The 121,896-nt window shown below is 43.5% G+C and overlaps 1 protein-coding gene across 3 annotated transcripts; it reads left to right on the top strand.

Moving 5' to 3' along the window:
• Positions 1 to 9,695: 9,695 nt before the first annotated feature.
• On the top strand, positions 9,696 to 111,038 carry CWF19L2 (CWF19 like cell cycle control factor 2). Of its 3 annotated transcripts, XM_077341573.1 has the most exons (19): positions 9,750 to 9,862; positions 17,346 to 17,415; positions 24,037 to 24,147; positions 26,502 to 26,618; positions 28,688 to 28,801; positions 40,650 to 40,769; positions 42,439 to 42,523; positions 44,251 to 44,366; positions 46,064 to 46,803; positions 53,111 to 53,207; positions 53,624 to 53,716; positions 72,192 to 72,317; positions 73,462 to 73,599; positions 88,565 to 88,777; positions 94,969 to 95,085; positions 102,650 to 102,805; positions 104,245 to 104,325; positions 108,781 to 108,882; positions 110,216 to 111,038. In XM_077341573.1, the coding sequence occupies exons 3-19, from the start codon at positions 24,106 to 24,108 to the stop codon at positions 110,354 to 110,356; spliced, it is 2,598 nt and encodes an 865-aa protein (XP_077197688.1). In that variant the 5' UTR covers positions 9,750 to 9,862; positions 17,346 to 17,415; positions 24,037 to 24,105; the 3' UTR covers positions 110,357 to 111,038. The 3 variants fall into 3 exon arrangements, with proteins under 3 accessions (XP_077197686.1, XP_077197688.1, XP_077197687.1); XM_077341571.1 differs by lacking the exon at positions 17,346 to 17,415 and having other exon boundaries at positions 9,696 to 9,862; XM_077341572.1 differs by lacking the exons at positions 9,750 to 9,862; positions 17,346 to 17,415 and adding an exon at positions 19,898 to 19,969.
• Positions 111,039 to 121,896: the final 10,858 nt, after the last annotated feature.

The following is a 121,896-nucleotide window of genomic DNA, read 5'->3' as shown; positions in this document are numbered from 1 at the left end:
GCGATATACGAACCAGCGGAAGAGCTGCAAGACCGGGGAAGCGGACGCAAAGCGAAAGAACTGGGTTAATGCAGCTGCACTAGGCTTAATGGCGGCAGATAAATGAGCATGACAGTGGGAAGCAGAGACAAATGGCAGCCAATTAAAAGGAGTCAGCCCAGTGGAATGGGAACCAGGACGGGAGCAATTAAAATAAATGACCACGGTAGATATTAAATATACCACGGAAGCGCAACCATCACTCTGCATGGCAGTGAGCAAACAAGAGATTGCTCGTGTAGGTTGGAAACAGACAGTTGCAAATGCCTAGGAAAGTTCTAGCCTCGGGCTGCAAGAGTTCGTTGGGCGTTGATTCGGAAAAAAACACTGTCATATGTTTCTGCAACCCCAGTATGGTTCTGAACATTGAATAGGGCCTTGGAGTGTCCTTGCCCCGGACAAGGGGGCAATACTCCGGGAGTGAGTGACAGCAATGAGGAGTGGTGCTACTGCAGCCTGTATTTAGATGGCCATGGACCTGCATTCTCCGGACTAGGACTGCATGTGGGGTGGGGGTGGGGAATGCTGACATGCCCTGCTCCTATTGAATGTGCATCACATCTTTTTTCCTTCATGGAGCTCAGAGTGTATAGAAGGTTCCCAGGAACATTATTTTTATTTGAGAGCCAGTTTGGTGTAGTGGTTAGGAGTGGAGACTTCTAATCTGGCATGCTGGGTTCGATTCTCCACTCCCCCACATGCAGCCAGCTGGGTGACATTGGACTCGCCACGGCACTTGATTTGCATGCCTTGTCACACATAGATGACGTTAACCAACTAAATGTTCTTCTATTGGTTCCTCAGGTCTTGGAGCCAATGCTGCTTGCTTCTGTATTGGCAAATAAGTTGACTGGGAATGTGAGAGTAGCCTTTGAATCAACAACCAATATGTCAATATTGGTATTTGGGTCAATTTCATCCTTTTGTTTGGGATCCTTACATTCTTTCCCTCCATTTTTTTGATCAACATCTGTCTTCTCCTCCCCCTGCTTTTGTGTTCAGGCTTCTTTTTAGAACTATGTTTTGTTCACTCTTATCCAATTACTTTGTTTCTGGGCCTGTGCAGTGATTCATAACAAGCTGGAGGAAAAGGTATGCCGTCCATCATTGTGATAATGTGATGAGTGTACTGATTCACTTATCTGAAATTATTCCATTAGCGAGAGCATTATTTCATTAACAAGAGCAATAATTTCTTTCTTATTGGGCAGATAATCAAATCACACAACTAATTAATGTACAGCTTTCTGGGGCTGGATTTGCACATATATCTCATTTGTTGCAGATTTTAAAATTCATGGGGGGAGTGCAAGCAAAACTCTCCCATTGTCAGCTGTCACAGGGGAAAAGAACCTTTGCATAAGTGGAAATGCAGCTGCGGTAGCTGGCAATATATGATCCATTTAATATCTGTTGGATATTGTAGGTCTGTATGCAAGAGGGAAAGATTTAGGAGAATTCTCTTATGTGGATACACTTGGAATTGGTCCCAGCCTCTCATTGGTTAGATGCTGAGCCCTTCAGCTGTTACTTGCCTTCTGTTTTACCTTATTTAGGATCTCTCTTCTTCTGTCTCATACCTGGGCTTGGAGTTGTAGCAAGTTAACCATTTTGAATTGAACATGTTCACAGTAAGTTGAATGCACCTATATGAATATGTCATGTTAAATAGGCTTCCATTCTTAGAAGTAAAACATTCTCTCTCTTGTTAGCAGTGGAGTCATTTTTATAATTTCTTTGAACAGCATTTTTCCCTAACCACGAAACATGGAGAACTGGGAGTATAGTGAAAGAGCTTCTGGGCTTCCAAGGCAAATTTATCTCAAGAATATCAACGGAAAACTCACATATATTCATTTAAATCTTTTTGGGACAGGATGCTGAAAGAAAAAATGGTATCCTATTGGGAAAGTAGTTTGCTGGTAGGGGCTCATGGGAATTGTAGTCTATGGACATTTGGAGGACCACAGGTTGACTACCCCTGCTTTACAGGACAGTATAAGGTTACATTTTGTGCTTTGAACAACTGAAAATGTTCTACAGATGTTGAGTACTGGTGGAACCTGACATTCCATCTTCCATTCATGGAAGATTCCTTCCTTTCATGACTACAGAAGGATCCAACTAAGTGCTTAAGATATCTTTCCTGCATACAAATTAAAGAACTGAAACAAGAACAGTGTTGTTTGCTGGTTGATTATGGAAGTGTCTCTGCTTGATTCCAGAAAACCAGAATCACCCCCAAGAACGCTTCATTAAATTTTTCTTATTAAAGGGGGGAGGTGCTGAACTTTGGAGAACACTGCAAAATATCTTCCTTAGCACAAAAGCTACCTTTTCTTCTGACAAATTGACCTTCTACAGAGCTGTTAGCATTATTCCCTATTAATGACTGACTAGCTATCTCTGAAACCATCTGGAGTGTGAAATTCTTACCCATCTGCTTAAATGTTCTAGTGAAAGTGTTTACGTATGAGGCTCTGCCCTCCGGATTGTGAAGATTCTGGCCTCGCCCTCTTGCGTATAGAGATGTGCTCGAAAAACATGTGAATTTCTCAGTGACGCACGATTTGAAGTTTCTGTTGACAGTTTTAAACAGATCAGCAGCTCATAGTGAGTTTTCTCTATCAGTATCCAGGTGCTGAAGACATTTGACTTGCAAATTAGGAAGCAGAAGAACCCAACTGTTTATTTTCCTGTCCTTGAATAGTAAGTCTTCAGGAACACCATGCAGGACTACCAGATCCCTGAGATGAATCCTGGGCCTCTAGCATCTGTGCAGAAAGGAAAGCAACATAAAACACTGATTTATTCTGTGGCAGAACATCTATTAGAAGAGCTGAGTAAGAGTTGGCTTTTATATCCTGCTTTCCTCTACCAGAAAGAGTCTCAAAGGGGCTTACAATCACCTTCCCTTTCTCTCCCCACAAGCATCTTGTAAGGTAGCTGGGGCTGAAAGAGCTTTAATAGAACTGCTCTGTGAGAACAGATCTGGGACTGGCCCAGTCACCCAACTGGTGGCTTGTGGTGGAGTGGGGAATCAAACCCAGTCCTCCAGATTAGGAGTTGCAGCTCTTAACTGCTGTAGCTCTCAGGTAAGGTCAGTATTGTTTGCTCTGATTAGCAGCAGCTCTCCAAGGTCTTAGGTAGACATCTTTTACATCACTTACTGCCAGCACCTTTTAATTGGAGATGCCAGGGACGGAACCTGAGACCTGCAAGGCAAATGGTCTACCACTGAGATGTACCCCTTCCCTAAAACCTATGGAAAACTTAGCAGGTATAGCTTGCCTATTACACTAGAATTCAACTGGGCAGACATTTGTATCGATGCATCTCAACTCCTCGTCTGACATTCCCACTGCAACTTAACACTGGCTTTCCCTCCAGAGATCTACTTTTCATGGTACAGAACTCCCTCCCCCTAAAGTCTAAACCCAGAGCCCTGTCAAACTATGGCATGAAGAGAAGACAGGCTAGACAATCCCACACAAAGACATGTATGTCTACATGGAGCTCTTATCCCACAAGGATCTTATGACTGCAAACCTGAATTAGGGCGGCCAGCCATGAGTTGGTCAATTCCTGTTGTGGGTAGAGCCTGGGAAGGGCGGTATAAGGGGAGGTAGCTCATCAAGGATGTGAGGCCATAGAGAACATCCTCCAAAGCCGCTGTTCTCTCCAGTCTGGATATCAGCAGGGGATCTCCAGGCCCCACCTGGAGACTGGCAACCCTAGCCTGAATGTCCCTGGGAATCCCAGCAGTTTGAGCACTGTTGCCCTGGTTTCCACCTTTCTAGATATCACCAAAATAGTTACAAAATGTAACAATCAGAAATGGTTTTTCGTGTATCATTATGGGTCAGGATGTGGGTCGGGGAAAACACTTTATGGCAGCACATCAACCTATTTTTGTGGGACAGGAAGCTAGATTTTACAGTAGGAGGTAAAGGCCTCACCCACCCAAGGGAGGAAGGTGACATAAATCTATATTTTTTGTTTTTAAAAAAGTATTTGAGACGAGAAGGGCACAAGAAAGGGGGGGAAGGAGAGGGAGGCTGGAATATATAGTCCATAATAACAGCATGGAATTCAGTCCTTCCTCACAACCTTCATCAGGACAGCCCCAGGAAACATTAGTGAGTTGTAGCTCTGGGAACAACAGAGGGGGCAGGATACTGCCCCAAACAACATATTATGCTTTTTATTGCTCTAGAACAGAATGCTGGCAGGGGCTCCTGGGAATTGTAGTCCACGGACATCTGGAGGGCCGCAGTTTGACTACCCCTGCTCTAGAAGTTTGATTTTTGGAAGAGAGAGATTCACTAAAAGAACACAACTGTCTTAAAGCACTGGTCCTTGGCAGTTTCCTTCCTCCTCTGAAAAGGTATCTGCAGTTTACTCCCAGAGTTTGGGAGAAAGAATTCTCCCAGGGAAGCAGCCCTTCATGGAAAATTGAGGAGGAAGAAGCCCTTTCATAAAGGCTACCACTGCAGTTCAGGGAACACAACTTGTTAAAAAAAAGAAAAGAAGAATAACCATTCTGCCCTTTATTCTTTGTGTGTATAGGCATACACTCTCCCATGAGGCAGACTCTATTTCTTTTTTCGAGTCTTAAGCTATTCCCAGCTTGGTCCTAGCAATCAATTCAGAAGCAAAGGGTACTGAACTGCCAAAAGGATTGTTTTCGGGAACAAACTGAAATAAATAAGAATTGAACGGGAGGGGTCAGTTTTGGCCCTCAGGATTTTTTCTAATGTTTGTCTATTCTTTCCTCACGGGCTGTGACATTTATGGCTCTCCGGAGTGCAGCACCGAGATTCAGACTGAACTCATACTGTACGTACTGTGCAGGATTTAACCATATATTTCCAGCTTGGGTGTCATTTCCTTAAACAAATCCCATGCTTTTAAAACAGAATTTCCCACCTTTGCCAGCCTGAAGAAACCTTGTTTTTTTTCCTGGAAGTTCCTCCTCCAAACACTTAATAATATTCCCCCCCTCCCCATCTTTTGCCTTTTCTGTGACAAATTTCACACGCGGAACCAAGGAGAATGGCGAGGCAGTGGGGAGGCATGTGAAATTACTCATTGTGGAAATCGCCAGTGGTTCATGCGGTTCCTATTAGAGCGCTCGTAAAACTCTCTGCTAAATGGGAAATGGTGACTCACTCTGTAAAGGTTAATGCCTCCCTGTTGGGAGTTCAGTTATGGGGAGTGATGTCTCCTGAGACTGGTCTCTTTTATTAACATGATTGTTTTCCCCCAGTGGGAAGGATTTTAGATTAAAAGGTGAGCAAAACGTCACCCTCTTTTAAAAGATGAAACTAAAAAAGAAGATTTTTAATGAGAGCAATTAGGATAATGTCGCTTCGGATGCCTTCCTTTTAATTTGTGTTTTGCTTTCTCTCTTAAGAGAGCCACTTGCAGAGTTTCCAGAACATTTTGCATCCAAAAGGAAGTAAACAGGGTCTGCTTGCTAAACCCCTTAACATATTGGATTTCATGTTCTCTGTGAACCACCATGAGCTTGCAAGGGAGGGCGGTATAAAAATGTAAGAAACAAATAAACATTTTTTAAATACTGTCATAGGTGATTAAACAGAAATGCATGCAACTGTGGGTCTACATCACCTTCTTGTAAGACTTTCATTCTGTTCCTTTTGTTATTTGATATAATGTCATCTGAACTTGGATTCTGTTTCTCAGGAAGGTAGCAGGGTCTAATTTGTGTGCAAGCTGCAAATGAATCTCTACAGAGTTGAGCAGAGCCAAATTGTTCATACTCAAATTTTGCCATATTGCTCGCAGTCTGTGAAAAGGAACCCTATTCTGACAACTTTTTTGGGATAGCGAGAACTTTAAAGAGGGATTAAATATTTTCCTCACATTAGTAAAGGTAAAGGTATCCCCTGTGCAAGCACCGAGTCATGTCATCCTCACATTAGATAATGCTATTTCCCGCCTTTTAACCGGACATATGGTCCTCGCTCTGAATTAGCTTCATGATGACATCACCACATAGCCAGTCCTATTTTGTAGTGACCTCTGAAGTGGCTGAAGTCAAATAGAGCGAGGGCTTTTCTCTATACCCCTCAGTCTGGCACTGTCTGGTTAAAGAGTAAGGAAGACTAATGGTACCCAGCAGCAGTGACCCGTACGATCATTACAAAATGTGAGCAGTATTTTATTGCAAATCCCATCTGTCCCAGAGAACCCTAACCTTGCTACCCTCTTTGGCAAACTTTGGGTGTTGGAGCTGGTCTGGGAGAAAAATGTTTCAAAAAAGAGAGTGCAGTGAGGTGAAGAAGGAAAGGGGTATAAGGCTAAGTTCCCTTCACCCACTTACCCCATTTTCTTGTTTAAAATCTTCAAATAAGGTAGTCATAAATATGAAGTTCAGTAGAAGGCAAGGGAGCAAGGTTCTTTCCTTTGAGCCCACTATACCTTGGCTCCTCCCCTCAAGCTCCATCAGTGGTCAGCTAGCTTAAGAGAGAGAATGAGGTCCATTTCATCAGTCTGCCTGGTCGAAATGCCTCCCATCACTCCAGCAGCAGCTAGCACAAGGAGAATGGGAGATACAGCAGAGTTTCTTCCACTGGTCCATTGATACCCATTTGATTCCACATTTCCTTTGAGAACTACCTGGAATTTTCCCTTTGAAAAAGAAAGGTGTGATAAAGGTCTGACTCCCTCTGTACTGCCCAATGCTTCAGTTAAGACCCTTCTCATAAGCCATGCTTTCTGTACCCCAATCTGCAGAAGTGAGTCAGGTGAAACAAGGCTTTTCCAGTGGTGGCATCTCTGCTGTACAGCCTTTTAGGCTCACCAGCCATCTACTTCACTTTCTACAAGGTACATGAATAGGCCAAATCAATGCTTTTAACCCAGGCTTTTAACTATTATTTATGATGACTATATTTATAACCTAGCCCTCTTGAGATGGGGTACATCATATAACAATACAGTATAGATCACACAGTAGGGTTTGATTTGATAATGTTGCTTTTGCAGCTTACTTTTAGCATGAGGACTGCTTTAGAAAGATCATTTTAGGCTGCAAAATATTTTATGCTGTTTTAATACTCTGGCTGCCTTTAAAAAATGTTTTGTTAATCTTAATGACTTGGATCCAGAGTCACATATCCATGGGCACAAGGACTTCTGCCTGTCTTTCCTTCCTCTTGTCACTGTAGCCCCAGTGCTGAGATCAGTTTCACAGGAAAACATCAAAAGGCAGGGGAAAACTAGCTAAGTTTTATAGAGATGCATTATATAAGGCCCTTTCACAGCAAACAAGAACTAAATGAAAGGAAAGAAGGTTCCCAGAGCTGTGTAAACTGAGATGCAAGGATGATCTATTATATGTGCACTTTTAAGAGGAAAAAGTACCGCAACATATTTGTATTTGCATAGGCAATTTCAAGATAGATGACAGTATGATGTAAAAATTGCTGGATACATCAAGAAGAATGTATTTTTCAATGCAGAAAGCTTTCTTGATTTTCACTGACAACAGTATTTGCTTAAACTTTGATGAGATTAATGTCTTCTTGGGTTGTGGCAGAGCTGGAAATAAAAATCCCAGCCCTTCTCAAGGAATTTATGATGACAGATGGACACAGCAAAATTGAAATTTATTAAAGGAAAAGTCATTTCCAGAGATGATATCTTGGTAATTTTAAAACTTTTTGTGTTGAACTTTATCTGAAAAACTGGAAAAAAAGATACTTCTGAGAAGTTAGCTGTGGAAACCAGTCTGCAGAGGGGAAAAGAATGCATATCCTCCTCTCTTATAGATGGTTGTGCCTGTTTTATGACAACCCCAACAAGGGGCTTTCAAGGTATGTGAGAAGCACAGGTGATTTGACATTAGCTTCTTCTTTAGAGTCCTCCTTGGTGGTCTCCCTTCCCACTACCAACCCTGAGATCTGATGAGATTGGGCTATACTATGCTGCCTTACCTTGCAAACTATCCAAATACCAGTCCATTCATTGAAAACCAACCGTCCATGTTCGGTATTTCGAAATCCAATATTTATTTATTTTATTTTAATTTATATACCACCCTCCCCGGAGGCTCAGGGTGGTTCACATAAAATAGAAACAATACAGATAACTTCTTTTTACAGTAAAGTGATAACAACATAGAACAGTAGAAAAATACAGAGAACATTACATTAATAATTAGCCCAGTGGGGTAGGTGGGTGCCACAGAAGGATGGCTCAGGGCAACCTCAACCAAATGCCTGGCAGAGGAGCTCCCTTTTGCAGGGCCTGTGGAACTGTTCAAGTGCCATCAGGGCCCTGATCTCCTCTGTGAGCTCATTCCACCAGGTGGGGGCCATGATAGAGAAAGCTCTGGCCCTGGTTGAGGTCAAGTGAGCTTCCCTGGGGCCAGGGATCACCAGAAAGTTGGAGGTACTGGAGTGTAAGGCTTTAGAATATTCTTTAGAAAAGCTGGTGTCCCATTGCTAAGACAACACAAAAAAAAACACAGCAGTTTTTACATAGTGGGGATGGCTGTCCATTGTATTTAAAACTGCAGCAATATTAACATAGTTTAAGAGTTGGGGGTAGTAAGGTCTTTCAAGGGAGTTGCACTCATGTTTTCAACATCCTAATGGATGGACCAGTGGAAGGAACTCTGCTGTATCTCCCATTCTCCTTGGGCTAGCTGCTGCTGGAGTGATGAGAGGCATTTCGACCAGGCAGACTGATGCAATGGACCTTATTCTCTCTCTCCACCACTATGTTACATTGTCAGACGTCAAAACATCACTGACGTGCTGTTCTCCATTATGAAATTAGGTGTGACAGCAAAGGGCAGGGACATTCCTGGGATGTTACTGATGTTTCAACCTAGCAGTTCTTAGACATCACTGTTGGCTTTTGCCACCATGTTTGCTTGAGAAACTTGTTATAATGGCCAGTGCTTTCTTTAATTCTTTAATTTTGCTGGCATATATTTGAGTTTCTGACTGGCGACAATTCCTGGCTCCCGCTGGCATAACCAGGGGATCCTGCAGCTTATCATACTGATGGAACAGGTGCAATGCATTTGCATTTACGACATGTTTATCCTGTCTTTCCTCAGGGTGGCTCTCCATGCCACTTAGTTTTACCTCTTGAGGTCGCAACACTAATCACTGTCCCTCAGCTGTACTATTATTTAGCCTTATTCTGCATTTATTATAATGTAAAAAAAATACAAAAATTAAAACGAAACGAAAAAAAATATAACATGTCATTTTTCTAATCCGAAAATCATAATAAAATAACAACTACTACTTTATGTTTTTAACCTGCCCTTCCTGTGAGGATCAGGGTAGGTAACATCATCATCACTCAATAATAAATGAAATACAATCATAAATAGATTAAAAGCACATATTAAATTAATGAAGCTAACTTTCGACCACACGCCTGCATGACTCCATTTAAATCTCTGAAGGGACTTCGTTCTTAGGCGGATGGATCCTCCTTCTACTTTCCCGCGGAGGTTTCCCCAGAGCAGAAAACAAAAAGCCCGGCGCCGCCCATTCAAATACAGCGCGGAGGCGTTACCATGAGAACGCAGAACGGCTTCCGCTGTGGCGCTAAGAGCAGGCGCGCGGGGGCGGGGCAACGATAGTAGCGTCCCGCGGCTTTAACGTCAGCGCGGCGCAGGCGCACTGAGTAGAGAGGGGCGGGTTTGTTATGGCCGCAGCCAATCCTAGTCCTTCGGCTCCCGGGCAGAATGGCGTCCGGGTTTGAGAGCGAGCGGAGCTTGGCGGCGCGGAAGGAGGAGAGGCGCCGCCAGCGGGAGGCGCTGCTCCAGCAGGTGACTGACCAGGCTTGGCTCTCCGCCCCCAATCCCCCCTCAAGGAAGCCGAAAAGCTGGCGGAGGGGTCTCCTCCCCTTCCGTGCGCCGAGGTGGTTGCCAAAATAGGTCCACTAGCGCAGGGGTAGTCAACCTGTGGTCCTCCAGATGTCCATGGACTACAATTCCCATGGCAGGGGCTCATGGGAATTGTAGTCCATGGACATCTGGAGGACCACAGGTTGACTACCCCTGCGCTTGCGGAATTCCCCTCGGTTCTGAGCGGCGGGGCTCGCTTGCTATGAAGCGCCTTGCCTTCTCTAGGGAGTGGCTCTACTTCCTGGGAGTTGTAGTTTTGCCAGCGGGCTGAGGGGCTCCGCGAGAGCCTCCTCGGCTCCCTCTTCAAAATACAATTCCCAGGGTTCTGAGCGAGGGGGAAGGGCTGTGGCAAGGCAGGTAGGAAAGGCAGCCCCATAGTGCGCATGGCAGAAAAGCCCATTGTTACCTTGCTGCAGAGCATCTTCAGGGATGCCTCTGTTAGCCCTCATTTCCGTTGTGCTTAGGCAGGACGTGTCATTATTGTGGTGATGCTCCATGGGTGAGGAGGGGTGCATGCCTGTGAAACCTCCCACCTAGAATAAAACTTTGTTGGTCTTAAAGGTGCTGTTGGACTCTATTATTATTCTGCTACTTCAGACCAACGTGGCTACGCACCTGAATTTGCCTTCAGTTCTGTCCACTTGGTTTTAATTCCTTATTAGGGGTGACAAGGTTACTTTCCTGTATGCTTATTTGTATAGAATTGCTTGAAACTCCTGTATATTTATATGCTGCTCTCCCTTGCGGCTCAGGGCGGCTTACATAGAGCACAAGAGAACATAACTACATTATGATTCAGGATAGCATCAGTTGAACAACAGTGGTTTCATAACAGTTCATGAGTAACAGTTTCAATGTTAGAAGAAGAAGAAGAAGAGTTGGTTCTTATATGCCGCTTTTCCCTACCCGAAGGAGGCTCAAAGCGGCTTACATTCGGCTTCCCATTCCTCTCCCCACAACAGACACCCTGTGGGGTGGGTGAGGCTGAGAGAGCCCTGATATCACTGCCCGGTCAGAACAGTTTTATCAGTGCCGTGGCGAGCCCAAGGTCACCCAGCTGGCTGCATGTGGGGGAGTGCAGAATCGAACCCGGCATGCCAGATTAGAAGTCCACGCTCCTAACCACTACACCAAACTGGCTCATAGTTAACATTAACTATGGTCCCTGTTTAGCTTAGTTCTGTCAGGCCATCCATATTAGGTCTTATTTGGTTCTTTTGACCTGACTCTGTATTGGGTTTTGCATTGGCTGTTCTTTTCTTTGTTTGTAAATTTTTAGATCTGTGAAAAATCTGCAAATAAAAGTTTTATTTAAAAGAAAGAAAGAAGCTACCGAATGTGTCACATTTATGTATGTGATGAGTGCACATGGGAAGCATTCCCTGTGAGGCATTATATATCTGATCTACTGTTATTAGTGTGACCATTGAAATACCATTTGTGTGAAATGGCTCTTGTTTTTAAGAATTATTGCACCACTTTTGTAAGGTCTAATATATGCTAGCAAGGCTCAACCTGAAGAGTAACTCTCTAATTCTGCATTCAAACAGCTGATAGACATTGGAGCTCCCACTTTGTCTAAAAGCATCTTTTGCAAATATTCTTCCACCTTCTTGGTGATTAATATAATAGTGTGCTTAAAATGAAATGCTAACAGGGTATTACCAAACTCTGATTGTCCTTTTTTGACAGAACACAAAATGGTTCTAGTACTTTTTATTTTTTAAACATTATCTTCTGTATAATAGTAGTAGTAGAGTTGACAGTAAATGGCCTGTGATCATTACAATCTTGGACTAAAATGTCATACATAACATTTTAACAGAGGAAGAAGAGTTGGGTTTTTATATCCTGCTTTTCACTACTTGAAGGAGTCTCAAAGTGGCTTATGATCGCCTTCTTTTCCTTTCTCCCAACAGACACCATGTGAGGTAGGTGAGGCTTAGAGAGCTCTGACAGAACTGTTGTAATAATAGCTCAAACAGGACTGTGACTAGCCAAGGTCATCCAGCTGGCTCCATGTAGAGTAGAGGGGATTCAAGCCTGGCTCTCCAGATTAGACGCTACTGCTCTTAACCACTACACCAAGCTGGCTCTCTGGTTAAAAGGAATGCAGTTAAAATTTCCAGACCTGGTAGGCACAGTAACTAACAACAGATTAAAACATCAAGCATAAATATTCTTTATGAAAAGAGGGACCTTCAGTAATGAGCTGAAACTACATGCAGAATGGTACCAACTAAATAGCAGGGGAAAAAATCACAGTAGTTCAGCAGTGGAGTTGGTGGTGAGCTTTCCCTCACTGGCAGTCTTCAAGCAGCATCTGGACAGATCGTTATCCCAGATGCTTTAGGCTGATCTTGCATTGAGCAGAAGGTTGGACTAGATGGCCTTTATGGCCCCTTCCAACCTTAGGATTCTTTTTGGAGCCAGGTGGAAACATGGAGACTATGCTTGGTGTTGGAATTAGTAAGCAATATATATATATATTTGCTTTGGGTCCACTTTTGCTGTTCTAAAGATTTTCAGAGATCTCTTACTTTTGAGAAATTCTATGAAATGTAGAAAGTTATGCTTTGTAGCCAATGGAAACTGATCTAATGGAATGCACCCATTTGTGGCTGGATGTCATGCTTGCATAGAATCATAGAGTTGGAAGGGGCCATACAGGCCATCTAGTCCAATCCCCTGCTCAACAAAGGATCAGCCCAAAGCATCCTAAAGCATCCAAGAAAAGTGTGTATCCAACCGTTGCTTGAAGACTGCCAGTGAGGGGGAGCTCACCACCTCCTTAGGCAGACTGTTCCACTGCTGAACTACTCTGGCTGTGAAAATTTTTTCCTGATATCTAGCCTATATCGTTGTACTTGTAGTTTCAACCCATTACTGCACGTCCTTTCCTCTTCAGCCAACGGAAACAGCATCCTGCCCTCCTGCAAGTGACAACCTTTCAAATACTTAAAGAGGGCTATCATGTCCCCTCTCAACCTCCTTTTCTCCAGGCTGAACATTCCCAAGTCCCTCAACCTATCTTCATAGGGCTTGGTCCCTTGGCCCCAGATCATTCTCGTCGCTCTCCTCTGTACCCTTTCAATCATCACTATTGATAAAAGAAAATTCTTCTGTCTCAGTCACATCCTTAATTATTTCTCCCTGGATCATTTCCTGTCTGTCTTAATTTATCCGTTCTAAGCAGGTTCCCAAAATATAGAAAAAACTAATCCCCATTTGAATGGCTGCGAAGCTCTATCAAAAATGCATAGATGTTCTCAGCTAAAAGTGATAGGTCTGCTATTATCTTCTAAGAAAAGAGGTAATGTCTTCATATGATCTATATTTTGGAATAAAGAAAGTATTAAAAGATTTCTAGACTGAGAAAAGTCATTACATTCAAATGTCATGTGATATTGAATGTCTACGTTAGCTTGTATCGCAGACACATACTATTATCAGAGTATGGTATCTTAAGATGCCTCCCTACAAAACACTAGATAGTACGGCATTAACACGTACCAACATGAAGACATGCTTACAATGAGGAAAGACCAAATATAAACAGTAATCAGGCAGCTTTCCAGGTGGAAGAATTCCAATAAATTGAGTAGAACTGTTATTCTTAGAATCTCCTGGAAAGTTAAAATGTTCTCCCCACTGGTTTTTGAACACAGTTTCTAATGTGAGACTTTGTGTGATATTCTTTGTCGAAGGAACAGGCCTGTTTGTCCAGCATAGCAGGTGGAAGGGCTGTGGCTCAGTGGTAGAACATGTGCTCGGTATGCAAAAAGGTCCCAGGTTCAATCCCTAGTATCCCCAGTTACTAGGCAGTAGGGGAGATGAAAGTCCTCTCTGCCTGAGACCTTGGACAGTCTAAATAGACAATACTGACTTAGATGGACCAAAAGTCTGATTCAGTATAAGGCAGTTTCACATGTTTCCCAAAAACAACAATCTTGAGATTTTTGATAGTTAACTGTCAGGCTTCTTCCAAGAGGCAAACGCCTGTATTGGAGAGGACAGTCTTGATATTATTCTTGATAGGAGAACTGCGTCATCAGCAAAGAGTAGGATAGAAATTTCATTGTGGATGTTGCCTTGGGCAGAGACCACAGAAAGATGCCCTAGGACAGAGGTGTCATTTCATTGAGGGATGGACCCGACATAAAGGGCAGTTTCTTGAGTTGAGCCATGTGTGCATGATTAGTTATTTTCCAAGGGATACCATAATAGGAGGTGTACTTTACATTTCCATACATACCAGTTCCTTGTGGATCTTGTAAGACCAGGGCCTGTTCCATCTTTCGGGCCTTATGTTTGACACTCCTGCCCCAGGATATCCGCAAGTCAGATAATGTATATAGTTATCAAACTGATCCCAAAGAGTAACTAATGGGACATTGGGCTAATACAGAGGAGTTAACGTCTACTGAGAGCCAGGTTGGTGTAGTGGTTAGAAGTGCGGACTTCTAATCTGGCAAGCCGGGTTCGATTCTGCACTCCTCCACATGCAGCCAGCTGTGTGACCCTGGGCTCACCCCAGCACTGATAAAACTGTTCTGACCGAGCAGTGATATCAGGGCTCCCTCAGCCTTACCCACCTCACAGGAGTGTCTGTTGTGGGGAGAGGAAAGGGAAGGAGACTGTAAGCTGCTTTGAGACTCCTTCGGGTAGAAAAAAAGCGGGATATAAGAACCAACTCTTCTTCTTCTTCTACTCTAGTAAAAGAGATTTCCTCCCAAGGTTCTCTGAAGATATATTGTCGAAGGTTTTCTCAGTAGAGTTTTCTGTCTATTAATCAGGTGGCTTTGCTTGCCAAAAGGTAAAACCCCAAATGATTCAACCATTTTTGTTTCCATTGGTTCAATCCTGTAGCTGCCTTAGTAGTCTTGTCCTTTGGGGCTTTTGTGTGATGATTAATAGAGAACGAGGAAGGAGCAGTCACTTAGTGAGAAGCGCCTTAACCTTTTAATGTAGAATCCTTGGAACGAATAATTGCTCTCCTCTCCAGTTTTTGAAGAAGGTTTAATGCTCAATTCCACGAGAAATTGATTCAATTTTTGTGTGCAAACACACAATGCTGTTTTGCTTGGGGTAGATAATGGGTTCTGTGTTGATTACGTAACAGTAAATTAATCAAGGTTCACAGTGAAAATCTTTTTGCCTTAAGTGTCATGTCAAAGCAACAAAGACAGAAGACATGTAGCCAGTTCCCATGCATGTTCACTTAGGGGAGGAAATCCTCACTGAGTTCAATGGGATATATTATCAAGCACAAAAAGCTTTGTGTTGTGTAAGAATCAGTGTACTCTGTGATATCTGTCAGTACTTTCCTACCATGGTAAGATGTCTGAGGAGAAGTATTTATTAGTTTATTAAAATATATATATATGTGCCAGTTTTGACATCCGGTAGCTGTAGAGTACACAGGCCCCAGACCACGTAAGGCCTTAAAGGTAGAGTGTTTGAGGGTAGGAATTACTGGCAGAGTAATTAACACAGCAATGGTGCACAACCAGATTAAAGAGTAAATTAAAGGTTTACTTAGGAATTAACTTACTTGATAGGAAAGAGGAGAGACAGAGGTAAATTCCATCTCTAGCTGTGAGAGAGGGTAGGACTGAGTGTGGCCCTTCCAAAAAGAAGGGGGGAATTGCCCTAATAGTTCAATCTGGAAACAGACAAGGAATGACACTTAGCAGGAGTGGAAGTGCTAACCTCGCTATCCTATCTAATTGCCTTCTTTCACCCCCTCTGAGGGCTGACATTGCCTTTTCCAACAGGAATTAGGTTCTGAAGGTGTTTTCTAGTACCCTTATCTACTTGCCGCACAATCAGGACTGCAACTGGTGGGGGAGAAGGGTAAGAGAATGGACCACAAGCTCTCACATGTCATAGGAGAGGGATTGCTGACTATATGTATATATATATGTGCCAGTTTTGACATCCGGTAGCTGTAGAGACAGCCTTGGATAAAGTTCAATCACAAAATATAGTTAAGTTGGTAAGAATTTTGTTAAATGTGGCAGTGACTAATATATGTACTGTCTCTCCCCATATTCCCTCCGAAGAGCACTTTACTCTGCAAATACCTACATGTTGTCCCCAGCCCCAGAGAGGTGCGCCTGGCCTCAACCAGAGTCAGGGCATTTTCAGCCCTGGCTCCAGCCTAGTGGAAAGAGTTGCCGTCAGATATCTTGGCCCTTACGAAATTCTCAAAGTTCTGAAGGACCTAAAAGACGCCGCTCTTCCCCCAAGGGTTTGGTTGAAGCCCAGGCTGCACTCTTACCACCTGCCATCAAAGCCGGGCCAATTATCTTAACTGATGGGCCGATTATAGTGTTGTTTTAGTTGAATTTTAAGATTTTAAAGCTTTTATTGTAAAATTATTTATGCACTGTAAGCCATTATGAGACTTTTGTGGAAAGGGTGGCTTAGGAATCCAAGGAAATTAAAATGAATAAATGAATGGATAGCAAGTTGTATTTCAGCTCCTGCTACAATTGTATGTTTGGCGTTTAACAGTTTATATTTTAACTAGTTTCAAAGCCCCTTTATAAAAAGGGGTTTTGAAAGGGGAGACTGGCAGGGAGGGAACCCCCAGCAGGCGCGCTTCGCGCGACTGCTGGGGGTTGCCTCGGGCGGCGGTCTGACGCTGCGCGAGGCGCTTCGCGCCTCCCGCCGCGTCAGACCGGCAGGGAGGGAACCCCCAGCAGCCGCGCTTCGCGCGACTGCTGGGGGTTCCCTCGGGCGGCGGTCTGACGCGGCGAGAGGCGCTTTGCACCTCTCGCCGCATCAGTCCGGGAGCAACTGCGAGCCGCGCTGCGCGCGGCTCGCAGTTGCTCAGCCTGGGAATCGGAGGGACCAATCGGCAGGCGCTTCGCGCCTGCCGATTGGTCCCTCCGATTGTCTGTCGTGAGGAAGGGTCCAACCCGGACCCTTCCTCATCACGGACAAAGCCCACCTCTAGGGGGCTTAACGAATTATATAGTCCGTGGCGCCCGTGGCGCCACGGGCTGTTTAAAGATGTGTGTGTTGTTGGATAAGCCTTTTTGCATAGTGTTTTATGTGTTATCTGGATTATAAAATTAATTATACCTAACATCTCCACTTGTGCCATGGAAGTTTGCTGGGTGACCTTGGGCCTGTCACATTCTTGTCCTAGTCTACTTCAAAGGGTTGTTGTAAGGATAAAATAAAGGAGAAGGGAATGATATAATCCACTTTGGATCCCCAATGGGGAGAAAAACATGATATAAGTGAATTAAATAGATACACAAATAGTTGTGCACATACTTTTGTGGACTTCTGTAGAGAGCTTTGAAAACTTTACATCTAATATTCTTGTTTGAATTGTGCAGAGTGCTGTACATAATTTGTCAGCATTAGGAATTATATATTTCCTCTTCAGAAACAAGAGGTCACCTTTTTTCTTTGAGAATGAGGATGGGGATTCTACGTGTTGAAGAACCAAAAATAAGGTAATTAATCCTGTGATAGCAGCTGGCAGTAATTGCTTTTTCAGCATGCTAATATACATCTTTCAGAGTTGTTGATATTGAAGGACCAGTCTAAATTTATGATGGAGCTAGTATACTTTTCTTTTAGTATCATGATGCTATGATGGATTTTATTATTTTGCATTCAAATTTAGTTTGAAATAAGCATGGATATTTGCTTGAACAGGTGTGCTTTCTCTAGTCACAGGGTTGAATCTTAGCGAGCAGTGTTTGAAGAAATACGGTATCGTGGTAGGGCTGCTAGGGCTGCTGGTGGCATCTCTTGTTGCCTGTCAGTGCTTTAAGGAGTGGTGGGAGGATTAAAAATGTATGCACTACAATATCTCTTCTGGAGAAACAAAGTGATGTCTAGTACCTCAAGGAATTGCTAGAATCTCTGTGATTTTACAATAGAGTTTCTGATGATTCCTATGGCTATCTGATGTCACTTCTGGTTTTCTTGGAAATGACATCAAGATGCACCCACTGCTATGCATGTCCCTACCCCCTAAGCACCTAATGTCATGCATGGCCTGGTGATAGTATATCTTGGTGTTTATATTTCACCTATCAAACTTTTATAAATTGGATTTGTGATGAATTATATTAGGCAATGAATCTGCATTAAAATAACTATTAAATTAGTTCTGTATGCTCAAGCTTGTATTGTCTAAAGAGTACTCCCTCACTCCATGCAGTGTGGCAAGCCACTTTAGAGAGGACTTTTGAAAGCAATTTGTGATTTGGCATGCCTATTGGCTATCCAGAGACAGAAATGCTACTTGTTGTGTCTCAGTCATTTGAACTGTAGCCAGTGGAATGGCTCACCTGGTGCAATGAGCTCCCGGGTGAGCTGCAGGCCCTGCGGGACCTTCCAGCATTCTGCAGGGCCTGCAAAACGGAGCTCTTCCGCCAGGTCTACAGTTGAGGCTGGGGTCGGGCGCTTCAGCTTCTGAAGTGGCCGTTTACGCCCGAAGCAGCCAGCACTGCAGCACGCGGGGGGGGGGGGGGTAGGCATGGCCGTGCCAGCGGGCGCACACATGCGCAGGCATCTGGTGTGCTGGCACCTGCGCCTCACTCCCCCGGTGCCACGGTGCTGGCTGCTTCGGGCATGAACAGCCGCTTTGGATGATGAAGCGCCTAACCCTAGTTGAGGCTGAGGCAGTGGGGGAAGATCAGTGGGGCCCCCCTGGCATTCAGCTGCAACTTGATTACTTTGTCTCTCCTGCCTCTTCCCTCTAGGGGTAGGGGTTGCGGATAGGGGGGGGTTTCTCCGCCATGTTGTTGGGCTGTTGGTCTATTGTATTTGTATTTCTTGTCCGTTTTAATAGGGTTTTAATGGGCGTTTTAACTGGACACCTGTAACCTTCCAGTAGCTTGCTTGGGAGTGATGGGTAATACATTAAATAACAACAACATGCAATGCCAAACCACAGCAAGGTGATACACAAGTGAAGTGATATACTCCTGCCCTTACGCCTTCCCACAGTTTCTTATTAGTGGCAAAATTTGCTGTTTTGTATGAATGATGAAACCATGGTTTACACGTCTGCTTTGCAGGGAAATTATAAACTGGGGACTTGCTGGTTTGGATAAATGGGAGGCTGTGTTTTAGTAGCATCTAAGAAGGGTAGAGCTGAGCTTGTGCACAAACCTGAGCTTGCCAATATGGATCTGAAGTGAGCCACTGTTGCTGAATGTAAGTGGAAGCGGTAGCCTGTTTTGTTATTCATTCATATTCACTGACAGTTCTTTCTCTGCTTCTCTCGAATGGGAGGGTTAATATTGCTCTTGAGAAATGTCGAAGAAGGATTTGTGAAAACTATCAGATCTCTCAGGGTTGATGTGAAAAAGTTTGTGAAAAATGTTTCTCATGGGTTTGTTGGAGCTATTGTGTAGGATTTAATAGACTCCAGTATCTACCCATCAAAAGGCTTTTCTCTGAAATTTCTCACAATGGGGGATTTAAAAAGGATTTTGAAAGAATCCTTTTGTCTTCATCTTGGTTACATATCTTATCATCCCATACAGGCTTGCTTTGCTGGAGTGGCTTTGCTTTGTATTGCCCTTTAAAGAATGTATTCAGTGGTAGAATGTTGACACAGAAATAATGGCACATAATTTAGAAAACAATTGTTGTATGAAACTTACTACAGGTAAAGGTAAAGGTATCCCCTGTGCAAGCACCGAGTCATGTCTGACCCTTGGGATGACGCCCTCTAGCGTTTTCATCTTTACTACAGGTAATCTCATGCGATTGAGTTTAATAAGGAATGTATTTGGTATTAAAAAGAATAAAACTTTTTGCTGTATAGCAAGAGTTTCAGGAGGTTGTCTGTTTTATAACAGAAGCAGCATATGAGCAAAGGAAGCGAAACCATGCTCCACATCTTCCCAGCCCTCATTGGCCTAGTGGAGAAGCACCAAAGTCAAACTTGCACATCTCCTGAATACTTCTTTCTCTTTACTCTTCCTCTGGATGCCTGCGAGAGCAAAACCAGACAGGATAGCACCAGAAGAGCTCTTAGATGTGAAGGTGATCTTCTGGTCCTAAATTTTGTCTGGGTTTGGGACATTCACTGCGTTTCTGTATGAGACTGGATTTGAGCATGTGGGTGTTGTGTGTGATTATGTTAGTTGTTTTAAGGCAGGATGCAGTAAATCCCAAGCACCAGGTTGCCACGGTGGCTAGATATTTCTTTGTGGCATCTAGTGTTTTCAGCAGTGATTTTGTTGTCTTGGCCACTGTCAGTGAAACTACAAAGCTTATTTATCATTTTGCTTAAGTAGTGCTGCCTCCACTTGGATTGGTTGGGTTGGTTGGGGTTGTTTGGTTTTAGATAGGTTTTATTGTATTAGGGGTTTTAAGGAGGCTTTTACTGTTTGTGACTCGCCATGAGCCTAATGGGAGTGGCAGGATATAGATAGATAGATAGATAGATAGATAGATAGATAGATAGATAGATAGATAGATAGATAGATAGATAGATAGATAGATAGATAGATAGATAGATAGATAGATAGTGTTTTCTTGTATGCCATAAAATCAATGAACATGAAGGTGCCTGCCATAATATGAAAACCTAACGTAGATGTTAAGTCAAACTTATATGTAAATTTAAATTTACACTATTCATTGATGATAGATGAATACATTACTTAATCAGCTGCTTTCTTTACTGTCTCCAGTGTTAATGTAATTTGAATTTTTAAAGCAGTAATGGCATTATGAGAAACTGGGAAGAAGTTAAGCTAGGGATTAACGGTTACTTTTGGTTGTCCTGATGACAGCTGTGGCTAGGATTAGCTTTTATATCAATATATTTGGAGCAATCATTATAAAATACGGTCATTAAAATAGGAAGCCCTGAAGCCTGGCTCCTAAACTTTTGGCCTGGCTTCTACAGCCAGAGAAAATTGGTCAAGGCCTTAAGCATTTGACTTCCTAATGCCTTTGGAACAGCCAAAGTTAAATGCAGCCAGGGCTCATGACACAAAGCAAAAATCACAGGGAAACATAAATAAATCTGCAAGGCCAAAGAAGAAAATGAGTTGGCATTTCTATGCTACTGGACAGTGCTAATGAGCTCCAAATGAAATGCTTACCTGGTAAGGCTTGGGGAATGCGAAACGATTTGGCTTGTTTTTTTTTTTATAGCACAAGAATGAAACCTGCAACTAGCTGGGGATTTAATTATAAAATGCTGAAGGGAGCCAAAAGATTGATGTTAGTAAACTATGTGCAATTGTGTTTGGAAAATAGAACCAGAGGTCACTGTCTGGAGCCGAAAGTGAAAATTAGTCTGGGCAAAATTACTTGTTATTGTTACGAAGGTTGAAATGGTAAAGACTTTCCCTCTGGAAGGATGGAATATTGTAATATGGGGGGGGGGGGGGGTGGAAAGTAAATACTAGTTGTTTTTGGAGACTGGAGTATCATGGGCATTATCCCCCAATATACCCGAGGGATCGCCTCTCCGCCTACACCTCTCAAAGAGCCTTGCGCTCTACTACCTCCAACCTCCTGGTGGTCCTGGCCCCAAAGAAGCCCGTTTGACCTCAACCAAGGCCAGAGCTTTCTCCATTCTGGCCCCCACCTGGTGGAACAAGCTCCCAGAGGAGGTTAGGGCCCTGGCAGAACCCAAACAGTTCCACAGGGCCTGCAAAAGGGAGCTCCTCCACCAGGTTGAGGTCGACCCGGACCATCGCTTCCCATTGTCAGGATTGTTAGAAACCCTGCCATAAATTAGCCTGAGTTCTTCCATGACAGTTATATTGCTTGGTGCCTGGTTGCTCCAGGTCCTGTAATCATGCTAAAAAGTAGAAAGTGAAATGTATGTTATTGTATCCATTATCTCTTTCCTCCTGGGGCCTCTCGGCTAGGTCTGGTTTCACTATCAACAGTGGAAGACAGTCAAGGCCATGAGAATGTAACACTGTTTTTAATCGCAAGTGTCTCTTCTCTCCCTCTCCCCTCCCTTGGGAACTTTCAAGTTTTGGGCGGGAGAATTGTATTGATAAGAAGAAGCAAATCTGCCCTCAAGCCAGATTTGACTTCGCTAGTCTAGATGTATGTAGTGCTTCTCAATAAAGCTTTCTTATTATTAAGAAGTTAGTTGTGAGTTCTTTCAACGTCTGACACCAATTGGTACTCAGCCCCCGCCCTCCTATTATGACCGCCACTAATCTGCCTAATGCACTGGGTCCCAGTAAGAGTTCAGCTGAGGCTCCTTTGCAGTTCTATCATATTATTATTGCTGTTATCATGTTGGGGTTATTGGTGTTGCACTGTTATTGCTGTTGTCACATGTGTTACCTCATGTTATCTGTATCTGTTTCCTGTTCCCTGTAAACCGCCCTTAGCCTTCGAGGGAGGGTGGTATATAAATATAAATAAATATGGCTGTGGTTGTTTTTGGGATCACTGGTGTTAGGGTCATGAGGAGAGAAGCTTGTTTTTGGATTATGCAGCTCATTTAGTGGGAATGTTAGGCATATTTTATTCTGGCCACCCATTTGGGGTGTCTCTAATCTGACAAGCTTTTCTCAGTTGAGCTGTTTTTCATTATTGACTTACTCCTAAAGCTAGCCTGCTGCTAAGGATGAACTGCTCCATTTAGGCATTACTGTTGGGCACACCCTGTAAGCATACAAGTTAAACAGGAAGGGGGAAGTCCTTGGCACACTCCTTTCCCTATTTTGAACCAGTCAGTGTCACCAAATGGTGTATGTACAATGGCTTCTTGGTTTGCCTAGAGCAGGGGTAGTCAAACTGCGGCCCTCCAGATGTCCATGGACTACAATTCCCAGGAGCCCCTGCCAGCATTCGCTGGCAGGGGCTCCTGGGAATTGTAGTCCATGGACATCAGGAGGGCCGCAGTTTGACTACCCCTGGCCTAGAGCAACTACATCAGCTTGATCAAATGCACTAGCACCCCCAATTTTTGCAGGGCTTCTCACAGTTTGTTGTAATCCACACAATCAAAAGCTTTCTTGTGCTCAGTCCAACTCAATGGCGAAAGCAACGATCCAACTCAATGGAGAAAGCAATTATGCTAGGTCAACAAAGGGTGTGGTGGTTGGACACGACTGGAATGTACACCAGCCAGAACATTGCATTGCTGAGGGAGATGGTGCGGGATCGTGGATTGTGACGACAGCTGTGCCATGGGATCGCCAAGAGTCAGACTCAACTGAAGAGCTGACAACACTGCACACAGAGAGTTCTTTCTCAGAAGCCATCAACGACAATCCTTTAAAGAGTGATGTCAGCCCATTGGGCTTCAACCCAGTACTTTCTGCCCCTGAAGCCATCGCTTCATCCCCTCTGCACCTCATCTGTTCCATGCATCACTTCAGGTGTGTGCTGTGCAGAGTTGATTTACACACCTATGCTCTCAATGTTCCAAAATGTTTTATGTAAACCACCCAGAGCCGTAGGGAAGGGCTATATAAAAATCTAAATAAATAAAATAAAAATAAAATAAAAATAGAAAGACCAGAGTAATCTCATAGGATGATTTCAATCCCTTGTTATAGTTGTTTAGGATTTTTGCAGTCTTTGTACCTTATCCTAGACATCTGTTTTGCAGCACCTTGCCTTTTAGGATTTGACCACTGACTTTTGTGAAATGTGAGGCTGGTGATCAAACTCTGTTCTTTGTATACTTGATCAAGTGAGTTACTGCTGTTCAGAGCTCAGGTTCTCACAAGAGTCATGTTCTTTTCTGTTGTCCAAGCATGCTTGTTGCAGGTTTTTTTGGGGCTGGGGAGGGGCAACCAAAGTATGGCTACCAAGACAATTTGATTTTCTGAGGTCAAATATATGCCATAATTCCCAGGATTTATTTCAGTGAAGAATTAAAGCACACTGTAAATTATTAACTTTTTTTAACATCAAGCTTGGCCAGTGTGATGAATCATTGAACTGGCAAAGTAACTTTTAATGTTATGGAGATTCGTATACTTATCCAAACCTGAACACCCCTAATAATAATTTATAAAGTACTTAAAAACTAAGCACTGAAGGAGGTGTGTAATATTTATGCGAACCTTTGTTCAGTCTTGAATGAGTTTTCATCTTTGTTCTCTCCTCCGTTTTAGGCAAAAGCTGATTACGAAAAGGAACAGCGACGCCAAGAGCTGAAGCGACTGCGAGGGGAGGATACGTGGATGCTCGATGATGTGACTGCACGTGTGGAGGAGTTGGAGAAGGTGGTGCTCAGAGCATGATCTTATACCACTGCCAAACATGACCCTGATGTTAGCCATACAGTTGGTTTCAAAGCACTCTTTTAGAAAACCTTTTAGTCTCTTCACTGGCTCTAGGCTGTTAACAGTAGTTAGGTAAAGGTAAAGGTATCCCCTGTGCAAACACCAAGTCATGTCTGACCCTTGGGGTGACGTCCTCTAGCGTTTTCATGGCAGACTCAATACGGGGTGGTTTGCCAGTGCCTTCCCCAGTCATTACCGTTTTACCCCCCAGCAAGCTGGGTACTCATTTTACCAACCTAGGAAGGATGGAAGGCTGAGTCAACCTTGAGCCGGCTGCTGGGATTGAACTCCCAGCCTCATGGGCAGAGCTTTCAGACTGCATGTTTGCTGCCTTACTACTCTGCGCCACAGTAGTTACTCCAATCCAAGAAATAGGAATTGCCTGTGATTTATTTCTGTTATGATTTTGGATGATTTGCAAAGTTTTGAATCATTATAAAAAGAGGAAATAAAAAGATCTTCAAGCAAAGTTTGGATACACATTTTTCTTGGATACTTTAGGATGCTTTGGGCTGATCCTGTGTTGAGCAGGGGATTGGACTAGATGGCCTGTATGGCCCCTTCCAACTCTATTATTCTATGATCTATTATTGATTTGGAATAGCCTGGACAATTCCTATTTTTTTGATTGGAGACGGTTCGATCAGAGTGGTAGCAGTAGATAAGCAGCAATATCAAACATCTCCTTAGCAGTCAGATTCCCAGTAATTAATTAGCTATGCCAAAACGTAGGCTGTAGTAAGACCCCATTCAAATAACAAGACTCTTTGGGGAAATTTCAGGACTTACCTTTGAAAGCTGTTTAGAGAAAAGGGTGCTGCATAGTGATGGGGGTCTCTTCCCCAAATCTGCTTCACAAATTAATGTTGAAAGGTAGTCTGTGCATTAATCCAATAAATGGCACGGTTAACACTCAGATGCCTGTTTTTAATTAGCAACCTATAAAACTGAAAGATAAGAGGCTGGACACACGTGCAGCCTGGCTATTTTTTAAAGAAAAGCAAAATGTGGAAATGGAACGGCAGTGATAGGTTTTGATTGGCGCTTTGATTGGCATGATTAATCAGCAAAGCCTTCAGCCGCTCTTTCCCTGCGATTGAATTTGATCCCCTGTTAAGTCACAGCGATGACAATACACAAAGGCTTAATTTGGGACTCTTGAAGGACCCGTAGCTTTGGATGAGATTTGACTAGGAAGAAATTTTGCTTCTCATTCCTTTTGTATCAAAAGCTAGCATCCAGGTGTGGGAAGGATGTAGACTGGGCTGTCCTCTGAAACTGGGTTTTCAAGACATATTGGTGAATTGGTATTATAGGGAAATATTCCATGCCCACAGATTTGTTGAAGAGAATGTTTGGGATAAAGGTAAAGGTATCCCTGTGCAAACACCGAGTCATGTCTGACCCTTGGGGTGACGCCCTCTAGCGTTTTCATGGCAGACTCAATACAGGGTGGTTTGCCAGTGCCTTCCCCAGTCATTACCGTTTACCCCCCAGCAAGCTGGGTACTCATTTTACCGACCTCGGAAGGATGGAAGGCTGAGTCAACCTTGAGCCGGCTGCTGGGATCGAACTCCCAACCTCATGGGCAGACAGCTTCAGGCAGCATGTTGGCTGCTTACCACTCTGCGCCACAAGAGGCTGTTCGGGATAGGAAATCCCCAAAAGGGAGTTAATGCCCAGTGACTGTTTTTAGCATGAACATTTGCTCAGATTTCAGCAAGTAACAGGAGATAAACATTGTTAATCACCTGAAAAATCTTTAATTAACTGTGACTCCTAATGCCCATCTTTCTTTTATGATTCTTATTCATGTTTGTTGTTCTGGAACATAAATACCTTTCTGTCCAAATTCTTTATTTTGATGTTCTATCCAAGTGCACTCAGTGCAATGCACAATAAATTACAACATTAACATCGCAGCCCTGAGCAGCATTATGCCCTCTTATGTCCATTGAAGTCAGTGGTCTTAGGGGGCTTTAATTGTTTAGGATTGTGTGTTGAAATATCAGTTTTGGGATTTGTTGGGCCCTAAGCAGTTCAGGAGAAAGAAGGGTATATAAATGCTTTAAATAAATGGGAAAAAATTCAAGAGAGATCACAGTGGCAGTGGAGAACTAGTATCATGGTTGAATTGATATTTGGTATCTCCAGTTGAAAATTAAAACAGCCCTGAGCTGCAAGGGAAAGCCGTATATAAATCCAAATAAAAATATACATAAATAAATAAAAAATGGGAGATGTGCCTTCCTGTATTGGCCTGGCACATTGATTAAAAATGTTTCTTTATGTAGGAACATTCTGTTACCAAAAAGAAGAAAAAGGAGAAGCACTTGAAAAAATCCAAAAAAGAAAAGAAGAGGAAGAAGCTTAAAAGTGAAAAAAATGGCGATTCGTCTGATAGTTCTTCTGTAAGTTGCTTTGTGAGATCCCAGTTAGTAGAATGCTATGACCAACAATATCTGGCTGTAATTATGTGTTACTGAAGATGATTGTTGTGTGTGCTTAATGTGTACAGTTGCTGTTGCATTATGTTCCTAAGGCATTCAAAACAAAACACTGAGATCCAGTCTGCCAGTTTCTTTTGTGTGTGTGTGTGTGTGTGAGTCCAAATGCTACTTTGTGAGTCAAAAGAAGCTTCCTCTGTCTCCATTAGAACCAAATGCCTCAGCAGTGACTCACACAGTTGATTTGGTAGACGAAAGTAGTCTCAGTGGCGAATACTGCTGATTTTCTATACAGCAGAAGGTTGGCATTAATTTCCTCTCAAGGCTGCTCTCCTGAGAATCCTGCAGTACACTCAACACAGATGTCACTTGCATTATCACAGGCTTGATTCTCTTCTTGTGGCTGCTGTGGCAGAGCTGTTCCCAGGCCATCACAGAATGGCGATCACGTGTTGGGAATTTATGAGCCGTCCGGTTCAGCTCCAGGCATCTCTGGTTAAAGTGTCTCTGGTTGCAAGGCCAAGAAAGAGCTCTGCCCGTAGGTATAGATAATGCATTGGTTTGTCTCCTGTCTGAGAGCTAGGACAGTTTTTGCTGTTGTGTGAGGGTGATCCTGCCTGACTTTATTTCAACACTCTCTTCTTGTCTTTTATTTAATTAATTAATTTTATTTATTTCTATATTCTTATACCACCCCTCCCCTTGCGGCTCAGGGTAGTTTACAGAAAACACGAACAAGTACAATATAAATGCAATAATAGAGACAGTAGTAGTGGTGATAAGAGCAGTAACAGTAACCACAGTAATGATTGAACGTTGACATATCAACTGTAACCCCATAGATCAATCAATGCAGGATTGCCCCTTGATGTATTTAATAGGCATATCTGTATGGGAAGAGGAATTGGGGGGGGGGGGGCTGTAGGTGTTGCTGGTTTCGATCAATTATCTGCTCACGGCACCAAAAATTCATCAGCAGATATATCTTCTGAAGTAACAGAAGGTATAGCAGAATTTTTAACTGTTATGCTCCGTGAAAGTGCAGAAACTTGAACTCCCAAGTAATGAGTGCCGTGTTTCTTAATGACAAATAGAATATTTGGAACAATTTTGGGGTACTAAGGCAGTTGTGGATACTGAGTTTTGCTAAGTGGAATGGTTGCATTTTAAACCAGAATTCACCTTTGTGCTGTATATTTGGCATTTTAACCTTATGTAATGATGGTTCTATATGCCCGTAAAGGTTTACTGACTGACTATTGTAGCAAAATGGGAGTCTTGCCCTGCAGCTTGACTAGCTCCTCCTCTCTGAATGCCCCCCAAGGTTAATTACATTTGTAATTACTGTCGTTCCCTTATTTCCATTTTGAATTTTTATAAGCCCAAACAGAATAACAAATTTGCAGAAATCATGTAGTCCACGTTGATCTTTGTAAGAAGACCTTGGTTTTCATTTTAAACCGTCATTTTTGTAAACATTTTTTTTTAAAGCATGGTAGTGAGTGTGGTTATCTTACGCTTGAAATATGACTTATTGAACCATTGAAACAACTTTATATAGTGTCATATTGTTATGCCAGAAATATCCAGATGAGTCAGTTCTTCTCAGGTTTTCTTCGTCTGGGCAAAACTTGCATTCATAAATCTAAGAGGCAGCTCTCTCTGATTTAGATCATTTTAATTTGAATGTCTCACTCATGTAAACCCAGGTAAATGTTTTTATGCTGCAGCCTATGTGATGCCATTACTGTTCAGTTATCTTTATCTTATTTTATATATATTTACTTCGTAATCTGCCTTTCTCACCGAGATTCAGGGATTTGGACTGCAGGAACCAAGTAGATACTTGAGCAGAGCAGAAATGCCTAAATAATTTCTTCTTGCTTCACTCTTCTTTTTTTGACAAAAATAGACTTCTAAAATCTTTCTTTTCGTGGAGGTGGATGAGAAAATCCTGTATTGTTAAATGGCTAGAATGTAAAGGAATAAAAAAGAGTAGTTTTATCATGACAAAAAATAATGTGTCTTTTCAGGATTCTTCAGAAGAATGGGTGGAGGCTCCTGCTTCAGACTCCTCTAGCACAGAAAAAGCTTGGAACATAAAGAAAGAACAGCCCAGCACCGTAGAAACCCCACCAGCTGTTCAAGTAAGAGCTAGCAGTTCCTGTTCTGAAGTTGAACTGGGTGTTATGTTACACACATTTTACATTTTTGAGTGTTTTGTTATTTAGCATCTACATCTTGAGAACATTCAAAGTTTTCCCAATACATTATTCTTAACATCTGTAGATTTGCCATGTTGTTGTTGTCGGGGGTGGGGAAAGTTGAGACTCAAAGAAAGTGACTTGCCTGTTGACCTAGGACTTTCTGGTTCACAGCTAATTTTCTTAGCCAGTGACCCACACTGTTTCTTTGTACTTGAGTAGTCCATTCTGGTTTTGGTATTTTGAAAACGTAAGTTAAATGGATATGGATCCAAATGTGCCCTTTCCTCTTGTGGGAGGTGTCCTTCTGCAATTAGAAATGGTTATGATACCTTTGTTCAATAACTCAGTTCAATAACTTCTCTCCTGATTTGACAAAAGCTCTGCTGTCTGAGTGGGACTACCATGTCATGTGAAAAAAGAACTGGTAGCATAACCTAATTTGTAGCAATGCAACGCGGTCGCAAGTTTAACCTTTCTGTGTTATTGGTAAAGACTTTGGGCATAAAAGCAATTATCCTTTGCTAGAGTGCTCCTGTGGTGGCTGGTGGCCTTTAACACATAGCACTGTTCCTCTCCTAACTATGCTGTGTCCTGAACTCCCCTTTCTGAGGACGGTGTGTCTTATTTTTTTTTTCATTTTGATGACATACTCTTGGGGAATGGAATATAACAGACACAGCATGAGGGCAGTGAGAAAATGCTATGTGCCAATTAATTGGTCCAATTAAATCAGAATTTGGATTATTGACAAAACCATGAGAATACTCTTGCGTATACGCACACATACAGGCAGATACATACAGTCTCGTTTTGGAATTTTTTGTAAAAATAGTTAGTGTTTGTTGTTGTTGTTGTTAGTTGTGAAGTCTTGTCTGACCCATCATGACCCCACGAACAATGATCCTCCAGGCCTTCCCGTCCTCTATCATTCCCCCGAGTCCATTTAAGTTTGCACCTACTGCTTCAGTGACTCCATCCAGCCACCTCATTCTCTGTCGTCCCCTTCTTCTTTGCCCTCAATCGCTCCCAGCATTAGGCTCTTAGAGTATTTTATTTATTATTTATTTATGTTTGGATTTATACAACGGCCGCTCTCAGAGAACTGGCTCACCGCGGTTTACAATTTTATAATACAGATCCAACAACATACATTAAAAACAAGCTGCCATTAAACCCCCATTTATTTATTTAGATTTTTATTTCCCGCCACTCCGGGAACTGGCTCGTGGCGGGTTAAAAATAGTCCATAAATTAAAACCCCCAATAAAACCCCATTAAAATATCAATATAAGGACATAAAAATTACAGCATCAAGTAAACACTTGGCGGTATAGCTCAGCTGCCCTTCCCCCCAACAACAACATCCAACGGAGGAAATGGCAGTTTTCCAAATCCTGTGTTAGTTTGCCCTTTCTTCTATATAATAAAGGTAAAGGTATCCCCTATGCAAGTACCAGGTCATGTCTGACCCTTGGGGTGACACCCTCTAGCGTTTTCATGGCAGACTCAATACGGGGTGGTTTGCCAGTGCCTTCCCCAGTCATTACCGTTTACCCCCCAGCAGCAAGCTGGGTACTCATTTTACCGACCTCGGAGGGATGGAAAGCTGAGTCAACCTTGAGCCGGCTGCTGGGATCGAACTCCCAACCTCATGGGCAGACAGCTTCAGACAGCATGTCGCTGCCTTACCACTCTGCGCCACAAGAGGCTCATCTTCTATATAATAAAGTGACCTTAATAAATACTACATTATTGTTGAATTATCAAATTTATCTGTCCATTTAAGAACCCATGGAAGAAAAGTTGGGGATGTTTTTCTTATTTATGGTGCAGGGGCATCGTGCTGATGCCTGAAAAATAAAAACGTTGTCCTGGTCAGTAAAATAGGCACTTCAGTGAAGCTAAGAAAGAGATGGCTTTCCTTTCCAACGGCAGGATTCAAATTACTTTGGTGCAAATGGTAGGGGTGAGCACAAACTGGTTCACGGGCCAAAATGCTGCACAACCTTGGTCCGTTTCATAGCCCGCGAATCAGTGTTTGGGAACAATGCCATCTCCAAACATTTACTGGATTTTTGTTCAGTTCAGCTAACAGCTGGGCAGGGTGGATGCACCCTTCATCTGTTAGATTTAAATGGCTGTGAGCCGAGCCAAGCAGGGCGGAAGAAAAATGGAGCAGTGAAATTGCTTGCAGCCATTTCACCCAACCATTTCGCTTCCCTTGCTTGGAAGCAGGGGGAAGCAAAACCAGCAGTTTAAATTGTTGCCAGCCATTTAAACCTAATAGCCCATCGACTGTAAAATTGAAATGGCTTCAAAGCACGGTTAAGCGAAATGGACGGGTTCAGTAGCTGCTGGCCCCAGTGAGAAACCGGTTGGTTCAGTCCAGAAAAATTCTGGGGTTCAGTTTGATGGCTGTCCCAAACTGAAATTTTTAAGTCCTTGCCCATCCCTAGTGAATGTCAGTGTTTACCAGATGATGTTGGCTGAGGATTCACTGCTGTTAAGTGCCATCATGTTGTCTTGAGGGTTTTTTTTCATGCCGCATGTCATTGCGAATTCCTAACTAGCTGCTGTCCATTCCTGCCCTGAGGACTTTTTCTGCCACTATTACTAGGCTGCCACTATTACTCTCTACGTGTTTCATCATATTACGTTTCCAGGCAAAGCTTGTTAGTGTCTAGGCCCTTTTGTGATTCAGCTGGTTGCTTGTCCTATGTCTGTGACTGCAAATCTTCTTCCTTGCTTCATTGATGGGGTAGCTGCAAAGGGTGTCTTGGCATCTATGCAAATAACTTCTGGCAGAGCACACCATCACTTGTTTCTTTGCTTGTGAGCTTTTCATCTCAGGGTAAACTCTCTTCTTACTTAAACTCCTTGTTTAGTTATAAAGGACCTTGGTATTGCTGCCCTTTGGTATTGGTTGTCTGCTAAGGCTCCCTTTCTCAGGTCTATTATGTACTTGCACCCTCCAGTCAGTGGACTTTCCTGCAGTGTCATTATATGCTCCAGATTAGGCTAAAATGGATTTATGCCATGCCCTGGTAAATGGACTGTGCATCCTCTGCTGATATTGCAACCAAAAGTTCAGTTCCTCTTAGAGCAGTGGTTCTCAACCTTTCTGGTGCCACGACCCCAATTTTGCTAGCGTCAGCGTGCGCGTGGGTGGTGTGCATGCACACACCAGTCAAGGTGGTGTGGAGGCGGCCAGTGTCATAGCTCCGCCACCTCTGCCGGTTCGCGGTCGTCGCCTCCGCCCTTTCCTTGACGTACCCCGGGACTGGAGGCGGAACGGGGGGCTGCGGGCTGGAGGTACCAGTTGTCCAGCTGGACAGCCACTCACTTCCGCCTGCCGCTACCGCAGTTCACCGCCACGGCAGCCAGCAACCTGGTGACCCTGGGGAAGGGGCCAAGCGACCCCAAATGGGGTTGCGACCCCGAGGTTGAGAACCACTGTCTTAGAGGATTCTGATCCCAAACATACTAATTTTGTGGCTTGATTTCTAGAGGCTGCAAGGACATGAGTTTTTCAAGTTTTATTGTTCAATACCTTGGTCTAAGAACAGGGGATGATAATAAAAACGGGCTTAACTTTGGGGCTTTTTGATCTGCATAGTCATTATGAGAGGATTCTCCTTAATTTAACTTGCACGTTGGATTCTGAGGAGCTTCTATGAGCTTGTTCTCTCATCTCCCTACGCGTCGCTTCAGTTAATGAAAATGCTGCATCTATTTATTTTTAAAATCTTGGGGCAGTCAGTTTTGTTCTCCAGCTGTGGAACTAAATATTCTTTCTACTCCTTGGAAAGCAAAGATAGCACCTGGTCCAGTGATTGATTAAGAATGGACATGAGGGACTTATTGATGTGATCTTTTCATGCTTTAAATATTCAGGACAGGCAAGGGTCTAACACACAAGCAGTGGCCTTCACAGGTCCTGGGATTCTGGCAGCATCCGTTACAGTAGCCAGCTCAAAGTGATTTTCAAGTGGTTTCCCTACCCTCTTTAAGTCACCTAGTTCCATGGTAGACTAATGTGCAGAATTCTGTCTTGAGGGTCGGTTGACAGGGGGCCATCAAGTCAATAACTTTCTGGAACCGCTTATTCTGCACATCCTCTGCAATCTCACAAGGCTGTCAGCTGCGATCTTAAGGCCTCCCCAGGTGTTCTGGAGGCTGGCCAGATCTCTTAGTCTCTTTGGACAGGAGTCTCTTGCTCCTGCAGAGTGTCAGTGCCACATTTACCTGCACCTTTAGGAAGATAATGGTTATACCGTGGCACAGGGTGAATCTCCAGTCCACAAGTTAACGCTCTCCCCACTAATTCAGAGCAAAAAAATAGGCCTCAAATATGTCCTTTGCCATGTATAAGGTCTGTTACTACTTGAGATGGACCCATGGGGTCCAGTGAGGTTATAAAACTTAGTGTTGGGTGTCAAGGATGTTGAAATCTACTAAGGTGGATGTTGAAATCACATAGTACATCTCTAGCATTAACCCCAAGAATATCTCTGTCACGTCAGTCAGAGTGTCCAGTGAAGAACTTAGTGGGTGACAAATTATCAGAATGCTCAGTTCACCCTTGGGTCCTAACCAAAGGAAAAGGCATTTATGCCAATAAAGGTCCTCTGAATCTGAATCTGAACCAAAGGAAGAGGCAGTCCGTGCTGCCTATAGTTGCCATGGGAATTCTGCAAAATGAGACTCATTAAGGATGATAGCTAGCACTCCCTCATTTATTGCCAGGGCAGAGTTGATGAAAGATCCCATAACCAGGAGTTGTTAGCAGAGATAAGCACACCCTATCATTTTCATCCCTGCATATCTCCATCATGAAAGCTTGATAAATATCCATCCACTCAGATGGATGAGCAGTTTTATACCTCACTGACCTTGTGTTGCACAATATTAGTGATGATGCTGAGAGTGAAGGAGCCCTTATGCCTTCCTCTGTCCCAAAGGAGTCAGAGATTATACAAGCAGCAAGTTTGGCTATGTATTCTCCCCCTTGTTTTGCTCCCATACTCCAGGATCTCTTTTCTCCCATCTGTATGGGAATATTGTCCTCACTGTGTATCCTGCCTAAGGACAGAATCACCCCTAAAACCATGTCCAGGAATCTCCACACAAAGGTTGCCTATCTTCCTGTCATATATGTGTTCTAGATCAGCGGTCCGCAAGCTTTTGCCCGCTGCGGACCGCATGCGCGGCAGCCCCAGCTCAAACGCGCATGCGCGGACTGCTTTGGCGGCCAATTTGCTCGCGGCCTGGCGAGCTTCTCGCTTTGGGGGGGGGGAGGGAAGAAGGAGCCTCGGCCCGGCGCCAAGGCCTTCGCGGCCCGGCACCGGGCCACGGCCCACGGGTTGGGGACCACTGTTCTAGATGGTCTGTATCAAGAAGCCACACGGATGGTGTAGTGCTTTCTTATGGTTGTACTATCCAAGGCATTCATGGAGCTGTTTGGTTGTGTCTGATTCTGTTGCTTATGGCTTGGTGAGGCTTCTACCCAGGTGCAGGGTCATGGACCCCAGGCTGCAAGCCACCGGCCAAGAGCCTCAAAGTAAAAGCAGTAGCTGCCAAAAAGTTGGTTTTTATACCCGTCTTTTCTTTACCTTAAGGCTTGCAGTTTCCTTCTCTTCCTCTCTCCACATGGTGGAGCTGGGAGGAAGGGAGGGAAGGAGGGAAGGGGGAAGGCAAGAGTGGCTACAGCCATTGGCCCACCCACACCAGGGCGCCCTGCGTGGCCTCTGCATCCACCAGGAACCCAGGAGATGGGAGAAGGGTCAGAGGATAATCAAGCTGGACTGGATGGCCTCTGGCATCCTCTCCATACGGTCACCTTCTGCAGCAGGTGGGGCTGAGAGAGTCTGCAAGAACTGGCCCAAGGGGACCCAGCAGGCTTTATATGGAGGAGTGGGGAATCGAACATGCTTCTGCAGATTAGGGTCCACCACTCTTAACTGCTACACCATACTGACTGTGCGCTCTTGCATTTCAATCGCGCCTCCTGCCATAATGGAAGCTGTTGAAATCTTTATAGGTCAATGCAATTTTACTTGGCAAATTCAATTTCCTGAGTCTAGCTGCCTTTTCCTGTATAAATCCGTTCACTTTAGATGACCTAGTTGTGAGACTTTCTTTAGGCTGTATCTCCTGTAAGTACATTCTAGGCAGACTATAAATCTAGATCTCCCATGTGAAGAGTCCCACCTGATTCAAGTAAATAAAAATTTTCTTATGCAGCAGATGCTATTTTTTTTTTAGCTGGCAGCGTCTTCCCATTCGTTTTATCCCCCTAGGCTTTTTGAAATGTTTTTTTTTCTTGAAAGACCTACAACCTGGCCCTTGACACTGTAGCTGCAATTTTATGCTTCCAAATGCAGGCAGAAATAAGTATGTGCACTAATTGGAGCCGCTTAATGGTCCATCTGATGCTTGGGCACTGTTTGAGTAGCTAGGTGTCACGAGGGCTCTGCTGTGCACCTGTGACCCATAATGGACGGGGACGCCTGCCAAACTGGATGCAGCAGAGATTGAAGCTGTGTGCATAGAGAGCCATTTTCCCCCAGCACTGGGTTGAGGGTGGTATGTAAACTCTCCTGAAGGAACGATTTATAAAATGTGGGACTCCGATGAAAGAAGAGAAAAATTCACATATTGCTATAGATGCATTTGCATGTTTTCCCAATGTGTACTTCTTATTCATAATTACGCTAGCCAAAATATGCATACATGAAAAGACAAAACAAAATTGTTGTCTGTGTATGAAAGATTCTGAAGTAACTTAAAAAAATAATTTTTAAAAATGTTTTAATTGTTCTCCACAAGTTCCATATAACAGAAGGCCCCAAACGTTGCAAACGGGAGGAGCTGAATAAATTGGCACAGTTTATCTCAGCCAGAAAGAAAAGAAAGCAATTATAGCATCTGGCATTTATAATCATTTAAAAAGTCAGTTTCAACCGATACATTATATTTAAAAGAAAATATGCGTTGCCTCCGTGTGTGTTATAAAGTCCCATAGATTGAGCTAAATTTAAGGTTTTTGTAGAGTTGCAATTATAGATAGCTCCATACCTTTCAACTGGGATGACTTTTGTTCTAGCATTGTAATTTCCCATTTCCTGGAGTAATTGGCTGAAATGGTGTGTGTATGTGTTTGTGTGTGGGGGTTATTTTTCCATTTTTGAGTTATTTGTAACTAGAAGCAAAGCCCGTTGCACCCAGGGAAACAAGAAACGCTAGGATGCAACCTGCAGTGTGGCCTTTCTGGGTGCTGCCTCCATGGCAAAAGCATAAATCATGGCTTTGACAACCTCCTCCCCTGCTTTCGCATTCAATCTTGAGATCCAGGTGGCTAAAGAGTGGCGGTTTCAGCCAGACAATCCGAGCCTTTCCTGGCTCTGACACCAATTTGCCATCCGATAAATAAATAAATGAATGAAATCCCTCTGCCCTGGCCCTTCGCCAGCTGCAGAACCCATTTGATTCATCCTCACTTGCTTGCCAACGGCTGGGAAGAGGGGACGTTGTCCCCGTTCTTGGGCAAGCGCCAGAAATGTTCTCCCCAGGAGGTCTTGCCGCCTCACCCCCGAAAAGAGCTCCAAAATGGTCTGGAGGTCTTCGTGAAGCAGAAGCCAGTCCTCGGACTCTCTTCCACTTCCACAGAAAGGAGGCAAGAGACAAACCACTCAGAACCCGACCCACAGTTGGGGAAGGAAGGATTTGGGGAGGGACAGATGCCATGCAACACTTGCAGATGTCCCAGACAGCTCTCTCCTTCGCTGTCCGGGAGCTGGAGGGAAGAACTTTTAAAAGGCAAAAGCATTGGAAGAGAATCCCCCCTCCAAATCAAAAGAATTCTCTATCATCTGTGTGTTCCAGCAAGATTGTTTGGGCTTGAAGGGGAATAGAGTGCCTGGTGACCTTTTGAATAGGATTTTAATTAGGTTCCAAAAATGCTACATTTTTGGTACGGAGCTACCAGGTATGACAGAAGATACTCATTTTCCCCTTCATTTTGTCCTATACAGAGATGAATATCCTCTGTGACTATGTAGCAGCCTGTCAGGGACAAATTCCATTGCATGAAGTTTTTATAAGAGTTCTCTTTTAATAGTAGTAGCGAGCAGAAGGGTAGGTTAAAACCATACATGAGACCATCCTTTGAAGTCAAGAGGCAAGCCAATGTCTTTTCCTCCCATTTTTATGTGCCAACGAGTCTTCATTTGTTACGATCATAGATCAGTCAACCATTTTATATACATAAGAACTGGGAGTCCTGTGCCAAGATGTCCCCAGTATTCTATATCAAGTAAATACAGTTGTACATAAATGGCCAGGGTAATTTATTATCATCGTCTCAAACTGTTACCTTCCTGGTAATTTGCTTTTTAATAGCTGGGCCATTAGACGATAGAAGATATTGAAACTAGGGGATCTTTTCAGCTGAATCCCCCCCCCCCTATATATTTTATTCTGGTACTATTACCCCTTTTATAGTCATATCACAAATTCTTTGAAGATTATACATCTTGCAGATAGAAATAGAACCTTGGTCCCTGCTGGGAGAAAATGAGTCTTATCCTATGTGCTGAAAATTAGCCTGGAGCTAATTTTTCTGACCATTTATCCCAAATTTTGATGATGCAGTTAAAAAGGGATTATTTTATATATCTTTGGGATGGGATGATGTTTGTCATATACCCAGATATTTTCCTCTAAAGTATATCTGTTGGTACAGGATCTCTCAGTGTCTACCTGTTTATCAGGATTTTTTCCCCAATGTATTTAAAAATATTCCTGATATGATACGATGCTTACTGAAGGTGGAAGGTTCCTTTCCTTCTTTATTGGGAGGATGCCTAAGGATGTGTTTGGGGAACCAGACTTTTTTCAATCCCAGATAAAGCTGTAATTGTTTGCCATCCTTTGATATTTTTGATATTTTACTAGTGTATAATACCTTTGTTTAAACCAGGGGTAGTCAAACTGCGGCCCTCCAGGTGTCCATGGACTACAATTCCCATGAGCCCCTGCCAGGGGCTCGCTGGCAGGGACTCCTGGGAATTGCAGTCCATGGATATCTGGAGGGCCGCAGTTTGACTACCCCTGGTTTAAACCATCGTTTTGGTTATATAATTTCTGTTGAGCTTATCCCATTCTGCCAGATATCTTTTGATTAATTATTTTAGATTATAAGAATTATTTTTCCTACACTATTTTAAAGTGGCTTGCAAAAGTATTCTCCCTCCGCAGTGTTTGTTCTATTTTGTCCCATTACAACATGGAACTAATTTGGGGTGTTTTTTGGGGGGGAATAGCACTATTTGATTCTCACAATGTGCCTATCACTTTGAAGGTGCAGCATACTTTTTATTGTGACAAGAAAATCAGAAATCATGACTTTGCGTAGGTATTTGTCCCCCAAAGTCAATACTTTGTAGAGCCACCTTTTGCTGCAATTACAACTGCAAGTCTCTTGGAGTACGCCTGTCAGTTGAGCACATCTAGCCATGGGGATTTTTGCCAGTGCCTCAAGGCAAAACTGCGCCAACTTCTTCAAGTTAGATGGGCAGTATAGGTGTACAGCAATCTTCAAATCATGCCACAGAATCTCAGTTGGATTGATGTCTGGGCTTTGACTATAGGCCATTTCAGGACATTAACATTCTTCCCTTTAAAACAATTTCAGTGTTGCTTTGGCTGTATTTCATTCATTCATTCATTCATTCATTCATTCATTCATTCATTCATTCATTCATTCATTCATTCATTCATTCATTCATTCATTCATTCATATTGTATTTATATACCGCCCTCCCCGAAGGCTCAGGGCGGTTTACATGAAACAACAAAATAGTACAGGTAACATCATTCAGGTAACAGTAAGTGGTAACAGCAACAATAACATTAACATAATAACAATAACAACAGTAACATTAAAGGAAGGTGAAACTGCAAGAGCCTTAGCTCAACTTGTACTGAGACCCAGGAGTTGGGTGGATTTGTTAACAGTCATGGTAGGAGGGGAGGACTTGGGGGCTAATTGGAAGCGATGGATAGGACGACGTCAACCAAATGCCTGGTGGAGGGAGCTCCCTTTTGCAGGCCCTGTGGAACTGCTGTAGTTCCGTATGTCATTGCTCTGTATGTCATTCCGTATGTCATTGCTCCGTATGTCATTGCTCTACTGGAATGTGAACCTTCATCCCTGTTTCAAACCTCTGGCAGACAGAATCAGTTTTCCTCAAGAACTGCCCTGTGTTTAGTACCATCCATCTTTCCTTTAATCCTGCTCAAGCCGATGAAAAACATCCCCACAGCATGATGCAGCGAAGCCACCACCATGCTTCACTGTGGGAATGGTGTTCTTGGGGTGATGGAGAATGTTGAGTTGGTACCGACACTTTCCCATGCTAGTCAAAGAGTTCAATTTTTGTCTCATCTGACCAGAGAATATTCCTTGTGTTTGGGGAGTTCACCACGTGTAGTTGGGCAAACTCCAAATGTGTCGTCTTCTTCTTTTCTTTAAGCAATGGCTTTTTTCTGACCACCCTCCCATAAAGCCCCAGCCTGTGGAGTATATGGCTTAAAGTGGTCCTATGGACCGATGCTCCCATCTCTGCTGCAGATCTTAGTGGCTTCTTTAGTGTTATCCTTGGTGTCTTTGGTGCATCTCTGATTAATATCCCTCCTTGCCTGGCCTGTGAGTTTCAGAGCGTGGCCGTCTCTTGGCAGGTTTGTAGTAGTGCCATATTCTTTCCATTTTGTTAGAATGGATTTATTGATGCTCCATGGGATATTCAAAAATTGGGATCTTCATTTATAACCCATCCCTGATCTATACTTCGCCACAACTTTGTCTCTGACCTGTTTGGAGTGCTCCTTAGTCTTCATGTAGCTTGCTTAGTGGCGCTGCAGAGTCATTGTCCTTTCACAACAGGTCTGTTTATACAATCTGTGGCAGATCGTGTGCCTCTTGGATTGCATTACTGATAGACTCTAATTAATTATGTGACTTTTCGAGCTAAGTGGTTGGCCCAGATCTTATTTAGGAGTATCATAGCAATGGGGATGAATACTTATACACAGTCATGATTTCTGGGGGTTTTGTTGGTCTTGAGTATTATTTGTGTCACAATAAAAAAATATTTTGAATGTTGCAAGAATTAAATGGTAGGCATGTTGTGAGAATTAAATGGTGCTACTTCCCCCTCCAAACTCAACTTAGTTCCATGTTGTAATGCAGTAAAACAGGACAAACAATGAGGAGGATGAATATCTTTGCAAACCACTGTAGCTGATAGATACATTTTCCTAGAATCATAGAATAATAGAGATGGAAGGGATCTCCTGGGTCATCTAGTCCCCCCCCCTGCACTGTGCAGGACACTCACAACCCTATCGCTCATCCACGGTAACCTGCCAACCCCTTGAACCTTCGCAGAATCAGCCCCGTCAGATGGCTATCCAGCCTCTGTTTGAAAATCTCCAAAGACAAAGAACCCACCACCTCCCGAGAAAGCCTGTTCCACTGAGAAACTGCTCTGTCAGGATCTATGTGTTTCCATGTAGTTGAAATCCCTATGTGTTTATAAAAATAACTTTTAATAGTCCCCAGTTTTTTATATTAAGGGGGCGGAGGAGCTTGAAATATCTACCACATATGATTTGTTCTCAGCACCATTTTAAGTTACCTGTATTCCTGGAGATTTTTCTCAATTGATAAAAAAAATTGAATTTAAATGTAAACTAAAGTAAATTGGATTTTATTTTTTGTTTACAGAGGGATGAATGGATGACCTTAAATTTCATGACTATGAAAACAGTGTCTTCAGCAAATCTGAAGGCTGAACAACAGAAAGAAAAAATATTGGAGCAACAGAAAGCCCAAGCAAATGAGCAGGTGGGTTGTTAATGCATTTGCCATTATAAGAACCAAATCATTGTGGGAGCTTACTCTACTTCTGACTTGCTTAACCTAAAGTCTAGGATTCTTTAACTAGAAGAAGAAGAGATGGTTCTTATATGCTGCTTTTCTCTAACCAAAGGAGTCTCAAAGCGGCTTACATTCACCATCCTTTTCCTCTCCCCACAGCAGTCACCCTGTGAGGTGGGTGAGGCTGAGAGAACCCTGATATCACTGCTTGGTCAGAACAGCTTTATCAGCGCCATGGCGAGCCCAAGGTCACCCAGCTGGCTGCATGTGGGGGAGTGCAGAATCGAAACCAGCTTGCCAGATTAGAAGTCCGCACTCATAACCACTGCACCAAACTGGCTGGATTTTGAAAACCATGACAAGCTGGATCTAGACTGGTTGGCACTACTTGCTCTTACCAGAACTGAGAGCGATGTTCGATACAGTTGATCACCATTGACCCTTCCCCCTAGCTGAGAAAGGAGTTTGAGACACAGCCTTGAAATAGCTGGAGTCCTTTCTCCAAAATCGGGGACAGAGGGTGACAGAATCGGAAAGCATATCTCAGCCCTAAACTGTTTTCGCTCCCTTGCCCAGCTGATCCTGAATTTTGGGCTGGGCTGTCATCAGTATGCGAATGGCACCCAGCTATTTCTGTTAATAAATGATGAACCATCAGTACACGCAGACAATCTGACCAAGTCCCTGGGGGCCATGGGGGATTGGCTGAAATTGAATCCAGGCAAGACGGAGGTCCTCTGGCTGGACTGGTACATAGAGGGACAGGCTATGCAGCTTCCAGCTCTTGAAAGGGTGCAATTAACATGAAAAAGGCCAGCCTGACATTTTCCCACCTGCGCCAACAAAGCTGCTTACGCCATACCTCTCAGAGTCATGCTTAGCCACAGTGTTCCATGGGACCATTGAATTGGATTTCTTCTGGAGGAAGGCTGTTGCAAGCAAAGGGATTCAGATATTCAAGCAGGAGAGGACTGTGTCCAATGCCACCAAGTCTACCCTCCAAAGCAGCCATTTTCTCCAGAGAACCTGATCTCTGTAGTCTCTGTAGATGAGCTGTAATTCCAGGGATCCCCTGGAGGCTGGCATCCCTAGCTGAGAGCTGCTACACCTGAATACAGTGCAAGGACTGTTTCCCCTTGCCCTGGCAACCATTTCCGACTTGGGAAAATATATTCCCTGTTCTTGCTAGTGTTGCCAATCTTCTGGTGGTGCCTGGAGATCTCCCAAATTTACAAGGAATGGGAAGGCGACTGTAAGCCGCTTTGAGTAGGGAAGCCGCTCCTTCGGGTAGGGAAAAGCGGCATATAAGAACCAACTCTTCTTCTTCTTCTCCTCCTCCTCCTCCTCCGTACACACACAAAACTGAAACTAACTTATTTACCAAGCATTTTTTAAATGAGTGATGGCATGCAAACTGTAAACATGTGATTTCCATGAGCGAGGCAGGAAAGCATGGCCAACTGGCTTCACTTCCTGGGTCACTAGAAGCTTGCAGAGTGTTTCAGGGGTTACTCCATGGTCCAAAGGTTGAAAAAGGCTGCTATTGAGAATGATTGAAGATGTAATATCTGAGTGGATTTGATAAGAGGTGAAGGGGTACTCAACAGATTTGTAGTAAACTTCTCCTTACTTTCAGTCTCTGCTTTCTGAAAGAGAGCTCAACCCTTACTGGAAGGATGGTGGAACAGGTTTACCATCACAAGAGGATAATTCAATAAAAGGTATTTTATTTATTCATATATAAAATTCATGTCCCATCTTTCTGTGGTTTCGTCCAGCGCGATGGCCAGCACAACATAAAACCAATTGAAGCCTGAACTGAAATACGTAGCATAAGAAACCAACTTGGGTGGGCAGCCGTGTTGGACTGAAGCAGCAGAACAAAGTCTGAGTCCAGTGGCACCTTTAAGGACAGCAAAGTTTGATTCAGGGTGTAAGCATTGATGTGCAGGCACCCCATCTTCGGACACAAATGGGGATTAGAATCACAGAATCATAGAATCATAGAGTTGGAAGGGGCCATACAGGCCATCTAGTCCACACATGCAGGCAGAGGGTGAGCAATAAATTAGTACACTGCATAATAAGGATGGTTAACAGGTTGAAGGACCAAACAGGAATGACCAGCTAAGTTTATAAGCAAGGCAAGTCGAAGGGGTCAAGGAGGGAAAGCTAGACAGAACAGAGAGATCTTCATGTATTAGTAGAAGCGAGTGATAGAAGGGGTGGGGGATCAACTAATACTCCTGGGGAGGAAGTTCCATCATTTTGGTGCCACAGCGAAGAGGGTAGCATCATCTTTTTGTCAAAGTTGTAGATTGACCATCTGTCTTCTGCATAAGCCTTCATTAATGCTAAATTAAGACTAAATTAATATTTGCATGCGGGTTCTGGTGCTGCCTCTAAACTAATATTTGCATGCAGGTTCTGGTGCTGTCTCTGGATTAAAGTCGCGGCACATAGCTTTGCAGAATATTTTTAACGTTCCTTTAAAAAAAAAAATCTTGAGTGGCTTGACCTTCAGTTTCACAATGGAGATTTCCGTTGTAGAACTAATTAAAAAAAGAACCTGATTGTAGCAGGACATGATAAATTGTTGTCATCTCATTTGGTCTCTTTCATTCCATTACACAAATTGCCGCTTTAAAATATTCAGCCAGTGAACTTTCTGAATCCCATTTTAGATGGAGCGCATTACGGATGCAAGTTTGTGAAGAATATTATTTGTGTAACCTTTTCCACGTCAGTTCTTCCCCCAGTGTTCTGCAGCAACTGCAGATTTTTAAAAAAATGATTCTTTATAGTGGATTGTATATTCATTTAGAATATAGTATTAAGACTGTTGTGCGAGGAATGGTCGAGATTATATTAACTCCAGGAAGGACAAGCTCTAGTCAGTCTATCCATCTCTCCATAGTCTGAAGTTTCATAAGGCAGGGGTAGTCAGACTACGGCCCTCCAGGTGCCCATGGGCTATAATTCCCATGAGCCCCTGCCAGCCCCTGCTACCATGGACATCTGGAGGGCTGCAGTTTGACTACCCCTGTCGTAAGGCTTCAGTTCTGTGCATCTCAGCTCTTTGCTATGATAAACAGTACAATGCAGGTTTTGAAAGCCTTTCATAGCAGAAGATGTTATGCTTCAGCACGGGTCTGCTATTTGCTGAATGTGCTGGAGGAATGATGTGCATAAAAATGGAGAGTCTATTAATTCTGCCCTTCATTTCAGACATTGCAGTATAGGACTAGGATTTTATTTCCAAATTGAAGGTGAGCTGTATTTCTAAATAAGCTTAAGAATATGTGCGCCAACCGGAGAACTTCACCAAGTATATTCCGTCTGTGCTAACATACGTACGTGATGGTGCACGATATGCGGTTAGTAATGGGGCTACGATACGGATTTGTACAATGCAAATATCACTTTTTAAATTGCTTTTGTTTTGTAGCGGCAGTGGTGGAAGATGGCGGGTTAAGCTGGCTGAAGAAGTCATACCAAAGAATGAAGGAGCAGTCTGAGCGACAGAACAGGGATTTAGAAGAAATCATAGCTGAAAGATACGGGGTAAGAAGAATATCTTCTGGTATAAAAAGATCTGTTGAAAGAGGGAAACATGATGCTCCAAAGTAAAAGGGCCAACAAGTAAAAATGGCTGATGGGATCCTAAGGAGGTGGTGAGCTCCCCCTCACTGGCAGTCTTCAAACAAAGTTGGATACACACTTTTCTTGGATGCTTTAGGATGCTTTGGGCTGATCCTGCGTTGAGCAGGGGGTTGGACTAGATGGCCTGTATGGCCCCTTCCAACTCTATGATTCTATGATTCAGTCTTAGAACAAAGTTTGAGTCCAGTGGCACCTTTTAAGACCAGTGAAGTTTAATTCTGGGTATAAGCTTTCATGTGCAGGCACACGTATCTACATGGATTTGCATAGTGCTTTTAAGTATATATATGTGAAATAGCCGCAGCCTCACTGCATAGAGAACTGGCATTTTCACTCATTGGTGCTTTGGCAGGAATACGGTGCAGGGGAACGAAATCCAGCTTCCCTTAGCTCTTCTTGAGCAACTGATTGGTGCAGCTGCCAACTTTTCAACTCAAGGATCTACATTTGGACCCCGGCAGCTGGACCGGGGGAACTCTAATGGAGCATATAAGCAGGGGTAGTCAAACTGTGGCCCTCCAGACGTCCATGGACTACTATTTGGAACTATTCTTTATAGAAGCTCAATGTAATGAATGAACGTGTGGATATTTTGTGTGAGTTTCTAGGTACTGCAGCATACAGAGGAGATAACATAATTCAACTGCACACATTCTTTTACTAAGCAACAAAATTTTGTCAGTAATAAGCTCTTCAAAAGTATTATACAAAATTCAGTACTTCCTTTAGTGTAGGGCAGTGGTTCTCAACCTGGGGATCTATACCCCTTTGGGGGTCGAACGACCCTTTCACAGGGGTCGTGGCAGGGCAAGCAGCTTGGCGGGGGGGGCACCATCCACACAACAGTCTTGCGTGGTAGATCAAGATAGAGCATTTGGAGCAGCGGAAAAGAGCAAGATCGGCATGGTGGGACAAGAGGCAGAACTGAACTGAGAAACCCCGGAAAAAACCCCAATTTATATACAATTATGAACAATGGATCTCCACGCCATTGGTAAGTTTTGGTGTAATTTCTGTGAAAGAACCCTTGCATAATTTTATGGTTGGGGGTCACCCCAACATGAGGAACTGTATTAAAGGGTTGCAGCATTAGGAAGGTTGAGAATGACTGGTGTAGAGTAAAGTGCCACCAACTCTTGGACTCATAGTAACAGCTCTACCTGAGAAACTGGCTTGTGAATTATATGTCTCCTCCTTTTTGTTGAATGTTCCTGGAGGATTGGCAAGATAAAAATGTAATTAATAGTGTATAGTCTCAACTGCTTGAGATAAAATTAGAATGTTGATACTTATAGCTGGAATGTTTTCAAAGTTTATACTATTTTAGTTATCAATGATTCTTTTATGTATTTTGTAAATGCCAGATGTTTTTATGTACTTTTGCAATTTGACTACTGGTCTAGTACCGTAATAATAAAGACAGAAGACAGAATTAATAGTGGCTTTTCCATGAAGCATTGCCAGACATCTAACTCAGGCTGCAGTTTCAATGTCATTCTTTTAAAATCTAACATAGCATATTTCCTCCCTTTTTGGCTGTGTTCTCAGTGTCTGCTTAATAAGAAAAATGCTGTGTGTTTCCTCCTTCTTTGTTGTAGTCAGTGGAGCTGTTTGAGTCAAGACTAAAGGAAGCTGAGAGGGCTGCAGTCCAAAAAGAAAATGAGCATCGGAGATGGCAAAAATGTGAATATTCAGAGGAAAATCGTGCAAGACAGAGGAAAGACAAAGAGAGGCAACAGGAGAGGGATGGATATAAAGGAGAACCTAAGGACAGGGATAGCAGAGTCTCTTTTCAAGAGATGAGAAATGATATGAGAGAGAGACAAACAGAAGATAAAGATCCAAGGCGTAGTGGTGAAGGATCTGCAGTGAAAGATTTCTCTTCTAGCACGTCGCAGTATTCCCATCAGAGAAGCTGTGAGAAATTATTACCACGCCCTCTGAAACCTGCATTCTGGAAGCCTCATGAAGATGGAGGGCAAGAAGTGCAGAGCTTTTCATCATCCAAATTACGTCCTCAGGGTTCTGCAACTTGTGGCTTCAGAAAGCCCAATTATGATACGGAGGACACTCCAGTGAGTCATGGCTTTAGGAAGCCTGATTACAGTACTGAGGATATTCCAAGATGGCGCCGGACACAACTAAAGGAGGGGGATGGAAAAGCTGCTCTTGATGAAAAACCGTCCACAACTGAGGTGGCAACCCTTGATGAAAAGCCACCCAAAACTGAAATGGCTGTTGCTAGCAGGGAGAATGATCCGAGAGAGAAGAAAGAAGAGATTGCAGAACCCGCCTTCGAAAACAAGGAGCCATCCCACAATAAACCATCATATTTAGGGTATTTAAGAATTTATGTTGGGGGAAGATCTTGAGTAGTTGCAGGAGTTGCATGAAACTTAAAAAAAAGTTTTAGGGTTGTGATCTTAAATGTATTTTTACTTTATTTATAATTGCCTTTCTGTCTGAAAGGCACCCAAGATGTTGGATACATTCCAGAACTTGTATAACATATGAGGAAAGTAAACAATACAAATTCTAGGGAGAAAAATAGGTTCTGGGAGTTCCAGCCAGCCTGGAAATAGTACTTCCTAATCTTGCCCTCTAGGACCTTAAATACTGGTTGCCCTCTAACCCCCAAATGCTATATTTAATTAGCGGGAAAAGGAATATATTTTGCACTTGTTCAGGGACATTTTCATTTGTCCTTACGCCATATGTCAGAGCATTGAGAGTTGCATTCAAAACAGTTGCCAGGGCCAAGTATTGGCAAATCTTAAAACACAAATAAAGACTTGGAGCTAAATATAGAGACCCTTCAAATTTTGGTTAATGAAGCTATGCAGTTGAACTTGTCTGCCTTGCCTTCTAGCCTATCTGATGCTGATGTCTAGGACTTAACATTTGCACCAGTGTCTACAGATAATAAAATGCAAAGCATTCAAAATGGAGCCAGCTTGGTGTAGTGGTTAGGAGTGCGGACTTCTAATCTGGTGAACCAGGTTTGATTCCGCGCTCCCCCACATGCAGCCAGCTGGGTGACCTTGGGCTCGCCACGGCATTGATAAAGCTGTTCTGACCGAGCAGTAATATCAGGGCTCTCTCAGCCTCAGCTCCCTCACAGGGCGTCTGTTGTGGGGAGAGGAAAAGGAAGGCAAGGCAATTGTAAGCCACTTTGAAACTCCTTCAGGTAGACAAAAGTGGCATATAAGAACCACCTCTTCTTCTTCAGTTATATCTTGGCTTTCTCAGCCTCCCCTACCTCTCAGGGTGTCTGTTGTGGGGAGAGGAAGGAAAGGCGAATGTAAGCCATTTTGAGCCTCCTTCGGGTAGAGAAAAGCGGCATACAAGAACCAACTCTTCTTCATTGATTGTATTTCTATACTGCGCCCCCCCCCATAAGGCTCAGGAGAATATAGATCGTAATCATAATAACAACAATCATAACAGTGGGTTTCAGAATTGAACAATATAAATTGAACAGTTCACATTATAACAATAAGTTCTAACACAAACTTGTAGGGAGGACAGTCTGAGTTCAAGTCTTGAAGGGGGCATCTGGGCGATTTGTACAATATAATGTCAATGGATCGTCTAGTTTCCTTTTTTATCTTACTTGAAAAAGGTATAAAACTTGAGTTGTAGATCTGAAAAGTTGTTCACTAGCATGCAGATTTTGCAGCAGAGTTACTTATACGCTGGTTCCATATTGGCTTAATTTGGATGCGGACAATGTGCTGCAGTTTTCAAGCTGCCTGACAACAGAGTATTGCTGCCTGCTGCTTCAGACATTTTTGTCGCCCTCTCTTCGTTCTGCCTATGAAAGGCCTGCACTTTTATTATGGAAGTAAAGTGTTTCTGATTCTTCCGGGTGAATGGTATTGTGTACCTGTAGAGTTGATAGCACTTACCTGAAATACTTGGAAGGCTGGAAACATTTCAGTACTGCATTTATGATGCACATTTGGACAAAGTGGGATTGAACGATGGTTTCACGCCACCGCTTCTTACCCACCACAAAGCAACATTTGCAATCTCCTTGGAGTGCTTGTAGATCAGAAAGTCTTGAGAATAAGACTAATGTTCACTGGTTATCCCCATTATTGCATGCTTGAGAAGCTTAGATTTATCTTTGGAGCGACTGTAAAGTACTGACCTTGAATGCCATTTTTAGTCTACCAACTTTATTTCGAATGACTGTTCTGCGGGATTCTTGATTTACAGAGATGCCATTTTGAAGCTTCAGAGGGTTGTCCAGTGGTATTCGCTAGGTTCAGTGTTGGCAGATTTCTGGTCTGAATTATGGTTGTTATTGTGACCTGGATATTTTTTTAGCAGATAAAAGATGGTTTAATTGATTACTTTCTTTGATTTTCTTTTTGGTTCTTTCCCCCCTCGAGCATGTATTTTGCAATATGTGGGGCCGTGGAGTGAATTTGCTTGCACATCAATCAGTCCTTGAAGATGATAGCTCTGTTTGTGCTCGACTGAGTGGAAGAACTAGCCTAGCAATAGAAAGTCTGGCTGCTATGATACAATGAGATTCTTAAGTGTGGGTTCTGCTGGTGCTTCAAGCTTCGGGTCCTGCGGGATTTGTCAGCTTTCCGCAGGGCCTGTAAAACGGAGCTCTTCCACCAGGTCTATGGTTGAGGCTGGGGTCAGCGAATCAGGGACATCGCTCCCCCCCCCAGGAGTCAGAGTGTACGCTACTCCCCTCCATCCTCTCCTCACCTTTTTTTGATAGTGAGGGAGGGACGGGATTTTTTAGCCGTCATGTTGGTAGTTTGAGGTTTTAATGGGAATTTTAATGGGGTTAGTTGCTGTGACCCACCTCGAGCCTGTCGGGAGAGGCGGGAAATAAATCTAATAATAATAAAAATGATTATTATAATAATAAAATGAGGTACAGGGAAGTACAGAGTTCTTAGTACTTGTTGCATGGATTCTTATAAAGACCTGAGCAGCTCAGTTCAGGATCTGCCTTGGATAATGGATTGCCTTTCACCTGGGAGTTCATAACCTGTTGTCTACAATTAGAGTTGTTCTGTCTTTGACAATGTGTATGATTCATGATGCTGTTTCCCTGGAGTGTGACTTGCTTTCCCCCAGGACAAAAACTGAGCATTTATAATGAGTAGAGGCAAGCAGTTAGTCCCTCCTGAGCCGAATCCACAACCTGAGAATCTGGACCTCATGTCTTTCCCAGGTTGTTAAACCAAGGGATTATGGAGAGGTGTAGTGAAAGCTACAACAGTGAAAACTGGATTGACTGTGCATGTAGAGAGGTTGGCGTAAGGATACTGCTGGCAAAAATGGACACTAACTAGGAGCATCCCGCAAGGTTATTCTGTGTTCTTAGAAGAAGGAACCTTGCTTAAAATTAGGTTCAAGGCTGGATCTCACATGCCTGTGTGCATCCCTAAGCCAGAGTTCATTTGAAGACCATATTTATAATATTATATAGGTTATTTAACAAAGTTTGAGTCCAGTGGGACCTTTAAGACTAACCAAGTTTAATTTGCAAGAGCCTCTTGTGGTGCAGGGTGGTAAAGCAGCCGACATGCTGTCTGAAGCTCTGCCCACGAGGCTGGGAGTTCGATCCCAGCAGCCGGCTCAGGGTTGACTCAGCCTTCCATCCTTCCGAGGTCGGTAAAATGAGTACCCAGCTTGCTGGGGGGGGGTAAACTAATGACTGCGGAAGGGAATGGCAAACCACCCTGTACTGAGTCTGCCAAGAAAATGCTAGAGGGCGTCACCCCCAAGGGTCAGACATGACTCTGTGCTTGCACAGGGGATACCTTTACCTTTTCCTTTAAGTTTAATTTTGGGCATAAGCTTTCATGCTCACGCACATTTCATAGAATCATAGAATCATAGAATCATAGAATCATAGAATCATAGAATCATAGAATCATAGAAGAGTTGGAAGGGGCCATACAGGCCATCTATTCCAACCCCCTCCTCAACGCAGGATCAGGCCAAAGCCAGATGAAGTATGCATGCACACAAAAGCTTATACCCAGAATTAATTGTTGTTGGTCTTAAAGGCGTCACTGAATTCTTTCTTTAGTCTGTTGCTTCCGATTAACCTGGCTACCCACCCGAATCTTAGATTAATTTAGTTTGTTTAGATTATTTCAGCAGACAACATGATGTATGTGGGTATGACACAGGACTTGGTTTCCCCCCCCCCCAAATAAAGCAGCAGCAGCAGCAAAGCTGCCAAGCCAGATTCATTGTACCTGTTAAATATGGAGTGTGAAGTTATTGACATATTCAGGAAGACGGTTTCCTGTCGCACTCTTGAACTCCTATTGTGCATGTTTGTGCCATGAGTGCGGTGCTCAGTATTAGTAAAAGAGTCATCCAACTGGGACTTGAGAGAAGAACCAGATTGTTTACAATGCCTTAAGATGTCTGATTAAAACGGCAGGGCACTGAGGTGAGCTCTAATTTGTTTTGTGCTCTTGGTATATTCTGTTGTTTTCACTTCATCCTGTGCTCTAATAGCTATTGAATGGAAACGGAAGGGGGTGGAATTTAGAAGAAAGCCCCTAAACAAATTGCCATGATATCTTGAGCTTGCTAAAACTCTTTGTTTTGCAAATTCAGCCCTCTTGAATCTGGTATTGAAATACCAGAATGTATTTCTATTCCTAAATGCATAACTGCTGTGGAGCTATCCAAGGTCTTTTGGGCAGGCCATTTCTCTTTTTGACACACTGTTTTATTTACTGGTATCTCTGCCTTTCTGAATGTAAGGAAAGCCCTGCTGGATCAGAACAACATCCTGCTTCTCTCACAAAAACTAGCAAGAGGCCCCTGTGAAGTCTACAAGCAGGACTTGAATTACCTCCTGCTGTTTCCCACAAGGAACTGATTTTCATTGGCATGCTGCCTGTGAACTTGGAGGATCTTCCTAGCTATTGTAGCTAGTAGCCATTGATGGGCCTTTCCTACACTGATCTGTCTAAATATCTTTTAGAGCTTTCAGAGCTAGAGTCCATCACTGCATCTTGAGAAAGTGAATTCTGTAAGTAAGTAAATAAGTACTTATTTACACAATGTAAATTTGCATAGTGTGAAGAAGTGCTTCTTTCACTCCGTTCTGCTAGTCAGCTGAATTTGTGGAATCCAAGTTTTAGTAGTATTTGAGGAGAGGGGAAATAGTTCTTGTTACCCGCTTTTTCTGCACTCTGCTTAGTCTCATAAGGTAAAGGTAAAGGTATCCCCTGTGCAAGCACCGAGTCATGTCTGACCCTTGGGGTGACGCCCTCCAGCGTTTTCTTGGCAGACTCAATACAGGGTGGTTTGCCAGTGCCTTCCCCAGTCATTACCGTTTACCCCCCAGCAAGCTGGGTACTCATTTTACCGACCTCGGAAGGATGGAAGGCTGAGTCAACCTTGAGCCGGCTGCTGGGATTGAACTCCCAGCCTCATGGGCAAAGCTGTCAGACGGCTGCCTTACCACTCTGCGCCACAAGAGGCTCTTTGCGCTTAGTCTCATAAACACACCTTAAAGCCTTAAAGTCTCAGCCTCTTTAGTTTTTCCTTGTAAGGAAGGAACAACAATGCCTTGAGCTTTTTGGGTTGCCCTTGGGTCACCTTTTTGAGCTCTTTCTTTTTAAAAATATAATAGCTCACAGGCATGATAAAAAGAAAGAGGGGATGGGGAAGGAAGAGAATAGCTAAATAGGTTCTTATTCCATTAATATGCCTATGATGTTCCTTGTCTCCCATGACGTTCCATGTAAAACACCGTGGGCCGTATGGGATGGCGGTATAAAAATCTAAATAAGTAAATAAATAAATAGGGCTTTACAGAGGAATATAAGCAGAAGGAGGTATTGCCTTTGCAATCTGAATTTTGGCTGAAGAGGACAACGCAAGGATGGGCTTTTGGAGCTGGCTGCACATGTAGGATTGGTCCTGAGATTCAGTCTTGCTGCAAATCTAAGTAGCCGTTTAGTTAGAATGCTGCTCCTTTAGTTCTACATTGCCCTCATTGCAATCAAGTAGATTTTTAGAACACATGTTCTTTCTTGGTAAAGGGCCTTCAAACAAATTATAGACTATTTTCATATGTACTAGACCAGGGGTAGTCAAACTGCGGCCTTCCAGATGTCCATGGACTACAATTCCCATGAGCCCCTGCCAGCATTCGCTGGCAGGGGCTCATGGGAATTGTAGTCAATGGACATCTGGTGGGCCGCAGTTTGATTACCCCTGTACTAGACTTTTTTCTGAATGTACATCAATATGCTTGAAAGAGGACTCTGGTTAAGAGGGAGCTGCATTTTCGCCTTATGGCTCAATTCCTGTCTACCTTCTGGGAATTATTGGTATACATTTTAGCAGCTTGGACATGGTTGCAGATGTAGTACGGGCATGGACAAATAAACAAGACTCTGGTTTTTGCCGAACTGCTTAACATTTGTAAACCATCTACAAACGACATACACTTTTAAAAATGTTTTTTGAGATCTCTGTAAGAACATAAACTGCGGGGAGGAGAGAAAAAATGACTTAAGAACTTTTTGGGGGGGAACCATGTGCTCCAGACTTGAATTTTTGGGGTGCTTACATTAATTAAACATTTCTCCTTTCCCATGGTTTGGCTGTTTAATGCTTTGTGTGTGTTCCACCAGCTCTGCTGCAGGGGATGAAAGTTCCCGTATTCTAAGTGAAGAGGAAATGAATAAACTGGGAGCCAAGATTGTGAAAGCCGAATTGATGGGAAACACAGTACGTAAAGCAAGAAGACAATATCTTTAAGTCATTTCTATGTTTCCACGCTCCCCCCCCCCTTTTGCTCAGATTGCTTTAGTCACATGAGACATTGTTGTTCAAGACTGTCTGGGAGTCCTGCAACCATTTGCTGATTAAACCCATTTACGAAAAAGTACCTATAATATCTTTAGAAGCCATTTCAGGGTTGGTTCTGTTAATTCAAACTGATTTTTTGTACATGCTGCAGCTGGAAGCAGGGACTTGACTGATTGCAGTAATGCTTTGTTTACAGGGTATTGACACTGTGAGTTTGTAAGGTGATTTTTAAAGTGTAGACCATGGAGAGAACATATTTTAATACAAGATTGGTTTGTTGTGTTTGTTAGAAAAAACTAGCATGGCTAACGTCAGTGTTTTCCTTCTGCCCAAAGGATTTAGCTGCAAAGCTTCAGAACCAGCTTGACAAGGCACGTAAGCTAAAAGCAAACAGAGCACAGATTCCAGCTAGAAAGTCTAAGAAGGAGGTAAGGAAACAATAATTGTCTTGAATATTAAAACAGAAGCAACCGTGAGCAATGCACAGTACAAAGGACAGTGTTAAACATTGACAAAGAGTACTTCCAAAACAGTTAGGGCTTGAATGTAAACAATATTGCTCTGTGAATGGAATGTTTTAAAGACATAGCTCAGTACAGTAAATATTACAGCACATTTTTGGTGCGTTCCTGCTACTTGTGTTTAATAATACATGTATTAATACTGTCAGCCTGGAGAAGAGGAGGCTGAGGGGGGGACATGATCACTGTCTTTAGGTATTTGAAAGGTTGGCATTTGGAGGAGGGTAGGGAAAGGTTCCTGTTGGCAGCAGAGGATACGACCTGTAGTAATGGTTTTAAATGATGTGTAGAACGATATCAGCTGGATATCAGGAAAAAAAAATTTCCCCACAGTCAGAGTAGTTCGGCAGTAAAACGACTGCCTAAGGAAGTGGCGAGATCCCCCTCATTGACAGTCTTCAAGCAGCGGCTGGACAGATCCTTATCCAGGATGCATTGAGCAGGGGGTTGGGCTGGATGTCCTTTATGGCCCCTTCCAACTCTGTGATTCTATAAATGTTCAGGGTGAATGAAACGTTCCAAAGAACTGTGACCCAAAAGACAGATCTCCCCCCTGCATAGTGAAATGTTGTTAGAGGAGGGGGAAGAAGGGAAGGAATAGAAGAGATGAGTGCAGTTCCATTATAGGAGATCATAGTTTAAAGCAGTGGTCCCCAACCTTTTTATCACCGGGGACTGGTCAACGCTTGACAATTTTATTGAGGCCCGGGGGGTAGTCTTTTGCTGAGGGACGTCGCCGCCGCCTGAGCCCCTGCTCCACTTGCTTTCCTGCTGGCGCCCCTGACTTCCCGCTATCTGCTGGGGGGTGCTACCAGCAGCAACTGCACAGTGCCATGCAGAGGGGGAGCCCCAGCCATGGCGGCCGCTGGAGAGCACAAAAGGTGAGCCGGCATCAGAGTGGCAGGGCAGCCCCCGAGGCAGCAGCCATGGAGGAGGACATGGAGGAGCTGCGGCCCGGTACCAACTGATCCACCGACTGGTCCTGGTCCCCGGACCAGGGGTTGGGGACCACTGGTTTAAAGCATAGCATAAAGAATGGGCAGAATCTCTTCTAGAACTAGTTCCAAATGTAGATCTCCCCCCTCCCCAATTTTGGTAGCCAACAAAATATTGCATTTTGGTCAGTTCTATTTAGTAATTTGCATTTGTTTCTTCGGTACTGCAATATATGCCTCTGGGGGATTTTTGAGTGTATTCTGTTGTAGTGATTTTTATTTCTTCAGTATTTTTAGAAGCATACACTGTTGGGGTGTCTCAGCATTGAATAATACCTTTCACTTCATGTTTTTCTGCAAGGTTTCTAGTACTCCTGGAAGAGACTATACCTTAAATACCTCACTGGTTTGATAAAGAACATAAGAATTTTTCAGAGCTCTACTGCAGGAGTAGTCAACCTGTGGTCGTCCTCCTATAATTCCCATGAGCCCCCTGCCAGGACTACAGTTCCCATGAGCCCCTGCCAGCATTTGCTGGCAGGGGCTCATGAGAATTATAGTCCATGAACTTCTGGAGGACCACAGATTTGACTACCCCTGCTCTACTGCATTCTAAACTCTTAAATATTCTGATAAGCATAAAAATAAGCGTAAAGGCCACATCCGAGGATGTGTTCCAAGGTAATCAAGAAGTCAATGACAATGTGTTCTGTGAGGAGAAAGTACTGAACTAGAGCAAAAATAATTGGTGATTCAGGACTTTTTTATTAGCTAACCTACACCGTCTCTAATTATGTCAGTATCTGATTTCTGCATCACACCTTAGCATTTATAAATCACCACCTTAATTGCAGTCGTATTAGCTATGAGCCATCAAATAAGGGGACAGAAATACATTTTTGCTTCCAGGGACCGTGCTTGACGACTTGTGCCTCAATTCAGTGGGGCTGACAGTAAAATGGAGAAATAGCCTGCTCAGGTTTATGTCAGTGAAGGGCTCCGGAATTAGTTGGCTTGATGTTGTTGTTGTTGTTATTAGGTGCGAAGTCGTGTCTGACCCATTGCCACCCCATGGGCAATGATCCTCCAGACCTTCCTGTCCTCTACCATTCCCTGGAGTCCATTTAAGTTTGCACTGACTGCTTCAGTGACTCCATCCAGCCACCTCATTCTCTGTCGCCCCCTTCTTCTGCCCTCAATCGCTCCCAGCATTAGGCTCTACTCCAGGCTCTACACCTTCCTTCTCATGAGGTGGCCGAAGTATTTGAGTTTCATCTTCAGGATCTGGTCTTCTAAGGAGCAGTCAGGGCTGATCTCCTCTAGGACTGACCAGTTTGTTCGCCTTGCAGTCCAAGGGACTCGCAAGAGTCTTTTCCAACACCAGAGTTCAAAAGCCTCAATTCTTTGACGCTCGGCCTTCCATACGGTCCAACTTTCACAGCCATACATTGCAACTGGGAATATCATAGCCTTGACTAAACGCACTTTTGTTGGCAGGGTGATGTCTCTGCTTTTTAGGATGCTGTCTAGATTTGCCATAGCTTTCCTCCCCAGGAGCAAGTGTCTTTTAATTTCTTTGCTGCAGTCCCCATCTGTAGTGATCTCCGAGACCAGGAAAACAAAATCTGTCACTATCTCCATTTCTTCCCCATCTATTTGCCAGGAATTGAGAGGGCCGGATGCCATTATCTTAGTTTTCTTGATGTTGAGTTTCAAGCCAACTTTTACACTCTCCTCCTTCACCCGCATCAAGAGGCTCTTCAGTTCCTTTTCGCTTTCTGCCAACTCTATGGACAGTTCCAAAAGTTGGCTTTATATTAACGCCTTAATTGTACTAAATTGTCACAATTCATTTTGATTAGTACTCCCACTTACCTGCAGGTCTATTTTGCTTTGCAGAAGGCAAAATAAATAAATAATAAAAATTGGGGTTCATAGTCCATTTTACTGACGATGTAGATAATGCCAGTTGAAGCACATTTGGATGATCCAACAGGAAAGCCAGTTGAAGTAATTCTTTGCATGAGGATACGAGACACAGTTTTTGGTACCCATCCTCAATGGAGCCAGTTTGGTGTAGTGGTTAGGAGTGCAGACTTCTAATCTGGCGAGCTGGGTTCGATTCAGCACTCCCCCACATGCAGCCAGCTGGGTGACCTTGGGCTCTCCACGGCACTGATAAAACTGTTCTGACTGAGCAGTGATATCAGGGCTCTCTCAGTCTCACCCACCTCACAGGGCGTCTGTTGTGGGGAGAGAAAAGGAAAGGCCAATGTAAGCCGCTTTGAGCCTCCTTCAGGTAGAGAAAAGTGTCATATAAGAACCAACTCTTCTTCTTCTTCTTCTTCTTCTTCTTCTTCTTCTTCTTCTTCTTCTTCTTCTTCTTCTTCTTCTTCTTCTTCTTCTTCTTCTTCTTCTTCTTCTTCTTCTTCTTCTTCTTCTTCTTCTTCTTCTTCTTCTTCTTCTTCTTCTTCTTCTTCTTCTTCTTCTTCTTCTTCTTCTTCTTCTTCTTCTTCTTCTTCTTCTTCTTCTTCTTCTTCTTCTTCTTCTTCTTCTTCTTCTTCTTCTTCTTCTTCTTCTTCTTCTTCTTCTTCTTCTTCTTCTTCTTCTTCTTCTTCTTCTTCTCCTCCTCCTCCTCCTCCTCCTCCTCAGGTGCTTCTGAGGGTCTGTGGTTATTTCAACAAGGGTGGCTGATTCAATCTAGTCTTCTTTTAAAGCCATCTGTGCTCACCGCCACCGTGACATCCTGTGGCAGGCAATTCCACAGTCTAATCACTTCAGGAAAGGAGGATTTATGTTTTCCTGTGCAGGTTGGTTTTAATTATAGATTTGTATTGCTCTGTATCATTGCATTCTGTTGTGAACAGCTGTTAATGCAAGGCAAAGTTCCTACAAAAAAAATCTCTTAAATAAGATTCTCCACGCGAGGGTTTAGATTAGAATGTGGATTTGAGGAGGGATCAGTGGTAGAGCATCCACTTGGAATGCAAAATATGTAGATTCAGTGCATGAATGGAGAATCTGAAGTTAGATGGCGCTAGGCGGCTGTTAAACCCTGCTTGAGCTACAGTGGGCGGAATCGGTTCTGCCGTAGTCTTCTTTCAGTTCTGGCAAACTGTTCCTTTAGATTGCCTTAACATTTTTACACTGCTTGCATTTAGGGAGAGTTGTTGTTGCAGTGGCACATCTGCTGTCATTTCTCTCTGAGTTTCCAAATGCAACCTGCTTCCTTATCAGCATGTACAGAGCACATGTGATGGAATCCATTGAAAATCCAATTTATTGTGCCGTTGGGCCTTCTGCATCTTCTCGCAAATTGCGTTTTGCTCTAACATCCATCTTCTTTCAAATTCTGTTTTGCCGTTCTGTTTTGGTTCTGTGTTGTTTTTGGAGGATGCCAACGTTAATTAAAGAGGGACTAAAGTGATAATAATTGTGCTGTATCCGCGGATCCAGGGTGGTGAATTGCTAGTTTGCTTCATTTTTATTTTGCCCCATTTGAAATATATGTTTTCAATAAGCAACCCCACTTGTGATCTACTTTTAAAAATAAGGTGTTAATGCAAGTTGTCATGGAACTGGTGCCAGTTTCAGATGTCTAAATAGTTTGTCAAGTCATAGAATATCTGCCAGAAATGCTATTTCTAGCGGAATTGGTATGGCTTTCAGCAACCAAATATTTCAATTTAAAAAGCTATTAAGACTTGCTTGCAAGCCAAATATGTAGCATAATTGACTATGAATTGTAAATGCAGCTGAATTCCTAAGCAAAATGATGGTCCGTATAAGGACTGTGGATGACTGTACAAAGTCTAGACTAGACGTTTGTGTTCCACAACTCAGAGCTCCTGAGCTGGTAGGACTGGAGTTGTTATTGTTGTTATTATCATTAGATTTTTATTTCCCGCCACTCCCAAGACCGGCTCGTGGTGGGTTACAATAATCCAAAATAAAACCCCAGTAAAACCCCATTAAAATTAAAACAGGACATAAAATTACAGTATATAGATAAGAGAACATGGTGGTAAAAATCCACTACACTCCCCCCCCCCCAAATCATCCAATAGGGAAATGGCAAGACCCCCGCCGTAGCTGACCCACCGTAGCTGACCCTGGCATACCGCTGCTTAGCACCAAACATAGGGGTTTGGGTCCCTATCAGATCTTCTATTCAGACCCCGTTAGAAGTGACAGAAGCATCAGGCTGGATCCAGGGAGGAAACCTTTATTCCAAGCATGACCAAACCCAAAACCTTTCCACAAAGTGCTAGTTTCAGGAGCAGATGTATACACCCCACATATTCGTCCTTGTCCTGAACAGGCTCTGAGCAAGTGCTGTCCCAGGTAGTTCATGCAGGCCCTGCAGAACTGTTCATGCAGGTAAAATTGCAGGTAAAAATGAGCCTTCGGGGAGGGAGGTATATAAATATGAAAATAAAAATAAATAAATAAATAAATAAATAAATAAATAAATAAATAAATAAATAAATAAATAAATTGCATATTGTTTTATAGTGTGAATACCATTAAAGGTTTTGTATTGTATTGTATTGCCTATAAATAAAAAATGAAACCCCAGCTTCAGGCCCAGAGTCATGTACCTAAAAAGTAATCAAAGGGCACACAGCTTAGGTACAACCATCAGCAAGGCAGAAAAGGGTGAAATTGACCTGAGAACGTATTTAGGCAGGGTCACAATAGTAACTTTAAATATGTCCCCTGAGAGCACTTTGTTCATCAAGTTCCAATCTGTTGATGATCCTTAGCCCCAGAGAAATCCACCTGGCCTCGACAAGAGTCAGGGCTTTCTCAGAAAGTCCTGGTAGAATGAGTTGCCAACTGAGATTACAACCCTGGCAGAGCTGTCACAGTTCTGCAGGGCCTGTAAATTGGCACTTTTCCGACAGGCCTATGGTTGAGACCACATTGGCCTAAGATCATAGGGGCCTTCATCCTCTCCTCTCAGGGGTGCCCCCTCCCTTCTTTGAGGTTGGACATATGTACCTCGCCTATAGCCCTTTCCTGCAGGCCAGACTGAAAATGAGTGGGGGGAGGATCAGGCTATGTCAGGTAGTTTTTATTTTTTTATGATACTAGTTTTTAATAGTTTGTAGATTTTAATTTTTAGGATGTTTAAATATATGAATGCTTTTATTGATTAAAATAAACCACCATAAGCCTGCTTGCAGAAAAGGGTGGTCTATAAATCAAATAATAAATAAATAAATAGTAGACTAAAAATGCCATCCAATGCAGATGTATTTAGAAACCTGCTGAGGGCTGTTAGATGGGGCTTACTTCCAGGAAACTGTTCTTAGAATTGTACTGTTAATCAACAAAAGTTTCAGAGGGATGAAACTAATAGGTGTGACAAATTTGATGCAATGTTAATTGATGGAGCTGGGAACTGAGAAGATACCTACCTACCTTTGGAAACCTTTTTTTGGTTGCGGATTATTGCTATTGGCTTTTGTTTATTACAGATATTCACATCTTCATTACAAAAAATACCTGTTTATTTATTACAAAGCCCATGGTCAATTAAAATTTGATAAACAGCCAGTAGCTTGGGCTTCAAACGTCTCTGCTAGTGTATGATTGACCATCGCTACAGTTTCAATTATTTACTGTTCATTTCAATTGGGAAGTAGAGCAATGTTGAAGAGGGTTTTGATCTTTTAATTCTCTCAAACTCCCAGTTTGTACTGTAGAAATTCATAAGACTAATAATTCTTCTGTATTGAATTATCACTAATTCACTAATATAATACTAATAATTCTTGTAGTGTAGAGTTGGACAGGTTTTTGGTTAACTCCAGTTTTAAGTAATCCAGTAATTCATTTTAAAAAAAAAATTGGTATGCAAGTAATGAAAGCAAGTCTCTTGATTCCTGAATGATTGTTCTAGACAGTTCTTTAACAATGATGTATAAGCTTCATGAAGGAAATTAATTGAATGAAAGCACTTGAGGAAAAAAGTTAAATTGGAATGCCAAAGAGAATATTTTACATTGTTAACATTTTTGTGCATTTATGTGAGCTTATTCGTTTAAAAATAATGAGGTGCATCTCTGAAAATAAGAAAGCTCAATACACTTAATAGCTGATTCAAAAAGTATTCACTCCGGGGCCTTAAGAGGATTAGTGAATTTATTGTGCTATTGACAGTGCTTTGGTAAAATGACGCGTGTGTATCCAAAGATTAGGGAGAAAGAGTATCCTCCTCTTTCCTTTTTGCTTTCTTGTGTATACAGTGGCATCAGAAAATTACTTTCTGGTCTGCAAATAAACTTAAAGTGCAGGAAGTCATCTTATGCTGGTACCGAATTTTGACAGGATTTATAAGATCAAATTAATTCAAGGAAGGAGTAGAAATGTACCTCACAAAGGTGAATGACACTTTCAGAATAACCCTCTGGTGCTCGTTTGCTCTCAGCATCTCCAAATGAAAGTGAAGGATTCTTTTCTTAAATAAAGGTTGCTGCAGAAGTATCTGGGGCTAATCTCTTAACCATAGGGATTGCACATTTCCTCCTTGAAATGAATTTCCCCTCATTCAGCAGGAGTCCAGCACCAATGTCCATTCTGGTTAAGGCTCACTGAGATAGTTTAAGCAGCCTCCAAAGCTCGCTAAGCCAGTCATCTGGTTAACCATAACGATGATTAATGTTATGGGAGCTCGGTTAAAGTGGGAGGTAGAAATTCACGCTTGTGTAGAGTTGCTGACAGTCTGAGGGTAAAAAAAAATAAATCCCTTTACATCACTTCATGGGATATTACTCACCAGGTAATTTTTTTTATTTTACCTCTGTGTCATTAAAAACCTCAAAGATTTCCACATATCAAGCCTTTATTAAAGCGACAGGACAATTTTTGTCCCCCTGCTTGGAAGATCAAGTAGACAGTTCTTCAGCCCACTCCTGTTCTCTTAAGGGAGCCATCTGATTATGCCTGTACCATCTAGAGGTGTCTTCCAGCCCAAATTGAGTCTTCAGACGTGTCCTTTTGGAAGCTCTAAATTCAGCCACTCTAATAATGGAGGCATTTGTTATGTTCACATTGACAGTGAAGAGGTCGCTGCGGAACATTTATGTGGATGTTTAATTTAGAGGCAATGAATTATTTTCTCATTGCTACTTCAGGAGCCAACAGTAGAAGAGGTAATTGTTCCAACACAAGTTCTGGTCCAAATAATGCCCCAGTTACCGTGGCTTGTGTTTATACACCCTTTGCTAGTTGGAAGACAAGGACATGAGCCATTGCAAAAATTAAAACATTTTACAATGTTCACAGATTTGATCTCTTGAAAAAATACTCAATTTAAATATTATATACTATGAATTAAAAGGTAAAAAAAGACTAAAGACATGGGCAAATAAAGCTGATTGTAATGGAAGAAACAGCTGCAAATAAGCTGCATCTGAAAGTTTAACAGAACGCATAATAAAACTGGCAGAATGCAAAATTTGACAGCTTGACAAAGATGCATCAGGAAGAATGCAGATCAGTTTATGAAGCTTGATGCCTGCCAGAGAGTTGCTATGGAACTAAATCATCATAACAAAGCTTAAAAGGGATTCAGCAAGTACCCACGGCCACTTTCTGGTTCTTCAGAAAGTTATATTGGGGCTTCTGTTAGGAGGAGAGATCTCATTAAGAAATGTCATGAACTTTTATTCACACACAAGTTATCAAAGAGTTGTCTGTATTTTAAATTTTGTTTTAAAGATTTATAGTTTGCCTTTGATTGAATGACCCTCAGGGCAAGCTCTGTTTTTCATTGTGATTTTAACTGGCTCATTAGATTCCGAAGTAGCAGCTGCCTGGACCCAGGCTAGTAGTTTGAGGTGTATTTATTAATGCACATTATAGTCTTCCTTTCTCGGTGAGGCTCAAGTTGGATTGCAGAGTGTAAGTCAATGAATTCAGTGGGATAAGACATCTAATAAGCAATGGAATTAGAATGGGATTGCAGAAATCTGAAATAAAGCATGAGTATTAGACATTATATCTTTAAAGAGTGCCAAATTTGGTATTATGTAAGTAGAAGAAAAGTGTAAGCAAACAGATGTCAGGGTGACCAAACTATGGGTCTTCTGATGTTGATGGAATATAATACTCATAGTACTACAATTCCCATGAGCTACTGTTGGCTCCAGTGTTGGCAGGGGCTCATGGGAACTGTAGTCCATGGACATCTGGAGAGCCACAGTTTGGCCACCCCTGCTCTATGTAGTAGTATAGTCCACAGTAAAGCAGCCTTCTGAACCATTAAGATATAATGCAGGCCTATTACCTTTATAAAAATGCCATAACAACAGAAGAGCTTTTCTGGATCAGACCAATGGTTCATCCAGTCCAGCATTCTGTCTCACACAGTGGCCAACGAGTTACTCTGGAAGTCTAAGGCCCTCCCAAACAATGCTATTCTACACAGTTTGCAGAATGACAGTAACATGGGAGGAGCCTTCCTGCATTCCTTGGGCATGCCATTCCACAAGGTGGGGCCAGCAACAGAGAAAGCACAGATATGAGCAGTTGTTGATCGTGCCCAGTTGGCATGTGCAGAAGACCCTGTCTCAATAAGTGAAGTTGCTTTGGCACAGCGAAGGAGGGAGAGGTGGTCCTGCAAATACGAGGGTCAAAGCCCTGAAGGGTTTTGTACGTGATAGCCAGTAATTGATGGGCAATCAGTGGAGTGACTCCAGAATGGGTGAAACATGACCATGCAGCGTTCCAACATGTTACTCAAATAGTCATTTTGTTAAATCATGTAGGCTTCATTGTTGACTTCCGCAATTCAGAATAAATCAGAAAACACTTATACGTATTATCTCCCCGAAAGCAATATTAAGCATTTGTCAGTTGACAAGAGACATGGTTTCATGGGGGTTAGTGAGCAGGTAAGTACATGTAAAATATGCAACCCAATACAGGATCTTGGATGATACCAGGCGTCTAGTAGCAGATGGGTTGTGGCATGTGTGCCCCCACTGCAAATGTTTTCCAGCTCATCATAATTTCTGATATCTGCCAGTTCCTTTGGTTGAATCTCATCTGACACACACAGTTGGTACGGTCTCATCAGTTAAACCAGGTTTGTGTTTTTGTGCAGCTTTTAGGGTGTTTGTGTTATTTTTACTGCTTGGTGGCTGTATTCCCCACATTTCTGCCAAAGAGGGATTTTTTTCCAGTTAAAATACTAAAACCATTTAAAGCTGTTTAAAACCACAATTATCATTGTCACATCAGCAACAGCTAGTTATTAAAACTGGAGGAAAAAGGGGGTCAGAATGGAGGGGGAAGAGGCCTGAGATATCCATGCATAGGGTGGCTTGAACCAATTCCACATGGCGGTGGCCCTGCTGGGCCACTGGCAGTGCATTGTGGCAGAATAGTATGCTCTGACACTTCCTGCTTCCCTATGGCGGGCATTTTTCAGTGGCAGACCAGGTCCACCCCAGATTACTGCCTCCTCATGAAGGCAGCTGGGGCAGAATGGTTCCATCGCCCAAGGAGGCAGTGGGTTTTTTTTTTTTTGATTTGCACAAAATTGGGGTCACAATCCCACCTTCGTACAAATAATAATTTTAAAAGCCCCATTCAGTACCACAAAGCACCGCGGAGCCAAATGGGGCAGAATTCTGTCCCCTCCGGCCTGGATAGGAGGGAGCGGAACTGGCTTTTGCCCCCATCCGCAGGGGCCTGCAGTGGGACAGGCCCCGTTGGCCCCCACGGCAGAGAAGGAAACACTGATATTTCTGTGGCCGGGCCAGTGTTGATGTCATGTGGCCACAGGGATTAGCCCCACTGCCATACAGGGCCTTGCCTGGTCTGGTTTTTCCCCACCCGTGCCAAATCGTTATTGGTCTCATATGAGTCTTTAATGACTGAATTTTCTTGTTGCTCATAGTGTATCTTTTGGGAATTAGCGAGCCATGGACACGTTGAAGTTGTTGTGGAGCCAAAAATTGTGGGAAAGTACCTCAGGATGGGATGCTATCTTAAGAATCATGGGAGGAGGGAAGAGCTTGTCTCTCATGTATTTTTCATTGAGCATTGGCAACACCTTGCATAAAGTCAGAGAATTCATCAAAATCATTGCGAAGGCTTGAAGTGACTAGACGAGATGTTTTGCAAACTTGTCTTATTTATGTAAATAAAGACCTTTGTGCTCTATCTTCGGATCCATGTTGATTCTCAAGATGGCTGCCAGCAAACAAATCATCGTCGTCATCCTATCCCAAAATAAGAGGGTGAGCAAAACCACATTCTCGTGAGCTTCTAAGAACTCTGCTATACTTTTGTAATCAAAGGTAAAAGTAAAGGTATCCCCTGTGCAAGCACCGGGTCATGTCTGACCCTTGGGGTGACGCCCTCCAGCGTTTTCATGGCAGACTCAATACGGGGCAGTTTGCCAGTGCCTTCCCCGTTTACCTCCCAGCAAGCTGGGTACTCATTTTACCGACCTCGGAAGGATGGAAGGCTGAATCAACCTTGAGCCAGCTGCTGGGATCAAACTCCCGGCCTCATGGGCAGAGCTTTCAGATTGCATGTCTGCTGCCTTACCACTCTGTGCCACAAGAGGCTCTGTTTTTTGTAATCAAAAGCTGAAGATAAAACGTGGAAAGCATCTGTTTTTTGCACTGCTTCCTGTCTTCTCAAGAGACACACCACATGCAAAGATGAAGGAGCTGTGAAGTCAAGACTTGCAGCCCATTTTGAAGAGCCTAAGCCATAGATTAATTGAGCATGAATTGGTTACATCCCTTGAATCAGTGTGGTACAATTAGGAAGGTTTTAGATTTTGAAAAGTCATTATAAAAGGAGCTCATCAGTATAAACAGTATGCCTAATTGGTGTTCTAAGGTTCATTAGTCAATGGTCTCTAAAATGTAAGGGAAACATTTTTTTTTGTTATGAAAGTAATTACACAGTTTTAAGATGAGTAATTAAGCTGTGTTTTTGTATGTGTTAGATGAAGATGTTTGGCTTTCAGCCAGTGCATCTGGAACATGCAGATGATCTTTCAATTAAACTGCACAGCTTCTACCACTGGCACCCTTGAAGTATATTTAGCCGATGGCAGCCTGATAGTTGAGTCAAAACCGTTAGGTGGGCAACAACTTGTTCTCCTTTTACTGCCTCCGTTAGACTGCAGGTCTTGACTGCGTTCACTGTCTAAAAAGAACCAGCTTTTGGTTCCTTGTCAGAAGCTATTTCATCCTTGCCAAATGCAGCTATGATGGCAACTGCTTCCATGCATGTTTTGAAGACATGTTTTGCTTTAGGATGCTTTGGGCTGATCCTGCGTTGAGCAGGGGGTTGGACTAGATGGCCTGTATGGCCCCTTCCAACTCTATGATTCTATGACATCTTGAAATATGACAGACACCATCCCTTGCGTCATTTGGGCCTTGTGGCTGGCTAGCAGCCTGAATGCCAGTGATGTCACTGATTAGCTTGAATATCAGAGAAGAACTTGCAGAAAGCCAATACAGTTGCAGGAAACATTTGCCAAGAAATGAAAAGTTGTTTGTGTCGCCAGAGTTGTTAACCGCAGCCACTGTTTTCTCGTTTCTTTTATTGAATAGTTTATATTGTGCCTTCTTGCTTGTAGAAAGCCTTCAATGTCTCTTTAAAAAAATCTATCAAGCAGAGAAACAAACAAACAAAAGTAATCCAAACCCTCAGTAAAGTAAACCCAGCCAGATGCCTACACACAGGCATACAAATGTGTCTGAACTTTCTGAAAGAAAGTTTGGTGCCACGCAAGTGTCTCTAAGGAGGGCATTATACCGTCAGGGCACCAGCACAGAGAAGACCTCCCCCCCCCCCTTCACAACCTGCTAGCCAAGTATTCTTTTCTTTGCCGTCAAGTCACAGGTGACTCATGGTGACACTGTGGGGTTTTCAAGGCAAGAGACATTCGGAGGTGGTTTGCCATTGCCTGGTTCCACCTTGGTATTCCCTGGTAGTTTCTCATCCAAATTCTAGCCATCACAAATCTGCTTAGCTTCTGAGATCTGATAAGAGCAGCCCAGCCTGGGCTACCCAAGTCAAAGCAACCAACCATAGTAATGCTAATATTGAGAGCCTTCTTGAATTTTCCTAGATCAACATACCACTGCCCAGTTGACCAGTGACTGCAGACTTAGCTGGACCTTTAAATCTGCCATGTTGGCTGCAACTCTCCAGTAACTGTCATGGTAGGCATGAAGCTGTCTACTTGGAGAACTGCTTTGTCCCTCCTGAACGTAGCTTCGTTCCATATGCCCCACCGAGAATGTTCTGCAGGTGGTTCCACAGGACAGGGTAGCAAGAATGTGGACTACTTTCCCACATGAGACATATTTGACCCCTGTTTTTTAAGATTCTGCTTTGGCAAACTTTGGTATAACTTAGTTTTAGAATCATAGAGTTGGAAGGGACCTCCTGGGTCATCTAATCCAACCCCCTGCACTGTGTAGGACACTCACAACCCAATCACTCATCCACTGTAACCTGCCACCCCCTTGAACCTTCAAAGAATCAGCCTCTCCATCAGATGACTATCCAGCCTCTGTTTAAAAATTTCCAAAGATGGAGAACCCACCACCACCCAAGAAAGCCTCTTCCACTGAGAAACCGCTCTATCTGTCAGGAACTTATTCTGGGTGTTTAAACGGAAGTTCTTTTGAATCAGTTGCATCTCACTGGTTCTGGTCCATCCTTCTGGGGCAAGAGAGAACAACTCTGCTCCATCCTCTACATGGCAGCCTTTTTAATACTTGAAGATAGTTATCACCATTTAACTATAACGGTGGCAAAGACAACTGTGTTTAAGGTCCTGTTTTCTGTAACCCAGTTGGTTTTATTTATCCAGTTGCTGGATTTTTTTCCTTGCTGATTTTATTATGATGAGTGTTACATTTTATTTGGTCAACTTGAATTACTTCAACGTGTCAAGGCAGCCGAAGAGCAGCCGAAAAATGCTTGAAATAAAATAACCCGCCCCGATGCTTCGCACTGGAACTTCAGTATAGCCAAAAAGACAGCTATTCTGAAGGAGTTTTCTGTAGATAGGTGATCTGGACCCATGGATGCCAATAGTGTAGGTCATTCCTGAGAATCCAGCTGTTACGGGTACCAAAGTCAGTTCCTTTATGTAAACGTTATACATCATTTACAATGCCTTCACGGTACCATGCCTAGATTAATTTCGTTTGGCTCTCAGTGAACTGCGGTTATCCTCGCACCCTCTTTGAGCTCATGCAATATGTATCTTGCTCATTATGTTTTAAGAAATGAATTTGTTTCCATTTCTTTGTGGGCAGTGATACACCCCCCTCCCCCCAATCCTTTTGCTAGAGGGACTCTTGCAATTTTTATCATTTACTTTGGCCGTTAAGTGTTGAGCAGCATTTCCACTTTAATAGTTGATGACCTCAAATTATCAGTCGCTTGTCGGCTTCTTTTGCTCAGCTGCTCAGAGTCAACTGGCTACCCTTCAAATTAAACCATGTGCTGTAGGGGAGCTCTTTCATTTTCTACTGTTCAGTTATGGAACAGCCTGCGTCTCCTGGGGGGGGGGGGATGCCAAGATAGTATTTTATTTAAAATGCTATCCTTAGGGACTCTAGTTTTTGTTTTCCTAGGTTTAAAGCAGGGTATTAATAGGCAAGAGAGAACTGTGCTGTGTGCAGTTCACCTGAGGGAATATAGACATTAATCAGCTGTTTGGGAAATGAAAGAGACTTCTTATACTTACGCTGGCCTGGGCAGCGTACAATGCATACGGATGAACAGAATTCCCATCATGTGTTCTGGCATTAGAAAAAGTAATTGGATAAGAACATCTGTTGAATCAGACCAGTGGTCCATCTAGTCCAGCATCTTGTCTCACACTGTGGCCACCCAGTTACTATGGAAGATTAGCAACAGGGCATAGAGGCTGAGGTCTTTTCCTGACGTTGCCTCCTGGAACTGGTATTCAGAGGTTCTCAGCCTGGAGAAAAGGAGGTTGAGAGGGGTCATGATAGCCCTCTTTAAGTATTTGAAAGGTTGTCATTTGGAGGAGGGCAGGATGCTGTTCCCGTTGGCTGCAGAGGAGAGGACACACAGTAATGGGTTTAAACTACAAGTACAATGATATAGGCTAGATATCAGGGGAAAAAATTCACAGTCAGAGTAGTTCAGCAGTGGAATAGGCTGCCTAAGGAGGTGGTGAGCTTCCCCTCACTGGCAGTCTTCAAGCAAAGGTTGGATACACACTTTTCTTGGATGCTTTGGGCTGATCCTAGGTTGAGCAGGGGGTTGGACTAGATGGCCTGTATGGCCCCTTCCAACTCTATGATTCTATGATTCTAGGTTAACTACCTCTGAATGTGGATATTGAGCCATTGTAGCCACTGAGACATTTCCGCATGGGGAATTCAGCCCAGTCTGGTGCTCGCCCGGTTGCGGGGCTAATGCCCACTTCCAGATGATGTCAGCACCAGCCGGGGACTGGCCCACTTCAGGTCCTTGGTCGCCCTTGGCAAAGGAATGTGGATTCTTCAATGTTCTCTTCCTTGCTGCAGGCACCATTGGGACCTTTGTCAGGTCAGGCTTTCTGGCAGGGATGAGTCGGGCTGTCCAGGCCCAGCTCCTTTCTAAATTTTTTAAATGGTGGGGTTGTGTTGTGATGCAATGCCACCTTCTTAAAAATAAAAGGGAATGCCTCCAGCGGCAGAGTCACGTGGTGGAACCTTGCTGCCCTGGGTGCCTCATTTGGAGGTATAGACTCGGGAGGAGGCGGGACAACCTGCCCTGGCCGAAGTGCTCAACAGCAGCCAGTGTGGAAAAGGTCAGAGAGATCTATCTTGCATTCATCTGTCTAATCCTCTTGCAAATTATATAGGCTAATTGAAATGTTATCTTTATTTGAACGCTCAATGGTTGTTTGCAACGGATAGGTGCAGATGTAGCATAAAGCCCTGTGAACTCTGGTTTGCAAACTGAGATGCCTTGGGGTGAGTTCTCTTCCCTCCGCCACAGTGTGACTTGTTACTTCTCATTTCTAATTGTGGTTTTGTGCTGGCTCAGTGTAGTCCATGGTTAAGAGCACTTGTAGGAACCCTATTAAACTTGGTTTGTCAGCTCACTTGAAACCCTGGCTTCATTTTCTGATTTATGAAAAGAACTACTTTGCCACAAACATTTGTTTGTATTGATGCACATGTTATCTAAAAGCATAATTAATGCTCCGGAGGGGAATTGCTGTAGAAGAGTGTGAAGAGAAGTGGAAGGGATTTTATACATCTCATATGGACAGTTGCTAAATGAGAAAGAAGGAAATTTATCAGAGAGAATAAAGAAGTCGCCTTGATATGCTGCTTTAAAAACGCTCTGAATCATTGCCATTCCACATTTCGATTTATGCATAGAATGTCAGGTTTTGTTGTCTAACTCTGGGCCTTAGACACTGACTAATAAACTGAAGCTAGCCCTAAATCTGTATGAGTGTGTCTCATCCCTGGAGATGTGTCATTTTGGAGAAATTGAATCTCTTGCAATTTTGGTATTTTTTAAATCATCTCTGCAGTCAGACAGGTTATAGTGAAGAGGAGTTTAAAAAGTCCATCACAGGTGGGAGACTTCAAATTGGATAATTCCTTCTTCTGAGATCATACACTCCACTCTCTTGTCAGAAGATGTGATTGTTGGGGAAGGTTCCTGGAGAAGACAAATTTGCATAGACATCTAATTGGAAAGCAGACATTTATTCCAAAAGCACAGTGTACCTTATTGAAGTCACTATATATTTGTTCAATTACAGGAAGTTTACCTTTTAGCAGTTAGTAGTTAATTCTCCTCAATGCCTCCTTTAAAGGGGGCCTCCTCTGGAGGTTAGACAAACAAAATTTGTTTAGTAGAGTTGCCAATGACAATTTTTGGCACTTTCAGGGTGGAGCCTTGGGAGGACAAGGTTTAGGCAGGGGCAACCCCGCCACTCTACCACTGACTCACCTTTTGTGCTCTCCAGCGGCTGCCATGGCTGGGGCTTCCCCTCGGCGTGGCACAGAGCAGCTGCTGCTGGCAGCTCCCCCCAGTGGGCAGCGGGAAGTCAGGGGCACCAGCGGGAAAGCAAGTGGAGCAGGGGCTCAAGTGGCAGAGGTGACGTCCCTCGGCAAAAGACTATCCCCTCCCCGGGCCTCAGTAAAGTTGTTAAGCGTTGACTGGTCCCCAGTGATAAAAAGGTTGGGGACCACTGTAATAGAAGAAAGACCTTATCACTTGTTTATTAGATTCAGTGGCACCATGAAGAGTGGGCTTCTTTGTGGTACTGATTCCTTGCAATTCTCAGTGTTGAAAAAGGGCCAGACAATAGACTGTTATAGGCAGAGGGGAAAGGATGAAGAATAAAGGTATGGTTTTTCAATGGTTTGGCAGGGTAAAATACTTTCTGGGTTAAGGAGGAAACAGGATTGTTAGATGATTTCAGTGTGTACAGCCTTATTTTTCTTTTCACCCCTTTATCCATTATTTTTGGGAAGTTTTTCCTAAAGAATATAATTAAATCCTTAGAGCCCTGATGCTTTCATAACTGCAAAACTTTCTTACTCTGTCGGTACTTTCAGAGAAAAGCTGTCATTACGGGCAGGATGAGCAGATGTGAGCCAGACACATTGTTTATTCGTCTGAAAATGGCTTCGGATTGAGATTTATATAGGTGTTTATCAAGCTTGACAAAGTCTCTTTTAATATGCCCAATTTTGATGACATTCCCCTTATTAGAGCTAATTTAATCAATTAAAATGCGACGAGCTGCCGCTTTCTAATTACTAAGCAAGAAGCTTAGACACAGCTCCTCTAATTTTGTTTTATCATCTCTTTTTTCCTACAAATTCAAAAATGATCTTCCCACTCCCTGACATCTAATTGTTTGGGTCTGATGTGGAAGAAACCCTGGATCCTTGCCAACCATGTTTATAAATCAGAAGCCAATTTGGGGAACATGAACTCCCACCTCCTTTTCTTGGACTTAACTTTACCTTCCCTTCCCAGCCTTCTTTCCCTTCCCAGCCTTACTAATAGTTCAGTCTAGTATGGGACACCAACGCTAAACACGGCCTAGTTCCCCCGTATCCCTGTTTGTAGATCTACTACAACCGTTAATTTCAAATTTTGGTTTATTTAGGAGACATGGAGACATGACTAATTTGCTTTCATGGAAGACCCAGAATGGTACATCTATATGTATGTCTCAGGCCAGATATTGTTTAGAGCAGGAATTATAGCAGAAATGCAGTTTTTTTTCCATTAATAATTTCATTTTTCTCAGCTTGTTTTCTTTAATTCTTTTATAAACACATATACACACTTTTAATATTAAAATCTAAAATACGTCCTAGTGCTTGTAGCATTTCCCATTTTGCTTGCCTTCTCTGTCACATTTTAAAACCTGTTTTTGAATTTTGGTAAAGACAACAGGCCTCCAAGAAGACTATGATGTGATCCTTGTGAGAACTGATAAATCTGGCAGAAGCTGGCCTGTGAATGCTCCAGGAGAACGGATGGAACCAAAAAGGGGAAGGAGGAAAAGACAGACGGTGTGTCTTCATAGAATAAATTTAAGTTCTTATCTCACTGCTTATTTGAATATAGTTTCTGAGTGGTCTTTGAGTGTGTCTGGCAGAAACAGAGTCAAATGTAACAAGAACTCCAAAACAGTGTAAGAAAACAGGGTAGTTTCAAACAAGAAGTTCCCCCAGCTTCAACCAGGGGTGGAATGAGCTCCTGGAAGAGCTAAGAGCCATGCAGGAGCTTTCATGGTTCTGCAGGGCCTGTAAAATGGAGCTCTTCCAGCAGGTCTATGGTTGAGGCCAGGACACGAGAGATCAAAGGGGCCCCTCCACAACCAAGAACTATTGGCACCCCTGGGGATTGGGGCCCTGAGGTGCTGATGGGTGGGGTGTTATTTTTCTCACTGCCGGAGTAGATTGTTATTCATTTTTTATGGTTTTTATGTTTTTATGTATTGGGGTTTTATTCTTGCTTGTAGCCTGCTGTGAGTCAATTCTGAGAGTGGCGGGTAAGAAATCTAATAAATAAATGAATAAATAAAATACTTAGTTATGGAATGGAAAGCCATAGCATTATAAACTCTTCTTTACCTAGTTCCATTTGATCTTTGAATATATTCCAGGGAAAGAACCGGGGGAAGAGTAAATTCTAAACTGTTGACCTCTAACAAATCGTATTCTTTAGAATACAAAATAGGGGTTGCAGTGCAAATAGCAACTGTAAAGGTGGTGTGTTTGCTGGCTCCCATCTTTCACTTGTAGCTGGTGTGGTTGACAGCCAATGCAATGGTCTTCCTCTGACCTTCCCCTTTGAGTGCTGCCTGGAGTGCTAGAATTCATGGAATTGCCTGTTTGGCAAAAAATATATTGATCCGTGCTTTTTCTTTTTCTTTTGTCCAGTTATAAAAGTTGCTTATGGTGCGTTTTGTGATCAATCCCATCTTGAACAGATCTGTGCAGAGGCCTGTTGTGTTAATACAATAAATGAGAAATCAGATAATTACTATGAATTTGCTTTGAGATGAGTTTTGGACTACGTTGCAGAAATGAAGGTGTCTGTCAAATTCAAGCTCTGGCCTGTTGTGTAGACTGGTTTTTTTTTTTGTTCTTTCTAAAAGATACTTGGCACCCGTATGAAATTAATGTTCATTTTCTTGCTATTTGCTTTCAGATCACTACTCACACGGATAAGGAAAGGGTCAGATATTTTCAGGACGATGATAATCTGAGCCTGAAGGATTTGGTCAGGAATGAAAAAATGAGAACAGCAGAGGATCAAAATAAGCTTTTCATGAGAATGGCTTCAAAGGTAAGGCCTGATGTGGCTGAATGTATATTAAAGCTAAAGAACGTTCCCTTATTTAAAAAAAACAACTTTCAGCTTTCTAAAAAAAGTTTTGTTTGACATGCAATATCCTAAGGTGTCTTGAGGCTTTTATGTGGATATTTTGAGACTGTGGCAAACTAGCTCAGTGACTGATTTTATTCAAATATAGGTTTTTCATTTATTTGCTAATAGGCAAAAAGGGCTTCATTTATATGTGCATGCTGATGATCTCTCACTTCCTCTTGTGGTTAGTGAGATTTAAATGCAATATGTTTCTGACAAGGCCATTGTCCTTGATTTTATTCTGTTTTTCCCCCTTCAATAATGGTTTTTCGTTTGGGGGCTGGGGAACCTTCAAGTTCCTTTGAAGCTTACCAGAGGTTCTTCAGTAACCATATCTGTAATAGTAGACAAAAATTGAGGTGGACAAAATTGGGAGGGTGCAGAGGAGAGCAACAAGAATGATCCAGGACTTGAGGACTCTGCCCTATGAGGAAAGGATGATGGACTTGGGAATGTTCAGCCTGGAGAAGGGGAGGGACATGATTGCTGTCTTTTTAAGTATTTGAAAGGTTGTCACTTGGAGGAGGGCAGGGAAAGGTTCCTGTTGGCAGCAGAGAATAGGTCCCACAGTTATGAGTTTAAGCTACTTGTAGAATTGTACTGGCTAGATATCAGGACATTTTTTTCACAATCAGACTATTCCAGCAGTGGTGAGCTCCCCCTCACTGGCAGACTTCAAGCAGAGACTGGACAGATACTTATCCTGGAAGCTTTAGGCTGATCCTGCGTTGAACAGAGTATTGGACTAGATGACCTGTATGGCCCCTTCCTATTCTATTATTCTAAATTTCCTTGAAAGAGAGTTTTCCACCATTGTCCATATAAGCATTCAGTAGACCCAGTGAAGCCAATTTTTGGGTGCATGCTAGGGTATGCACAGAGCTAGGTCCAGGTGTGTGGCCAGAAATATTGGTGAGCTGATTACGTGTCATAGAACGTGCCCTAGACTCCTGCATAACATTCAGAAACAGATGCAAAAAAGGTTTCCTGTATCTAGGATGTTTTTACAATATTGGCCTGTTAAGTCAATGTGAGACTGCCAGATTGAAGCTATGAAACATGTTGGGTTGGGTCCAAAAGAATAGCTTTTGCTGCCTCTCCCTTCTTACTACATTTGGAAGGGAGCAGTGTGAAATGACGCAGTGGTAGTAGAAGGGAGCTTAACCCCTCCATGCTCACCGTGTCTTTTTCCACACCAATCCCCCCTTTTCCTTCCTCCCTGGGCCTTTGTTTGCCTTTGTTTGGAGGGTCAGATTTTCATTTGGAATCCTGCACACTGGGTTGGGGGAAATGGCTTGGTGGGATGTAGATGCAGTATGGTATAGTGGTTAGAGTGTCAGACTAGGCCATATGTTCACTGGTTACATGTCCTCTGACTAACGGGCATCTCAGGACTCATTAAAATGCAGAAAAGGCATAGTTTGTTTGCCGCCGTAAGTCTCTGAAATAAAGAAAAATGTAATAGATATAGAATGATGAGGTTGAGTTAAACAATCCCTGCCACAGCTACCCTCCTCTCCAAATCTCTTTCTTTCAAAGCAGCTCTTACACTCAATGGTAGAGAGGGACCATTGGGAATGACTACTTATATTTGCATGTCATGGCATTGTGGTATAGTGGTTAGAACAGTCTTTCTCAACCTTTTGACCATGGAGGCACACCTGAATTTTTTTTTCCAGGCTTTTAGGCACACCAGAAGTGCTGTCAGGTGGCCACAGCTCCCTGCTACCCATCTGGAAGTGACAACGGAATAGGACACCTGGGATCACCAGTCCATGTGAAACCCATCGATTAGCTTTCACTGTAAAGACAGGCTTTTTTGAAGTGGCAGAAGGTCCCTCTTGCTGCCGCCCAAAGTGCAGAGCTCACCAGGGCAGGCACTAGGCCACAGTGGGCACTAGGCTGCAGAATGACCTCTCCCTACACCCAAGACCCAATGTTTGGCTACAGGTGGGCGCTAGGCCATAGATGGCCCCTCTCTATGTCACCCAAGGCCAAGAGCTCATGGAAGGCCCCTCTGCCACCCCAAGTTAAAACAAAAAACCCCAACCCCAAAGAACTCACTTTGCTCAATTTGAGCTGACACCAGTGACATAGGTCAACAAAGTGATAGGAGCCTGGCTGGCAAATGTTTGAATTGTTGGGGCCCCTCCCTGTCCCACACACCCCAGATCCATCAATGGCCACTTCAGGAGGGGCTGGTTTGACCTTTCCATATTGATAGCCCAGGGCCTGGTCTGGATATTTTGGAATCGTTTGCCTAGTGTGCAGCACCCAAACAGAGTGACCACTAGACTGGAAAACCTTTTAATAATTTTATTCAACTGCAGCAGAACAAAATGACACGGGGGGGGGGGGGTTGTCCGAAAAAGCCTGTGTGCTGAACAAAGGATTACATGAGATTTTATAATATTTCACTGAAGGCAGGGAAAGATTATGCTTTTCAGGTCAGACCAATAACCAGTCTCCACCCCTTACACATCCCACAGGACCACCTATTGCCATTATGCTAAGTCACCGGGAAAAGGTTACAAAAGGCAATTTCCCATTCTTTCTCAATCCTCTGGTAACATAAACAATGGCATGATATGAACAACTGTCTCTGGCCTTGAGAATAGAACATATCAGCCTTGGTAACATTCCAAAATACAATCAAGAACAGGAATAGGTTTTCTTCTTTTACAAACCAATCTGGTACACTAAACTTCTCTTTACAGAACAATAATTAAGAAAAAATATTATTTCACTCTCGTATACATCAATATAAGAATTTATTTATTTTTATTAAAAATTCCCAACATGCCTCAGCACACTTTGAGGGCCCCAGTGGCACACCAGTGTGCCCCAGGACACTGGTTGAGAATCTGTGGGTTAGAGTGAGAGAAACTGATTGACTCAGGATCTACCTGGGAGCTTCACAGCTGACTGGGGATTTGAACCCCGATCTTCCCTGTCCATGTCTGACATGCCATTCCCTACAACTGACTGTTCTTCACCATGTATGTTACTATAATGCAGCATTGCAGCAATATGTAAGTTTTTAAATTGTGACTGGGTGAACCCTGAGAGCAAATTCAAAACAGCAGGGACATTTTAGAGCATTTGCAGAATAGCAGTTGAAGCCATTTTGTGCGTTCTGGTAATGAAATGCACAGAAATTGCCAGCCATAAAATGACTTTCTCTTCCTTGCCTTTTGTTTTGTGAGACAAATGAGAAGTATATCCATTGAAATGAATGTCATCTTGAAGGGAGGAAAGTGGAAACTGAGGAAAATCTGAAAATGATATTCTGCCTAGCATATGAGGAGAAAGGTCCCTTCAATATTGAAAATAATTTCATTTGTCTTTCTGACTGCCTTATCTTGGGCTCTCCGTCTCTCTCCTCGTCTCTTCCCAAGGAGTAAGTTCTGCTGCAACTAGGAAATACTGAAGTGTGATTTCTAACATGGACCACACAATAATGTGCATGGTAAGAGAAGCAGGGGTATTTCTTGTCTTGCTTTAATATGCTCCACTTCTTAAAACTTCTTCTGAATTTCTGCTTGACAAGAAATCTTCACATGGAGGTCTGTCTGGGTGTCTCTTGCTGTTTGACATGAAAGTCAAATAGATTTGAGTTGTGTGTGCAGAGCTGTCCAAAAGAAATGATTTTGACTCTACATTATTCTCAGTGGGAATTATGAGTGGAAACAGAGCTGTGAAGGTGGAAAGGCACCTTGGAACAAAGCTGTCTTGAAATAATCAGCCTTAAGGAAAGGAGAAGAGCAAGGAGAGGAAAATGAGGCCTTCAGTGCGTTTCTAGGCAGAGGAATTCCAGAGAATTTAGTCAATCCACACAGAATTGCACAAATTGTCATATTTATGTACTGTGCTTAAGACTATGGTCTCCAGAGGAAGGCTGGGAAGTTAAAATAACCCAGGAACAAGCCAGGCTGCTGGAAGAGGGGACAGGTGTCACCATTGACATCCAGTGTTGGAATCACTGTCACTGCCCCCAGCTAAGTGGACTCAGCCTCTCTGACAGAGCTGCTGGGGCTTGGCTGTGCTTGTTTCTGACTTCCTGCAGTTCTCAAGGCAGTGGCTCAATCGAGAATATTCCCTGTAAGCTAAATGGCCAGTCCACTCCCAAAGCAGTTGATGTCAGTGAAGAGATGGGCCCCACCCTGACACTTAGAAGCCAAAAAGACACACAAGGAGAGGAGAGAGAAATATCAATATGAAAGAAATTAGAATTAGAGCCTGGGGGCTGTCCTGCCAGTGGTCCTTAGACCAATGCCCAGTCTCGGAGCTAGAAGTACCCTTCCCTTTGGTCCTGCAGTGCTTGGGCACCTGGAAGAGGACAGAGTTCTAGTTGGCTCCCAGAACCAGCTCATTCTCTGGCCAGGCTGGTCTCTTTGGCAGTTTTCTTATGAGAGAGCCATCAAAACATTAATGTAGAGGTAAGTGTCTGGAGCTAAGGGATGCCTTGTATAGGGGCTTGTTCAAGACTCACCCATTCTGAGTTGAGTGGGGCAGGTAAAGAGATGTACATTTACATGACTGATGCCATCCATCTGTTTTTGTGTATTTTATGAACACTTTCTGTAGCAATAGCCATTTAAACTTTGACAAAAACATAAAAATCCTTGTCATGTTAAAGCATGCCTAGTTCCCCTGCCTCCCTTCACTGGCATGACACCTTCTGTGTCTTTCTCTTGGAAATGACAGAGAGGCTAATTCTGTGAAGGTTCAAGGGGGGTGGCGGGTTACAGTGGATGTGCGTTTGGGATGTGAGTGTCCTGCATAGTGCAGAGGGTTGGACTAGATGACCCAGGGAGCCCCATCACACTCTATTATTCTGTGATTCTGTCATTACCAAATGCAAGCTTCCCAGCTTCATACCCTTTTCCAGTGCATCATGGGCTGGTGGTGGAAAGTGCCATCAAGTCCCAGCTAACGTACGGTGACCCTATAGGGTTTTCAAGGTGAGAGACATTTGCAGGTGGTTTGCCATTGCCTGTAGTCCGTGTCACAACCCTGCTATGCTTTGGAGGTTTCCCACCCAAATACCAGCCAGGGCCAACCATGCTTGGCTTCTTAGATCCATGGATGAGATCAGCCATGGCTATCCAGGAACAGGGCAGGAGTGGGCTATTATAGCTTTATTAACTCCGGCATCCTGTGTTATGGAATCTGTGTCGTGGCCCTTCTACTTTTAACCTCAGATTTTTTAAAATTTTGATTTGTAGATTTTTTAAAGGAATTTCTGTCTCACACCTGGAAGTCCCAGGGCAGGTCACAAATACAGAATAAAATCACCTGAAAGACAGTAAAACATTTTAAAACATAACCCTCCTTTACCCTCCTTCCCACTCTCCCTGGAAGGACAGCAGACAGAAGAAACTAGATGTCAAAGGTGAAGAGATGTGTGTTTATCAGGCACTGAAAACCTTATAATGTAGGCACCTGGTGAATCACCTGGGGGGCTATTCTGAAGTCTGGGGGCTAGCACTGAAAAGGCCCTCTTGCATGTCACTGCTCCTTGCACCTCTGAGAGAGGCAGCAGTACAAGAATGCTCTCTCCTTTGGACCTCAGTGCTCAGGCAGGTCTGCATGGGAGAAGGTGCCGATTCAAATAACCACGTCCCAGACCACTTAGAGCAGTGGTTCTCAACCTGGGGGGGGGGGTCGAACGTCCCTTTCACAGGGGTTGCAGCAGGGCGAGCAGCTTGGCCAGGGGGGTGCCACCATTGTTGCCACTCCTCCCCCTGGACTCAATTTTTGTTCTTCCAAATCATTGGTTTTCATTACTCGGTTCATACCCCGCCCTTCTCTCCAAGGGGGTCCCAAAGTGGCCGACATTGCTCCTCTTCCATTTCATCCACACAACAGCCTTGCAGGGTAGATCGAGATCGAGCGTTTGTCTGTCCGGAGCGAAAAGGGCGAGATTGGCATGGTGAGAAACCCCAGGAAAAAAACAAACAATGTATATACGATCATGAACAATGGATCTTCACGCCACTGGTCAGTTTCGGTTTAATTTCTGTGAAAGGACCCTTGCATAACTTTATGGTTGGGGGTCACCACAACAGGAGGAACTGTCTTAAAGGGTCGCGGCATTAGGAAGGTTGAGAACCATTGACTTAGAGTTTTATATATTAACACCAGCTCTTTGAATTGGGCTTGGTAGTGAATAGTGTGTTAGTGCAGATCTTCTAAGACCAACACGATGTGCATCAGCCCAGATTCCCCTGACGTGGCAGGCAGCTTTTTAGGAGTATCGGAAAGCAGGCTGTGTGTATGACAAGCCCGACATGCAAGCGGAACATTGTCAGCGGTGATTCGGACCCTGCCCGTCATACCCTTAAACTTGTTCAAATAATACGTTTGCAGTTCATTCAGCCCCATGTTCACAAACACGAGCCACATTTGACTTTGCCGGTTTCCTGTAGTATCTTTGGAATAAAGTGTTCCTGAAATATAACTACTGCCATTTAAAATGGATGATGTCAGTGTTGCCATGGCGATTCAAAATCGCACTGATCCAGTTTACACAATCTATACACCTTCCCCTACCCTCCCCCAGCAGATTTTCAGTAGCAGCAGTAACTCTCCTTACGCGAGGGGCATCTTGAATTATGATTGCGCTAAGAGTTATTTGCTGGGGAAAATGAAGGCTTTAATGGGCAAATGCAAGAAATAAATAGATCTGCTGACGAAAGGCGATAAACGGGAAGCCAGTTACAAAACTGCTGTAATAAATAGAGCCAAAAGACGCAAATGCATGTTGTTACAGGGTTTTATGTAATAAGAGGATTTGCGTTTTGTGTGGGTTTCCCCCCCCTTTTCTCTTCTGCATGTGGAGCTGTCACCCAAAAGCGTTGTGCTGACTCCTCATGTGTATATATCGACGATCTCTTCTAGCAGGATTATCTTTGTCTAGGGATTAATTATAGTATTTATATAACTATTATATTGCCATTTAAAACCATAATTTTGAGCTCTGAAGGGGGAAAGAGAGGCAAAAGTTACAGTGAATACTGCAGCGAAGCAGCCAGCTTGGTGTGGTGGTTAAGAGCAGTGGCTTCTAACCAGTTGAGCTGGGTTTGATTCTCCGCTCCTCCACATGCAGCCAGCTGGGTGACCTTCGGCTAGGCGCAGTCCTGTTAGAGATGTCATCACAGAGCAGTTTCTCTCAGCCTCACCTGCCTCACAAGGTGTCTGCTGTAGGGGGATAAAGGGAAGGTGATTGTAAGCCGCTTTGAGGCTCCTTTGGGTAGAGAGAAGTGGGGTATAAAAATATCCAAATCCCACCCAAATCCATAGAAAGTGAGACTGCACACTGGTGAGTGCCTTCTTCACTGCACTTGCATTGAACCTATGAAACTCCTTTACACCTCATTGGACCATTTGTTCAGTCTTGCTCAGTATTCTTTGATCTGATTGGCTGCAACTCAGGCAGAGAAAATCTCTGATACCTAAGCTCTTTTAGCTGGAGGCACCAGAGACTGTACCTAGGATTTCCTGCATTCAAATCACATGCAGTACCAATGAGCCATGAGCCATGAGCCCTCCTATTCCTGAATACTGAAGAGTAAATGTTGGTTTTTCCAATCTAGTTGGTGTTAATTTCCTCCTAACTTTGTACATTTATGGGATGGGGGCATAAGAGGGGAGGGGGAATACAACAGGAAAGAGTAGAAACATTTTTTTAAAAAACAGATGGAAGAAAAATGAAAGAATCGAAAAGCCAGAAGCAGAGGGACTTGGATTTAAAATATAGCACTGGTTTAGAAATGTGGCAGACAAACACTCGTGCAGATGGTATATCAGGATGGGATTCCTTTATTAATAACATTCTTAATGTACAATTGAGCTCTCCACCCCAACCCTCTTTCCTCCCAGTAATGTATAAAAACTTGACTCTTATATCTGACATTGTTTGCCCCCTACTCGTTTCCTCTACTGTATCAGCTATAGGTTGCTTTCGTTTGCATTGTTTCCTAATTCTGTAATTCTAGTCCTGTTGCATTATTTGTTGGATGTCTCATGGTGTTTGACTGCATTTGTTAAAAATATTTTTTAAGCCTGGTGGTATGGTCTCTTGTGTTATTTTATTGTGTGTACAATTCGTAGTTCATGTAAGCCCCTATATTGTATATAATGACAATTTACAGAAAATGGCCATTTGTAAGCTGAAGGGCTTCCTTGTCATGCAGTATGGAGTTGGTTTTAAAGGCTTTCAATTCCCTTTTAGTTGTACAGGCACCTGACTAGTTGTATTTTGTTTCTTCCTCGAGTACTTCCCTAATCCTTGTGTAAATAAATGTCCCTTCAGCCCATAATTTCCTTGAGAATTTCCTATAAATGTGTGTGCTCCTTAACCCTCTGCAGAGATTACTGGTAGCCAAACCATAGTCCTTGTCCCTCACCATGCAACTTTTCAAGTTTCCCCTCCCCCATATTGTTCTGACACTTGAAAAAGTGCGGGGGGGGCACGACGGCAAGATTACCTGGTCCAACTTCACCATGAGGATTGGGGATTGGTCCCTTGCAACATTTTTAAATGGCCGAATTCATCTCTAAAATGGCATTGGCAGCTACAAGTCCAATCAGTAGCTGTCTAATTTAACCCTTCCCTGGTTAGTATTTAGGTGGGAAGACCCCCGAGGAATTCACAATGCAGAGGATGACAATGGTAAACCCCTTCTTTTCATCTCTTGTCTTGAAATCCCTACGAGGTCCCTGTATATCAGCTGTGTCTTGATGGCCCTGCACGCACATACGTCTTTCTTTCCAGGGTAACAGAATTTGACGGGAAGAGCAAGGGGGGGATGACTCATCTCTCAGCGGAAGAGCTATCCAGCTCTTTTAGATGTGCAGTTAGCCTAGCCCAGAAAAAGGATAAGGGAAAGTCACACCTTAGCTGCAGAGGCTTGGAAGACAAATTGTCTAAGTATCACTTTTCCTTGGACAGGAGATTAATCTTTAGGAGGGGGGGAAGAATGAAAGGGGCTTGAATCATAAAATCATAGAATCATCGAATAATAGAGTTGGAAGGGACCTCATGGGTCTTCTAGTCCAACCCCCGGACACTCACATCCCAATCACTCATTTACTGTAACCTGCCACCCCCTTAAGCCTTCACAGAATCAGCCTCTCAGTCAGATAGCTATCTAGCCTCTGTTTAAAAATCTCCAAAGATGGAGATCCTACCACCTCCGGAGGAAGCCTGCTCCACTGAGGAACAGCTCCAACTGTTAGGAACTTCTTCCTGATGTTTAGACGGAATTTCTTTTGAATTAATTTCATCCCATTTGTTCTGGTCCATCCGTCCAGGGCAAGAGAGAACAACTCTGCTCCATCCACTATATCAGGGGTAGTCAACCTGTGGTCCTCCAGATGTTCATGGACTACAATTCCCACGAGCCCCTGCCAGCAAGTACTGGCAGGGGCTCTGGGAATTGTAGTCCGTGAACATCTGGAGGACCACAGGTTGACTGCCCCTGCTCTATATGGCAGCCTTTTAAATATTTGAAGATGGTTATCAAATCCCCTCTCAGTTGTCTCCTCTCCAGGCTAAACAGACCAACCTCCCCCAAACTTTCTTCATAAGTCTTTGTCTCCAAACCCCTCATGCTCCAGTTTGTCTACATTCCTCTTCAACTGGGGTGCCCAAAACCCTGACCACAACCATGGGGGGGGCATTTGTTGGATCCTGCAACCCATTTTCAATAGATCTGTTTCTGCAGCTTATGAATGCTGAAGCCCAAGCTCAAGTGGCATCTTTAGATGGTTGGTTTTGCATAAGCAGAGGAAGCACAAGCATTGTCGAAAGAGTTTGAGTGGAATAAGAGTGCTGCTTACAATCACTGTTCTACTTTGTCCTCCTCTTCCTCATCTGAAAAGCCACTTACGTACTCTTAGAAAACAAGCAGCTGTCTGGTTTCAGTCAAATTGTGTGGTCAGAAGCCTGGCAAAGTCATGTGCCGTAGCGGTGGTAGGGGCAGCTTTTCTAACAGGAATACAGCTTTCCATGTGTTCGTATAGCCTGCCACAAGCATTTTTCTTTTATGCGAAACCCTCAAAGAAACCATCGCAGTACAATTTGAAATCCACATGGGGTCTAATGGAGAGTGGCAGAATTTTAATACAGAGAAGACAACTGAGGTAAGGGTGGAGGGAGTACTGAAGCTGACCCTGATTTTTTTAAATTTTATTTTCAAGACTCGGGTGCCTGCCTGTCATTGCAGAGGGAAAATGCATGCCTTTTGGTTTAAATTGCTTATTTTCTGAACTCCCTAAACCCTTCTCCCATACATTTCAGCCTGATTAAAACATGCCCGTGGCTGCAAGCAAAGTGGTTTTGTTAGCGTTCCAGGTAGATTTAGGTATTTTGAAAACTCTTTCATCACATATGCCGGCCGATACATGCATAGCAATAGTGGGATAGGAATGTCCCTGCAGCATGCCACTAGTGTGCTTATGTTCCATGTTTTTGCACTCCTGCTTGTGATATGAGCATTCAGTGGAGACTGCTGTGGGAATTTCTTTGGATCCAGCTTCAAGTTTAAATTGGACCTTTTATTTTTTTTAAATTATTTTTAGAATTATATGCTGCCCCTCCTCTGGACACAGGGCTGGGGGCAGCTCACAACATCAATAAAACAATCCCATAAGTATAGATAAAACATGCCCACAAAAATAATTATTTAAAATTACGGCATATAAAATGGCAACCCCTTCTAAAGAAAACATTACTCAGTCTGTGGGATCCGCCAACTACTCCCCAATTTTGCACCTTTTGTTACCGGGAAATGTGGTTGAGTGGATGGCCATGAATCAAGTTATAAGCATTCCTAGAGAAAACATTTCATTCTGGTTTCCATCTGTGCCATAGGGTGGAAACAGCACTTGGTCAACTTCATGGATTATCTTCCAAAGCAACAGGACTGATTTCACAGCAATGTTTACCATTGTTGACCATGAGCTTTTAGCTTGTTGACCCATAGACATGGGGATATTGGGGTACAGTGGCTGATCTCTTTCCTCCAAGGTCAGGGACAAAGGATGGCCATCAGGAAAGGACACCAATAAGCATTTCATTCACCAAAAGTATTTCACACACTTTTAAATAAAATAATATAGCCCTTTGGTACCCAACAATCAGCACCCCAGACTGCTGTGGAACTTGCCACTGTTTATCTTGACTTGGAGGTGACTGAAATTGACTGGGTTCCTTTACATTGAAATGTGAAATTGATAAGTGAAATTCCCTGTCCAAGGACCAGGGAAGAAAAACGTGGCCTTTGTAAGGAAGCCACAGTCAGGGGAATATAGATCAAGCAATACCAGTGGGTGGGACAGTTGGTGAAGCACTGATGGGAGGCAGTCCTCATGTCTTTGGTTGCTTTTCTCATGTGTTGTTTTTGAATAAGTCTAGATGAGTACTTCTACTGCTCTAGATCTGGATTGCTTATCTAAGAGGTGAATGGGTGGTCTTTTAAATTTGAATTTTCTTTGCAAAAATGAGTAGGATCTTTTATAGTTATATGTGATGTGATGGAACAGGTTTGCTTTGCCTACTCTTAGGAGGTGCCAACTCCTGGACTGGCTGTGAACTTGTCTCTCTGGGTAACTCCTTGCCACCACTAGCTGTTAGAAGGGATTTCTAACTTCCCTTCACTTGTACCGAGGCCCAGTCTCCAAACCACCCAGTGCCAGGCTGCAACAGTGTCAACTGCAGGGCACACCCCTATATGAGTAGCTGCTTGCCAAGCTCCCTCCTCTCACGCTGCGGTTTCCCCTTGTTCAGGAATAGTGTTTCTAAGACAGAGCAGCACTACATGGATCAGAGAACCACTGCCAGCTTTCACATTTATAGAAGATGTATTAAAATAAAAATGTTTATAAGCATACCTTTAGACCAACACAGACTTAAGCAAAATAATCCAAAAGAACCTGGATAAATCTCAATCCTTCTGTCCTGCAACATAACCTATCTGATGTTAAATATAGAGTAGGTGCATTACTTAAGAGGTTGCAAGTTCCTATCACATACCAGCATCTCACCTGGCAGCCACATGGTCCAAGATGGCGCCTACCTCCTCTCAAATCAGAGCAGCCTCCTGCTTCGATGGTCAGCAGGCAAAAGAGACCTTTACTTTCTGTGGTCAGCAGGAGATATTACCTTTGTGTCCCCACCAAATTGGATGTCCTAGCTCGTTCTGGGGAAAAAAAAGCTCTTCTCCCCACCTCTAATACCAGCTTCTACAAAGGGGTGAGGCTGAGAGAATCCCTTTCTTTCTTGGTAAGATCATTTGAAGGAGGGTGAGCCAGTGGGTCATGGCTCCCCTCCCCTCTCCCAAAGCTTAGAGGAGGAAAAAATAAGTGCTTCCAAGTAATTATTTTGAAATCTGCCCAGCAAAAGGGAGGCATTTTACCACAGTTGCATTTTAAAATTGAGCAGAATAATGAAGTGGAATTAAGTTTTGGGAAACCATATTTTATTACATTCTGCACAATTATATTTGTAAATTAGTCTGTCATCTTTGCACTGTGTATCAGTTCTAAAATTCAGTATTGGGCTGTCAGCATATTGTCATTAAAATCTTCCAAGCAGTGTTCATTTTTGAAGCAATATAGGTTGGATTTACAGTTAAAAAATTATTCTGCAAACTGTTTGCAAGACGCCTGCAGTGGTTGAGTGAAATCAGCCAGTAGATTGAGTGAAATCAGCTTTGTAAGTGATGCGGGGTGTGGCATTCTAACACAAAATTTTGTGGATTCTCACACTTTGTATTTTGCATTGAGAGTTTTCTGAGCCAAATGTATGTGGTTTCTATGGAAACCACATGAAAAGGTGTCAAAGAGACTGGATTATATCACAGATAGGAACATATCACTCTTCATGGATATACTGCTGACAGTTTTTCTCTTACTTACTGAGGCACAAAAGCTGATGTGGCCTAGTTGTTAAGAGGACTGGCTTTAGACTGGGAAGAAATAAGACCAAGCCATGAATCAGGACATCAGTCACCTTAGTCTGGTCATTGCTCTACCTCAGAGTGTTATTGTGGGAATAAAATGGGGATAATCGTTCTGTTCTGATCTCATAGAAACATAGAGTTGGAAGGAGCCACACAGGCCATCTAATCCAACCCCCTGCTCAACGCAGGATCAGCCCTAAGCATCCTAAAGCATCCAAGAAAAGTGTGTATCCAACTTTTGTTTGAAGTCTGCCAGTGAGGGGGAGCTCACCACCTCCTTAGGCAGCCTATTCCACCGCTGAACTACTCTGACTGTGAAAGATTTGTTCCTGATATCTTGTGCTTGTAGTTTAAACCCATTACTGCACGTCCTTTCCTCTGCAGCCAACGTAAACACCATCCTGCCCTCCTCCTCCTTTCAAATAATTAAAGAGGACTATCATGTCCCCTCTCAACCTCTTTTTCTCCAGGCTGAACATTCCCAAGTCCCTCAACCTATCTTCATAGGGCTTGGTCCCCAGATCATCTTCGTCGCTCTCCTCTGTACCCTTTCAATTTTATCCACGTCCTTCTTGAAATGAGGCCTCCAGAACTGTTTGGAGTGCAGATAAATTTGAGACATAATTAATAATGAACTTAATATCTTTGGTATTTCAGTAGAAGGCTTGCAAAAATGCATGTACTTAATTTGGCCAGTGGACCTTGGTCGGATAAGAAAGTTAAGGAAAATGAATCTTGGGTGCATGCATTAGCTTCCTCTTCCATTGTTTTCATTCACTTTTTGATTTTTTTAAATCAGTACTGTTATATATTTTATTCCATGCAGTTATCTGGACAAAACTGTATATTTGTTTATAATTTAATTTATACCCCACCTCTCTTGACAAAGTCGTCTCAAGCCGGCTTACAGAATAAAATATAAAACATTATAACCCATAAAACAGCTGCAGTTTCAAATTCAAATACCCACAGCAGTTAACAATATTACCTCTTATGGGAGAATCCCATTCTTTCTTGGCAAGATCATTTGAAGGAAGGAGAGCCAGTGGGCCATGATTCCTGTCTCTTCTCTAAAAGCTGTGTGTGAAAGCAGCAAGCTTTTGTCTACCTAAGTCTCTTTCCTCATTGTAACTTTTCTTATTCTATCCTGTCTGATACTGATTATTACTTTCCTACCACCATTCTCCTTGATGTTTCTCAGAATCTTCTGTTCAAAGTGTCAGGGGGTATGAAAGACCTCTGTCTGAGGCCATAACAGTTTCTGCCAGTCAGAGCAGACAGTTTGGTGTAGTGGTTAGGAGTGTGGACTTCTGATCTGGTGAGCCAGGTTCGATTCTGCGCTCCCCCACATGCTGCCAGCTGGTTACCTTGGGCTCACCATGGCACTGATAAAGCTGTTCTGAACGAGCAGTGATATCAGGGCTCTCTCAGCCACACCCACCTCACAGGGTGTCTCTTGTGGAGAGCGGTAAGGGAAGGCGACTGTAAGCCGCTTTGAGCCTCCTTCGGGTAGGGAAAAGCAGCATATAAGAACCAACTCTTCTTTTTCAGTAAAATCAGGGCTCCCAGCCTCACCCACCTCACAGGGGGTCTGTTGTGGGGAGAGGAAAGGGAAGGCGACTGTAAGCCGCTTTGAGACTCCTTCGGGTAGAGAAAAGTGGCATATAAGTCCCAAGTCTTCTTCTACTACTGACCTTGAAGGTCTGATTTGCTGTAAGATAGCTTCACATGTACCTGCATGGGTGACCCTGTTGTGATCATCACTTTAATTGTGTGAGATTGGGCTGCGAGGCGACTGCTGAAGGCCATTATGTGAACTCTGGTGACTCAGCAAGGGTTTGAACACAGGTGTCCACTATTCAAGGTTGGCCCTTAGTCTTCCACGCCATAGAGCCTAAACCTGTCTTTCCTTCCAGTTTTCAGATAAAACCGACAGAGAGTACTACACATTGGACGACATGTTTGTTTCGAACGCCGCCAAGGGTGAGCGGAGCGGCGAAGAGGAGGAGAGGCAGAGGAAACAAGCCATCCAGGAGCACCGTCAGCTTGCTGCGCGCATGGAGAAATGTCCCCATTGCTTCGATAGTCCTGAACTTCCCAAACATTTGATCATTGCAATTGGAAACAAGGTAAAAGAATAGCCGAGCTTGTTCTGACATGCAAATGGGGAGAAATGAAAGAGGGCTGTTTTTCAGTGCCAGGGTTTTATGAGATTAAAAGTGAAATTGTTTCTTATGGCATGAGTTATTGACTTTGAATGTTCCCAGCCCTTCCAATTAAGAGAAAGGAACCATGTCCTCAAGGGTGAGGCGCAGATGATATGACATCGTCTAGAATGATCAAGTTAACATTCCACAGCCCTTCAGAGGCTCTGGATTTGGAGATGACCTTGCTGCAATGATATACAATAGCGGAATGTTTAGAGTAAATAATCGGGAGGCCAAAGCAGAGTTCAACAGTAAGAGAAAAAAAAGGGTGACAGAGGAGAGGGGTAGAAATTAGAAGTTGTAAAATAAAATGTGATTCACAAAGACAGAACAAAGTCATTTAGATACAGGGCAGCCATACAAACAGTCCCATCTCTTCCTTCCGAGATTATTTGAAGATACTACTGGCAAAGCCTGTTGCACCCAGGAATACAACAGGCACTAGCACATACATATGCACTGTGACCTTCCTGGGTTCTGGCCCTTCCCCACTCCCCGCTTGAGTTTGAGATTAGGGTTGTGCGATTCGGCTTCCGAAGCGGCCATTCCCGCTGGTAGCAGCCAGCGCCGTGCCATGGGGGGGATGTGCGGGCACACACACGGAGACGCAGAGACTGGTGTGCCGGCACCGGCACCTCCCCCCCCCGGCGCAGTGCTGGCTGATACCGGTGGGAACGGCCGCTTCGGATGCCGAATCGCACAACCGTATTTGAGATCCAGTGTGGTCAAGTGGTTAAAGAGTAGCAGACTCTAATCTCAAAACCTGGGTTTGATTCCTGACTCCTCCTCCATATGCAGACAGCTGGGTTGCCAACTTCCAGGTGCGAGCCTGGAAACCTTCAGGAAGATGAAAGAGAGAGAAAGACAGGGAAAGAGAGAAAAGAGGGAGGGAGGAAAGGAAAGGAAGGCATCAGTTCTCCTGGAGAAAACAGCTATTTTGGAGGGGAACTGTCCCTCCTACTTCTAACCCATACAACAGTATCTACACAAGTCATCACTGTCCCTATCTTCCCATCCAATCCCACATTTCCCAAAGGCCCAGCCAGGCAGGCTGTGGAGGAATGGGCTGCCACATCTGGCCAAGTAGTGGGTGAGCAGTCAATTTGGATTTTATAAGGTTTACGTATAAGAAGATTTTCCCAATATTGATCAGATATTTAGGGTGACTTCAAGGTTTTCATTCAAGAAAAAAGCTGCCTCGAGATATACTGGTTCACTTCACTTATAAGAGAACACAAGACCCCATATTAAAGTAGTAAAGAAAATCTCCATCTAAAGTAGCAGAAAAAGAAATGCAGGTCAGGATCTACCAACAAGTGTTAAGGAAAAGGAAAGATTTTGCCTTTTTGAGACAGATTTTGCAAGAGAAGTAAATATAATACCACTGGAAAATGCCATTCACAATAGAGGTACCTTTTTCAAAAGGAAAGAACGTAATCAAAACAGAAAAAACAAGCCAAACAATTGGCTGAAGAACTGCAAGCAGAGCAGTCACATAAATTAATCTTCAAGCAGCACACAGCAAAATTCACTTCAGAAGATGATGTTGGGGAGAGATCCCCCCCTCCATTCTATATACCTGGTAGTGTGTAGTGGTTTTTGTGTATATGGATTGTTGCATGATCCATCTTTTTCCTTTGTATCCCTTTTGCATCATTGTCTTGTTTTTGAAAAAAATAAGGTTCATAAAGAATGAACAAAATCAATTCAGATATAAAGCAGCCATTTGCACAGTCCCATTTCTGCCCTGTAAGACACATTTTGGTTTAATTGAAGAGGACATCTATAAATTTACATCAGATTATATCCCACTCCAAAATAATCAAGAGAGTTTTTTTTTTTTTTTTGCCAGGAGTAGCACTTAAACTGAGAGGAAAATACAGTTGTTGGGTGTTTTCTGAATATTTTAGGCCTACTTTGCAATTAAAAACAGCAGCATCCTCTCATGGCAGCCAGTAACTAAGCCAAGATTCACAGAAAGATCAACACAACAAGTAAAAGATTTAAAACAAGTAACAAGTAAAAGATTTAAAACACGGATAAAAAAAATAATAGTCTGCTTTTGCCTTGTAAGTTTTTAACAGGGCCACAGCCTGTAATGGAAGAACGTAATTACTATATCTCTGTGGCTTCCCACCCTCTTTTTTTTCTTCCTCTTCCTCCCCAAACTTTTCCCTGGTGCTTCTTGTCACCTCTGCTGTGTTAGTCAACAGGTTGTATGTTCAAATTTCAGAATGTTTCAGAACCATAATAAAATAGAAATTATTTAAAAGTCAGCCAAATGCCTGTTTGAAATAGGGAGATTCCCCCCACCCCTTTTCCTAAAAGCCTGAAGCAAACTGGCCACATACTTGTCCTAGGCAAGAGGATTGCACAGAGAGATCTTCACAAACAGGAAAAAGCTCTGCTCTTCAATGCCATAGACTTTGTGGTGATATCTGGAAAGGAGCGTTATCTACAGCTCTCGAAACATAGGAATGAGCATATGACAGGACACTCTTCTTAAATTGCATAGATGTCAATAGCACTCTGTTTATGCCTTGGGTGAAGGTAAACTACTCTGTGCCTAATGAGAGATAGAAGCTCCTGATTGACCCCTTTTCCATCAAAGCAAGCAAATAGAGAAGCAGCTTCCTGGCACAGGTGCCTATATAAGGAGGACAAGATGTTATTAGCAGAGCAAAAGGAATTAAAGGTGCAAGTTATAGTTCCATGTTTATCATGTTTACACTGTGGAGATCGTTTTAACAGACTGAATGATCCATCTAACCCAGAATAAGGTAAGGTAAAGGTATCCCCTGTGCAAGCACCGGGTCATGTCTGACCCTTGGGGTGACGTCCTCTAGTGTTTTTATGGCAGACTCAATACGGCGTGGTTTGCCAGTGCCTTCCCCAGTCATTACCGTTTACCCCCCAGCAAGCTGGGGACTCATTTTACCGACCTCGGAAGGATGGAAGGCTGAGTCAACCTTGAGCCGGCTGCTGGGATTGAACTCCCAGCCTCATGGGCAGACAGCTTCAGACAGCATGTCGCTGCCGTACCACTCTGCGCCACAAGAGGCTCTTAACCCAGAATAGGGAGGCTCAATTTAGCTATAATGACTCGAAGCCATTGATAAACCTGACTTTATTAAATCTGTCTAATCTTTTAGAGTCATCTAAGCTAGTAGCCACCACTACATCTTGCTGGCAGTTCCCTAAGATAGTTATGTATGGTCTACTGTGTCGTGGTCATGAATCTTCTGTCTGTTATCCTTATTGGCTCTCCCTTTCTCTGTTTCTGTACATATTGTGTATTACTTCTCTGTCTCCCCCCTCCCAAAGTTAAATCCTTACACTCTTTTGCCTATCCTCATAGGGGAGGTTCCCCGACTTCTTGATCATTTTAGTTGCCCTTTTCTGCAATGGCATCTTTTCCTTGTGAAAAATCTTGCTCAGGCAGCTTGCTTAGTCCTGCCATTTCCACAGAGCAGCTTTTAAAAAAAATGCCGTGGGGATTTTAAAATTGTGTTAGACGGAAGGGGTTGGGACCTGCTGGCTTTCCTCATTTGTAGCGTTCATACTGAATGACAGAAGGAATCTGTACATTGCTGCATGTACTCATATTGTTCTGAGGGCTATATTTGGATTTTGGAGGGGGGGGACTTAAAATGTTGGTAACACCCAGCCAGGGATGTAATTTATGTAAAGGTCAATAAAAATATAGAGCAACTTGACTGGAGGTCCTAAAAAGGCTGACCTCAAGAGACCCCTGAATGTGAGTATACCTACACTACAACCCTAAGAACACTTTCCTGAAAGGGAACCCATTAAATAGACCTGCTTATGATGGCAGAGAGCCTCTTGTGGCGCAGAGTGGTAAGGCAGCCGCCTGGAAGCTTTGCCCATGAGGTTGGGAGTTCAATCCCAGCAGCCGGCTCAAGGTTGACTCAGCCTTCCATCCTTCCGAGGTCGGTAAAATGAGTACCCAGCTTGCTGGGGGGTAAACGGTAATGACTGGGGAAGGCACTGGCAAACCACCCCGTATTGAGTCTGCCATGAAAACGCTGGAGGGCGTCACCCCAAGGGTCAGACATGACTCGGTGCTTGCACAGGGGATACCTTTACCTTTACCTTATGATGGCAGTGTTAGTCCACAGTATCCCAAGAGAGAGAGATTTCCAGTTCTCATGTTGTGGGGGCACACTAGTAAAAAACTGAAATTTTCTGGAAAAAGAAGAGTTGGGTCTTATATGCCGCTTTTCTCTACCCGAAGGAGTCTCAAAGCGGCTTACATTCGCCTTCCCTTTCCTCTCCCCACATCAGACACCCTGTGAGGTGGGTGAGGCTGAGAGAGCCCTGATATCACTGCTCGGTCAGAACAGTTTTATCAGTGCTGTGACTAGCCCAAGGTCACCCAGCTGGCTGCATGTGGGGGAGCGCGGAATCAAACCCGGCCCGCCAGACTAGAAGTTGGCGCACCTAACCACTACCCCATGCTGGCGCTCACGACATCAAGCTGGCACCAAGCTGGAAGGGGAGTACCAGATCCTTTTGTTCCTTTTGTGTGCATACAATTAGAGAAAACTATTTCGTATGCCTGTAATTTTTAAGCGTTACGATTACCGCTAGACAGACAAGCACAACTGCTCCTGGAAGGATTTCACTGAGCTATTTTGCAGCAGTAAAGCACAGGTTGAATCATCTTTGCGTGAAATTGCAGGTGTGATTAAATGTGACACTTTTAGCATTGTCTGCATTACCTGGTATCTTTCTGATAATGGTTGGCGCAAAATCCCTGGATGGTCGAATAAAAAGTCTTTCAGCAGTCTGTTTTATGATACAATTGCCATCGTAAAGGTTTTTGGCGTAGCAGAATATACCAGGGCGAAACGACGCCCATGAAGTTAAGGCTGACGCGCTGAAGCACAATCAAAACAAATTGCCTTAAGTTTCACGCGTGAAATGCAGCTTTCGATGTATTACTTGGAAAGATATGGGATAAATGTATTGTTATTTTGTATTTTGCTATAAAAGTGTAGTCTTGGAAGACTTCAGCATCATACTAAATGTGCTGATAGGGAAGCAGGGCAGGGGGAGCCACGCTGACCTTCTTAAGAGGATATTGTTAAGCTTTTGTAGGAGTGAACCAGCAAAAAACAGTCAGAAAAAAAACATTTTTGTACTGTAACCATGGTTTGGTAAATCCCTTTTGTAGTTCCAAATCAAAGTGCAAAAAGCTTCACCTTAAGACAGTGGCTCATAGTATAAATATGACTCTGAAAATAATAGTTTTTAGTAGAGTCCCGGCTTCCTTTTAAAAGAACAAAAAATGATTAAAGCTTAACAAAACTGAAGCAGCCAGTCCAAATTAAAGGCGGCTCACTGAGAAAGGGGTTAGTCTGTTGTACTGTTGATTGTTGTCATTGTCAAAAGGTATAAAATCAGCTTGAAAAAATTATCCTGAGCTGCCATGTTTCATGATCAGTAGGGTATCGGAGGTCCATGATATATTTATCCCAATTCCTGTTATAGTCAAGGAAATGCAGAGGTGGGTTCTTTCCCCTCATTTGATCAATAGACAGAAGGGTCTAACTGCATTAGTCTCATCTGTTAGATGCAGTGGTGGAAGAACAACATTAAACTCCAGTAGCACCTTAAAGATCAGCAAGAATTTCCAGGGTATAAGGTTCTGTGAGTCAAAGCTCAATTTGTCAGATAAATGAAAGTCTTGTGTCTTTGAATCCCCATCTGGCCCACATTTGTACTGAATGGAACTGGGGCCCAGTATTAATGCCAAGAGATTTCCCTGCCAGCAGCTTGCCTTTGGAAAACCTGCCTTGTCAAATGCTTTCTGCCCAGTCAAATTCACTTCCAGTGTTGCCATGCACTTAATAAGGAAGTGCTATCAAGAGAATATGGTAGAATTATAATCCCCAGGACCAGGGGAGGGTTTACCTGTTATTAGGAAAGACCTGCATTTAAAGACAGGGTTCTGCTCCCATGAGTATAGCTTGGCCCTATCTTTTTGGGAAGAGGAGGAAAGAAACAGAACTGTCTTTATTTAAAATGGCAGTAACTTTAGACACATGCTAGAACAAACATTCATGCATTCCCTTCTGTTTCCTGTATAGGTCTACTTATCACTGCCAAACTACCGGTCTCTTACGGAAGGTCACTGCCTGATCGCCCCAATGCAGCATTACACTGCAGCCACACTCCTGGATGAAGACATCTGGGAGGAAATCCAGGTAGGCACAAGTTCATATTTGATGCAGGGTAGATTTCTCCTGCCGTATTTTGTAATGACATACACACACTGTGGGCACAATTCAGGCAGGGGTGGCCAAACTGTGGCTCTCCAGATGTCCGTGGACTACAATTCCCATGAGCCCCTGCCAGTTGGTAGAGGATCATGGGAATTGTAGTCCATGGATATATGGAGAGCCATAGTTTTGGTCACTAGAGACTTTCCTCAGACAGAAGGATTTCTTCCTCTGGATTATGACTTTCTCACTTCCCCAAGGAATAATATTGGGTAAGTGGGGGGCATTTTTTCTGCATTGGAAGGTGAAAAAAAATCATGTTCCATGAGTGGAAATCTATCCGCAGAAATTCTCTGATGCTCTTAAGCCAAAGTCTCTATTGCTTTCAAAAGGAGGCAATCACAGCCACAGCTCTTGGGAAAGACCACCATATTCAACCTCCCTGCATCCTTGATACATCAGCTATATTTCCAGTAATTTTGTTGTAGGGCTCTGAGCCAACAATATTCAGTGTTCCTTCAAGTGTGCAGAATACAAAGGTATGAGATGATACAGTTTAAAAAAAAAAGATAAAATTAAGACCCTCGTAGAAAGTTAGGATCCGAAGCACGGCTTCCTACATCCAAGATTTGCTTCAGTCTATAAGTCGGGCAACGATGGCAATAATAAATCAAAGAAAAGTCGTCTCTCTTCAATTTCAGTTGTTTTTTTAATCCTTCATATAAATCCCAACGCGTTTCACTTGTTGGCTTTATCAAGGGACAAATTTGAGTGTTTCAAACACACTTCTAATGACGTCTGGAACGCCATTAGCTAAGAGCTGTGATTAATGCGACCTTACATACTGTCCAAGAGACAGGTTTGAAACACTCATATTTGTCCCTTGATAAAGCCAACAGGTGAAACGCGTTGGGACTTCTATGAAGGATCAAAAACAAAACAACTGAAATTGAAGAGAGACGACTTTTCTTTGATTTATTATTGCCATTGTTGTCCCAGGGCATCTGTACTGTTTCACAGTTGTGTTTTTCACTGGAACCTACCCCTCCTAGTTATATTCAGTCTATAAGTCAGCATTGTGAAAACTGCTGTGCAACATAAAAATAAAACCGAGTGGGTCTTGAACAGGTTAAGCAGCTTTTTCAGCATGCCAGTTTTTTTCAGGCGGCCTGGTTGACAATAGCGATACTTATTCGTTCTCTTCAAATAAAAATATGTGCAGCGATGGCACATCACTCTAGAACAAAAGGGGACGTTAAAGATCCACGGGGTGGCAGAAAAAGAGTTCAAGACCAATTTTAAATGGACAAACTCTATTACCAAAAGCCCGGTAACGGCAAGAGGAAAATATTTCTGTTATGTGATATTCTTTCCTCTCCTATGCAGAAGGAACAAGAACTGCTCAGTTGACACATAAGAGAGATAGACAGTAAATAAGTAATTTCTCTAAGTGAACAATATTTTGTGTGAAGAGAGGTGCTTTCTTTTGTCTATTCTCCACTAATCAATTTCACCGGCTCGCACGAAGGAGTGTTATGGATGTGGGAGAAGAAGTGTTCTCTCTCTCTTTCTTTCTCTGCCCTGTGTAATTTATCAACTTCTAACGTTTCCTCTTTTAATCAATGTTTTCCCTAAACTTCATAGATTTACCTTGTAGAGAAGTTTCCTCAACTCTCTGATCATTTTGGTAGTGTTGTCCTCCCCCTTCCCCCGAGCTGTACCAAATCCTGTTTGAAATCGTGCACAAACCCTTCTAGAGATCAGTAGCCTCACCAAAGGTTTCTGCAGAAGCATTGCTGTACAGGCATTTTCATGTTCACTCTCTTTCCTAAAAGTCTCCAGAATGGAATTTTGCCTCTCTCTTTTTGCCTACTGGGTTGATATTTTTAAGTGATTACCTCAGTTGCCACTATCTTTTGACAGGCGGCACAAAATTACAGTCTGGGGAGAAGCTATTTCTTAGCCTGGAACAAAGTTTGTATTTCTATGCATTCTTTTGCAGCCTCTTGCTGGGAAGCTTCCTTGCTTTCGAACAGCATCGTAGGAACATCATCATGACCCCCCCCCCCACCTTCCATAGGCCTTTGGTATTGATGGGCTGCAAGACGGCTTGTCCCAGTTTTTGTTTCCATGAAGCAAACTTCTGGCATTGGCTGTGATTGAGCTGGACTAGCGCAACGGTTCCTGGCCAAGAAACTGCTCCGCAGTCACGGATTTTCTTGCTGAGGACTGCTGTGAATTCTCCTGAAAGTTGTAGCAGCTGGCCTGTCCTATCGCCTGGCACAATGCCCTGTGTGGACTGAGCATGATGCTTCTGTAGATAAACACAGAGTAGAAAAAGACCAGTAAAAATTCCTCTGGCACGAAAGCATGGGGTAGGCAACCTTTTTTTCATCTGCCATTCCATATTGTGAAGATACCAATGGTAAAAAGGGGGATTGAGAAGGAAGTGTACTTGCCTAGGAAACTGAGCCCCAGCAGCGTGCCAACACCTCAAGAGCTTGCCCCAACCTCTCAGGTCTAGAAGGCAACAGTGATGGGTCTGTCTGCTGTCCCCCATGATTACAGCCCAGCAACTCTGCCAACACCTTAGTCACTTGCTTTAGAGCCATCTATTATAGAATGATAGAATCATAGAGTTGGAAGGGCCATACAGGCCATCTAGTCCAACCCCCTGCTCAACGCAGGATCAGCCCAAAGCATCCTAAAGCAAAATAGATTTCTAAATAGAAATCACATGTAATGCTAAATCCTGTAAGCTTCACCATCCCGGTAAGGTTAAGGGTGCATTACGCTAAGAAGTAATTCCCACATAACATTTCCATTAGTGACAAACGAGAGTCAGACAGTTGCTCGCTTCTACCCTGTCCCCCATTGACAAATACTGCTGGGAAACTGGTAGGATACTGATGCAGCCACAAGAAATTTTTGAGTGGGAATCCTTTGAATTCTATAAATCACTGATGAAGTTCTGAAGAACGAAAGCGTTTGTTAATCCTTGGACTACAGGATGGCTCTGAAGGCAACGAATGCAGTTCTGAGGCTGAAGCTAAGCACCCCTGGGTCCTTACAAAATCATCTCTGAGCTCCTCCAAGTGGTGGCCAGGGCCTTTATGCTATGAATTTAATGGCATTAAATCACCGCCTAAAACATTTTCATTTGGATCCATGAATGCTTTGATTGGAGAGTTTCAGACTCGGGCAAGGCCAAGTCCCTGATAAAAACTCATTTGTGTAACTCATTTGCAGGTCATGTTAGTATCACTGTACTGAAAGCCCTTAAACACTTAAATCCTTTAGTTTGAGGCCACGTTCAAACAAGCCAAAATGACGATAACCCCTCTTTAATGAGGATTTGTAGTCGGTGGCGGTGTCAAACCAGCCATGTTATTTTTATTACATTTAAAGGCAGGGATGCTTTACATTTGAGGATACTGTTAATTTAGCTGGATTAATGGAGCCATCTGTAGGTCATTCAAGCCAGATGTCTTCTAGGACTTGGTCTCATGTGGAGGCATGTAGAGTTCATCTAGGAGCTAAACATAGATAAAACTTTGGGAAAGGGGAGAGAAGATTTTGTGTACGTATAATGGAGGAAAGTTATTAAATATGCTTGGGAAATTTTGTAAAAACAGTTGCAAGATCCTTCTATTCTGGGAAATGCATGTCTCTAGAGTAGCTCAGTCAATTATGCACCATTAGATAAATACAAGTAAAGTAAAGCCTTTGATGAGAAACTTCAGAACTTCCAATTCCCCCCCCCCCCCCCTAAGACCATGGTATCTTACATGGCCAGTTACTGTATGCAAGATGCCTTTTTCTTGTAACTCTTCAGGGTGTTTGGCACAAAGGAGTTATTGCTGGTTTCATCTCCAGGTACCACAGAGAAGACTGATCAAGAACCTAAAAAAAACAGTTCAGTGTTTGAGGTGGCCCCTCACTGAGTCAAAAGGCCCCCACCCAAGTCGATCCAAATAGTTTGATTTCCCCTTTCTTGGCTGGGAGAAGGGGGGGGGAGATTAAATGTGTGACAACCATTTAACTTGTCTGTTTTGCTTTGAAACAGATGGGCTTAATGGCTGCTAGCCATTTAAATGTAACAGATGACGGACAGACCCACCCCGCTTTGGCTCGTGAGCTAGTTCATGCCCTACCCTAGTACAGAACCATAGGTCTGAAAAACTCATAGCTTTGCTACCATACTTTTAGAGAAGAAAACAGGGAATCTTTCCAAGGCAATGTTTGTAATAATGTTTATAATGAATTTCAGTTCAATTTCTTTTACAATTCTTTTATACCCCAGAAGGAACAACCATAATGGCTTCTAGATAAATTCCGTTTTCATTGACTTCATCAGTGGTTGAATCCTCCAATCCTCCAAAAACAGTTTGTTGTATCAAAGGGGCAAAATCCTATTGCCTTTCCTTATATTACTGTTTTAGTATTTTAGTATCAATAGGCCATAGGCTCTCTAGGGCAGGGGTAGTCAACCTGTGGTCCTCCAGATGTCCATGGACTACAATTCCCATGAGCCCCTGCCAGCAAATGCTAGCAGGGGCTCATGGGAATTGTAGTCCATGGACATCTGGAGGACCACCATTTGTCCATCCCTGCTCTAGGATCTGCCCAAAACTCTTATTAGGAAAAAATTAGGAAATTAGTTATGTTCTGTGATGTGACATGACCGGAGAATGGAGAATGTATGAAATTACTTTATACTGACTTGACCATTTTGCAGTCAACATTGTGTGCTCTGACTGACAACAGCTTTTCAAGGGCTTCTTGTCTTCTACCTGCCATCTCCTTAGTTGGAGATGCAGGGGATTGAACCTGAGATCTTCTGCATGCAAGCCAGGTCCTCTGTTGCTAAGCTCCAAGTCACTGTGATTCAGCCATTGGAATTCAGATAGCAAACTGGTGGGTTTGTGCATTGCTTAAATGCTTAGAAGATGCTTGTCCTAGCATCTGCAGTGTCAGAAGTACCTTTCTCCATGTAATTTGGCTCAAAAGTCTCCAGAACACCCTTGGCAGCATGGCTGTTAGTAGAAGTGACAAGCAGTAATGTGTCAGCTGTTGAATTAATTCTTGGTCACGGCAACCAGAATGGCATAATGAATAGTTCTGCTTACCGGTACATGGTTCTTGACGATGCGGGTAGGGAGCTATTTGCATTGAATTTGCATTTAAATATCCTTGCTGCTCGGACAGCCAGTGTTTTGGGTTGGCAGCCCTCTGCTTGGCATTGTGGCATTCTCAGAGCAGTTGTACTTTGTCAGTGCTAGTCATAAAGCCAAGCCTGGAGGTATAATTTTTGCTATGACTTGTCACCTTGACTTCACAAGCACAGTAACCTTTGCTTCCCCTCACACCTTGTGTTGTTTCTGAACCTGCCCTACTGCTTTAGAAAGCAGAGTGCTATATTGAGTGGGGAACAGAACTCAGGTTCCAAGAATGTTTCTCTGACTGGACCTTAAGGCTGCTTGGGGCCTAGGGCCTTGGTTCTTTGTCTTTTGACAACCTCTGGCTTTCAACCATCACTTGTTTGAATAACATTGCGAAAACCTGACACCACTCCCAGCAGCCTGCTGATGAACTTCACTGCTTCATGGCCAAGTATTAAATCCCTCAAATGTCCAGCCATGATGGGTAGGATTGTGCCGATACAGGACATACTCAAGTAGCTTTGGTTGCTTCATCGGGACCTTTTATTCCAGTTGGCCAAAGAAGTCTCTGGTGCTGCACAAAGACTCTGGATGATCCATAATACAGCCTGAATTTTGTTTTTGTTAGGTAGAAGGCAGTGTAAACCCCTGCGATTAAGCAGGCACTACCAAATACAGGAATTAGGAAAGGGATTGGCTAAAATTAAAATAATCTAATTCATTTAGGAATCATTCTGCACACATGGGTTTCATTTTACCCTGAATCAAGAAGCATTTATTTGTTTGTTTGTTTATTTGTTTATGTATGTATGTATGTATGTATGTATGTATGTATGTATGTATGTATGTATGTATGTATGTATGTATGTATGTATGTATGTATGTATTTATTTATTTATTTATTTATTTATTTTAGTTAGCTAGCTAGTTAGTTAGTGTATTTCTTTTGTATTGTACCGTATCTATTGTATTGATCTTCTTTCTCATGCCCATGTTTTGAGGACAACTTATTTGAACCATTTCCATATTTTTACCACCCAAAGGCAGTTATATGGGGAAATTGCTACTAATGGAAATGTTATGTGGGAATTGCTTCTTAGCATAATGCACCCTAACCTTACCGGGATGGTGAAGCTTACAGGATTTAAAATTACATTTGATTTCTATAATAGATGGCTCTAAAGCTTTACGAATGATCAGTGATTTGTGGAGCTTCAGAGTTGGGTTTTCAGCTGGATAGAAGCTCAATTTGAAAGACGTGATGAGCTCCGGCCACCTCTGGGCTGGGAACCATTACAGTGTTTCAAGTTTGGGTGCCCCAAATCAACTCTCATTTATTGAAAGTCTAACCATGATTTCCACCTGAAACTCAGAGGCATCTAGTGATTCGTTTGTTTAAAAAAGAATGCTGGCTTCCAGGTGTCACTCCAGATATAAACTGATTTACTTCGTAATCAGTTGTGACATTCTGTCCTGTAGAGAGAACGGGGGAGCACAACGATGGTTTGAATCTGTTACAGTAATGAGCTCTATGAACTTCTGTACAATGGAGGCCAAGGAGCTCAGACTGCTTTTCTTTAAGGGAATATTAGTATCTGACTTAAAGGTCAGTCACACCTGATGAAAATGTCAGTCTCTGATAAACTGTAATTGGAAGGAAGAGTGGAAGAATGCTGGCATTTGGAGCCAACGGAAGACAAGGCATTAACTTTTTGAGAGAACAACCGTCTTGAGCCCTCCTGTTGTGACTGCTTCCATTTAAGGTGCCCTCAAACTTTCTGAACTTCAGCATGGCAGTCATTTGACTGATCATAAAATACCTGACAGTGGCATTATGCACATAGCATAAATATTTAAAATGGATCCTAATTTCCCAAGGACGAGCTCATTTGGCCAACTGCAGTGTGATGATAGCCTATAAAACAGAAGACTTTTCAGGGATACCAGATATTAGTGCATGTATGTTATATAATCATTTTATTTCTGCCAGGACTTTGGTTGAGGCCAGGCTGGTTAAGATCTGGCCTCCCCCCTCCCCGGAGCAAATTAGATTGGCACAGCTCCCTTAACCCCTCATATGGTGTCATCCATCTGTTGAGCTGGGGGAGAGAGGGTTGGAATTGGTTATGTTTTAGATGTAAGCTGCCACGAGTGGCAGGATACAAGTTGCATCATCCATCCATCCATCCATCCATCCATCCATCCATCCATCCATCCATCCATCCATCCATCCATCCATCCATCCATCCATCCATCCATCCATCCATCCATCCATCCATCCATCCATCCATCCATCCATCCATACATACATACATACATACATACATACATACATACATACATACATACATACAGCTGTAGTTAACTTGATTCCAATCCTTCTCCAGGTATTCAGAAAAACTTTGGTAAAGATGTTTGAAGCTGAAGACCTGGACTGTGTCTTCCTTGAAACAAATCTGAGCACCAAGAAGCGAGACCACATGGTGTATGAATGCATCCCTCTTCCAAAAGAAGTTGGGGACATGGCTCCCATCTACTTCAAGGTATTCATGATGTTTATCTCTCTCGCCCCCTCAATTTTATGAATGCATCGGTTGCTCCACTTCAGGGTTAAAGCTGAGCTAATGTTAGGGTTGCCAACACGGCTGGAGATCTCCCACTATTACAACTGATCTCCGGGTGACAAGAGATCAGTTCACCTGGAGGAAATAAGCATTATACCCCATTGAAGTCTCTCCCCATCTCAAATCCCACATTCCTCAGGCTCCAACCCCAAAACCTCTGGCTATTTCTCATTCCTACTTCTGGCAACCCTAGCTAACATGGAGTCTTATTAGCTAACATGAAGCTGACAAAATATAATGTGACTTCATGTAAATGTTATGATGAACTTGCCACCTGTCTTCCAAGTTAGACTGTTAACATTTTTTTTTTAGCAGTTGAAGTGCAGTTTCCTAAAATACCTGTTAGTGCAAAGTAGGAAGGTAAAAAGTGGTCCATCTGTGTGTGTAAAGTCTCATCAAGTGACTCCTGACTTACAGCAATTCTATGAATTTGTGACCTCCAGAATGTCCTTTTTTGCTCACGGCCTTGCTCAGATCTAGCTAACTATAGGCCGTGTCTTCCTTGATGGAGTCAGTCGGTCTTCCTCTTTTGCTGCCACCTTCAGGTTTTTCTAGTATTATGGTCTTTTCCAGGGAGACTACTCATCATGTTTCCAAAGTGCAACAGGTACATAGAACACCTTTAATCTCATGCATTTTAAGGAACAAACAGCACTGTGCCAGGTTTTCCATTTGTTGCTTTCTCCTCACAACAACCCCTCTGTGGTTGTTTCTGTAGATCAGGGGTAGTCAGACTGTGGCCCTCCAGATGTCCATGGACTACAATTCCCAGGAGCCCCTGCCAGCAAATGCTGGCAGGGGCTCCTGGGAATTGTAGTCCATGGACATCTGGAGGGCCGCAGTTTGACTACCCCTGCTGTAGATCTTAGAGAACTTCAGATCTTTCAGGCTTTTGCAGTATGAAAACATAGCGACTGAAATCCAAAATATAAGTAGTGTAGATTTCACTTGATTTAGTGAGTTTTAACTTGAATTCTTTTTTTTTAATGTACAAAAAAGTCAAAGGGAACTTAATAAATCCTCAAAACTGCTAAGTTTCTATGTCCCTTGAAGCTTTGTAAACTGAAAGTTCTCCATTTCAAGGGAATTTGTGACTGGTTTAAGTTGATTGCAATTTTGAAAGGAATTTTTTAATGAAAGGTGTCTAAGTACGCCTTCATTGTTCTTTAACGGATGTAAATTGAATTCTACAAATTGCAGGATGTTTCCGAGTGAATTTCTTACATTATAAAATTAATACACATTGAAATTACGCACTCTCATTCCTGATCTGCCTTTCTTTCCCGATTAACTTCTGTTTCATGACATATTGTGCTGTTCTAAGAATGTTTCATATATTGTTGAATTTTCCCTCCCAGAAAGCTATTATGGAATGTGACGAAGAATGGTCCATGAATAAGAAGCTGATTGACCTGTCTTCAAAAGATGTTCGCAAATGTGTACGTATTGAAACATCCTGCCCTATGGTTGACACAAGCCAGTATTTTGTATGTGTGAGTAATTTCCTGTCTCTGAGCTAGATTTTGAAAACACGTGATTTTGAAAATACAAGATTTGAATTCACAGGCCAAACACAATGAAGCTGGTATAAAGATCCAGAAAGGTCAGAGTTCTGAAAATTAAAATGGATGCAGATTGGTGCTGATGAGACAGTGCAGGTGAATGAGTCTGGATTTAAACTGGGAAAAGGATTTTTAAATCTTACGGACCGTGTAAGCTATCAGGGCAAATGTTGGATGGTATTTTGACTTTCCATTGTTATGGATTGTGCAGTGGAAGAGCATGGGCATAGATTTATTTAACATTGCTTCCCCTATACTTCAGTTATAAAAAGGATGAGGAAGTGTTGGTAAGAAGGGATTATCTCTATGTGTTTCAGAACATTCAGAACCAATGCATCAAAGTGCCATTTAACTTTATAGTCGCAGAACTAACTGCTTTTCATGTAGCAGAATTTGTGTTCCTTTTCCCCCTTGCTTTGTAATCTCATTTCTCATCTCTGATTACTCCCTGCTTGGTGTAGTGGGTAGAATATGGACTTTTAATCTGGTGAGTCGTGTTTGATTCCCTGCTCCTCTATATGCAACCAGCTGGGTGACCTTGAGCTGGCCACAGCACTTGTAGAGATGTTCTGACACGAGCAGTAATATCAGGGCTCTCTCAGCCTCACCCACCTCACAGGGTGTCTGTTGTGGGGAGAGGAAAGGGAAGGATATCGTAAGCCACTTTGAGACTCCTTCGGGCAGAGAAAAGCGGCATATAAAACCCAGCTTTTCTTCTTCTTCTCTTCCTTTCTCAAAACTGAGCTGTTTATGGGAGTGTGGCATCAAAATAATTTTTGCAAAGCAAATTTAAGCAGGATGTTTGAAAGTTCCAAAAGGGGTCACCGTGACAAGCCTAAGCAACTTAGTAATGAAATAGGGCATGAAATTGGGGGCACTGTGGGTAGGCAGGTAGTTGTGAGTTCCTGCATTGTGCAAGGGGTTGGACTAGATGACCATGGAGGTCCCTTCCAACTCTATGATTCTAGGAGAGTCTGAGGGCTGTTAAGGCTTTGAGACATCTCTCAAGAATATGATTTGTGGAATTTTGGATACCACGTTTCCTAGACCTAATGGATTAAACATAACTGTGATGTAGCTGTGAGTATACAAAATGCCGATGCGTTATGGTTTCTCAAGCATAGTTTCTGTGGGCAAAGTGGAAATGTGAGTCATAAAGGAAAGGGATGCTGTATCCTTGAGAAGTCATAAACAGACCATATCATGGTAAAGGGCTTGCCACCCAGACTGTGCCCTGCTAAAGCGTGTCCATGTTTCCCTACACCAGCTTGGCTGCTGGCTTCCTGTGTTCCTGGAGACAGATGGAAATTTTGGTATCATTGAATGTAGCCTGGGAAATCATTACAGCTCCTAACATCGCAGTTTCCTTAAAATGCTCCATAAAACACTCTTAGATCATCATAACTTTCCCAGAGAGTTCATTTTAGTGACTACCATGAAGAATATACCTATACTTCCCTGACAGCCACTTCCACATTTTTCTATAGCAGTTATGACTCCTGTGGGTATATTACTTTCGTGCCCTGTTTCCTCTAGTCAGCATGCACAGTAAAGAGGACAAAGAAGCTTCTCTGTTCAGTCTGTGCAAGGGAGCTGTGTTCAGGCACCCCCCTGCCCTCCATCTCGTGCCTTTCACACTTCAGGGGCTTTGTAGTAGGAAGTCCAGCATACCATATCTATTGGTGTGTAAAGCAGGAGAGGAAGAACCCTAGAGTGGGAAGGGACCATACAGACCATCTAATCCAACCCCCTGTTCAATGCAGGATCAACCTAAAGCATCCAGGATAAGGATCTATTCAGCCACTGCTCAAAGACCACCAGTGATGGGGAGCTCCCCACCTTCTTAGACGGTTGATCTGAAACAATCTCATTTGATGTGTCTCATGCAGGAGAAACTCAGACCAGTGTTTTGGGCATATTTTCACCAGCTGCTCTTGGGATTTCTGCCTAAACATATTGTGTATCATCTACCATTTTCCCAATATTCTGATTGTTATTAATATGCTACTGCTGGGCTTGTTTGCATGTCACCTGGTGTTTCTTTACATAGCCACCATTCAGATTTGGACAGTAATCACAGAATTCCTTACCTCACTGCTTTTGATTATGAGAATTATTTGTCAACTCTGCATTCTGACCCCCTACAACCTCAGCTGTGGAATCGCCCTAGAGAAAAGTCTCAAACTCCCTTCTTCTACTCAGTTTTAATTCTGAATCCACACCAAGTATTACAGGATGCCTGTAGTGCCATGCAGTAATTATAGCACAATTGACTCTGCTTATATTTAGCTCAGTAAACGTCTGCTGAATTCAATGCAGATGACGTCCCAGAATCCCAGGAGGAAGAGTATATTTAGGGGTAAACCCCCTCTTTTTTTTGGTTCAGGTTTAGAGAACCTGGAACAAATTTGGTATTTCCAAAAAATCCTGGGTCCAAGTACCAGTATGGCACTTGGATCTGGGGTTTTTCAGAAACACATGTGGCAGGGAGGTCTCTCTCTGCTGCACGCAGAGCTGACTAGGAGGACTTCTGCAGTGAGTTGGTTTCAACCACCATACAGCAGCTGGACCCAGGATCTGCATGGAATGGGGAGGTCTCTGCCAGACCTGAGTGGAACAGACCTGAGAAGATCAGCTGGGGTGATGGGAGCTCTTGATCAGTATAGCTGAATATCTGTGAACAAAAGCTGGAAAAAAAATCAGCTTTTATTAGATTCACCTCTATACTGGTAGCCAGTCAGATCAGAGAATCTGGCTTAAATAATACCTGAAAAATGCCTGTAAGGTATTTTGTTTTGTTGGTTTGTTTGTTTTTGGCTTGGTTTATCTGAATGAACACCCCTAAGTGTATTTCTACAAGAGGCATGCTATCAGGAGTACAAGTCTATGAAGGGGGTGACAGTGTCCAGACTTAAAATGGTAGCCACTTCAGCATGAAGCGTAAAACTTAAAAATAGCCTTAGTCATGAACAGGTTTATTCTTTTAAGAGTCAGTTTTCAACCTTGGTTCATTGCACCGTTTCAACTGGTCCTTGAAGATCAGTGATACACCATTAACCTCTCGCTTAGTTCAGATCTGAATGGAAAGATATAACCAAAAGAGCAAATCTAATTTATCATTCAATATAACTGGAAAACGAGGCTATTGTCACTTGCTATCAAGAATAATTCATTTCACTATTGGTGTACATGTCTTGTCCCTTTTTTAAAAAATGCAGCCTGTATAACTCTTTCACATAAGTGTTTGGAACTTCCCTAGGAGGTGTTTTCACATTTTGAAAATTTCAAACCTTAGCATTCTTTGTAAGTGCAAATCTCCCCCGAACTGTGCTGAAGATCTCTTACTAATTAATCAGTATGGAATAGCTACTTGATTGAGCTTTGTGCAGGTAGTCAATAACAACAACAATAAAAGAAGTAAGCAAGAGCTGGTTTGTACATGCCACCTTTCTCTATCGGGGTGTCAAAGTGGCTTACAATTGCCTTCCATTTCCTCTCTCCACAACAGACACCCTGTGAGGGAGGTGAGGCTGAAAGAGCCCTAATGTTACTGCTCGGTCAAAACAGTTTTATCAGTGTTGTGGCAAGCCCAAAGTCACCCAGCTGGCTGCGTGTGGGGGAGCAGGGAATCAAACCCTGCTCTCCAGATTAGAAGCCGCCTCTCTTAACCATTACATCAAGCTGGCAAAGTATAGGTGAGCAATCACGGCTGGATTAGATATAAAGGTCCATGAACGTCCAGCATCCTGTTCTACACAGTAGCCAACCGGATGCTTAGACTGAGTTGATCGACTGCTTTCATGCTCAGTCAACAAAATGTTCAGGTAATGAAGCCATTGAGTATCCATTATTCATGCTTCAAGCCTTGAAAACTGCTTGGAAATTTCAAATGCTGCAGCATGCGGCTTTCAGGAGCACATTTCTCCAGTCGTGTGACACGGGCACAAGGGTGCTGTTTTAATCTAGGAAGTCCCGAAATGACTGGAGCCAGCCTTCCTGAGGGACTGGCTTTCCCATGCTTTCCTAGCTGAAATCAAAGGCACACCCAAGGGCACGAAGAAAGGTTCTCCCCGCCCATTATGAAACTCTCCTGTTGTCGAATCACCAGTATCCAAGCCTGAGAACCTTTCAGAAGCACTGGCAGATCTGCTGTTGCAGGCTGGACTTTGAGGTGCAGGATTAAATCGTTCTGTGTTTTGCCCTCAGACTGATACAGCCGCCTGAATAAATATGACAGCATCTCCATAAGTGCATTAGCTGCAGCCTGGGGAGCTGAAATTAACACCTTTCTTTGCAGGATATCACTAATGCATTGTTTGTTTTTGTGCTTAGGTTCCCAAAGGCTTGCCCTACTTCTCCGTAGACTTTGGGCTGCAAGCAGGGTTTGCCCACGTCATCGAAGATCAGCACAAGTTCCCTCTTTATTTTGGAAAGGTATGGAAACGGACGCTTCTCATTCACTCCAGAGCGCCTAGCACGGGGCCCATTTCTCTCCCGGGCCATCTAGAAGGAGCCCTCCCCTCTCGCGTTGGCGTTTGACGGCAGAGTCTAAATCAGCACGCCAGCTTTGTTTCGGCTCGCTCGAGGAGAGATGCAGCCTTCTCCTCCGGCTTCGTCATTAAGCCGTTCCGCAGGATGCCGAGCACCCGCTGTGCAAACGCGGAGACGTATAAAACAACCGCTCGGAGGCAACGGCCTAATTGTGTCGCCTAATCAATATTATGATAAGACGCCAGCAAGGTTTGGAGGGGAAGGGGGAGGGATAAAACCCCTTTTTTAAAAACCATTTCGGAAAGAGGACGTGTTGTGTACACCAAGGGTAGTCAACCTGTAGTCCTCCAGATGTCCATGGACTACAATTCCCATGAGCCCCTGCCAGCAAACGCTGGCAGGGGCTCATGGGAATCGTAGTCCATGGACATCTGGAGGACCACAGGTTGACTACCTCTGGTGTACAGTGTTTCGCTTCAGCGAAGCTAGCTTGTAAGCCATCCCCCACGTGCTCTGCTGAGAAGCACATCACTGACATCAGCACTGGGTTGCAGACAGGGAAATAAGCAGGGCTGAGAACAGGCATGGTCTTGTGCGGCTTTGTCAGCAAGTAGTTCTGCTTGTGACCTGGGGGGGGGGGCAGGTCCCAGCCTAGCCTTGTCTCGTCACAACTCCAAAGCTAAGCAGGGTCGGCCGTGGTCAGCGCTTGGATGGGAGGCCAGGGTCACCGTGCAGAGGAAAGGCAGGGGCAGGCGATCTCTGGTCGTCTCTCACCTTGAAAAACCTGCCGGGTTGCCGTAAGTCCGCTTGACGGCATTTTGCACGCGCAGTTCCTCAAAGGTGTTCCGGTCCTCGCACAAGGCAGAATCTTGGTCAATATTGGCTTGAAGACAGAAGGCTGATTTCTTTAGCATAATCGATATAGCCGTTTGAGAGAGACCATAATGGTTTTAGGGACTAACCTTTTCTCTCTTTTTTGTCAAATGGGATCTGAAATCCAGTGTGTGTGTGTATGGGCTGGGGGGGGGGGGCGGTGTTGTTGCCTTATCCTGGGATTGGAGATCTTGTTTCTACCTCATTCTCCCTGTCCACCCACGCAGTCTTTTGCATAATGCATTTTACCCAAAGGTGTGAGTCACCTGTTCTTAAAATGCAAAGCCAGAATGATTTCCCCCCTCCTCCCCCTGCTTTCCCATGTCCTTGTTTGGAACAGGTGTGGGCTTCCAACCATCAAATAAAAGCAATACCGTTCTTTTCTCGCCCTGCTTTCTAAAAGGAAATCATCGGTGGCATGCTGGACCTGGAGCCCAGGCTTTGGCTCAAAAGACTGTGGGAGACTTTTGAGGGCCAGAGAAAGAAGGTGTTGCATTTTGCTCAGAGGTGGAAACCGTATGACTTCACCCGAAGCAAAGACTGACGTTCTGAATGGCGATGCGGACAACGCAGGCGCTGGAGCTGGAGGAGTTCTGCAGGTTGTTCCTTTCAAACAAGCAAACAAACCCCACCTCTTTCTGCAATTGTGAGATGCTTGCAAGTTCTGGGAGAATATCGTATGAGGCAGAAGCCTCTTTCATGGGATAGTGGTTCACAGACAAGAGACACTGGAGATCCTTGATTCTGTTTTTGTGCTACAGTGGAGACGTAAATGCAGGGGTTGTCAAACTGCGGCCCTCCAGATGTCCATGGACTACAATTCCCATGAGCCCCTGCCAGCAGACGCTGGCAGGGGCTCATGGGAATTGTAGTCCATGGACATCTGGAGGGCCGCAGCTTGACTACCCCTGCGTTAACGCTTGGTCAAAATTAAACTGCTATTCTGATAAATGAGAAGCATCCACAACCGTCTTTCGTCAGCTCTGCTTCCAAGACCTGCCGTCTTCCTGTTTATCTTCTGTGGAATGCAGTCCATGCACTGAAAGAAGGTCTCCCCCCGCCCCCCGTTAAGCACCACGCCAGTTCTTTCTATTTTATGCCTTCAGCGTGCTGCTCAAGGTGTACGTTTAAAAAAACAACAGTGATTTTAATGGTACCCCATTGTTCCTCAGCGCGTTCTGTCTAAGCCGCGGTAATGCAATTAAAAAGAAAATTGGTTTAATTTATAGGGAATGAGATCCTGTGTGGCATTTTAATGGGAAAGGTAAAGAAATGTATCTCAAAATTGGCTGCAGATCATAGAGAGTGCAAGAAGTAGAAATTCTGTTCAGTCTCCTTGGGAAGGTGGGGTCTGCAAAACCCGCGTAATTCCAAGCATTGGTTTTAAAACGTTGCAGAAGGTTTTGAAATCAAGTCAGTCCTATGTGATCTGGGCTGTGGCAGCTCCAGGGAAGCAATTCACTCTGGCCAGGGACCCTTGAATGAAATTTTATCAGTCTTAAAGGTGCCACTGGACCCTAAATTGGCTCTGCTGCTTCAGGCCAACACAGCTACCCATTTGAATCTGATTCGATAGGGGATATCCAGAAGTCCGCTGAAAAAAAACAAAATGTTCCTGGGGGCATCTTGTATCTGCTACCCAAATGACATGGACCAATGGCCAGCAGGCAAGCCCTCTGAGAGGCCACTCAGGAAAAAAAGGACTACAGTAAGTGCAAATTATGTCAAGTTTACAGTAAGGGAATTTCTGCCTAGCAGCCATGCAGTTTTTCCAAATCAAAGCAAGCAGAGGAAATTGAACAAACACACCTGTGCCAGCAGATAGGCTACTTTAAAGTATGTGGGTGTTGTTTTTTTTTTGGGGGGGGGGATGGGACTTGACAGAACATTTTTAAAAACAGGCAGAACTTAACCATTTTTGATACATGGGACCAACCATTATATTAGCTGATGTCCCTGTTTTCACAGTTGTCACAGCCAATCACTTTGAGCTATGTATTTGAGCATGTTTTATTTACGGCTCTGCTGGCTACTGCACGTTACTTTCCCCCTCTGGTGCCATGAAACAGCTCGGTTGGATTTGCAGGGTGGAAGAAAGTGCTGGCATCAAGGTTCTTGTGTTTTCCATTTCACAGGAACGAGAGGTCTGATGGGAACCTTTTTGCCTCCCCTCCCCCAGGAAGCCTCACTGCCCCCAGAAAGCAGAGCGATCCTTGCAAGCAAAGTGATGTGTACAGACGCACTGCGCTTCTCTGTGTGCCACAGCCGTGGTGGTTGTGGCAGGCACACAAAATTTGCAGTGGAGCAGCCTGCCTGGACGTATTAAGAACGTTAAGGGATGCTCTTTACGGAAACTGCAGGTTGCTAAAGTCACGTTTGCCATCTTGGGTTATGGCGGCCTTAGAACTGAGGTTTGCACTATCCCTCCAAGGGTGGAAGGACAAAAAGAGCCCTCTTTTGAAAGCATTTGGGAACTACCAAGGTGTAGTGTTGATAGTACTATAGACTAGGGCCTGGGAGAACCAGATGCAGATCTCTCTGCTATGACGCTTTGAGTTCCTGCATTGATTGGCGGGTGGACCCTGGGAAGGGACCCTGGAGGTCCCTTCCAACTCTATGATTCTATGATTCTAAGCTTGCTGAATGGTCTCGAGCCAGTCCCTCTCCAGTTAACCTTCCTCATGGAGTGATTGTCTTTTTGAGGATGAAATGGACGACGAGAGAAACACACATTGCCTTCAGTGCTGTGGTGGGAAAGGGACTAAATGAAATTAACAAATACTTTAATATGGATTAAATATGGAGCACTGGTTTTTTCTTACCTTATCCCTGAATATACAGGTTTTTATACTAGGATTTATTATTTTATACTAAGCATTATGTTTTTTGTATGTAAGGCAAAAAGGCAGTTTAAAATACTCCAAAATAATATGGTTTTTTTTAGGTATTTATTCTTTTTTTTCCCCCCACTGGGTGCTTGAAACAACGTACCAAAAAATTGAAAAATCTAATTTAGACAAGGAAGAATAAATATATGGAGCATAGCTGCAACTTTTGTGCTGGTCCCAAATTTCCCTTAGCTGGGTCATTGTGAACCGCAGGTCAAGATGCTTTTGTTCTTGTCCTTCAGCTCATGCCTCTGGCCATGCCCAGGCTGAATACCTACAAGAGAGAAGGAACAGAAGCTCAGCCTGGATCTCCTACAGCTGCTCCAAATACAGTCTCCACTTTCTTTTTCTTCCTGCCACATCCCCTCTGATTTTACTGGGTTCTACAAACAAGCAGGGCTGAAAATACCCAAAGAAGGGATCTGAAGAAGTGAGCAGTGACTCAGAAAAGCTTGTACCCAGCCACTACTTTTGTTAGTCTTTAAAGTGCTATTGGACTCTTGCTCTTTTCTACTGCTATAGGCAGACTAACATGGCAACCCACCTCGATCTTCCTTCAGAGAGCTTTGGTAACTTGAATGCTTGTCTTCTCTTTCTTCCCCTGCTCCCGTTTTATTCTTTCACTGATCCAGTGATGTAGACTAGACCAGGGGTAGTCAACCTGTGGTCCTCCAGATGTTCATGGACTACAAATCCCATGAGCCCCTGCAGCAAATGGGAATTGTAGTCCATGAACATCTGGAGGACCACAGGTTGACTACCCCTGGACTAAACCAAAAGATGATTGCCCCTGGATAACTCCTAGAATTGGCCCTATAATGAGGAGCAATCTTCTGTCTCCCATGGAGGCAGAGGGTGTTTGAAACCCTCTGAGTCTGTGGCAGTGGGGGTGGGGGTGAGATCTTTCTCAACACTGGAGGCATAAGGAGTTTCCAGAGATCAGATCCCTCCCAGGCATCATCCTTAAGTTAAAAATCTGTTTCCTGTCACATTGAAAGGTTGAAATAAAATTCTATTTGCATTAAATAGTCATTGTAAGATATTTCTTTTGGCATTAACATATGGGTTGGAATCCTCATGTCCTGAATCACAAGTCCCTGTAGAGTCACTTTTAAAAACTGCCTTTCTGAAGGGCCTTCTCCCAATGCAGGTCTAGAGTACCATGTGTTTTCCTTCCCTTTAGACATGTGATGGAGCAGTAGGATGGTGAGGGTTCATTTGTAGGGCAGGAAAGTCCAGAGGCTCACCCCTCTCTCATCCTCTAAATATAGCTTGGCAGATCTGTATCCCAGCAATACAGCTTCCAATACTACATTTGTTCTAGCGGTACAGAGCCCTTTCCCAGTGATGTCATAACTCTGGACCCTCCTTTTCCTGTCAAAAGAATGTCACCCAACTTCCTGTTACAACCTTGCAGTTGCTGAGTCTGCTGCTGCCACCTAGTGGCTAAAGGTATGCTCTCTAGGTCAGTGATGGCGAACCTTTTTGCCCAAACTACAACCCAAAACCCACTTATTTATCATAAAGTGTCAATACGGCAATTTAACCTGAATACTGAGGTTTTGTCTTCCCCTTTTCACAGCCTTCCTTTCCTTCCTTCTTCACTTTGGCTCCATTGAGGGGAGGCAGTGAGGGTGGGCAGGCAGCAGCTTGTGGCATCTCCAGAGGGGTCTGACCTGGCTCTGCTCTCCCCGGGCTCCATTCAGTGCAGCCTTCCCACTCTCGCTGACTCTTGCAGACATCAGCCCATGCAGACATGAGCAACCTGAGCCAGCTAATCACTTCCTGGGCCAAGGAACACATGGGAGGAGTCCTCTGGATTGCGGAAAGCCAGACCTCGTGCAGGCTGACTCAGTGAACTTTGTGCTGGAATGACAGTGTGCGTGCCCACAGAGAGGGCTCTGAGTGCCTCCTCTGACATGCACGCTATAGGTTCACCACCACTGCCCTAGGCTGAGAAATATTTGAAGATCCTAGTTACTATATTCTGTTCTTCGTGAGCCCCCGGGGAGGATGGTATATAAATATAATAATAAATAAATAAAATAAACATGATCTGCTTGCTTGAAATAATCACTTGGGTGGGACAGGCCAGCAAAGCCAGGTCCCACGGTGGTAGAGTTTCCCTGGCTTGCCCCACTTTCTGGAGGGTGGGACAAGCCTGTGAAGCAGGACACTACAGCGGCGGAGCCTCCCCTGCCTTCTTCAGGGGCGGCGCAGTGGCCCCAGCCAGCTTTAGGGGTTTCACCTCTGCCGGCTTTGTGGCCTCCCCACATTTTCTAGCATGCTCCCTGTGGTGGGGCTATGGTAAGGTGACCAGATTTTAACATTAGTAAAGCGGGACACCATTGAGCGGGGGGGGGGGGGTCCTGATTAAAATTTAGTCTATATGGAGCAACAAAAAGTTTCATAGAATGCATACACAAAAATAGTATTGTAATATATATTTTTTAATTTCAACATAAGTACAATTTGCCAGGTACCCCCAGATGTCCCTCCAAAAGTGGGACAATCTGGTCACCGTAGGCTACGGACATCATATCCATATGCATTTCCATCCCAAGGGGTGCACCAGAAGATGTGTTCCACATCAATAAGCAGACACTTCCCAGAAAGATTAATGTAGTGGGAGTATTGGCAGTGTTGCTGGCCCTATCCAGCTGTTGAAGGACCAGGGATTTCCCCAGGCGAAGACAACTGAAATCTGTTCCAGGAGAGAGGTTATGGGAATTATGTTTTAAGGGAGGAGGGGCAGCCAAATTCAAAGTCAAGAAGTCTGAGATACAAAGTCAGGAAGACTGTAATGCACCGAGGTCTCAGAGAATGGTTTTTCCCAATCTGCAGTCTGAAATTTCTTTTAAAATGAAATACTGGTGATTGTACCCGGCCCTGTTTGCTTGGGAACTTATTTTAAATTATATTCTGCTGATTCTGCATGCTGCTTGTTTAATTAACTGGTTTTATGGTGGGTCTATTTGTTGGTGTGTGTTTTATGTTATTTTGTCTACTGTATTCGCATCTGAATCATTGGAAAGCACCTCTGGGGGAAAAATATGGGTATATATATTTTAAATAAAACTAATAAGAATGCCTAAAGGTATCATGGATGTTATAGCAATCCAGCCAATATAGATGCTACTAAAAAAAAATGGTTAGATGAAAAGTGGAAGTCTTGATTATAAACCTAACCTTTAAAACCAAAGATGTCCATAACCCTTCCAAGGCAGCTGACATAGAGTGCATTGCAGTAGTCCGACATCTGACATAGAAGTGATTAAATTAGATGACTAGGAGTTATTTTCCCTAAGCTGGCCCATAGATAAGGGCCATGACATAGTGGCAGACCATCTGCTTTGCTGCAGAAAGTCCATGGCGTCTGCAGTAGTCGGTGATGTGAAAGAACGCCACCTGAGACCCAGGAGAGCCTCTGCCAGACAGAACAGACAATGCTGACCTGGACAGACCAACATTAAAAGCCTCTTGCTAGCTCTCTGGTGTCCATGCTGTTTTTTTTTTTTTTTTTGCAGCTGTCCTTGTGGAACCTGCATTGAAGCCTGAGGAAAACAGTCACAGCAGGAAGTAGGGCTGCCAAGGATCAGTGGTTGTGCCTCTCTTGTAGGAGTCCCCAGCCTTTTAAAGTCTGCCGACACGTTTAGAATTCTGCCGCAGGGAAGTGGGCGTAACCGCAAAATGGCTGCCCCAGGAGACCGAAGCAACCACAAAACGTCGGGGAGTGAAGTTACGCGTAATTCTAATAATTAACTCTTCCACATTTCAGGCAAAAGCTCTGTGGAACAGGATGCCTTTTAAAACGAACACATTGTTTAAAAAAATGTTTTCTTGCACACCACTTTCGTTGAGTTGCATACCAAAGATGGGTTTTCAAGCTCTGCAGTGCAGTCCTTTTTTATCGGGAGGTTTCGAGCGGCTTGTGCATCTTGTCATATGTAATCTGTGCCTAGAACAGAGTGCACCTTGATTCTTGGAACATTTGGTGTCTGAAACATGCCAAAAATACTTGCAGCCCGTCATCGGAGGTTAGTATGTGCTGGATGTGGGAGCTCCGGGTGTCCTGTGTCCCAGAAGAAACGTGCTTTTCCCTGCGTGGTGATGTCAGTAGGTATTTGTTGATGGCACTTCTTGCCTCAGGCCCAAATAGCAGCGGAGTGAATTCCTGCATTCAGAATATTTGTTACTGCAACGGTTTGGTCTGAGAATGTGTTATGGTGGCGTAAACCAAGGTTCTTTAACTGTACTGCAGCACAATCCCCAGTGAGTGAATTAATGGTTTAATCTAATAGTCTCTTAAAGTCAGGCTTATCCAAGAGTACCCAAGAATGGGGTTTGTTTTTCAGTCAGCTTTCCACAACTCCAAAGATTTTAAAAGAATGAATTTTGGGATAGAATCATAGAGTTGGAAGGGACCGCCAGGGCCGTCTAGTTCAAGCCCCTGAAGAACGCAGGAAACTCACAACTACTGCCCCCTCCACAGTGACCCCAATTCCATGCCCAGACAATGCCTCTCCCCCACAAAAAAAAACAATCTCTGGCCAGTCAGGTGTGGAAGAAATTTGCTTCCTGCCCCCGAAGTAGTATCTGCACAAAGCTCTCCCATACCTGTGAGCTGAAGGCCGGTATATGCATAGAATTTTGATTACAACTTGGAGTTGGAAACAACCACAGATGAAAGGTCTACTTTGAAACGGAACAAAATCTAGAGTCCGTTCTGGTTGTTACATTTATCATTAAAATAGAGATTAAATAAATATATTGTTAACTGATTTTGATAACCTGGGACAGGTTCTCTCCTTTCCTGCCCCCAAAGTGGCAATCTGCACTTCTCCGGTCATGCAAGAAAGTGTCACAAGGGCAAAACACTGACACAATCCCTTCTGCCCACCCAACTCACAATGTCTAAGTTCAGCATTTCTGTCAGATGGCTATCTAGCCTCTGCTTTAAAACTTCCAAAGAAGAACCACCAACCACCTCCTGAGGAAGCCTGTTCCACTGAAGAACTGCTCTAACTGTCAGGAACGTCGTCCGGATGTTTAGCTGAAAAACGTTTAAAATTAATTTCAAACTATTGGTTCTGGTCCAACCCTCTGGGGCAACATGAAACAACTCTGATCCATCCCCTATTTGACATCCTTTTAAAACAAGGGAATTCCTGTACAGGTAGGTTTGTGGTTGAATCAAAGTACCAATCAATCCCATTCAGTACAGGGCTGACGGTAGGATTGGGGAAGGGATGCCGATTCGGATTGTTGCTTTTCCAGATGGACCATTGGAGTCGCTCTTAAATGCCGTTATTTTCAGCAAGTAATCTGTACTGACGTGTACACTTTGGCTTGCTAACTACAACATACTGTTGTTAGAACAATACATGAAGATAAAAGGCAAAACAAAGAAGAAACAAGGATTCTTGTTTTTCTACGCCATTTGTTTATTCTTTGTAGCGCGATGTGTGGCAATATTTTAAGGGAAGGGGAAGATAGACGGAACAGCTAAGCAGACTGTAAAGCTAAAAGCACTTTGAAGCCGTTGGGCTTAGAAAGACGTAACTCTGTTTAGGTTTGCCCTTGAGCTGGTGTTCTGAGGATGAGGGAGATTGTACCTGTCTTTAGCGATCTTGGCTTGTATTCCACAAGCTCTTCGAGTAGAGGGAGCACATCTCACAGAAAGGGGGCCCTCCCACTTGCTCTGCCTTCTGCAGCCCACTAGGATTTTTAATGTGGAACATATCTTCTGCCGCACCCCCTGGGACAGAAATGGGTACGGATATGATGTTCATAGCCTTACCTCAGCATAACAAAAGAAGAAGAAGAGTTGGTTCTTATATGCTGCTTTTCTCTACCCAAAGGAGGCTCAAAGCAGCTTACAGTCGCCTTCCCTTTCCTCTCCCCACAACAGACACCCCATGAGGTGGGTGAGGCTGAGGGAGCCCTGATATCACTGCTCAGTCAGAACAGCTTTATCAGTGCCGTGGGGAGCCCAAGGTCAACCAGCTGGCTGCATGTGGGGGAGTGCAGAATCGAACCCGGCATGCCAGATTAGAAGTCCGCACTCCACTACACCAAAGTGAGATATAAAAGATGTGGGAAGGCCGCCAGCAGAGGAGACCAAGGCTGTGGCCAAGTTGTTAGCTGCAAAACTGGTGGAGGCAGGCCCCCTGCAGCCAGCTGGCACCTCTGTTCGGCCTACATAAAAGCTGCTAGGTGATGCGCAGCACCTGAAGCCAGCTGGGGCTGCCATGCCATCCTGCTCCCCTGGTCTGTCCCGTCCTCCACAGAGTGAGGCAGGCTGGGGAAGCTCTGCCACAGTGGTGCCTGCCTTCCCAGGCCGGTCCGATCCATAGAGGGGGGCAGGCCTGGGAAGGGGGGAGATGCTGCAGCCACTGGTGGAGGGCTGTGGAATTCCTGCTGGGACAGGTAAGGATGGGGAAGGGAAGGGGGGAGTGTGTGTGAGAGAGAGAGAGGGAGGGGGAGAGGGCAAGGGGGAGTGAGGGAAGGGATCAAGAGGGAGAGGCAAGGGGGGTGGGGGGAAGGGGGATTGTGGGGGGAGGGAACCAGGGACCAGGAGAGGTAAGTGGAAGAGGGAAGAAGGGAAGGGCGAGAGAGAGAGAAAGTTTGTGTGTGTCGGAGAGGGAGGGTGTCAGGATCACGGCATCCTCACTGTAGGTATGTGTTCCATACCTGTGATAGTCAGACTCTCACTAGACTTTTTTCCCTCTGGACTCAGTGTATCCTCATGAACAGCACAGGAGGTGCAAAAGGAGGGTCTGGAGTGGGAAATTTGGCAGAAAACCATTCTTTTCAGACAATAGGGTTTATGCTCTGATTATTCCTCTGCCATTGCTCGTTTATAGCAAAATTCTGTCCCGTGAAGGCCAGTGTGGTGTAGTGTACAGAGACAGACGTGGATCAGGAATACCCAGGTTTGGTTTCCCAGTTGTCCATAGAGTCATAGAGTTGGAAGGAATCTCCAGGGTCATCTAGTCCAACCCCCAGCAGAATACAAGAAATTCACAACTACTTGGTAACCCACAGTAACCCCAGTTCCATGCTCAGAGGATGCCCCCCCCCCCCAATAACCAGAATCCCTGACCAATTTGGCCTGGAAGAAATTCACCTCCCAATCCCAAAGTGGCGATCGGCATTTCCCTAGTCATGCAAGAAAGGGCCACAAGAGCCAAGCACTGGCACAAGCCGTTCTGCCCACCTACTCACAATCTGCCTAAGTTCACAGAATCAGCATTTCCATGGAAACTCACAAGGGGACCCTGGACCACTCACACACTCTTAGGCTAATCTACAGGAGAGCCAGATTGGTATAGTAGTTAGGAGCACAGACTTCTAATCTGGGGAGCAGGGTTTGATACCATCCTCCTCCCCCATATGCAGCCAGCTGGGTGACCTTGGGCTTGCCACAGCATTGATAAAGCTGTTCGGACCAAGCAGTAATATCAGGGCTCTCTCAGCCTCACCCACCTCACAGGGCGTCTGTTGTGGGGAGAGAAAACGAAAGGCCAATGTAAGCCACTTTGAGCCTCCTTCGGGTAGAGAAAAGCTTCATATAAGAACCTACTCTTCTTCAGGTCACTCAGGTTTGAGGTAAAGACAAAATGGAGGAAAGGAGAAGGCTGCAAGCCACTTTTGGTCCTCACTGGGGACAAAGGTGGGATATAAATGAAATGCAGAAGAGCTGAATCTAAAAGAGCTAAATTTGTTCTGCCTTTATTGAGCAGGTTTCCTCACTGTTCACATGGTTATCATCTGTTATATCTTTCAGCTGGCAATGGGAGATGTGCTGTGGTAAAGTTTATATTTTATGTCCTTAGAATTAGACAGGCATATGTTAAAAAAACCTCTCGGGGTGAAGTATTAGTAGGGCTGTTGTGTTCTCTGTTTCACCAATGTGCTTTGGGGCATGTAGGCGCTCTCATTTTGGAACGGGAGCAGGAACGAAAATGTATACGTCAGAAGTGGCTTTTAAACATTAATGGAATAAACAAGAGCCACAGAATAGGAAAACGCCAACACACACACACACACACACACACACACACACACACACACGGACACAGCCAAGAGTAAAAAACACTTAGATATAATTGCAGATATCCTACTGGGAGTCTGAAGAATAAATTAGTAGAAATGATGTGAAAAGTTCCCTGCCCAATAGGAAAATAGGGCACATAGGACATTTCCCCCCATCCTGTGTTATTTACTAAATTCATACTGAATAGTTCACAATAAAACAATAAGCTACATACACAAAATTACAATAACAAGGAATAAAAAAACCAACAGAACTATCTTTAATAATATCCAAGTTCCATTAAATTCTTCGTAATAAATGTTCTCCAGCTACTGCCTGAGGGCTGGCAGGAAAGGAGATGGAACACTTTTGACCTCTGGCAATGTCCTTGGTTATTTCTTGATGCACCTCTTTCTAACTGTGAGTAGAAATTTGTCGAGAATTGCTACTCTAGGAAGTAGTTTTGGGGCCAGATCGCACCATACGATCAGAATTTCGTCCCAGGATGAATAGTGTGATGTGCATGTATTATATATATATTTAGTGAATTCGTATAGTCTGGATTCAGGAAAATGCCTGCCTGATATGCTGATTTTTGGAAAAATTACTCCAAAAAGTAAGACACTCTTGTCTTCTGTTTCATCCTCATGGCAGCTTAGGTTGCAATCGGAGTGCCCTGCGCAGGTTCACCCACTGGCTTTTGGAATGTACATGACAGTTTAACAACAGGCACTCGGGTTTTCTCACTCACTCAGAATCAGATCGTGGAAGATGGGGTATTCAAGCAGGGGAGGCTGACATCATGCAATCCGGGTGGCTTCTGTGCTTTATCAGTGCAGTACCAGCGGCCGGGAAACCTCAAAATCCTGTCTCCATGAAAAACACCCCTGGAGCAAGGTCCTGGGACACTTCCGAGTTACTGTGGAATAATGGTAAACATAGATCGTTCCCCAAATTGGATAATCCTCATTTATCATAGAATCATAGCACTTGGAAGGAGCTATACAAGCCATCTAGTCCAAACCCCTGCTCAATGCAGGATCAGCTTAAAACAGCTGTCCCCAACCCCCAGTTTGGGGACCGTTACTGGTCCATTGATCAGTCAGTACCGGGCTGCGGCTCCTCCTCCTCCCTGGCTGCTGCCCCGGGAGCTGCCCT

This window comes from Paroedura picta, chromosome 6, assembly GCF_049243985.1.
Source record: "Paroedura picta isolate Pp20150507F chromosome 6, Ppicta_v3.0, whole genome shotgun sequence".
NCBI lineage: Eukaryota > Metazoa > Chordata > Lepidosauria > Squamata > Gekkonidae > Paroedura > Paroedura picta.
The sequence above is the reverse complement of the archived record's forward strand: the minus strand, read 5'-3'. Positions and strand labels throughout refer to the sequence as shown.

Coding starts and splice junctions, on each gene's coding strand:
- CWF19L2 (XM_077341571.1), top strand. CDS start 9,779: ATGGCGTCCGGGTTTGAGAGCGAGCGGAGCTTGGCGGCGCGGAAGGAG. Junction 53,208..53,623: donor CCGAATTGATGGGAAACACA/GTACGTAAAGCA, acceptor TTCTGCCCAAAG/GATTTAGCTGCAAAGCTTCA. Junction 88,778..94,968: donor TCATTGCAATTGGAAACAAG/GTAAAAGAATAG, acceptor TTTCCTGTATAG/GTCTACTTATCACTGCCAAA.